Source organism: Erpetoichthys calabaricus, chromosome 7 (assembly GCF_900747795.2).
Source record: "Erpetoichthys calabaricus chromosome 7, fErpCal1.3, whole genome shotgun sequence".
Taxonomy (NCBI): Eukaryota; Metazoa; Chordata; class Cladistia; order Polypteriformes; family Polypteridae; genus Erpetoichthys; species Erpetoichthys calabaricus.
This window is the reverse complement of record NC_041400.2, coordinates 32,569,199-32,691,713: the sequence shown is the minus strand read 5'-3', so window position 1 is coordinate 32,691,713 and position 122,515 is coordinate 32,569,199. Positions and strand designations below refer to the sequence as shown.

At 40.5% G+C, this 122,515-nt stretch overlaps 1 protein-coding gene across 1 annotated transcript; it reads left to right on the top strand.

Annotated features, from left to right (window-relative positions):
- The first annotated feature begins 33,232 nt into the window (after positions 1 to 33,232).
- On the top strand, positions 33,233 to 108,396 carry zmp:0000001301 (rab9 effector protein with kelch motifs). The gene is made up of 18 exons (XM_028804843.2): positions 33,233 to 33,297; positions 36,912 to 36,984; positions 39,485 to 39,527; positions 45,831 to 45,909; positions 49,573 to 49,661; positions 53,664 to 53,810; positions 54,380 to 54,431; positions 64,013 to 64,113; positions 73,166 to 73,251; positions 75,649 to 75,730; positions 79,528 to 79,613; positions 81,202 to 81,289; positions 85,690 to 85,738; positions 91,391 to 91,478; positions 92,100 to 92,200; positions 96,375 to 96,459; positions 100,697 to 100,801; positions 107,945 to 108,396. The coding sequence occupies exons 1-18, from the start codon at positions 33,236 to 33,238 to the stop codon at positions 108,047 to 108,049; spliced, it is 1,521 nt and encodes a 506-aa protein (XP_028660676.1). The 5' UTR covers positions 33,233 to 33,235; the 3' UTR covers positions 108,050 to 108,396.
- The last annotated feature ends 14,119 nt before the right edge of the window (positions 108,397 to 122,515 follow it).

Sequence of the window (122,515 nt, the reverse complement as noted above, 5' to 3'; positions counted from 1 at the left end):
CAGTTTCTGCTCAGACATTTAGATGGTAGCATTAGACATTTGCGTAAACAACACAAATCCATCTTGGTTTTTGTCAATAGTACAAGATGATGGTAGTCAAGTAATGGTGTGAGGATTGTGTTCATATCATATAAGCTGAATGACATCTACATGCTGACTGTGTGTATTTATTTATAGCCACACTTTACTCTTTTCAAATGAATACCTGCAATATAGATATTGTGCCATGTCACAAAGCATGTCTTAACTGAAGCTTATTCCACTTTCATGACAATGAGTTTGTTTTAATCCAGTGATCTGCGCAGTCTACAAATCTCAATCCAACAATGCACCTTTGAAACAAAGCTTGAAAAGGAAGGTTCAAAGTATAAATGTATAATTGAAAAATGTCTGCAGGTATTTCTTCTTCTTCTTTCAGCTGCTCCTGTTAGGGGTTGCCACAACGGATCACCTTTTTCCATATCTTTCTGTCTTCTGCATCTTGCTCTGTCACACCCATCACCTGCATGTCCTCTCTCACCACATCCATAAACCTTCTTTTAAACCTTCCTCTTTTCCAACCTGAGCTGACCATTTATTGTACTCATCTCTAATCCTGTCCATCCTTGTCACACCCAATGCCTATCTTAGCATCTTTAACTCTGCCACCTCCAGCTCTGTCTCCTGCTTTCTGGTCAGTGCTACCATCTTCAATCCATATAACAAAGCTGGTCTTACTGCAGTCCTGTTTTTCTTCTCTTTCATTCTTGCTGATACTCATCTGCCACAAATCACTCCTGACACTCTTCCCCATCCACTCCACCCAGTCTGCACTCTCTTTTTCACCTCTCTTCCACAATCCCCATTACTCTGTATTGTTGATCCCAGGTATTTAAACTCATCTACCTTTGCCATCTCTACTCCCTGCATCCTCACCATTCCACTGACCTCCCTCTCATTTACACACATGTATTCTGTCTTGTTCCTACTGACCTTCATTCTTCTTCTCTCTAGAGAGAGCATATCTCCATCTCTCCACTGTCTCCTCAACCTGCTCCCTACTCTCGCTACAGATCACAATGTCATCAGCAAACATCAAAGTCCATGGAGACTCCTGTCTAATCTCATCTGTCAACCTGTCCATCACCATTACAAATAAGAAAGGGCTTAGAGCCGATCCCTGATGTAATCCCACCTCCATGTTGAATACATCCGTCACTCCTACCGCAGACCTCACCACTGTCACACTTCCCTTGTACATATCCCGTACAACTCTTACATACTTCTCTGCCACTCCCGACTTCCTCATACAATACCACAACTCCTCTCGAGGCACCCAGTCATATGCTTTCTCTGGGTCCACAAAGACACAATGCAACTCCTTCTGGCCTTCTCTATACTTCTTCATCAACACCCTCTGAACAAACATTGCATCTGTAGTGCTCTTTCTTGGCATGAAACCATACTGTTGCATACTAATCATTACCTCCTTTCTTAACCTAGCTTCAGCTACTCTTTCCCATAACTTCATGCTGTGGCTCATCAATTTTATCCCCCTGTAGTTATTAAAATTCTGCACATCCCTCCTTTTTCTTAAAAAATCCACACCAGTACACTTCTTCTCCACTTCTCAGTCATCCTCTCAATTTTCAAGATTCCATTAAACAATCTGATTAAAAACTCCACCACCATCTCTCCTATACACCTCCATGCTTCCACAGGTATATCATCTGGACCAACGACTTTTCCATTCTTCATCCTCTTCATAGCTGTCTTTACTTCCTCCTTGCTAATTCATTGCACTTCCTGATTCACTATCTCCGCATCATCCAGCCTTCTCTCTTTCTCGTTCTTTTCATTCATCAGCCTCTCAAAGTACTCTTTCTATCTGCTCAACACACCCTCCTCGCTTGTGAGTATGTTTCCATCTTTATCCTTTATCACCCTGCTGCACATCTTTCCCAGCATGGTCCCTCTGCCTAGCCAATCGGTACAGATCCTTTTCTCCCTCCTTATTGTCCAACCTCTCATACAACTCATCATATGCCTTTTCTTTAGCCTTTGTCACCTCTCTCTTCACCTTGCACCTTATCCCCTTGTACTCTTGTCTACTTTTGTATTTTTCTGACTACACCACTTCTTCTTCGCCATCCTCTTCCTCTGTATACTCTCCTGTATTTCTTCATTCCTCTACCAGGTTTCCTTTTCCTCCTTCCTCTGTCCAGATGTCACGCTAACACCCTTCTTGCTGTCACCCTTACTACTTCTGCTGTGGTTGCCCAGCTGTCAGGCAAGTCTTCACTGCCACCCAGTGCCTGTCTTACCTCCTCCCTAAACTCAAGGTACTGTGGAAGAAAAATGACACTTAGGGGTCGCATAGTCATTTAGGGATAATACTGTATACTGTAGATATTGTGCATAAAGTGTTTTGGTATGCTTTCCACATTAATATATAGCACCTGTCTTAAATATAGTATGGCATGGTTAATAAATGTCAGAAACTTGTTCAAGCATATCAGAAAACCACATAAAGACCAAGTGAACAAGAAAGAACAAGAAGGTTCTGGGTGATAGTTCAAGAAGTTGGCTGACTATCATATACCCAGTAAGACTTGCAGATGTCACATACACAGGTCCTAAAGAAGTATTGGAATGTATTGTAAAGACCAAGAATATAGTGAAATGAGACTTTTATTTTGGGGTATATAAACTTGATATGCTCTGTGCTAAACACCTCATGTCTTTTGAACCAATCAGAGTAAATGTCAGATGACTATGTAAGCAATATTTCAGCACTGTTATGCAAATTCAGTTATCTCTAAGAATGACTCTCTGTCTCTGTGCTGTGACCATTTGCTCACAACCTCTGCCCAGGGCACTGTCCCTTAGTAGATTGTTGTAACAGGATGCTCCCTCTTCAAGCATTTGCTGAAAAGAAAAGAAAAGACGCAATGAACAGTTTCCTCCTGCCTGGTTCCTGACACTAAACAATCCTAGTTGAGGACAAAGAATATTTTATAATGATTTCTTTCTAATTTATTTCTTCCACAATACTGCATGATGTTCCTAAGTCTAAGTCTGGGCTAAAATCTCTAAGGAATGTTTCCAATGCCTAGAAATGAATTAAAGGGGTTCCTACCCAGTATTAGACAGATGAATCTAATAAAGTGGCAACTTAGTGAATTTTATATTTATATGTAATGTTTATATTAATTGGTAAAATTAGTCTAGATGAAATTGTACTTACACAATATAACATTCCTGGGTTCTAGAAGCATGGAGTTTGCATGTTCTGCCTTTCCTCCTACTGTCCAAAGACATGCCAGTTAGATGAAATGGCAATGCTAAATTTACCGTAATGTGTGTTTGTTGTCTGGGAGTGTGGGTGTTTTGCCTTGCGATGGACCTGCACCTTCTTCACGGTTTGTTCTGCCTTGCACCCCATGCTAACTGGGATAGGCTCCAACCCCACCAAGCGACCCTGGTCTGGATTAAGCTGGTTAGAAAATAACATGACAATACAACATACAGTCTGCTCATGTGATGGGTCTCTTTTAAAGGTCTTTGTGAGAATTAATACTTTTAATGATCATCAAAGTGACTTTCAAGAAATTTTGGAAATAATTGGGAAAGCAACTGAGTTTTATAAAGTACCTAAAGATTAACCAGCTTTTCAGTATATAAACACAAAATAATTCTAAGAATGAGTTTATTTTAATTATATTAAATGCAAACTAAATACACTATAATATTTTTAATAATGTCCTGTCATTACCATAACTTGTGTATTTTGTTTCTTGTTGAAATTAATTTTGTTATTTCACTGGTAAAGAAAAACATGTATAATCTCAATGTCTCTTTTATATGCTGTTCGTAAAGGTAGTGCTAATGTTTGTGATGTGCCTTTTGTTGAAATGAAAAATACAATGCATTTTATTACTACACACATTACAAAGTATGATTTGTAAAAGCAGTACTAATGTTTGTGATGCACCATCTATTGGAATGAAAAACTCAATATATTACTGCATGAGTTACAAAATACAATTCATAAAAGCAGTGCTAATGTCTGTGATGTGCCATCTGTTGGAATGAAAAATGCAATGCATTTTATTATTGCATGGATTGCAAAATACATTCCTATAGATGTAACATTGCAAATGTTAACATTTGAAGGAGGTGAGTTCAGGTCTCTGAGAAAATCAGCTTTATTGTTTTAATAATAATAATAATTCTTTGCATTTATATAGCGCTTTTCTCACCACTCAAAGCACTCAGCAATTGCAGGTTAAGGGCCTTGCTTAGGGGCCCAACAGAGCAGAGTCTCTTTTGGCATTTACAGGATTCGAACCGGCAACCTTCCGATTACCAGTGCAGATCCCTAGCCTCAGAGTCACCAGTCCACCGGCTGTTTTGAAGACAGGAACAGTCTCAAGCATTTTTATTCAAATGGGAGCTGTCACTTTCATCACTCAAAAGCAAGCATTGACAGTCTTCCTGCTTTAGCTCCCTTCTTCAGATTAAAATAACAAATATCCTCATTCATCAAGCAGGTTCAGTGGCTGGAGCAAGCACATTCTTGAGGAGAGATAACATAAAGTGAACACAAGGCCAGGTCAGTGGCCGGTTTTAAATGTTCCCCACATCGACCACTTGGCGACAAACATGTTACAAGGTGAGCCTGCAAACTTGCAGTGGAAGCAGCAGGTGACAACAAATCCCTGCCTATTTTAACAGAGTGTCAGCACACAGCGCAGTTGATTGGTTGTCGAGTGCCATTGGGGGAGGCGCCAGGGTCACACCTATGTTCAAATTGGCAAAGGCTCACTACTTGATAGTGCCTATGCATAATTTCAAAGGTAAAGGGCTATTAAAAACTGAAAAAAACAAATTGCCCCTCAACCAACCATAAATTTGTTTCCAAACACTTATTATTAATATTGAATTTACATAATAATTATACATTTGCTGGTTGTCGAGTGCCATTGGGGGAGGCGCCAGGGTCACACCTATGTTCAAATTGGCAAAGGCTCACTACTTGATAGTGCCTATGCATAATTTTAAAGGTAAAGGGCTATTAAAAACTGAAAAAAACAAATTGCCCCTCAACCAACCATAAATTTGTTTCCAAACACTTATTATTAATATTGAATTTACATAATAATTATACATTTGCATTGATGATCAGTGGGCACCGTTAGTGGGCAGGACCCTGGGCTATAGCCCCTGTAGTTCCCTGGGTTAATGCAGCCCTGCAGTCAGTGACAGCAGCTTTGTAGATGTTCTCATGGGTGTATTAAGAATGGGCCACCCAAATAACTTGCAGCCAATGGCTCTCCTGTAATCAGGTACAGAGAGTATCCAACAGTGGCTGACAAGACCTATGCACAGTAGCAGATGAACCACAGTCAATAAAATAACACCAGAGCACAACGTGATGTTTTAAGAAACACGTGGGACTGCATCACATTTTTTTCCCGCTCCTTGACGCAAGCAGACCAATGCTTGAATTCCTTAGGAGAGCTGAACATTGTTGACGAAGTGTTACATTCCTTTATGTGAGCAGTGTACCCCTCTGGTAATGCTTTTTCAGCAAGATATTGTTTCATGTAACAAAGTTGGAAAAGTGCTGAAATGGAATGGTTTTGTGGAACTGACTGAATTTAGTGTGATCTACCTAGTCACTAGTTCTTAATCCAGTTAAGCACATCCATTCCATCCATCCATTATCCACTGCTTATCCGAGGTCAGGTCGCGGGGGCAGCAACCTAAGCAGGGAAGCCCAGACCTCCCTCTCCCCGCCCACCACCTCCAGCTCCTCTGGGAGGACCTTGAGGCATTCCCAGGCCAGCCGGGCGATATAATTCTTCCAGCGTGCCCTGGGTCTGCCCTGTGGCCTTCTCCCAGTGGGACATGCCCGGAACACCCCCCCCCCAGGGAGGCGTCCAGGGGGCATCCTTACCAGAAGCCCGAACCACCTCAACTGACTCCTCTCAATGCGGAGGAGCAGCAACTCTACTCAAAGTCTCTCCTGGATACCTGAACTCCTCACCCTATCTCTAAGGGTAAGTCCAGCCACCCTGCGGAGAAAACCCATTTTGGCCGCTTGTATCCGCGATCTTGCTCTTTCGCTCACTACCCAAAGCTCGTGGCCTTAGGTGAGGGTAGGAACGTAGATTGACTGGTAAATCGACAGCCTCGCCTTTTGGCTCAGCTCTCTCTGCACCACGACGGACCGTTGCAGAGCCCGCATTACTGTGGATGCCGCACCAATCTGTCTGTCGACCTCCCGTTCCATTCTTCCCTCACTCATGAACAAGACCCCGAGATACTTGAACTCCTCCACTTGAGGCAGTAATGTGTTCCCAACCCAGAGAGAGCATTCCACCTTTTTCCGGCTGAGAAAAATAGCCTCGGATTTAGAGGTGCTGATTCTCATCACAGTCGCTTCACACTCGGCTGCGAACCGCTCCAGTGAGAGCTGGAGGTCACTGTCCGATGAAGCCAACAGGACCATGTCATCCACAAATAGCAGAGACGAGATTCTGAGGTCAGCGAACCAGATCCCCTCCGCTCCTTGGCTGCGCCTAGAAATTCTGTCCATAAAACTTATGAACAGAATTGGTGACAAAGGGCAGCTCTGGCGGAGTCCAACCTCAACAGGAAACGAGTCCGACTTATTACCGGTAATGTGGACCAAGCTCCTGCTCCTCCTGTATAGGGACGGAATGGCTTGTAACAACGAGCCTTGTACCCCGTACTCTTGGAGCACATCCCACAGGATGCTTCGAGGGACACGGTTGAATGCCTTCTCCAAATCCACAAAACACATGTGGACTGGTTGGGCACACTCCCATGCCCCCTCCAGGATCCTGGCCAGGGTGTAGAGCTGGTCCAGTGTTCCACGGCCGGGACGGAATCCGCATTGTTCCTCTTGAATCCGAGATTCGACCAGTGACCGAACTCTCTTCTCTAGCACCCCTGAATAGACCTTGCTGGGGAGGCTGAGGAGTGTGATCCCCCTATAGTTGGAGCACATCCTCCGGTCACCCTTCTTAAAAAGGTGGACCACCACCCCGGTTTGCCAATCCAGAGGCACTGCCCCCGGTGTTCATGCGATGTTGCAGAGACGTGTCAACCAGGCCAGCCCCACAACATCCAGAGCCTTGAGAAACCCAGGGTGAACCTCGTCCACCCCAGGGGCCCCACCACCTCAGAGCTTTTTAACTATTTCGGCAACCTCGGCCCCTGATATGGACAGGCCCCCCCGGAGTCCTCCAGCTCTGCCTCCTCTAAGGAAGACATGCTGGTGGGATTGAGAAGATCCTCAAAGTATTCCTTCCACTGGTCAATAACGTTTGCAGTTGAAGTCAGCAGGGCCCCATCTCCACTGTACACAGTGACGGTTTGCCAGAGCCTTCTCAGTGCCAACCGAAAGTCGTTTTCCATGGTTTCCCCAAACTCCTCCTATGCCTGGGTTTTTGCCTCAGCAACAGTCGATGCTGCCACACGCTTAGCCCGCCGGTACACCTCAGCTGCCTCTGGAGTCCCACTGGTCAACCAGACCCGGTAGGACTCTTTCTTCAACTTGACGGCCTCACGAACCTTAGGTGTCCACCACCGGGTTCATAGATTGCCGCCACGAGAGGCACCGACAACCTTGCAGCCACAGCTCCGTTCTGCTGCTTCGACAATGGAGGCTCAGAACATGGCCCATTCAGACTGAATGTCCTTCGCCTCCCTCGGAATAGGGTTGAGTTCTGCCGGAGGTGGCAGTTAACGATCTTTCTGACCGGTTCCTCCACCAGACGTTCCCAGCAGACCCTCACTATACGTCTGCCTGGTCTGTCCGGCAGCCTATCCCACCATCTGATCCAACTTACCACCAGGTGGTGATCAGTTGACAGCTCAGCCCCTCTCTTCACCCGAGTGTCCAAGACATAAGGTCGCAGATCCTATGACACGATTACAAAGTCGATCATCGAGCTGCAACCTTGGCTATCCTGGCGCCAAGTGCACTTATGGACACCCTTATGCTCGAACATAGTGTGCGTTATGGACAATCCATGGCCAGTACAGAAGTTCAACAACTGAACACCACTCGAGTTTAGATCAAGGTGGCCGTTCCTCCCAATCACACCTCTCCAGGTTTCACTGTCGTTGCCGACGTGAGTGTTTAGGTCTCCCAGCAGGATGATAGAGTCCCCAGGAGCTGCACCTCTCAGTACTTCTTCCAGGGACTCCAAGAAGGTTGGGTACTTCGAACTGTCGTTCAGCGCATAAGCGCAAACAACAGTCAGAGTCCTTCCCCCAACTCGAAGGCGCAGGGAAGCAACCCTCTCGTCCAACGGGGAGAACCCCAATGTACAGGCCTCGAGCCGGCGGGCCATAAGAAAGCCCACCCCTGCCCGCTGTCTTTCACCCACAGCAACTCCAGAGTGAAACAAAGTCCAGCGTCTCTCAAGAGGAATGGTTCCAGAGCCCAGACCGTGCGTAGAGGTTAGCCCGACTATATCTAGTCGGTACCTCTCAATTTCACGCACCAGTTCGGGCTCCTTCCCCGCCAGAGAGGTAACATTCCATGTCCCAAGAGCCAGTTTCGGCAACCGAGGGTCGGAACACCAGAGTTCCCGCATTTGGCCACCACCCATTTCGCATTGCACCCGACCCCTATGGCCTATGGCCTCTCTTGCAGGTGGTGGGCCCACAAGAGCAGTTAAGCACATTTGGGATGAAATAACAAATTACTCAATATAGAGACCCATCACTGACTTATCTGCAAAAACTGTGGAATGTTCAATGACTTGGAATTGTCATGGGCTAGCATACTTAGGTGGCCCATTAACTCACCTTTTATGTCCATATTCTTATGAAATCATGCTATTAATTGAGCACTAAGGAATACAACTCACTATTTCATGGATAAGTGCCACTCAATTTATATCTTGAAAAGAAACTTTTTATGGTCCATTTTCTATTTAAATGGACAGTTTTTTTCAGGGTCTGTAAGACGTTTGAATTATTAACTAACATAATGTCAAAATCTCAAAACCTCTTAATCCAAATCAGGTTTATGGGTTCCATTTAGCTATTCTGGCAGCTTTGCACAAAGAAACCTATACAGGGTGCTAGTCCATCACAGGATCTACTCATGCATATAGTATATGCAAACTGAGTTGCCAAACAAGTTAACATGTACATCTTTTAGATAAACCACAGCACCAGGAAAAAAAAGCATGCCAGCATGGGATAACTGTGTATATTCCACTAAGACACCAAATGGGTACAGAAATGAAACCCAGGATGCTGGGTCCTTAAGGCAGCAGTGGTAACCACTACTCCACCCTATATTACATTTTCTAATGTTAAAAAAACCAAACTATTTTGTACTTACTAAAAATTTTTCATAAATATTTCATGGATTAGTAAAACTTGATTCCATTATATGTCCTGATCTATACAAGAAATAATCTTTATTCAAGTATTCCATTATGCGTATACTGTATATACCTCACTACTTAAACTCTGGATTTTCAGTCCTTCTCAAATACTCACATAAATGCTCTGGAGCCAATCCCAGCCAACACAGGGCAGGAACCAATCCCGGGCAGGGTGCCAACCCACCGCAGGACACACACAAACACACCCACACACCAAGCACACTCTAGGGCCAATTTAGAATCGCCAATCCACCTAACCTGCATGTCTTTGGACTGTGGGAGGAAACCGGAGCACCCGGAGGAAACACACGCGGAGAACATGCAAACTCCACGCAGGGAGGACCCAGGAAGTGAACCCAGGTCTCTTTACTGCGAGGCAGCAGCGCTACCACTGCACCACCGTGCCGGCCTGCTAGCTACATTTTAATACAATTTATGTATGAAAAACACATTACTGAAGTTAATGGCATTACATAATATTCTTAATCCACAGGGACCCAGATCCTATCCCAGCAGCAAAAAAGGTATAGACCTTATTGTCCCAAGATGCACTTGATTAGTTGTCCCTTGTTTGTTGTTCTGTTGACTATTTTGGTAAAGGCTCCATGTTGTTTGCCTGAATGTGGAGGATTGCCAGTATCATCTGTAATGATTAAGACATTTAATGCATATATTTTTCATTCTGGTATGTTTTTTCATTGTGTTGATTCAATTTCGTGGGTTTTTGGGTCATTCTGAATTATTTTCTGAAGTGAATTTTTTCATTCTTGTCTCGTATTTTGGTTACATGATGTAGCAGGATACATCACATGAGAGCGATCGTTGCATTAATTACATAATTGGATATTACGATATAAGTATGGTGGTGCTTCCTTGGTACTTTAACCCTGGGTTGGATAAAATCCTTGAACTTCTTGTTAGTGATAATCAGCTTCAAAATAAGAGATCCAAAGTGTCAGCTTTCATTTCAGCTTATTGAACTCTATTCTGTCCCCGACTGACAAACTTCTGTCTTCCCTCGTGGTTTCCCTGATTGTATGTCCATCCATCCTCCAACCCACTGAATCCGAACACAGGGTCACAGGGGTCTGCTGGAGCCAATCCCAGCCAACACAGGGCACAAGGCAGGAACCAATCCTGGGCAGGGTGCCAACCCACCGCAGGACATACACAAACACACCCACACACCAAGCACACACTAGGGCCAATTTTAGAATCGCCAATCCACCTAACCTTTTTGTTATGACCTCAGCTTATTTTCTTAGTATGATTTTCATCTCACGTTGATCGTTTCCTGGTTATTGTTTTCCTTTCTCACAATATTAATACTCTGATTTAGTGTCTGTCATATCAAAGTTGTCCCTAACAACTTTAAATAGTGTTTAATTTGATAAACAACCAGATATCTACCATAGAAATAAGAAAATCATCCGTAGACTGGGTAGATCAACAGCACTGGTGCTGGTTCAGGCCTGATGAGGGTTAAACTCCCCAGACCTGTGATTCCTATACTGTATATTGTTCTTTACTTTAATAAGCCCCCAACCCCAAAACAGGTTTAGGAAACACACTGCTCTTAATCTGCCACTAAAACATAAAGGGGTGAAAATCTTTTCCTGGGTCATTGGCTCTCGATGCCCTTGTTGTACTCGCCTTGTCTGCTTGTAAGAGGACTGTGTGATGCACAGAAGCGTGTAGTCTGTAAGATGTGGACCAAAGCCACATCTTTTGTAAATTAAGTTTTGCTGTTTATGAAGGGAGTGGAGACAAAGACAAGGGCACTGCGCACCCATGCACCAGTAGTCATACAAGTCTCCAGCACCGCTCCCCTCTCCAATGGTATGTACTTTGTATAAATAAACAGTCTATTAACATTACTTGAATAGTTTTCTGCGTTGTACATTACTTTCTAAGCATTTGTGGCTCTTTTTCTAGTAGAAAGAAGGGTAAATTCTTATTTGTCTTAACAGAGCTCAGTAACTCTTACTTTACCATAAATTTATACAGCCCGGATATCTTCCCAGTATACACCATGCTTTAGGAATGCATCTTATTTTCCAGCGTGCACATTTTATCCTGCTTTTGAAAATCAGGATACACTTCCCAGCTGTAGAAGATTAATATATCGCTTGTGAAATTCCGTTTGCAGCTGTTGGGCCTAACAGAGGTTATTTCAGATTTTTTCAGAACTTCTGTAAAGTTTGGAAAATCCAGTGTTATAAGCAGAGGAATAAAAATATACTGTAACAATATAAAATATGTGTAATACTGCAGATACAAATCTTAAAGCTTTTATTCATTTCATGATAATAAACCAAAAGCATTTTAAAGAAAAAAAAATACTGTAAGAGAGGTAAAATCACATCTGAATCATATATTGACTGACCAGTTGAACATTTTCTGATCCTGTTTTTACCAGTAAAGGATATCATGGAGCATGTACTGTATCTCTCCCTGCAGCCAAACCTGGGCCAATGGCAGGCCAAACCCAAGCACAATCTCCCTCATGAGAGGAATGTTGTTTTTATGCTGAGAAAAGGCTGCAGATCAGACCTATGTAAACATGGAAAGAACATGCAAAAATCACATGGAGGCAAGGTCGCACTAAGACCCCCAAAGGCCCCTGGGTAACTAATCTCCATAACAGAGAGTTGATCCTAGTTTTAACAATGTAGCACACAGACATAGTGCCCTTTTTAAAAATTTTTATTGATTTTATTAAAATCAAATAACATTCCATACAAATAACTCAAGTTTTACAAAAAAAAAAAAAAATGTTCAAAACAAATCAACCACCACCCTGAGAAAGAGAGCTAGACCAGCAGTGTAAAACTTTAAGCTAGTAAACATAAGTGAATAGATAAATGATCCATCCATCCATCCATTTTCCAATCCGCTGAATCCAAACACAGGGTCACGGGGGTCTGCTGGAGCCAATCCCAGCCAACAAGGCAGGAACCAATCCCGGGCAGGGTGCCAACCCACCGCAGGACACACACAAACACACCCACACACCAAGCACACACTAGGGCCAACTTAGAATCGCCAATCCACCTAACCTGCATGTCTTTGGACTGTGGGAGGAAACCGGAGCGCCTGGAGGAAACCCACGCAGACACGGGGAGAACATGCAAACTCCACGCAGGGTGGACCCGGGAAGTGAACCCAGGTCCCCAGGTCTCCCAACTGCGAGGCAGTAGCGGTACCCACTGCGCCACCGTGCCGCCCATACATAAATTAATTAATGAATAAAGTAGTACTAGGGTGTTGTTCCGTGTTAGCCATTATGAATGTAGAGAAAAGCCAAGCAAAATGACACCTTTTATTGGCTGACTAAAATGATTACAGTATGCAAGCTTTTGAGGCAACTCAGGCCCCTTCTTCAGGCAAAGAAGGGGCCTGAGTTGCCTCGAAAGCTTGCATACTGTAATCTTGCATACTGTAATCTTTTTAGTTAGCCAATAAAAGGTGTCATTTTGCTTGGCTTTTCTCTAAATGAATAAAGATAATTTAAATGCTTATTCTAAAATATTACTGATCAGATCCTGCCAGGTTTTGAAACATTTTTGTACAGATCCTCTAAGTGCAAATTTGATTTTTTCCAGTTTAAAATAGTATATAACATCAGTTACCTACTGACTTAGAATAGGAGACTTAGCATTCTTCCAGTTGAGTAAGATAGGTCTGTGTGCTGTGGCAGGAGGCTGGGGGCCTGGAAGGACTGGGAGGAGGTCTATATATTCCCTGGGCCACGAGGGGGCAACCGCCCTGGATGATGAGGGTATCACGGGGACGGAGCAAAGAGGCTCAAACCCATTGGGGCCCATGGCCACTGCCAGGGGGCGCCCCAAGCGTCGTGGAGCCCTGGAAACCTGCACTTCCGCCACACCTGGGCAGGTGGAGGAAGAACCTTCCAGGGACGCCCGGAGTGCTTCCAGGTGCTAGTGCGGCACTTCCACCACACCAGGTTGGATCTTGCCCTGGAAACATTTTGGACAATTTTAAACGAGAGAGATGCGCTCAATATATAATTTTGAGTTGAATAATTCTATGCTTTGCACATCTGGAGCTCGAGTGAATTCTGTGCATTGCTACTTTCCACTTCTTTTCTGAAATGTTGAGTAAGAGATCCTTTTCCCACTGTACTCTTGGATCTTTGAAAGGGAGGGACTGTAAAATGGTTTTGTAAATGCTGTCTGGGTTCTCAAGACTGATCAATATTTTTTCCTGCATAGAGGTAGGTGGGAGGTGAGAAAAATTGGGCAGGTTCTGTTTAACAAAAGGTAGTGAAAGAAATGTGTTGCTGGAAAGTTAAATTTGGAGTGTAATTGTTCATAGGATGCAAAGACGTTGTCTATGTACAGATCTCTAAGTGATTTAATCCCAAATATTTTCCAGATATTAAAAACTGCATATGTTTGAGAGGGTGGAAAAAGGTGGTTCCACAGATAAAAGCTTCTCTATCTTAAAATGCTTCCTACATTGGTTCCATATTCTGATTGAGTGTAGCACAATTGGGTTGTTAGTATATTGGCGATAACTTGTATTTATTGACATAGTGCCTTTTAATTCAGCGCAATACTTCTCACTCTAGTTTTCAGCACAAGCCTCAGTTATTCTGGCTCTGGGAACATTTTGGCATGAAGATACTCCATAGCTACATATAGAGTATAGGGTTGGGTTTTTGATGAAAAGATCACTTCTGTCACGTGCACCTGGGCACACATCCAGCATGCCCTAATGGTACATCCCTGCCAGCAGCCATGTAAGACTCAGGGCAATGTCAGCTGGAATCACCACAGTGGACTACCATTCCTTAGCCACTTATACAGCAGAACTGAAGTAGAATTAAACATTTTTTGTATCAGACCAGCTATGTGGAATCTAATTTTGCCTTGTCCAAGACAGTTTTTGTTCAGCAAGGTCCTCTGTTACAAACTGGAAACTTGCTCTACAAGTTCTGGTCTAGCCCACTGGGTAGGGCACCCAATGAGAGTGTACACGGTACATGACATATTCCTTCAGGTCTTAATCTTGCCTAACCCATGCATGGCATGCAGTAATGTTTCAAAGTTCAACATCAGTGCTACAGAAGAAGGGCAGGAAAATACACACCTAATGAATAAAATCAATTTCTTGAAGACATTTACTTTTCTATTGTGTGTATTATAAAAGGAAAGCACCCTTCTGCATCAGTGTAAACCTAGCAAGTTCAAAAATGTACCAAGTGTGTTTACTGTCTTAAACTATCAAGCATACACAACAGGCACCTCATTACTGTATGTTTTAGAATATATTAATTAATGTATCCCCTCCTTTAACCGCCACCTTATCGTGGTGGAGGGGTTTGCGTGTCCCAATGATCCTAGGAGCTCTGTTGTCCGGGGCTTTATGCCCCTGGTAGGGCCACCCAAGGCAAACTGGTCCTAGGTGAGGGATGAGACAAAGAGCGGTTCAAACCTTCTATGATGAATGAAAACTTTGGACGCCGTTTTCCCTTGCCCGGACGCGGGTCACCGGGGCCCCACTCTGGAGCCAGGCCTGGAGGTGGGGCTCGATGGCGAGCGCCTGGTGGCCGGGCCTGCACCCATGGGGCTCGGCCGGGCACAGCCCGAAGAGGCAACGTGGGTCCCCCTTCCCATGGGCTCACCACCTATGGGAGGGGCCAAGGAGGTCGGGTGCAGTGTGAGTTGGGTGGTGGCCGAAGGCGGGGACCTTGGCGGTCCGATCCTCGGCTACAGAAGCTGCCTCTTGGGACGTGGAATGTCACCTCTCTGAAGGGGAAGGAGCCTGAGCTAGTGCGCGAAGTTGAGAGGTTCCAGCTAGATATAGTCGGACTCACCTCGACGCACAGCTTGGACTCTGGAACCAATCTCCTTGAGAGGGGCTGGACTCTCTACCACTCTGGAGTTGCCCCCGGTGAGAGGCGCCGAGCGGGTGTGGGTATACTTATTGCCCCCCGACTTGGAGCCTGTACATTGGGGTTTACCCCGGTGGACGAGAGGGTAGCCTCCCTTCGCCTTCGGGTGGGGGGACGGGTCCTAACTGTTGTTTGTGCGTATGCACCGAACAGCAGTTCGGAGTACCCACCCTTTTTGGAGTCCCTGGAGGGGGTGCTAGAGGGCATACCTTCTGGGGACTCCCTCGTTCTGCTGGGAGACTTCAATGCTCACGTGGGCAATGACAGTGAGACCTGGAAGGGCGTGATTGGGAGGAATGGCCCCCCTGATCTGAACCCGAGTGGTGTTTTGTTATTGGACTTCTGTGCTCGTCACGGATTGTCCATAACGAACACCATGTTCAAGCATAGGGGTGTTCATATGTGCACTTGGCACCAGGACACCCTAGGCCTCAGTTCGATGATCGACTTTGTGGTCGTGTCGTCGGACGTGCGGCCACATGTCTTGGACACTCGGGTGAAGAGAGGGGCGGAGCTGTCAACTGGTCACCACCTGGTGGTGAGTTGGCTTCGATGGTGGGGGGAGGATGCCGGTCAGGCGTGGTAGGCCCAAACGTGTTGTGAGGGTCTGCTGGGAACGTCTGGCAGAGCCCCCTGTCAGAAGTAGCTTCAACTCCACCTCCGGCAGAACTTCGACCATGTCCCGAGGGAGGTGGGGGACATTGAGTCCGAATGGGCCATGTTCCGTGCCTCTATTGTTGAGGCGGCTGACCAGAGCTGTGGCCGTAAGGTGGTCGGTGCCTGTCGTGGCGGCAATCCCCGAACCCGTTGGTGGACACCGGTGGTGAAGGATGCCATCAAGCTGAAGAAGGAGTCCTACAGGACCCTTTTGTCCTGTGGGACCCTGGAGGCAGCTGATAGGTACCGGCAGGCCAAGCGGAATGCGGCTTTGGTGGTTGCTGAGGCAAAAACTCGGGTGTGGGAGGAGTTTGGGGAGGCCATGGAGAACGACTTTCGGACGGCTTCGAGGAGATTCTGGTCCACCATCCGGCGTCTCAGGAAGGGGAAGCAGTGCAGTGTCAACACTGTATATGGTGGGGATGGTGCGCTGCTGACCTCGACTCGGGACGTTGTGGGTCGGTGGGGGGAGTACTTCGAAGACCTCCTCAATCCCATTAACATGCCTTCCAATGAGGAAGCAGAGCCTGGGGACTCAGAGGTGGGCTCCCCCATCTCTGGGACTGAGGTCACCGAGGTGGTCAAAAAACTCCTTGGTGGCAGGGCCCCGGGGGTGGATGAGATACGCCCGGAGTTCCTCAAGGCTCTGGATGTTGTAGGACTGTCTTGGTTGACACGCCTCTGCAACATCGCATGGACATCAGGGACAGTGCCTCTGGATTGGCAGACCGGGGTGGTGATCCCCCTCTTTAAGAAGGGGGATCGGAGGGTGTGTTCCAACTACAGAGGGATCACACTCCTCAGCCTCCCTGGAAAAGTCTATTCAGGGGTCCTGGAGAGGAGGGTCCGTTGGATAGTTGAGCCTCGGATTCAGGAGGAACAGTGTGGTTTTCGTCCTGGTCGCGGAACAGTGGACCAGCTCTATACCCTTAGCAGGGTCCTGGAGGGTGCATGGGAGTTTGCCCAACCAGTCTACATGTGTTTTGTGGACTTGGAAAAGGCATTCGACCGTGTCCCTCGGGGAATCCTGTGGGGGGTACTCCGAGAGTATGGGGTACCGGCCCCCCTGGTAAGGGCTGTTCGGTCCCTGTACGATCGGTGCCAGAGCTTGGTCCGCATTGCCGGCAGTAAGTCGAACCCGTTTCCAGTGAGAGTTGGACTCCGCCAGGGCTGCCCTTTGTCACCGATTCTGTTCATAACTTTTATGGACAGAATTTCTAGGCGCAGCCAGGGCGTTGAGGGGGTCCGGTTTGGTGGGCTCAGGATTGGGTCACTGCTTTTTGCAGATGATGTTGTCCTGTTTGCTTCATCAGGCCGTGATCTTCAGCTCTCTCTGGATCGGTTCGCAGCTGAGTGTGAAGCGGCTGGGATGAGAATCAGCACCTCCAAATCCGAGACCATGGTCCTCAGCCGGAAAAGGGTGGAGTGCCCTCTCAGGGTTGGTAGCGAGATCCTGCCTCAAGTGGAGGAGTTCAAGTATCTCGGGATCTTGTTCACGAGTGAGGGAAGAATGGAGCATGAGATCGACAGGCGGATCGGTGCGGCATCCGCTGTAATGCGGGCTCTGCATCGGTCTGTCGTGGTGAAAAAGGAGCTGAGCCGCAAGGTGAAGCTCTCAATTTACCAGTCGATCTATGTTCCTACCCTCACCTATGGTCATGAGCTATGGGTAGTGACCGAAAGAACGAGATCGCGAATACAAGCGGCTGAAATGAGTTTCCTCCGCAGGGTGTCTGGGCTTTCCCTTAAAGATAGGGTGAGAAGCTCAGTCATCCGGGAGGGGCTCAGAGTAGAGCCGCTGCTCCTCCGCATCGAGAGGAGTCAGATGAGGTGGCTTGGGCATCTGATCAGGATGCCTCCTGGACGCCTCCCTGGTGAGGTGTTCCGGGCACGTCCAACTGGGAGGAGGCCCCAGGGAAGACCCAGGACACGTTGGAGGGACTATGTCTCTCGACTGGCCTGGGAACGCCTTGGGATTCTCCCGGAAGAGCTAGAAGAAGTGGCCGGGGAGAGGGAAGTCTGGGCATCTCTGCTCAAGCTGCTGCCCCCGCGACCCGACCTCGGATAAGCGGGAGACAATGGATGGATGGATGGATAATTAATGTATACACAGAAACTCTGAAAAAGAAAGCGTTTACAGAGAGATACACATCATAGATGTAAGAATAAGGTGCAACTATGTAGGTGTTATTTAAATATTACGTTACATCTAACCGTCAAGATAAATTTCAAGTCAGATTTGCATAAAAAAAAAACAAAGTATTAAATATACAAGTGCTACTAATACACCAAATACAGAAAATCTGAAAGTAAGAATATGAACAACTGTGAAGCCACGTGTGAAGAATTTACACCTCAGAAGTTAAATCTTCTTCTTCTTTCGTCTGTTCCTGTTAGTGGTTGCCACAGCAGATCATCTTCTTCCATATTGTCCTGTCTTCTACATCTTTCTCTGTTACACCAACCACCTGCATGTCCTCTCTCATAACATTCATAAACCTTCTCTTAGACCTTCATCCTTTCCTATTCCCTGGCAGCTCTATCCTTAGCATCCTTTTCCCAATATACCCAGCATATCTCCTCTGCACATATCCAAACCAACACAATCTCGCCTCTCTGACTTTGTCTCCCAACCGTCCAACTTGAGTTGACCCTCTAATGTCCTCATTTCTAATCCTATCCATCCTCGTCACACCCAGTGCAAATCTTAGCATATTTAACTCTGCCACATCCAGCTCTGTCTCTTGCATTCTGGTCAGTGCCACCATCTCCAACCCATATAACATAACTGGTCTCACTACCATCCTGTAGACCTTCCCTTTCACTCTTGCTGATACCCGTTTGTCACAAATCACTCCTGACACTCTTCTCCACCCACTCCACCCTGCCTGCACACTCTTTTTCACCTCTCTTAAAGTTCCTACCTTCAGTTCCACTCTCTTTACAATCCTTACCAGGAAAAGAAAATCCGAGCACATCTCTCCAGTTTTGATGTCACTACACTGGTTACCTGTGTCATTCAGGATTGAGTTTAAAATTTTGCTTATGGTTTATAAAGCCTTAAATAATCTCGCCCCATCCTATATATCGGAATGTCTGACGTCTTATATTCCAAATTGCAACCTCAGATCCTCAACTGAATGTCTCCTTAGAATTCTAAGAGCAAAACTTAAAAGAAGTGGTGAGGCGGCCTTCTGCTGTTATGCACCTAAAATCTGGAATAGCCTGCCAGTAGGAACTCGCCAGGCTAATACAGTGGAGCACTTTAAAAAACTGCTGAAAACACATTACTTTAACATGGCCTTTTCGTAACTTCACTGTAATTTAATCCTGATACTCTGTATATCCAATTCATTATAACAACTATTCATGGTGGCTCTAAAATCTGTACTAACCCCTACTCTCTCTTCTGTTTCCTTTTCCGGTGTCCTTTTGGTGGTGGCTTGCGCCACCACCATCTACTCTAAGTACCATGATGTTCCAAAAATGATGGATGGATTAAAAGCCAGAAGTCTGTATGACCATCAGCATCAAGTGACTCCATGAGAACCCTAACTACAAAGAGGACTATTTCATTTATGTCAGGTAGAATGCCCAGAGGGGACTGGGCGGTCTCGTGGCCTGGAACCCCTACAGATTTTATTTTTTTCTCCAGCTTTCTGGAGTTTTTTATTGTTTTTTCTGTCCACCCTGGCCATCGGACCTTACTCCTTTTCTATGTTAACTAATGTTGCCTTTTTTTAATTTCTTATTTTGTCTTTTATTTTTCTTTTCTTCATTATGTAAAGCACTTTGAGCTACTTTTTGTATGAAAATGTACTATATAAATAAATGTTGTTGTTGTTGTTGCATTTGTGTCACAGGTCCTCCCTGTGTGGAGTTTGCCTGTTCTCCCCATATCTTCATGGGTTTCCTCCAGGTGTTAGTGACTGAACCCCCATCTCGCCCTAGGGTGGTATTGCTTACCTCTGACAAATGTGGAAGGCGATCCTCCAATGCTCATGTATGACAGAGTGATAAGTGGTCCGTGGGTTTGGGTAGGTTTTAATTAAGTAATTACATCCTGGGAAGTGTGGGCTCCAGTCAGGTGTGGGTGTGCATGAGCGTGCTTCACCCCAGGGTTGATTGGGATGCTTGGCTGATCGCACATACATGTGAGAAGGCGAATGTCAGTCAGGTGCATCATTCACACGTCAGATGTGGTGCACCAATTGGGCAAGATAAAATGAGCCTGCATAGGACAAGATGGGGCAGAACAGAAAGAAGACAGAGAATGAATAGAAAAGAAAGATACAGAGGTTAAAGACAGGAGAACGAGAGCAGGATGTGGAGCCACTCTGGTGCAGTCAGCCGGGAGAAGAGCCCTTCAGAGGCTTGAGGGCTGAAGAGGGCCATTCAAACAAGCATTTTTAGGGTAGTTGGCGCTACCCGAGGCCCACTATCTTGTAAGGCTGAGGAGTTGCAACGAGAGCGGGAGGTGGGAGGCTCGACATGCTGCCCTGCTGAAACCTATGGGACAGCAAGGACCCAAGCCTATGAGAAAAGATTGGCTATGCCTGTCAGCAGGACATCTCCTCTGTCTGCGGGATCCTGTATGGGGTAGGCAGATGAGATGCTGGTTTTAGAAAGGAGGCACTGGAGACAGAGATTTTAGAATGGCTTCCTGCTTTGGGATTTTAAACTCAATTTTAAAAGGATGTCTATTTATGGATTTTTTTTAAACCTCCACAGTCACATGTATTTTTTATTGTATTATTTATTAACTGAAAGTTGGAGGCATTGCATTATTTGTTTGGAACACTGCTTGTTTTTTTTCATTAATTTTAATAAAAGCACTAAGCACTTTTGCACCTACCTCTTGCTGCATGTGTGTCTTCATTTGCCCAGCTCATCTCAGTACAGGAAGTGACAAGAGAGAATGGAGCCGATCTGGACCATCACAAATACATAATGCATAGTTAGAATCACAAATGCTGGTTACAGGTGTACTATGCAAAAAGGAAGCCATATGTTAACAACATCCACTATCATTGTTTGGCATCCAGGATAGATCATCACATAGTAAAATGCGTATGGTTGTCAGAGAAATCAATATTTCAGGTCTTTTTTGGAAGAAATGCACATAGTGACTTCCAGACCAAAGAACAAAAGGACCATCCAGAATTTTACCAGCTAAAAGTGTCAGTGCCCTGGGCACGGGTGACTTGCACTTCTGTGAAGGGGCTATTATTAATGAGAAGTACATTCGGATTTTGAAGCAACATATGCTGACTTCAAGACAAAATATCTTCCATTGGCGCCTATGCATAATTCAGCAAGACAACGCAAAACTGTATTCTGATTACATTACAAAGGTATGACTGCACAGAAAGCGGGTACGGGTCTTTGACTGGCCTGCCCGCAGCCCTGACCTGTCCAATATTGAGGATGTGTGGCACATTTTGAAATGCAAAGGGTGAGAATGAAGAATCCATACTGTTGCACACCTTAAGACGTTTTGGCAAGAGAAATGGGACAAAATTACACCTGAAACAATAAATGGGTGTTTTCAGTGCCTAAACATTTATTAAATACTGTGAGCAGGAAAGGAAACATTACAAAGTGGTAAATTCTATGCTGTCCAAACTTTTTTGGAATATCTTGCAAGTATCAATATCAATTTTATGAAAAAAACAATAAAATCCATTAGTTGTAACATCATAAATTATAGACTGTTATATTGTTTTCAGGCCAATGATCATTTCCTATCTTTTACTAAACATTGCTTTCTGTTTTTGTTTGAATTTTCCATACCATCTAAATCTTTTCTCAGTTGGGGTTGTATCTAAGAATTAGATCTATGTAAATTCTTTGCCTTGAATTTGTATTTATAGTGCTTCATTTTTTATAAAATAATATCCACTTCCACCATAACCACTACAGCAAAAACAAATTTAAAAAACAAGAACAATAATAATAATAATAATCCTAAAAATGGAATAGCATAATAGACCCCGAAAGGGAACATGATCAACCTGACTGTAAAAAAAGAACAGGACAAAATTAAACTTTGCAAAAATACTTTAAAATGGTTTGAAATCTTCATAAATAAATTCTCCATGCTTAAAAAAATAACACAAAATACTGTATATGTACAACCATTACAACAAAACTGTCAAACATCCCTCTGTTGTTCATTACCATCTGTGACTTGATTGATGACCCTTGTCACATTCACTCCTGGCTTGCTAAGAAGATCTCTGTAACCGGATTCTGGTTTGAATTTATGAATTTATGCATTGAGCGGATGGTGATATTGCATGCTCTGCATACGCTGACGTGGATATGTAAACAGGAATAAATGTTCAATGTTTAATGATGATAACTGCATTTCAGTTGCAAAATATTGTTATTAGATTGGGTTACTGTAGTCAGTTTATTTTAGGTATCTAAATTGAATTCATACATTTTGGTAAAATTATAATATTTTGCCACCATTACCAAAGGCCACTGGTTAGTTTGATGTGTCTTGTAACAACAACCCATAGAAACTCAATTACATTAGCATGTAGAAACACACATTTTCAACTCAAGTTTACCATCAAAACATTTCTCTAACATCACTCTGGAATTAGGGAGGGGCAACTGACCCTGTGACCCCTCTAGACAGCACCTATTTATACCTACCTATGTTAAACTGTTGAAATGCTAGCTTCACAAATAGTGACCTGTATCAAATGCTTTACACAATATTATTACACCAACTCAGATGATGTCTTATACAATCGTCTGCACTGAAAAATTGTAAACATGGGAGTTCACCTGCAAAATGCTTGCAAGCTTTGGAAATTTCATCAACACAATACAAAACATGATCCAATATAATGCTTGTTGCTTCACTAAACCTAACTTAGCTTAAGTAGTGAGAAACAATGAGTAATTATTCAGTTTCATCTCCTGTACAATTTTCAAATACATTATGATGTTCATCTACTCAATGTGTCTTCATGCCAGTTCTTCTTGTGACCTCTTCATGAACCTCAGCTCAATGTACTATTGACTTGTAGCAGCTATTTTTAACATTGGGTAAGTTTAAGTTTCACATCAGTCTCTGTAATGATCAGAGGATGCTGGAGGTGACATTGGGAGGAGGCTTCCCTGTGACTATGGAGCTGCATCTGACTTCTGTTGTGCCAGAGTTACTCCTGGTTATGACTTTAAAGAGGTGTCTCCTCCTCAGCAAGATGAATTTGAGCAGGGAGCATAGGAGGACAACACTAACAAGGAGGAGGAGGTGAAGGAGGAAATCAGGATTATTGTGATGGCTGGCTGGCAGTATCTTCTGGAGGGGTTCTGAATCTTAAACACAGACACTGTGCCTAAATAAAGAGACTTTGTACTGGACCTTGAGTGTGAAGCAGTTAAGTTTTGGGTTTGGGGTGCAGTACGGCCACTATTTGTTTACAAAGACAGACAAGGGAGATCCAAAAAAAGGAAAGCAGATTTGAGAAGAAAACAAAATCCTGCTGAACTTTGAGGCCATTTTTAACAGTCAGTGTTCTGCTTCCTCAGATTAAAGCAGCTTGCTCAATCAGTTTACCAACCAAATCATCCTTTATCTCACCTTCCAGTTCTCTTTTTCTCACTCTGTATCCTTGGAGCTTGGCATCTCTTCCTTCCACCAGTAAGTTTTCATCCCAGGCCTCTTGTTAACTGTAGACAAACATGTAGCCAATTTACCTTCTTTACTAGATGTATTATTCTATGAACAAAGCTCACTTTAATTTCCCTAGTTTTCAGAATAAAACAATCCTACACTAAAATTTTATTTTTGTCAATAGCTATATTTCAAAGCACTAACCACTTAATTAATATTTTAACTGTACTAATGTTTTTGCTACAAAAATAAGAAGAAAAAGAAATGTGGAGTTTGCGTAAGCATTTACAGACAAATTTAAGTATTCTGGAGGAGCATGTCCTAACTTTGCTCTGCAACTGGCCAATGAAAAACTGTAGCTAGCCAATGGATGTCTACAGCTGGACATTGGAGGTCTGCAGCTAATCAATAGACTGTAGCAGCTGGCCAAAGGATAACTGCAGTTGGTCGATGGAGATCTGAAGCTGACTGATAAAGGTCTGCAACCGGGCAATGGAGATCTGCAACAGGCCAATGGAAGACTGCAGTTGGCCAATGGAAAAATTAAGCTAGCCAATGTAGATCTGCAACTGGAAAATGGATATCTGAACCTAACTAAAGGACATCTGCAGCTGGCCAATGGATATCAGCACCAGACTAATAAAAGTCTGCAACAGGACAAAGAAAAAGTACAGCTGGCCAATGGAGATCTGCTGCTGGCCAATGAAAATCTGTAACAGACAGACAAAGGTCTGCAACTGAATAATGGAGAGCTTCAGCTTGCCAACAAATGGCTGCAGTTGTCCAATGAGAGTCTGTAGCTATCCAATGGACAAGTGTCTAATGGATGTCTGCTGCTGTCTAATGGTGGTGTGCATTTGACCAAAGAGGTCTGCAACTGGCAAATGGAGATCTGCAGCTGGCTAATGGAGGTGTACAGCTGGCCAATGGAGATTTGCAACTGACGGATAAAGGACTGCATCTGGGCTGTGGAGATTTGCAGCTGGCCAATGGAGGACCTCATGTAACCATTGAAGAACTGCAGCTGGACAATGGGGGTTTGCAGCTAGCCAATGGAGGACTGCAGTTGGCCAGTGGAAATCCACAGCTGGTTAAAGATCATCTGCGGCTAACTAATACAGGTCCACAACTGACCAATGTAGATTTATAGCTGGTTAACGTAGGTATGCAGCTGTCCAATTATGATCTGCAACCTACCAATGGAGGTGTGCAGCTGGCCAATAGACCTATGCAGCTAAATGATAAACATCCACATCTGGCCAATGGGGTCTGCAGATGGAAAATGGAGGACTGCAGCTGCCCATTGGGGAAGTGTGACTGGCCTGAATAGAAATACAGATGGCCAATGGAGATTTGCTGATAACCAACAGAAATCTGCAGCAGGCTAATAAAGGTCTGCAGTTGGGCAATGGAGATCTGCAGCTTGCCAATGGAGGACCTCATGTTACCATTGAAGAACTGCAGCTGGCCAATGGGGGTTTGCAGCTAGCCAGTGGAGACCCACAGCTGGTTAAAGAACATCTGCGGCTAACTAATACAGATCCGCAACTGACCAATGTAGATTTGTAGCTGGTTAACATAGGTATGCAGCTGTCCAATTATGATCTGCAACCTACCAATGGAGGTGTGCAGCTGGCCAATAGACCTATGCAGCTAAATGATAAACATCCACATCTGGCCAATGGGGTCTGCAAATGGAAAATAGAGGACTGCAGCTGGCCATTGGGGAAGTGCGGCTGGCCTGTATAGAACTACAGATGGCCAATGGAGATTTGCTGATAACCAATAGAAATCTGCAGCAGGCTAATAAAGGTCTGCAGTTGGGCAATGGAGATCTGCAGCTTGCCAACAAAGAACAGAATATTGCAGTTGGACAATGATGACCTGCAACTAGCCAATGGAGATCTAAAACTGGCCAATGAAGATTTGTAGCTGTATAATGGAGGTGTGCAGCTGGCCAATGATGATCTACAAATGGCTAAAAGAGATCTGATGCTGGTCAATGGAGATCAGCAACTGGCTAATAGGGGTGTGCAGCTGGCCAATAGAGTTGTGCAAGTAACTGATAAAGGTCTGCAGCTGGCCAATGGGGGACTACAGCTGGCCAATAAACAGAGGACTGGCCAATGGGCATCTGAAGCTGGCCAATGGACAAGTGCAGCTGACCAATGGAGGGTGGCTGCTGGGCAAAAGAGGTCTGCAGCTAACTAAAATGGTATGCAACTAGACAATGGAGACAGCTGGCCACTGGAGATCTGCAGCTGACTAATAAAAGTCTGCAACTGGCCATTGAATATCTGCAAGTGAATGATACTGGTCTATAATTGGCCAATGAATAACTACAGCTAGCCAATGGAGAACAGCAGCTGTCTAATAAAGGTTTGGGAGTGACTTTGGCTTTTCTTACCAACATATGTGTTTCAGATGGTTCAGGTTAGTTTGATTTCACCTATGCATCATAATTTTCAAATAGTGTCATAGATTCTTGACCAGAGCAAGTCCAGGCCTGTGACTGGGCTACCACAGGATATTAAACTTTTTGTTGTGAAGCCACTCAAAGGTTAATTTGGCCTGGAAGGGTTATGGTGTGAGGGACATTACCAAAATTAGGTGATGTTAAAAGTGGTGTCCCTCAGGGTTTTGTGCTGGCGCAACTGCTATTTTAAATATATATAAATGACCTGAACTGGAGTATAAATAACAAGCTGGTTAAGTTTGCAGATGATGGCAAACTAGGTGGAACAGCATCTAATCTGGAGTCAGCTGAATCACTACTGAGGTATTTGGACATAATATAGACTTGGGCAGACTTATAGCATATGAAATTCAGTTAAACCAATGTAGGGTATTAAACGTAGGAAGTAGACATGTTAAATTTGATTATACAATGAGAGGTCTACCCTTTATGAGAATAAACTTGGAGTCATCTAGACATTGTATAGAAGCCATTAAGATGACTAACAGAATGTTACGTTATATAGCATGATGTGTGGTATAAAAGTCGAAGGAGGATAAGCTAAAGCTTTATAATGTACTGGTTATACCTCACCTGGAGCACTGCATGCAGTTTTGGTCTCCACACTACAAAAAAGACACTGCAGTGCTACAGAAAATACAGAGAAGAGCTAGTAGGCTGATTCAAAGACTGCAGGAAATTATGAGGAAAAGTTAAAAGAGCCAAACCTTTCATGTTAAGCACATGGAGATTAAGAGGTGACATGACTGAAGTTTTTAAAATTCTAAAAGGAATTAGTACAACAGATCAAGAACATGGGGACAGAGTTGGAAGTTTGTTAAGGGTAAATTTCACAGAAACGTTAAAAGCTTTTTCCTTCACATGAAGATCCACGGATACATAGACAAATGGAATAAGTTACCAAGTAGTGTGCTAGGACTTTACAGACATTTAAAACTTGACTTCATGTTATTTTAGAGAAATTAAGTGGATAGGATTATTGAGCTTTGTTTGGCTGAATAGCTTGTTCTCATCAAAAAGTTTCTAATATTCTCATGTTCAAAAAAGTTTAATAATAATTATTAATTAAAAGTAGATCAGTTAGTTCATAGACCACAAAATTTTTAGACATTTCTTAAAAGGTTAGCCTTGCAAAGATAATAAACACATTTTAGGATCCATGCTTACGTTCACTCTCCGGTTGGCTGAATACTTACATAGATCATTACCTCAGTCTATTAAATTGAGTTTACTCAGTTTAACATCAGTACATCTTACTTTAGGTTGCTGTGAAGCTTGGTTCCCATAGGCCTGTAATTTACTGTGATGCTCACACATAACCTTGAGACTAAGATATTCCAGTAAATTCCTGGGATAGATTGTTTGTTAAAAGGAGATGAGACAATCACATTCATAGTATGGGGGAAAGGACTAATGTGTTTTATTACTGAAAACATCTTGGTAACCTTAAAAATAAAAATCTTAATTAAAAAAAAAGAAATAAAATGTGTGATAATTAAAAAAAATAATAATAATTGTCTTAATCTTAAAAAAAAATCCTAAAATTGTTCAAAAATAAGAATCTACATAATCAAAAAATAAACATAAGTTACAAATAGAACTCAGTAGGCTTTTATAATGAAATAGAATTGTATCTACTAAATTAACTGTTGTATTGAATAATTCAACAGTTGGGTGGTTTTAACAAATAAGCTAGTGTTATTCTTATTTATAACACACAAAATTTTAATGAAAATAAATATCATTTAGAGGTCACTCCATCCGGCAGCTTTTATGTCATTTGAACTGAACAGCAGACCACTGTTCCATGCTTGCTGATCTACTACATGAGCACCGTCTTTGCTGAAGTTAGTAAATTCTTGCGATGATTTGCGACCAGTCAAAGAATAAACTGTTCCTTGCTCTTTGTCACTATGTCATTGTACTTTTTGAAGAGACTCATTCCTCGTTCAGCTGTGCCATTCACTACTGGAATGTGTGCTGACAGTTCACAAAATTCGATGAAGATAAGATCATCTGTCCATTGTTCTGGTGGTTTCTTGAGAAATGACAGAGACCTTTCTTTGTCATTTTCCATATGGATATCAAGGAAGGATATTGATCTTTCTGTTACCAGATCCTTCAGCTTCAACTGTTCAGATTCACTCCTTAGCTTAAGATGTCAAGGAATAGTCTGGTAACAGTGGCTGTTGAAGGCTTTGCACAGTCTTTCTCTTTGTTTCTGCTGAGACTGTCAGGAAAAAGGGCTGAAACAGAAACCCCTACTTGCTACTAGAAGGTTCTTGAAACTCATAATAACTACTGGAAAATTTCTGGAAACTTCTGCTTTCTACTAGAGTGTTCTGGGAACTCCACCTTAGTACTTAGAATACCACATGTGCTTCCGAATAGAGGCCTCAGGTATAAACGGTTTGTACGCAAAATAATTGTTGTGAATACCCGTTTCTACACTCATATCAAGATGTATAAAAACTAAACTTGGTATAAAGCCACTCACATCTTCAAGGCAGCCTCAGACCATGCATACATACTTTCTTGCTCTGTTTTGCAAACAGTTGGCACCCGGTGTCAAAGCAGTGCTACTGTTCCTGTGAAGTTTCCCTTTCTTTTAAATGCTTACCATCAATGATGCAGACTTAATCAAATACACTAAAATTATCATTTACAAATGTAAGGTACTTGATTGTAGTCTGTAACAATACAATGTTGCATGGAATGGCCAGACTATTCCAACTACCATGGCTGCTTTAGTGTTGTTAGAAGACATAGCAAATGGAAGAATTAGAAGAGAGCGCACATTAAGATATCATACTGATTTCTTGTCCCAGAGCTATCCTCATGGAGCTGTGTGCTGTTAGAATAACAGGATGTATAGCTGATATCATTTTTATGATGACATGCATTAAAGTATGTATATTACATTTTACAGATAAATTGTTAACTTCTTTTAAATAATATATACTGTTAATAAATTAAACATGTGGGGACGCAGTGGCATGGCAGAAGTGCTACTGCCTTGGAGTAAGGGGGTCACATCCTGGCTGTCCCCTGTTTAGACTTTGTATATTTTCCTGGTGGGTTTTCTTTGCATGCTTTGGTTTCCTTCCAAAAGCATGCAGGTTAGGAGATTTGGTGATGATAAATTGACACTACTAGTGTACTTGTGTGCTCGTATTCACCCTGTGATAAGCTGGCGCCCTGTCTTGGGATTGTTACTGCCTTGTGCTCGACGCTCGCTGGGACTGACGCAAACCTGGATGGATGGATGGAATAATTAAACATGTATAATGAAGATTTTTCAATGTTCCTTAAAAGTTTTGAAGAACCGACGCTCTAAGCTTACAGCTGGTTTTAATACAGACGGTTATTGTGTGGCAATTGGATACATGGAGAAAGAAAATGGAAGAACAGGAATTGGCGGTTGGTGTGTTTGACAGACAGTACTGCTGCAATAAATTACTCATCCAGGGTTGCGCGGGTCCCAGCAAGTATTGTGTGCCAGGCAGGAACAATCCCTGGACGGGGTTCAAAACATGCTTTAATGTGTTTCATAGTGCTGGGAGGTATACCGGTTCATACCAAAAACCGTTTTTTATTTTTGTTATGATATGGATTTTTCTTATGCCACAATGCCGGTTTAAATAGCCTAAACAATGTTCAGAACGTGGCACAGCAGGAAACTGTTTAAGGGGGGACTTTTTTCACTGCTACGCTGCTAAACACACATGCAACAGAGTACATGCGTTAGTGGAGGTATTCAGAGGTGAAAATGGACGAAGAGCATTCTGAAACTGAAGCTGTAGCAGACGATAAAGTTGAACATGATGACACAGAAGAACTTTTGCCTAAAAAAGGAGCCGCATCTGTTGTCTGGAGATTTTGGTTTTAAAAGGTCGGATGTGGACCAAACAACTAGTTACTGCAAATGTTGTTGAGCTAAAGTTGTTGCCGGAGGTGGCAACACAAGCAATTTGCTGCACCACCTTAGCCGCAAACATGCTTTGGAGTACCATGAATGTATGGAAATAAGATTGGCACCCTCCACCTCCTCAGGTAAAACTGAAAAAGCTAAAGGACACTCGAGTCAGATGTCACTTGTAGACACATTTGCTAGAGGACTGCTTATGACAAAAAAAGCAAGCGGTGGATCGAGATAACCAACGCCATTGCAATCCATATAGCTAATGTGTCAGTGGACAGAGATTGTTAACATTAACAGAAAGTGTAGTTGGTTTACAAAAAAATATTTAGTCTTTATTCCTTTTCTAAGACATGTTCAGTGCAATACAACTTTTGACAAGCACCTCTGGATATTTTACTAAGTCTAAATGCCTCTTTGGATGATTGAAAATATGTTGTTTGCAAAATCTGTTCAATAAAATGGTTCTATATTTTGACTGCGACTGTAATGCAGTGTGATTCCTTCTCTTCATTAGTGCCACCACCTTGAAAACTATCACTTTATGGGGCCATGCAAACCTGTATTAATACTTGTGTGCACATTAAAATGTTTTCTTGTACAATGTACAATTCTCATGACAGTGGAATAGATTATTCTTAGCCAGTCTACTGCAGTAATTGCAGTGGAAAATGTGATTAACATCCACACATGCATGGGGAAAAAAATACCATTGAATACCGTGAAACTGGTATAATTTTGAAAAATACCGTGATATAGAATTTTGGTCATACTGCCCAGCCCTAGTGTTTCATCATAAAAATGTATACATCTTAGTATTCTAAAATGTTCAGAGAAGCATTTAATATCCCACTTTAGTTACAATGGAGTTTCAGAAACTCTAGTAAATGAAACATGGATTCTAGGATGAAGTTTACGATGTTCTACTTTAAGAACAAAATAAACTATGTGATTAAGGTGAAAATTTCAAGATTAAAGTCGACATAGACCTTTTTTCCATCCAGTGTGCTGTGACTCACCTTTTCATGCCGACTTTGATTTGTGATCACTTCTTTTTTTATTTTAAGCACAGTACAACTTTCTGAACTTGAACTTCTGAGTGTCTCTGCCACGCTATACCACTGCTTAAGCCACCAAATGGTACATTTTTCCATGCCTTCACTTCACTAAGCAGGAACTCCATTTCAATTTGCTGAAATTCTTTTTTATATGTGCTTTTGCTATTGTCTTTCAGCAAAACATTGAACATAAGGGGCTATTTGGATTGACTTGCATATTCAAATAGGCATAATTGTGGGAGGAGTTGGGGTGGGGCTGTAGGCACGTGCACATGGAGTAGAAGTGCTACATTTATAGATGCCTAACCTGGCTGTCTGGTGGACACTGTGAATCCATTAGCCCTGTACTGCAGGTGGCACTGTTTCTTGTATGTTACAGCATGGTTTCAAAGTGTGCTGTTTGCTTTGTCTTGATGTATGATTACATCATGCCATTCTCAGATTTGCATAATCTGATTTAGAGTCAGAGGAGGCAGGAGCCTACCACCGCACCCCTGGGTGCAAGCAGGAAACAGCTGCAGACAGGACAGCAGTCCATCACAGGGTCCCTAACCATCCCCAAATACACACACACACACCACTACCACCACCACACAGGGTAAATTTGTAACCAGGACGCTGTTACAGTACCACCTGAATTAAATATAATTTATATGTTAATTAAAGGCACTGCATAACAAAGAGTATAAGTACTTGCTTTAGTGTACATTTATATTACCTTCCATACAAATCTCAAAATACTAGTTGAATATCAATACCAGCAAAGTACATTCAAAGTCCTGTGTACATTTGGGACCAACTAAATCATTCAAGTTTTCAAGAAAAAAAAAATTGACACGAGTACAGTGTACAGTATGATTTACCAAAATCCTGTATTTACAGAATGTAATACCAGGCACTTATTTTACTAAAAGCTATTCAATCAGAAACCTAATTTATATTTTTATGTATCTAATATTTTTGACCTAATTTTTTTGGTTTAAATTTGAACAATTAATAAATAACTTACTTTACCTGTAACTACATGAATTTTGAATTAATTCATGCTTTTGTTTCATTTAAGATGCATCCCTCATAAACTAAAAATGTCAAGAAGGATTTTTTTCCTCTTTTTACACATACAAAACAAATTAAATACCTGCCATGAACAAACAGACACTCTGTTCATTTAGTAAAGATGTAACTCTAATGAATGTTAATTTGCAATTAGAGCTTAGTTGTTGTGACAACTGCGTTCAGAAATTTTAAACTTTAAAACCTCAAAGCCTGAACCTTGGGCTGAACTCAAACTTCACGAATGGTTTTCTTCCAAAGTTCCAAAATGCGTAACTGGGCTTTTGTTGAAGTTATGAGCACTTAAGTGGCTGCTGTTGGTGTCCGCTTTAAAAATGTTAAACTTTAAAAAGCTTGAAGTCCAAATCTGATCAGTTCTCGTGACAAAGGTGTGCAAGCTTTGAGAATCTGTCCATTTGTTCTCGGTGGTCCGCATCACTCTTTACCTAATAAACACAAAGACACGCACATCTGGGCGTAGACAATACATCCTTACAAAAACGTTCAAAACGTGTTTTAGGGGTGACAGAACGTGTTTGTCAGTTGAAAATCGAAGTCAATATAACGAAGAAGCTCTTTTTGTAATATGCGTAACACCGCAACCTGACATCCAATGCGCGAGCTCCGTCTTCCTAAATTGCTCTATTTAGTTGAGGACAATATGCAATGGAAATCCATCCTGCTCCTCGCACCGGTTAACACCCGGAAATAAAAAAAGCCATTCATTAATGCAAGGCACCAAAGTTGAGTCCGAGTTTCCTAGCAACCAGGGTCGCGATTAAAAGCTGAATGAGTAGGAAAGGCGAACGCGCAGGGCAGTACGGTGCGTGAGAGCGGGCGGCTGCTCACCTGCTGGACGCACGTATTGCAATCGTCACAGGAGTCCGCTTTAGGTGTTGGACAAGTGCGCTACAAACTTTGCAGAATTTAAAGTTGGGGTAATTTTTCTTTACAGCATTTACATTCTGAAATTTAGGGTAGGTTACTCGGTGATAACATCGTGAATGCTGTTTCTTTTTAACTGTAATTACAATATTTATACATCGTTGTTGTATGACGGAATTGTTAGCCAGTATGTTTTTCTTCCAGAAAGAAGAATGGCTTTGGCAAGTGGACATTGGGTAGACAAAACCATCAAGGGTGAACCACCAAGTCCAAGGTAACATTTTATTGCAAGCATATTTAACTGATAAAATATTCGATTAGTGTAAAATATGAACGTGATATATCATATACAAGTGTTTATTAAGCTAAAAATCATTATTTTCATATGATATACAGTATATATTCGGGATCACGCGGGGTGTAGCAGTGCATAGCGTTCTGATCTATCTGGTCCCTGCCAGCTATTTAGTTTGCAGGAGCTCCCTCTGGCTACACTGGGGTTTTCTCTCGGGTATCTTTTAAGAAAGTCACCTTAAATGTGTGCATGTTAGTTTAACTGGCAACTCCATATTCCATGTGTATGAACGAGTATGTATCCCTGCATTGGTGTGCCCTTCTAGGCACTGGTACCCCATCCTGGGTTGGTCTGTGTCTTGTTTAAAATGCTATCTGGATGAGCAGCAGCTACTCACAACCCTGAACTGGATAAGCTACTTTAAATAAATATTTTTCTAAAATTAATGATGCAGCAAGTTGTAGCAGTGTTAAGTTCTGCTGATCACTTCCGAAATCTGGGTATGAACCCCCAGGCCAGTAATGTCAGATTGGAGTTTGTATGTTCTCTCATATGTCTATCTCTGGGATTTTCCTTTATTATCCCCCAAAATTTTAAAGTTAGGCTACTTGGTGACATTATTATATTCCTCTGGATTTTTAAAGATGGGTGTACATCAGTGGGCTTCAGGATTGTGTTGCATGTCCTACAGTTTATTTTGAATCACTCTGAAGGTTTATAAATGTGAATTGTTGAGGTTGTGTCATTGATCCATATTCTGATCACTTTACCTTTTGTTATCAACGTAGTGTGTAAACAATGCTTTGCTTCAAAATCATTTATAATTTATGAACATGCTTCTTTGTTGTGGTGCTCCTCACATACACTCTTGAACAAGGTTCCAAAATGATTGCTCAGGGTGATGCTATATAGGAGCCATATTTACTTCTCAAAAGAACCCTCCACTGGGTAGTTCCAGAAAGTTCCAGAATAAGAACCATTATTTGATTAGATCTGTAACAGATTCCAAAATTAACCACGAGTAGATAACAGATTTATGAAATCCTACAGGGTTTTCCAGATTTTAAAATGACTCAGGCTAGATACAATAACACAGGCTGGATTTTGGTCTTCTTTATCTGTTAGCATCCTGTCAGTTATCTAATGTACATTAAACACATGTGTTTTGCTCACATATTAAGAGCCTTTTCAAAGCCCAAAGAACAAACTTCATAGGACAAGAACCCGTTCAAGCAAAGATTCCACAAGACACCTCACAATGTAGTACAGTGCCATCACAGGATCGTTATTTTTAAGAGTGTAGGTCCCCCTCATTGAAATCCTAGGAGGTGAGTTGAGGTCTGCATTCCCAGTAGTCAATGACAGTCGATCCAAATAAGAATTCCTTCAGGTCAAGTGACTAACTGCGCTTCTGACTAAGGGCACGTCTCCTCTTCACTTTTCACCATGGAGTCATCTCTTCTTAACGGATGTATTCTATTTGGGGTTGACAACGAGCAAACTTCTCACTTTACAGTAAAATCGACAACGTGAGCTCCAAAGTGTGAAATTCAAACAAATGTCGAATGTTATGCTAACTTCACCACGGATTTTTGAGGCAATATCTTGTGTGTTGCATGTGCGTCTGAGGATTACCTTGCAAACTCTCATCAGATATACAGTACCATCCCAGGGCGAGAGAGGGTGCTGTTACTGACTGTCTTGTTTATTCCCTCTGTGACACAAAGAAGGCAACCCAGAAGACGACTGAAAACACCCCCATCGCTTCCTCAAACCCCACCTCTTCCAGTCTGAAAGATATAAAAAGAGCCCATCCCTGGAAGGCGGCATCTCAATTTGACCCAAACTCACAGCAGGACAGAGGTCCCAGTTAGGCCAGGTTGGCACCACAACTATTTTTGGGACTCTGCAATTTCACTTGTTCACCACAATAACTAATATTTTGCAGCTCATCCAACTTAAAACACAGATGCCTTATCTTCCTGCAGTACTGTACATTTATTTGGCATGGTGAGATCCCCATTACATTATGATTTCCAAGTTCACTGATGTTTTTGTTTCAGTTTAGTCTCAGAATTACATTTTTTGCCCAAATTTCAGAGACATGCATTTAGGTTGATTTGCAAGTACATGTTAACCAATTTTTATGAACGGTCTGGCATATTGTGTAGAGCTGGTTAATGAATTGTACCTGTTACTGCCAGTGCAGTTGAAAATTCAGAGCCCCATGAAAATCAGATTTCCTTGTGTTCCGTGTGCACGTGTAGAACGTTCAACATTATCAGCGTGTGCAGCACACTGAAACACATGCATGTAATACGAAAAAGAAGGAGGATTGAGCGGACACACAAGAATTATGCATCAAGAGTTTTGTGAGCAGACTTGGATGGACACCAAGTTTAAAGGCATCTATCATACTTCTAAGCCTGCTTAATTCAATTATAGTCTATGGGTAGCAAAGCAGGAAGCAAACCTGTGCAGGGTGGCAGTCCATAACATAGTTGATTGCAGAAGTCAAATAGAGTAGGAGTTGCTTGCAGCCCAAAATATTTTGCATACATAATGATATCATACTTTGTAATATATGTAATTCCCTGCATGAATGGTATTCCTTTTAGCATCTCCAACTCACTGGCCTCACATTACTCCAATCAGCCAAAAGTAGGCATTGAAAATGGACTGATGGATTTTTATATTTCTCCCACCTTTGCATAGTTCATTTGTTCCAAGGACTGCAGGGCCTGTAAGTGTGTTTACAACATAATATGTTGCTGCTACTCGATAAATGGAATATTAAGTGAAAGCAAATCAGAAATAGTATCAATCTAGATTCCTTACTAAATTAACAGAATGACTAGAAGCCCAGCCCTCCTCAAAGAAGCTTTCTGCTTGCCTATAGATAGCTGGCTTGATGTCCTCTCCATTTGAAGACTCAATCTTTAAGTTCTGTACTGTTCGTACTGTTGGGAGGGATCCTGTCAATTCAGTCAACAGGACTGGCTTCTTGCAGGTCATTAATGTGACTGCCTCTCCTGAGCCTAGGTCTAGGATATATCTTGTCTTTTAGGAAAGGTTACAAGTTTCCTCCACAAGTCTGTTGTAAATTTATTATAATGCCAAATGAAGATACTCAGGAAAAATTCAATTAAGAAAAACAATCTCCCTGCAGGGTGGCACAGTGGTGCAGTGGTATCGCTGCTGCCTCGCAGTAAGGAGACCTGGGTTCGCTTCCATGTCTGCATGGGTTTACTCCAGGTGCTCCGGTTTCCTCCCCACAGTCCAAAGACATGCAGGTTAGGTGCACTGGCGATCCTAAATTGTCCCTAGTGTGTGCTGTGTGTGTGTGTGCCCTGCGGTGGGCTGGCACCCTGCCTGGGATTTGTTCCTACCTTGTGCCCTGCATTGGCTGGGATTGGCTCCAGCAGAACCCGGTAACCCTGTGTTAGGGTATAGTGGGTTGGATAATGGATGCACAATTCACCTATCAATCAAGTTATTTATAATGGTGACGAAAGCAACAAACATTATAGTATGTTTCTTGTAAGACACAGTACTAGGTGCTACATATAAAATGATTGAATCTCTTTCCTTAGGTATGGGCAAGCAATTGCAGTGGCTGGAAACATAGTGTTCTTCTTTGGAGGCGTTTCTAACAAAGATTCACTTGTGAGTATACCCGTAAACATTTGTAAACTTCTTAGTTATATGACAATAGCAAATCAGCAGGTCTGAAACACATGGAGTAAAGCTTTTTGGGTTCTGAGAGTCTTATGGTGCACATAATAAACCTAAGGTTGACATCAGTACCAACAGCCTTTTGGCAGTGAAATGTTGAAAAGCTTTCTTGGATGGTGGGGGGTGCAAATGCTTTTTAATAACACTGGAAAACAAATGACATGAAAAGTTTACTTCCTGAAAATTTTTGGTGATGATGATGATGACAGCGTCAAGTGGAATACAAATCTAATATTAGACTGACATATCACGTAGGAATTTGAAGGAACATGAAATGAACTTTTATTGAATATTAGCTGTGTAAGCCCGTGCTGTAAAAACCCAGGCTCCTAGAAACTATTGAAACCATCAGAAAAAAAATTGAAATGCAGAGTCAGCTGTTTCATTTCGCAGACATGTTCGTCCCCCTTGTCTGTCAGTGGCTAACTGAGTTTCTCTCTCGTTTGTCTTTCCTCAGTGGTTTCACTTTGGTGACAGAGTCGCTTTCTTTCAGATTCATGCTGTAGCCTCATATTTCTTTCTTCTTGTGACTCGTTAATTTGGGGCCGCCTTACCGGGTCTTTGGGCTTCATGCTGTAGCCTCGCACTTCTCGGCTGCCTCACACTTCCAGGCCAGACAGACAGACAGACAGTCATTTCAGGCAGGAGTTAACAAGTGGACCTGCTCAAAATGGTGGTGTATCCAGTCTTGTAAAGCCCAGGCAGGAAGGGTGAGTGCAGGAGGGCAGACAGTGGAAGTGACTTTGGAGATGGTGAGGTTGTCAGTCTTCTGTCCTGCAGAGGGAGGAAGAGAAAAGTCATTACATAACAGCGCCACCCCCTGGTTTGGCAGATAATTGCTATTAAGCCCTTAAGCTGTCTCCTATGTGCAATTCAGGAAATTAATCCTTATGGCATGTTGCACTTCATGGTTTTGCATGCTTGAAGCATGTTGCAAACCAACTGAACATAATTTGGTACTCTGTAGTTGCCAAGACAATTCTTAAAACCTCCTTGAATGCCTTCTATGCAGTTTTCTCTTGCCCCACTAACAGATCTGATCTGATTTGTGGACCCACTAAAATGCCATCCTTAATCTCTTAATTTGTGGAAACATCTGCCTCAAATATCGAAATCCATCACCTTCCGTGCTCATCCCTCTTACAAAATATTTTATCAATCCAAATTTTATATGAAGAGAAGACAGAAATATTTTTTTTTTAGGTTGACAAGTGGTTTATGTGCCACACTTCTGTGCCCTGAAGCAGCCATTTCCTTTACTGTAATGAGACTCTTTGTAGCGGCTGACCCATTTAGTACTTGGTACGTTCAAATTGCATTTTTAGTAGCAGTACAACTACGTTTAGAATGCCACTAATGTTCCAGCTGTAGTTGTACTGCATATGGATACTTATAATATAAGAGGAAATCACAAAAATAAGCAGTTGAAATAAAATGGCAAGGTATAGGAAAATGTAAAGGTGATTTTTGTGATTAGCAGGCCAAAATCCATTAAATACACCTAAATGTGTTCAGGATGTAAAATATTTGCTGTCCAGTGTAATCTCACATTGACTAAATGGCTGAACAGCAGCTATTTCACATTCACGGTTTAAGCAATTAATTGCAAGACTCTAACTGATCATGTCACCTCCCACTTGACACACGCTGTGAGTTGAGTTAATTTGCTATCAACAAAGTGCCACGTGTCCAAGCAACTGCGATACTTTAATGAGAAACGCAGCACATTCAGCTTTATGAGCTTGCAAAGGAATTTTAGCATGCTGTAACATGAAATGACCTGTGGTGATTATATCTTTGTGTGTACATCAGTAAAAGGAAAAGAAATCCATCTTAAGATATAATGATCAATTTGTTTTTATAGCACCTTGTTAATCAATATCTTAGAAACATCTACTTTGAGGGTATCATCAATAAAGAAAGGCAAGTAATTGTAAGAGAGAGCAGCCAGTGAATTTTTATAGTACCCTTTAGCCAATGACTTCCCAAATGTTGTGTCATAACAAATATATTCAAATACGAGAGTGCAAACAGGTAAGTGCTCATTGTTGCACAGCCAGCTACTAAACTGATTTGAATTATTGATTTTGTAATTTTATATCCAACTCATTAGCCACCCTTTCTGTGGCTGCAAAAAATTAAAGAGACAGGTGCAAATTGTAAGTTTTAGTAACCATTTCCAGAGTGAGATCCCCTACATATGATTCCCCTGACTGCCTACATTTATGATCTTTTAAGCAGTTGCTATTGATTTAAATACTTTATGTGTTGGCAGCTTTCCTAGAATACACTGCCTGAGCAAACAACGATACCTTTTGTAAACTGACCCCATGCAGTCATGGCAAACTGTTGCATGTGCCGTGACATGCAAATACCTACCCACTCCTTCTCTCCCAGCTTCTCTTAATTTTAATTTTGTTTGTTCTTCCAGGATGGACAGCCAAGGTACTTTAATGATTTTTACATACTAACAGGTAAATATTCTGAAATAATTTAATACATTATGAAATTAGTAGTAGAATTAAGATCTTTAACATCTTATTACAATATTTTACATATTCGGGCACTGTGCAAGCAGCAGCCTTTTTACAGAAGCTCCGTATTTATTTATTTATTTAAATACAAATAAAGTTTTATCTATCTATCTATCTATCTATCTATCTATCTATCTATCTATCTATCTATCTATCTATCTATCTATCTATCTATCTATCTATCTATTATATTGTGCCTTTCATACTATCTATCTGTCTATTATATGGTACCTTTCATATCTATCTATCTATCTATCTATCTATCTATCTATCTATCTATCTATCTATCTATCTATCTATCTATCTATCTATCTATCTATCTATCTATCTATCTATCTATCTATCTATCTGTCTATTATATGGTACCTTTCATATCTATCTATCTATCTATCTATCTATCTATCTATCTATCTATCTATCTATCTATCTATCTATCTATCTATCTATCTATCTATCTATCTATCTATCTAGGTGGCATAGTGTCACAACTGTCAGTGCTGTTGCGTCACAGATGAAAGGCTCTGGGTCTGACTCCAGCCTGCTTTCTGTCTCTGTTGAGTTTGTTTTTTGTCTCCATGTGGATGTACATTTTTCTCCTGGTGCTCTCTCTTCTGTACACATCTCAGAAACGGCATATTAGGTTACCAAACTCTGGAGCTTCATAGTGTGGGTGATTGTTTGCCCAGTGTTAGACTGGCAGCCAATCTTGGTGTGACTCCCACATTTTGCCACATACTACTGGGATATGTTTTGGCTTTTTTAAAACCCTTTAATGGAAGAAGAAAGTTCAGAGAACAGATTAAAAAATAGATGATTGATTTTAATGAAAATAAAATCCATACTTTCGAATATTAAATTATGATCATATAAGACATAATATGATATTCTCAAACCTTCTTAATCCAGTTTAACATGACAGGGGGCCATGACGTATCTGTTGGAGGTGGGTGCAGAACTTTTCTTGTAACTCTTAAAAAAGTGTAGTTTTACAATGACACTTTAATCCTTTTCTTTGGTAAAACTGCCCACTTTGACTAAACAGTTTCTTACTTGGCAACTAAGAATTCTACCTTGTCTGGTAATGTTTTGTGTTTGTTTAAGAATTTCCTGGTTATTTTGAAAACTAGTTTAAGCAGGAAGTGTAAAAAGCTCTTAGGTATTGTAAGTGTAAAGTATTGCTTGACTATATGCACCCAATGAGCACTTTATTAAGACCACTATGTTAATACTAGGCAGGACCTCCTTTAGCTCTCAGAACTGCCTCATGTTGGAAGCATTCCTTTATGATTCTGGTCCATGTTGCAAATTCTACAGAACTGTTAGCTGCACATTCATGTTCCCCATGATGTCTCCAACATCCCACAGGTGTTCTACTGTATTCAGATTTGGTGACTGGAGTACACTGAAAATCAATTGTGATAAGACAGCTCCCATACACAGACAGACATGACACCAGATGTCCAGAACACTCACATTTATTTTCTTCTTCTTTAACAGCACCTCACAATGTCCTTCCAACCAAACTTAGTCCCTTGTTTCCTTCACTCTCCCAGTACTTCTGCCATCTCTACTCCTCTCCACACAAGCTCTGTCGTCTTCCTCCCGACTCCGGCACTCCTGATGGAGTGAGGCAGCACCTTTTATAACACCCCAGATGTGCTCCAGGTGCTTCGTGATGTTCTTCCGATGGCACTTCCTGGTGTGGCGAAAGTGCCGCATGAACACCTGGAAGCACTCCAGGGGCTTCCTGATGATCTTCTGGCAGCACTTCCTGGTGCGGCAGAAGTGCTGCCATCCAGGGCTCCATAATCACCCAGGCGTCCCCTGGCAGTGGCCACGGGCCCCAACAGGGATGAACTTCCAAGCTCTGATCCCGTGGCCCCCATGCAGACCAGGGCGGCTACCCTCTCATGGCCCAGAGGAGCCATTGTCCCTCTCTCGGTCCCTCCAGGCATCCCGGCTGGGCCACACAATGTTTATGAATCTACTGTAGTTTGAGACAACTTTTGCTTTGTGACATGGTGCATTATCATACTAGAAATAGCCATTAGAAGATGAGTAAATTGTGGCCATGATGGGATGCACATGGTTAGCAACAATACTCAAATGGGCCATCAGGTATTCAAGCATTTACTGATTCGTATTAGCAGGCCCAAAGTGTGACAACAAAATATTCTTCACACCATTACACAGCCACCACCAGCCTGGATTGTTGACACAAAGAATGTTGAGTGAATGGATTCATGTTGTCGGCACCAAATTCTACCATCTGTATGCCTAAGCAGCAATTGAGATTCATCAGACCAGCCTACATTTTACTAGTCTTTATCTGTTTTGGTGAGCCTGTTCCCACTGCAAACACAGATTTCTGTTCTTCGTTGACAGGAGTAGAACCCGACGTGTTCTTTTGCTGTTGTAGCCCATTTGCGTCAAGGTTCAGCATGTTGTGTATTCTGAGATGCATTTCTGTTCACCACCATTGTACAGAGTGCTTCTCTGGGTTACTGTAGCCTTTCTGTCTGCTTGAACAAGTCTAGCCATTCTGCTCCGGGCTCTTTCATCAACAAGGCATTTCCATCCACTTGACTTCTACTCACTGGATGTATTTTGTTTCTGCAACATTCTGAGTAAACTCCAGAGACAGCTGTATGTGAAAATCCCATGAGATCAACTATTACAGAAATCATCAAACAAGCCCATCTAGCAACAACAATCAGGCCACGGCTGAAATCATTGAGATCATATTTTTCCCCTCTATGGTGTTTGATGTGAACATCAACTGAAGCTCTTGACCTGTATCTGCATGATTTTATGCATTGTGCCACTGCCACATGATTGGTTGATTAGGTAATTGCATGGATAAGTAGGTGTACAGGTGTTCCTATTAATTTGCGTAGTGAGTGTGTGTTCTTATTGATAGGAGATGACAGCCAATTTAAAGCAAATGTACAATTCAGAACTGCTACCATAACATATGTAAAATCTCATAAGCTGTTTCTAATTTCTACAAGCCTGCTGCATTATTGCCTCCCATTTATTTAGACAACAAAAGAGGGAATTATTTGTGAATGCTATTTATAGACATAAATAGCATTTTTAGTCTGCATTTAATAATAATAATACATTTTATCTATATAACTAAATAATCCCTTTTAAGATCATCAAAGACAAAACCGAACTCCTGCAAATTGGGACTAAAGTGGAACTTAATAAAATGAGCTCCTTCCCAGTCCATCTTGGCGGTGATCCCATCAGACCTGCCTCTACTGCAAAGAATCATGGTGTCATTTTTGATTCCTCCCTTTCTTATTCCGCCCAGATAAATCACATTAAGAAACATTCTTACTTTCACCTTCATAACATATCCCGTGTTTCCTCCTTCATCTCCTTTTCTAACGCTGAGAAACTTGTCCATGCTTTTATCATATCCCGCATCGATTATTGTAATTCCCTACTGGCAGGTGCCCCTTCTAATCTTATATCACAGCTCCAGCTTATTCAAAACTTGGCTGTAAGAGTCCTTACACGGACCAGCAGCAGCGAGCACATCACACCCATCCTGCTTCGCCTTCACTGGCTCCCTGTGTCTTACAGAATTGAATATAAAATTCTACTGATAAACCTACAAAGCCTTAAACGACCTTACGCCAAACTACATCAGTGAACTTCTCCATCACTATGTGCCTGTCCTCCCACTAAGGTCCTCTGATTCTGGCAATCTTGTTGTGCCTCAAACTAATCTACACTCCATGGGTGACAGGGCCTTCAGCTGTATAGCGCCCAGACTCTGGAATGACCTACCGAAATTAATCAGGTCAGCTGACTCCATGAATTCTTTTAAAAAACAATCTCAAAACTCATCTGTTCAGGAAGGCTTTTAGCTCTACTTGACTTTATTGCCCTTCTTTCAGTTTACCTTTATGTCAAGATGCTCATGTAACCTGTGTGTGTGTGCTAGATCATCAATTATGTTGTCTGTTACGCTTTTTTCTCTGAATTTACTATCTTACTCTTCTTTATTTATTTATCTGGTTTAGTACAATGCTATATACTGTATACCCTGCCGTTCTTTCTTAAACTCTGTGAAGTGCCTTGAGCATGGGAAAGGTGCTATATAAATAAAATGTATTATTATTATTATTATCATCGCCAAGCTCAGGAAACTGTGTCTGAGAACTTCATTGTACAACTGGGTCTTTAACCTCCTTATAAGCAGACCCCAGGTGTTTGAGTGAATGGCTTCACCTCATCACCCCTCAGTGTCAGCACAGGGGCTCCACATGGCTGTGTTCTGAGTCCTCTGCTTGTACTCCCTTTGTTAGATGTTAGGCGTAATATATCTAACAACAATGAGGAGGCTTACTTGGATGAAGTGCAGCATCTGCCACACTGATGTCAGAACAACAGTCTACTCCTGAATGTCAGCGAGACAGAGGAGCTGATTGTGGACTACTGCAGAGGCACTACAACCTCTTCAGTATTAACAACACTCAAGTAGAGAGTGTGGACAGTTTTAGATGCCCCGTACCAACATCACAGAGGACCTAACCTAGTCCATACAGACTAACACTCAAAGGCACAATAACATCTTTACCACCTCAGATGCCTCTGGAATGTCAGGCTTACCTCCCAGTTAGTAAATAACTTCTGCACATTCACCATTGAAAGTATTCTAACAGAAAGTATTACTACCTGTTTCGGGAACAGTAAGGCTCTTCAGAGAGTAATGCAATCAGCTGAACGCCTCACATGGGTGTACGCTGCCTAACTTCAAGGACATTACACCCAACAATGTTGGATCAGGGGAATAAAAATCATCAATGATACCATCCATCCCAACAATAGCCTCTTTTCTGTAATGCGTTCTTGTAAACGCCGTCCCTGGTTCAGTTCAGAAGGACTAAGGAGGGTTTTTTTTCTCAAAGTCCATCCACATCCTGAATAGAGAAAAGTGTCTACTGTAGAACACTTTGATGGCCAATTGCTAATTCTCTTACAATAAGTTACTTATGTTATGAAGTTATTTATTATTTATGACATATTTACATTTTTATTAATGATTTTTGATATTTATAAATCATGTATTATTGCTATCATCGTTTTATTTCCTTCTTAAAGGCACAGTCTTTGCAGCTGAGCAACTATGCATTTCACTGTACATTGTATTGTATGTGTAATTTGTATGTGAGAAATCACATTTGATCTGATTTGACACTGTCCAAGAGCAGCAAGTGCAAGACAGAAACTAACCCTAGATGGGATGCTATTCCATTGCAAACCCACTTTGCACACACTGACACACTCACAAGGGAGCAAATTTAGAATCAACAATTAATGTAATTTGCGACGCTGAGAGGTATGGGAGGAAAACCAGTGTACGCAGAAGACATTCCACAAACACCTTGTGGAGAACAAGACATGCATGCAAGGGATTCAGACCAGGAGAGTAGGACCAGAAGACTGTGCCACTGTGCTGCCAGTGCCATCATCTTCTTCTTTCGGCTGCTCCTGTTAGGGATCACCACAGCAAATCATCTTTTTCCATATTCTCCTGTCCTCTACATCTTGTTCTATTACACCCATCACCTGCATGTCCACATCAATATCAACCTTCTCTTCGGCCTTCCTCGTTTTCTCTTTCCTGGCAGCTCTATGCTTAGCGTCACTTGCCAATATACCTAGCATCTCTCCTCTGCACATGTCCAAACCAACATAATCTTCATTGTGTTTTGTAATTTACTCATGAACAGTTACTAGCATATTTAAAAATGAATGTATGTCACTACTGTCAGTTGGTTAAGGTTTTTGACAAATATGTTTATTATTCTTTCCATGTATATTCATCCATCCATCCATCCATTATCCAACCCGCTGAATCCGAACACAGGGTCACGGGGGTCTGCTGGAGCCAATCCCAGCCAACATAGGGCACAAGGCAGGGAACCAATCCTGGGCAGGGTGCCAACCCACCGCAGGACACACACAGACACACCCACACACCAAGCACACACTAGGGCCAATTTAGAATCACCAATCCACCTAACCTGCATGTCTTTGGACTGTGGGAGGAAACCAGAGCGCCCGGAGGAAACCCACGCAGACACGGGGAGAACATGCAAACTCCACACAGGGAGGACCCGGGAAGCGAACCCAGGTCCCCAGGTGTCCCAACTGCGAGGCAGCAGCGCTACCCACTGCGCCACCGTGCCGCCCATGTATATTCATGTCATTCTTATTTTTTAGTTACTCCCTCTGAGCTACACTGGGAATCAATGCCTCAGAATGGACAAATTCCATCTCCAAGGGAAGGGCACTCCCTTTGGTAAGATATTTCATGACATGTTTGTATTATTTTATTGCTTGTTACTGATTGCAAAAACATTTATGGCTAAAATAAGTAACAGCAACACAGAGATTAGCGGTGCTGCCTCATGAGACAGTTGCAGGCAACTCTGTCAATGGGCTGGCTCACTTTTGATCTGTGAATAGTTTTACACCAAGTAATTAACTAGTTTGCTTCTGTTGTATAAACTTAACCATCATAGCATGATACTGCCTTTCTAATTCTTAGTATTGGTTTTTACTGAACTTAACTGAGTTTAAGTCAGTCTCTGTCTCTATAACATTTGCACAATTTCCTTAGTATCTGTGAGTGTTACTCCAGACACTTCACTTTTCATTCTACATTCACCAGACATGAATGTTACATTAATTGTTAATTCTAAAGTGGCCTGGGGTGTGTGAGTGTGTGTGCATATGTGTGTGTTTGTGTGGAATTGTGCCCTTTCATGAGCTTGAACCCCATCTTTGGTTTGTTCCCTCCTTGTGCCTGATACTGGCAATGTATCCCTAAACCAAATGAAATGAGTTGTATAATAAACCAAGAGATATTTATTTAGATCAAATTTGCGTAGACACCAAGAGGGAGACATTTGAGGAAAACCTCCTTGTTTTCCTATCTTACTATTAGTTGCTGTTTCTTCCCAGTAACTACAGACCTATGACTCCAACTTACTGTTGTGTTCCCATTATCTGTTATCTCTGATATTTGTTCTTCTTGCTTACTGTCATTATATCATGAGATTGACTCATGGTCTTGTTTCTGTAACTTTTATAACATGTGCATGACAAACGTTCACACTATTGCCGTTTTCAGGACTTTTTATCTTGTTTTCATTTTTGGTTACCTTGTACTCATGATGTATTATGGCCTCCCAATGACGTACAGCACAATTTCACTGTCTTTTACTTTCTTTTGCGAAGGTACTGATTTAACAATATTTTACCGAACAGATAAATGCGTTTGCATGTTGTCAGCATACGACTGGATGACTTGACATGTGGATCATGTGACAAGACTAAAATACTTTTTCCATGAACATTTTTGATATTGTTTGCTGTTGTTCTGCGTTGATCCCTGTACACTTTGATTCAAACATAAACATTGTTACCTTCATTCTGCATGAAAACATGAGATTAAAGATTTTTCTCTGCTGTCAATACAAACCACATATGGTAGGTAACTGTGACCAGTAGGGGGTGTTGCAGAACCCAAAATAAAACCACACTACACAATTCCCGGGTTAAAATAAAACAGGTTTATTAACCAAAGTACCTTACAACAAGGTTCTTAGATATTGGATCTCGACAAATACTCTCTTTTCCTCTCTCTTATTCTTCCACTCCTCCCAGACGAATGCTGTCCAGCTCCTCGCCCGACTCTGACTTGCCTGGATGAGGTTGAGTGACTTCATTTATCTTAGACTCGGTAGTACTTCCGATGTCAGTGCATAGCCTGATGGAAGCACTTTAGGGTCGAGTGGAAGTCCCCGATAGTAGGAATTACAAACTTTCACAGCACATCTGGTGGCACTCCTGGAACCCAACAAGGCTGCCCCAATTCCCAGTATGCGCAGTGGGTGTCCATACAGGTAGTGTCACCCAGGGATGCTGCCACCTAACATTTTTGGTGGAGGGGGGCATGTAGCCCTAACCCCTGGTTCTCCCCTGGTTCTTCTATTACTCTGTCATTCCTCTTGAGCTTCCAATAGGCTGGCCTCCTGTCCAGGTGAGAAACCTTGCCCCATTCTGCCTGGGACACCCATCCAGGTTGTTAATCCATTACATAAAATTTTAAATATATATAATTTACGTAAGCTTCTTTTAGTGGTTCAAGACATTTACTGTTTTTACTTCTGCATTGACTGGTCAATATCATAGAAAATTCTCTAGCTGCTACTCATTCCACTTTTGTGTTTTTTCGTCTATTTACTGCACATCAAATGGGCCATGTAGAAACCCTGTCTTCATATGGCAAAAACAATCTCCTGGGAATTTTAACCTTTTTTAATATTCTCAGTTCAGAAAGAATAACAAGAGATTGATCCTCTTAAGGCCGAGGTCAATAGTGGGACAACCATATTTACAAGGAGATTACAACTGAGCAGCCAAATGTCAAGATCTAAATCCTAGATTTGCAAGGCTGTAGAGAAGATAAATTCTTAGAAACAATACGGACACACTGCTGAGACTTTGAATTATTATTTTATTTAGCATCTCGCTAATTAAGCATTGCATCCTGTGTGCCAAAGAATTTGGGTGGTCATTCGTTGTAAGACAGAGTCAGATTTGCTTTCTTTTCACTTCTGAACAGAATTCTCTTGAATGTTCATTTTTCTGCCAGTGAGGTGAAATTTGACATGCTGTTAAAGTGGGGATCGTTGGACTGAGAGATGTGCAGCAAACATCAGTTTCAAAAAGTAAGAAAAACTATTCCCAAAAGGCTAAACCGTGAATATTCTCAAAAGGAGAATTACCATTAGTTCAGTCAGTCATGTCATTTTCCAACCCACTATATCCTAAAACAGGGTCACGGGGGTCTGCTGGAGCCAATCCCAGCCAGCACAGGACGCAGGGCAGGAATAAAACCCCGGGCAGGGCGCCAGCCCACTGAAGGGCACACACACCAAGCAAACACTAGGGGCAATTTAGGATCACCAATGCAACTAACCTGCATCTCTTTGGACTGTGGGAGGAAACCCATGCAGACACAGGGAGAACATGCAAACTCCACACAGGGAGGACCTGGGAAGTGAACCCAGGTCTCCTTACTATTAACTTAGTACTGGTTATACGAGTAAGAACTTCACACTTTTTATGTGACCATGCTTCTACTACCACTTGTACTTCTACTATTTATTCCTTTATAATATACAAGAAACAAAAAGTGCCATAGTGTTTAGGTTTGATTTGAACAAGAGGGCCAAAGGCGGTTCTAGGGCAGAAGTGGGTACATAAAGACAGAGGATATGGGGCAGTGGCTTGCATGGACTGGATGTTGGGCAGGGTCGTGGAGTCCAGCGGCTATGGGGCATCTGTTGGTGAATAGAGATTCACTGATCTTGATTTTGCTGACGATGCTGTGATCTTTGCAGAGTCAATGGAGACTCTGATTGGGGCTCTTGAAAGACTGAGTGAGGAGTCTGAGTGTCTGGGCTTGCGAGTGTCTTGGAGAAAAACCAAGATCCAGGCCTTTAATGACCTCTTGGGCACAGCATTCAGAAGTGTGTCTGTCTGCAGAGAGAGTGTCGACCATGTTGAGAGGTTTATTTACTATGGCAGTGACATTCATGTCTTTTGAGTCTTCCTATGAAGTCACTAGAAAGACTGGGAGAGCATGGCAGGTTAGGAGGTCACTGGAAAGGGGTGTGTGGTGCTCCCGCCATCTCTGTAAAAGGAGAAAGGTCCAAGTCTGGTTCTGGTGCTTCCTGTTTTTATATATGGCTGTGAGGCATGGACATGGCTCTAGTGGGTGTTTGGTGTGTGGGTGTGTGTGTGGTAACCCTGCAATGTATTGATGCCCTGTTTAGGATTTGTTTGTGGATTGCACCCTTTGCTAGCTTAGATCTGCTTGCTCTGACCTGCAATCCTGGTCGGGATTAATGGGTTAGAACATAACATGACATGTTTTTGTGTTGATCTGCAGTCTGATTCGTGGGAAGCTGTTCCTGTTCGGTGGTTGTTCCAACACACAAGCTGAAGAATGCATTCCTGGAGTTTACTGCTTTGACATTAGTAAGTTGTGCTATTTATTAAATGAAGAGATAGTCAATTAATGTGAATGATTACTGCTTAAAATTCATTTGAAAAAGATGGTCCTGGAAAAATAGAATAAAGCTGTTGGAATATATCCTACCATTTGTTGAACTGAGCAGATGTAGTATTTTAGTTTTAAAGTTACAGATTTTATTAAATAGATCTATCTATCTATCTATCTATCTATCTATCTATCTATCTATCTATCTATCTATCTATCTATCTATCTATCTATCTATCTATCTATCTATCTATCTATCTATCTATCTATCTATCTATCTATCTATCTATCTATCTATCTATTATTTGTCCATCCATCCATCCATTATCCAACCTGCTATATCCTAACTACAGGGTCACGGGGGTCTGCTGGAGCCAATCCCAGGCCAACACTGGGCGCAAGGCAGAAAACAAACTCCGGGCAGGGCGCCAGCCCACCGCAGGGCGCGCACACACACACACACACACACACACACATACACCAAGCACACACTAGGGACAATTTAGGATCGCCAATGCACCTAACCTGCATGTCCTTGGACTGTGGGAAGAAACCGGAGCACCCGGAGGAAACGTCGCAGACACGGGGAGAACATGCAAACTCCATGCAGAGAGGACCCTTTATTATTTGTTCTATTTACTATTTATTTATTTAAGTATGACCTTTATACCATCACTATTATCATTGAATCATTTGTTTAATTTTTGCACCTTTTTCCTCGTCTTTTTTACAGACCTACCACTGAAAAGGGGGAATTACTTTGCCATAAAATTCTATTCCAACATTAGGTTTTTTGATTTTGTTTTTACTTTTGCTTGTATTTGTGCCATTTGTGTTGTCATCATGATTTCATCTTCTCATCGTTAAAGCAACTCCAATGTCATCAGGGGCCTGCCCTCAGAGTTTGCAACCTTTGGCTAACAACGCCAATTTAAAAAGTCATCCCTATCCAAGTCTGCAGAGTTAAAAACCTATTTTTTGTTTTTTAATTTAATTTTTATTGTGAAGTCGTTTTTAGTTTTTAACTTATGTGTAAACTTTCTGACCTCAATTTAGTCTCTTGTTTTGGTAAAAATGTGGACGATTTTCTGGTTTTGACCTTTTTGATTTGTTATACCTTTTCTGCCACTTACTCCAAATATCTCTTTTGCTAGTACACCATCATAACAGTCACTAGTATGACATCACAAGCAAGGCATGATCCAGGGAATGCTGGGAAAGATGGAGATGTCCGACCCAGATCACTCGAAATGACAGTAGTACCGATAAAAAACAAAGCTGGTGTCATGGTGAAGTGATAAATATTTTCAGTTTTGTCAAGAAGCTTCTTTGAGTCTGAAAAGTCCCAATTAGATCATTAGAACATTGAAATCCATGCAGTAATTCAAATAAAAATCATTATTAAACCCTGCTGATCATAGCACCAGGAAGTACATAATGTGTACCGTTATACCAACGCGATAATAATGTTGTGTGTCGCACATTCTTAGCTGTTTTGCTTAGCAACCTCCCAACAACCAAGAAAACACAAGGCACAAGAAAGTGGTGCACACAATGAAAATTAAATAGCACTGCGGGAGAATGTGATTTATTTTTAACATAGGTGAACATAGTTAAAAGTGTATTTAATATGATCATAAATGTAACCACTGGATTCCTTGACCTCAAACCCCACCTCACACCAAAACAAAGTTTCAATTATTTTTTGAGGTGAAGTAAAACCTATAAAAAATTTCAAACAAAAGTAAGATCATACTAATATGATGCATGTGCATAAAGCATTTTAAGACATGTTTCTAGTGTTCAAAGATAATTTCCCCCTCTTTAATCCCAAATTCCACAGTCATTTAGCTGAACTGGATCAAAGTCAAGTTGCATGGTGGAGCTGTGAACAGCATTGTCACCCTAGACACTGGTTGATTTGTCCTTGGGATCCCCTACCTTAATCATTTTGACCCTCTGAAAGCCTAAAATTCAAAAGTGTGAGGACTCAAGAAATTAAATTTTAATGTTGCCTTAGATCACTCAATGCCCAATACCAGGTTTGTTAGAAAGTTTTGTAGAAGCCGTCATTTTAACTCTTCAAAGGCTGGGAGGGAAGGCAGTTTCACCAGCAAGATGGGTAAAAAGGAAGAAGAGCACAGCCTTTGTCAAACCTCGGAAGGATTTGAGAAAGGGGGGCAGAGACATTTAAAAAAAAAAGGAGGCTCTTGCAGGTGTTCATTTTTGCCTTGGATTTCGATTATCCTCATACAGACAGTTAGTGTTCACATTGCAGGAAAAAAAAACTGCTCTACCCTCATAATGGTAATTTCTGCCTTCTGTGCTGCTAATTGACTTAAACTACAGCACTGGTCAATAGCAAGGTGGGCAACTGGTTCATGGCACATAATTACCTTGGGGCAGCACAGTGGTTTAGTACTAGCACAGCTGCCTTGCAGTAAGGAGATCAGGGTTTGCATCCCGTGGATTCTGCATGTTTTCCTCATGTCTTTATGGATTTCCTCAGGTGCTCTGGTTTCCTCCAGCAGTTCAAAAATGTGCAGATTAGGTGGATTGGCAGCACTAAGTTGGCCCTAGTGTGTGTTTGGTGTGTGGCCATGGGTGTGTGTTCACCCTGCGATAGACTGGCATCCTGTCCTGGGTTGGTTCCTACCTTGCACTCCTTGCTAGCTAGGATGGGCTCCAAAATGACCCTGGTCTGGATTAAGTGGGTTAGGAAAATAACATGACATGACAGTAACCATAATCATTATGATGGAATACTGCAGCTTTTTCACATTGCACACACAATGTCTTAAGTGTGTATGTCACATAAAAAGTAATGCATGATGGGCTGCTCTGATTACGACAGGGTATTTCACCCACTGCTCAGGTGTATGCATCCAGGGTAAACTTTAGCATTATAATATAACTGGCCCCAATAAAAATTGCCCCTGAACTAGATTGTCTCGATTCATTAATAATGGAGGATTGGACAGAAAATGAATTCATTTAAAAAAAATTTACAATTACAGTTAACTGCTGCGACTTTTCTCAAGGTCCTCCAGTTTTTCTTTGCATATTCCAAAGATGTGGATATTAGGTTATTAGAGATTCTAAATGGGTCCCGTGTGATTGTGCTTCTGCTAAATCCTTGCGTTGTGACCAATGCTACCTGAACAGACTCCAGCCCAATGCAACCGTGAACTGGATTAAGGCTTCAGCATAGAATGTTATATAATGTTGACAGAAGGGTAACATCATTTTATTGCATTTTGAATGGCTGGGATTTTGCGGTGAATTGAAAATAGCCCATCAATGGCAATGATTGAAGTGTTTAAAATTGTGAAGTAGTACAGCAGATCCCAATTATTACTGTAGAATAAATTCTGCAAGGAGAACATGGGGATAAGGGCATGACTTTTTTCTTCATGCAAAGAACCATAGACATGTGGAATAAATTACCAATTTGTATGGTGGAGAGTAGAACTTTGGGGACCATCACACCTAAACTTGATGTTATTTTGGACTACCTAGATTAATAGGATGGGCGAGCTTGTTGGGCTGAATGGCCTGTTCTTGTCACAATTCTTCTAATGTTCTAATCAGTGATACCTCATAAAACTGCACCCAGAGCGTGCATTTCAAAATGTCGGTCTTATGATATGACATCTCTTGAAGTTTGCAATAACTTAGCACTGCTCATTTCATGTCTTACTTTTAGACAATAGCCATTTATGTTTAGCTGCTAAGAATATGATAAAACAATCCATGCCAAACCTTTAAGAATGATGACAATGACACACTTTTTCATGAAGAGCATGGTCCTTTGACATGAACCCATGAAGGTCCTCATTTGTTAAATAGGGTTGTTACAGAAACCTTGTTCCAAATGCACATAATGAGAAAATAATATTTCCAATTGATGAATATGGCACCATGATGTCAAATTACATTGTATTGGGCCAAATAACTGATTGTACTTTTTCATTTTCCAGGTACATTAATGTGGGAGAAGTTAAAGACAAGTGGAATGGCCCCAAAAACCCTGAAGCACAGTTCAGCTGCAGTTGGGGAAAATATCTACGTTTTTGGAGGAGTTGCCAATGGCATTGTGCGCGATAATCTCCTTGTATTTAACACAGGCCAGTGACTTTAGATTTGCTATAAATCAGCTGAATGTCAAGGATACAGTGTGTCATGAGGGGAATTCCTTTTGTCTTTCTTAACCTGCTCATTTAAGTGTGAAGGCTGCTGGGAATGCTGTGGCTCTTGCTGCTGGCTCACTGCATGCGTAATTAGTGGATGAATTTGGAATTTTGCGTAGGGTGTGCATTTGTGTGCTTCCCTGTCAAAGACAGTACCTTGTACGGGTCTGATTCCTGCCCTGTATTTATTTAACATGATGGGACAGACTTAAAGTTATGGCCACATTAATAAGAAACCAGCAAGTACAGAAAAATGGAAGGATGTCAAGGTCACTACTCTATAGTTCAACATCAGCCTTTTTCTTTTTATTCTTAATTTCATGATAATCACAATTCAAAATGAGCTGATGTGTTTTGAACTTGTGGTTACACTGTGACGTTTAAGTTGTTGTACAAATACTGATCATGCTTTTTATTGCTACACTGTGTCTTGAAGTATTTGTTGATAATAAATAAAGGTACATAACAGTTAAATTAAGGCTGAAAGTGTTTTTATTTATTTTTAGTGGCAATGATGTGGACACCAGTCCAAGTAACTGGCTGTGGGCCATCTGCAAGGTAAGCATAGCAGAGATGCCAACTGTTGATCTCTTATTTCATTTACAAGATCTTTTACAAGGACACTTTAGTGGGTTATGTCTAACTGGCATGTTGCCACTGTGTTCCCCCAGGGACAAATTTTCAAGCATTCTTCCAAAGCCGCAGCATATAATTCAATATAAAAGTGCTGAAGGCTGTGAGTATCACCATGTAAAGTAAATATGTGTTTTTTGAAAGGAAATAACCAACGTTATCGCATGTACATCCCTCTGTCTGCCTCTCTGTATTTGCTTTTTGTATCTCTGGAACCATCCACATAGGAATCTTCTTCTTCTTCTTCTTTCGGCTGCTCCCATTAGGGGTCACCACAGCGGATCATCTTCTTCCATATATTTCTGTCCTCTGCATCTTGTTCTGTTACACCCATCACCTGCATGTCCTCTCTCACCACATCCATAAAATCAAAAATGAGATCTTCTTCAGATCTTTTCGGTTTCTCGTAGACAACAATGAGATCAGAAAGAAATACAATGGAGACATGTTCTTTTGTCTCTTGCTTCTCAGGTTTTTCTCCTGAGACAAAACTCAATAAAAGTCTCCCAGGTGTGTTCTCTCGAGTTTTAGCAGAGATTTCAGCAGAGTCACACAATGGGCTCAAACCAACCAAGTAGTGGCTTGACATTTTTTTTTACAATTTGAAAATTATTTGCATTGTGTACTCAGTAATATGTGGTGAAATGCATGGACAGTTGTTTGTGGTAACGAAACACTTTACTTTACAAAACTGTAGTCTTTGTGTCTGAATGATAGTATTAGTTGCTCTGATTTATAGTGGTTATAACTTTGGGCTTCATACCCTTAGGTCATGGGTTCAGATCCCACTACTGACACCACTGTGTGGCCATGAACATGTCACTTCACCTGCCTGTGCTCCAATTGGCAAAACAAAAGAAATGTAACCAGTCATATCTCAGATGTTGTAAAACACATTAGATAAAGGCATCAGTCTAATAATTAGTAAAAATATAGAAAGAGATCCTACAGAATATGCCACACTTTTCAAACCAAATTCTCAATTTTGACTTCTTTTACCTAAGTTGTATCTCTTGTCTCCTAACGAATTTTAGGAGAAACATCTGTGGCAAAGGTTATTCTTAAATGAAACATAACTGAAAATCTCTTATAAGTCATCAATGACTGAGCAGTAAAAGCAGTAAAAGTTCCTATGGATTGGGCCTGTTGTTTTTTGAAACAAGCTGTATTTGCTTACGTTGCAGTCACAGATCTGATTATTACTCTGTGCCTCAATTTACACAAAATAATCCTTAATGGACTTAAATTTAAAAGAATGAAAGTGTTATAATGTGACACAGATGATACAATAATTAGTACTGGTTTAACTGGTGTTTGAAACACAACCCAGGCAATGCCAACTGACATGGTGGGCTGATTGTTGCATTGGGAAGCGTGGGTTAATTAGATAGTGACAGGTTACACTGTTGTTGGGATCAATTCTGGGCTATGAGTGGCTTTACACCAAATCATATTTAACTAGCAGGCCTTAAAATATACAGTATACAGTAAAACATTCTTCAGTGTATACAGGCTCAGAGTGCTTTAAAGGCACTAACTGTAACTTTCACTTTATGCATAAACACAAATTATGTTAAAACACAGTGAAACATAATGGATGTCAATGATTACTATAATCAAATCATGATAATATGAAGTCATTAACGGTACTTTTCATATATAGCTGGCTGACGAAGGAAAACAAAACCTCTATCAAACAGCATTCTTTGGGGGCAGGCAGCCATTTATACAGATGGGACGTTAACAATCATAGCAGCACAGGTTTCCATTTTAATGTGCATTTTCTACACCACAGGCTTTATGATTTAATTAGCAGACAGAAACTTGAAACCAATGAAACAGAAGCAGAAGCTCAAAGCCTGTGACAGAAGAGGTAGTGTCAAGCAAAGATGAAGCACACATCGTTGCCATTCCTCTCACTCTATTGCAATGTACACCAACCATTCTTTGGTCTCATCCCTATATATATATAAAATCCAACGTCCGTCTGTCTTCCTGCCTGTCTGTATGTTTGTTTTTTTTTCACGAGAGGACTACTTAACGGATTTAGATCAGGTATTTTTCTATAATTTCTATAACATTCTGGTTGATTTTGCGATTTCTCTCATTGCACTATGTATCATAGTTCGCTTGCAGGAGCGATATACTCGTGGTAATCTGAGAGACAGGCTATAGGCCGAGGGGAGGGGGAGGCAGGATCTCAGGAGTAGGGAGCCAGGTGGAGCCCTCCTCATTCACGCGCCAGCCTCCATATCTCTCACCACGTGTTGGAGCATACCTTGCCTCCGCTTAGCTAGCGATACCAGACATTATCATCTAGAGATTGTTAAAGTGTAATGTTTGACATTTTTGAGAGAGAGAGAGATCACAGCTACGTGTGTTTTAGGGGGTACCCGCTCATTGGTAGAGCTATCATGGCCACTTGCTCTTCTCCCTTCTCGGAAGATGCTCTCCTATCAAAGCTGAGCACAATCAGATATACAGTGCTAACGTTTGACATTGGAGTGTCAATACCTTCTGCTTGGCCAGAAATACCTTACCAAATCTTTACATTTTTGGCAAAGAGATCACAACTACATTCTCACCCATGATAGCAAAACTAAAAATATTGTATATCAAGAGATTATCAATATAAATTCTCAGTACAAATAATGACATTTTTATTTATTTATTTTTTAAAGTTTGTCCTGTTTCACTACTACGCTGGTGGAGCCATGAGGGACAGCTAGTGTTTTAATAAAGTAGTGTACACTTTTGAGGGAGCACCCCTCTAAATCTCTGTGGTGGCCACAATATTGTATAGTAGGGATATGAGGAAAAACTGTTTAAACATTTAGCCGATCTGAGGTTGGAAACCATCTAGGGAATTTTTGAAAACAGAACTTTACAGAACTTAAACTCCGTCTCCTTCCACTGCCTGCCCCCAATCACAATGTCCTTTACAGTGAAAACAAGATTTCAAAATAGCCTCCGCAAAACTGCTGGTTTATTCTATAAAATCAAATTTGCACACCTCGATCAAATCAAGTGTTATAAAAAGGTGTCCGCTGACTGTCGAGGTTAAACTGGTTTTGGGTTTCGTCGCTGGTCCATTTAATTTTGCACACTTAAGTGGTGTGCATAATCAGGACTTATGAATACAGTAAGTTTTCCTAACAGTTGTATTTTTATAGAACAGGGATGGATGGAACAGTGTGGTTATGGTCAAGCTGCAAGCAGAGAGAAAATGTACTTCAGTGAAACTGTAATATAGCATGGGCACACTAAGAAAAGAAGTTTCCAAGCTTTCTCAGATTCAGGAAATACTATGGCTTTTACAATCAGATTTTTTATCATATATAACAGTTGTCAATGTCAGCATGTTCTTAACCACTGATGACTTTTCTGCTTATAGGCACACAGAACGATATGTCATGTTATTGTTATGTGGGGAGATACAGCCATCCCTGCTAACACAGGGTGCAAGGCAGGAACAAACCCTGGACAGGGTGCCAGTCCACTGCAGGGCAAACAGACACACAGACAGACACCAAACGCACACTTGGACCAATTTAGCGTCAGCAATCTACCAAACCTATATGTCTTTGGAGAGTGGGAGGAAACCGAATCACCCAGAGGAAATCCACATAGACATTGGAATAACATGCAAACTCCATACAGGGATGACCCGGGATGTGAACCTGGGACTCCTTACGGCATGTTCAATATTTCAGTTTTTGTAAAAGGATATCACAGTTTGGGCGGCACGGTGGTGCAGTGGGTAGCGCTGCTGCCTCGCAGTTGGGAGACCTGGGGACCTCGGTTCGCTTTCCGGGTCCTCCCTGCATGGAGTTTGCATGTTCTTCCCCTGTCTGTGTGGGTTTCCTCCCACAGTCCAAAGACATGCTGGTTAGGTGGATTGGCGATTCTAAATTGGCTCTCGTGTAAGCTTGGTGGGTGGGTGGGTGTGTTTGTGTGTGTCCTGCGGTGGGATTGGTTCCTGCCTTGTGCCCTGTGTTGGCTGGGATTGGCTCCAGCAGACCCCCGTGACCCTGTGTTCAGATTCAGTGGGTTGGAAAATGGATGGATGGATATCACAGTTTAAAAAAAACACTGCATTTAAACCTGAAGGAGCCAATGAGTGCTTTTTGTTTTATTTTAATACTTTCTTTTTTTTTTACTAGTGAGTAATCTGAATCCACACTTTCATATTTTAATGACTTAATGTGATTAGCGTCACTGCTGTTTTAGACATGCTTCAGTGGCACGGAGGAGTATCCCTACATTTCAGAGCATGTAGAATTCCTCAACAAAGGAATAATCAGCATTTATAAGTACAGTCTTTCTTTAGATGGAACAGTCACTTCTTGGCATTTGTTGTTTGTGGGGTGAGCATGCGTATAAGTTAACTAATAACTGGCATATTCTGCATTGTGTTAGTAGGACATATCTAGTTGAACAAAATTCACTCTGTTCACTGTTCAAATTCATGTTTAACTTTATTCTCCTTTTCACATGTTGAACTGAAATGGCTACAAACAAAAAAGTTGAAAATAGTAGGATCAGCTGTTTTATAGCCTACTACATGTCTGCTGTTGCACCGAGCGAGTGAGAACTCATAAGAAGAGGGCAAACATGGGAAAAGAGAAGCACACAGGAGAACTCATGCTGCACATTTGAAACCCCCACCTTTGAATGTCTAAGCACCAACTACCTACATAAGCATTAAACATGAAATAAACTGCTCAGCCTTTCTGTCATGTTAGCAAACCTTCTAGAGCAGGGGTGGGCAAAGTTGTTCCTGGAGGGCCGCAATGGCTGCGGGTTTTTGCTCCAACCCAATTGCTTAAGAAGAGCTTATTGCTCAAGTGACACTTCTGATTCACTTTAGTGGTCTCGCTCGTTAAGATTTTGAACCCTTATTTCTTATTTTAGTCTTAAACAGTTGTATTCTTGGTTTTGAATTGCTCCTTATTAGCAATAACATGCAAATAACAAAAGAGACCAGGGGGGTATTTTTCGTACGTGGATTACTCGCTTAACCGGATGTAATTGTTGACAATTTGGCCTGATCCTGGATCTGTCGGTTTTTTTGAAACTCTTGCTGGAAGTGTTGTCATAGCAACACATCCAAATCCACAAACCTGCTCGGAGCAGGTTTGTTCTGCGTAAACAAGGATTAGTTTACACACGTGATCAGTGACGGTGTGGAAGTCATCCAGTCAGGGCTTCGCCGTTCATGAATGAGCGACTAATTGATATTGGTGTGCAAATTATAGGAAGAGAATTTCATATAAAGAGGGTTTTGCGCGATCGGCAAGATCCTTTATTGCCCCCGGAGGAAATTCTTTACGAAAGATACCGCTTTAGCCGAGGGGGAATATTGTACCTCAAAGATTTATTAGCTCCGTATATTCGAAGTCAAACTCGGCGAAGTCAGGCTCTCACAACCACACAGACAGTAGGCATTGCTTTGAGGTTTCTTGCAAGCGGCACTTTTTTATATACTGTAGGCGATGCGGAACAGCTATCGAAAAGTGCAGTTTGCCAGGCAATTCGTAAAGTCTGTTTGGCTCTGAAACATTTCCTTTAGGTTTTCATTGTGTTTCCTGGACACCTGCGTGTGCAGACAATAAAAGAGGCGTTTCATGCCATTGCAGGTAGGTAATACACAGGCTAAAACACCCACAGTTCCACGAAGAATCTCAATCAGCCTAACATTCTCATTACCAGGATTTCCAAATGTGATTGGGTCACATGGAACTGATCAGAGTGGAGTTTGATCAAACATTATTTGGAAAGTGTACCTCTCCTCCTGATGAATAATCAGACACAGTGTCTTCATCAAATATTTGACCTTCGTTAATATCTCGTTGGTCAGACACAGGTTCAAGGGATATGACATTCCTTGCAACTGACCCAACAAAAAAGAGGGCTATATGGAACATACCTATAGCACACATGGAGGACAAATATGCAATGACCATCCTTTACCTGAAATGAAGTGACCACTACTTCCTGCCACTGGTTCTGAGGAGGAGCTTCCCCCTGGAATGCCCTCAGAAACAGGGCGATGGGCATTTTGCTGGAGAGCCAACTCTTCTGCAGGGGTTAGGTCTGGACCGCGTGGACCTCCACCTGTTTTTTGCTTGTCTGCCTCCTTATTAGCTTTAAAATTAATGTTTTTTATATTATATATGATTCTTCATGTCAACAATTCTTTAAATAGTTATATACCAATATTTACCAGTTTGAAGTATATTCTTGTACTTCACTTTAACCTGTTCCCATGTTCTCCTTGTGCTCACGTTTGATCTGGAATTATGACATATTAAATAATAATTAATCTGACACATAGGTAATGAAACGCTGCATTCACTAAGTACAATGTACACTACTTAGCGTTTAATTTTTTTGGCCACTTTTTGCCAGCCGTCTTTTCTGGTCTGGGCTGCTTTTGCAGTGTTACCCCTTGTGTATATTAAATCTTGAAATTCTTCGTGTCCTTCGAATAAAAGGTCTTGCGCCGCGTGTGTGAAAAAAAAATGCGCCCGTTCTTTCGTCATTTTGTTACAGCCTATCAAAGACTTGCTGATCATGTTTTCTAGACTCAATATATATGGGCTTTTCACTCAGCGCGGGCACGCGCATTCATCTCGTATGATTAGATCCAGCTAGACTAATCTAATACACAGCTGCGTTTGAAAAACCGACCTATCTGGATGAGTTTCACTGGCATTAACTCATTCAAGATGAGGCACCTGATCTCGGATGGTTTAAGCGACGTACGAAAAATACCCCCCAGCAGTCTCCATTTAGCTTGTTACTGTTTACACCTCTGTGTATTTATCAGGCACTATTGGGTTTAATTAAATACTTGGAAGGAAAAGTGAAGAGAAAAAAGTGAAGGACTGAGAATTACTCCTCCGTTTTAGCCTTCAATTCATTTGGATGATATCCTTAGAAAGGGGGAAAAAATCTAAGATATGAGAATGACCTGACATAGCAGAGCACTAACAAGCTATGAAATTAAATTATTGGCAAGAATTGCTTTCTAATTAAGCAACCGGGTGAGAACAAAAACCTGCAGCCACTGTGGCCCTCCAGGCCTGACTTTGCCCACCCCTGTTCTAGAGGCATAATGCAGGCCACGTGTCCTTTCAGTGCTCAACAGAATACACTAAAATGATAAACATTAAATCTGTCAGTTTTGAATTGCTGTAATTTAACACTTAGTTCATGTTTCTGTTTAAACATTTGCACATTGCTGATTCTTTATACAAAACATTTATCAATTTCCTTGGGCTTTAACATCTCTGCTGCATATCCCAGCCTGACTGGGAGGGCCCTCAGGTATCGTTTGGATGTCTACCGGTAACCCTAGAGGCCTTATTTTCTACATTGAATATTCTGCATGTAAGAATCAGTTAGGCATTCCTAGTGTACTCATCCCTCAGGTCTCTATGTGAGGAGGCCATGTTGCCATGGAGCGGTAATAAGAGTCTAAGAAATGCTGAAGCCTGTGAAAGTAAATCTGCTGCCCATCTGTCACCTGCAGTGAGCCTCTTCACGCAACAAGCAACCAGCTCCTGACATACCTTTCTACATCTGTGTAAAAAAAAAAGATTCTGTACCTAGCAATCACTTTTGGGTGGGGTTCCATGAAACCCTGAACAGTTTACAGTATTTCATATTTTTTACAAGGGAACAATAAAAATTCACCATGTGCTTTAATAGTAGCCACTGCATGCTTGGTGGTCCCTTGATCACAGACCACAAAATTATTCATCCATAAGTCCATTCATTTTGAACCTGTTCTATTGATGGTAACAAAGATGGGCAGCCCATTCCAGCAACACTGGGGGAAGAAGGCAGAAACCAGCCAATTTAACTTCTCCAATTAACCCAACACATATATTTTTGGAATGAGACAAGAAAACCGGATTGCCCCTACGTATATCATCCATTTTATAACATTCATATGCAGTGCAAGGATAGTTGATGTCTGTTCTTGTTTATTACGCCTGAAAGTGTTCAAAATTTACACAATAAAGATATTTCATTTTTTAAATACATTTAAAATATCTTTTTGGCAGTACATACTAATAAGAGAGAGATTGATAATATTTCTTAATAAATGATATGATTCACTTTACAGTTTACAATAAACATACTGTATTGTATTATTACTCAATGTGAGCAGATGGAGATATATTTTAATATAAAAATAGATCATTTGTTACATTCATGTCAGGATTAATTTCCATTCATTTTCCTAACCCACTTATCCAGGGCAGGGTTTCAGAGAAGCTGGAGCCTCTCTCAGCACACTGCAAAAAAATGCAATCTAAGCAAATGAAAAGTATTTATTTCATGACATTAAATCTTGTTTTCCTTAGTGTAAGAATTATTGACTTATCAAAAAAAAATTGTATTTATGATGTTTTAACTTACTTTAAGAAATTTTGTCAAGTAAATTTTATTTACCCCATTGGCAGATATTTTTGCTAAATAAAAGCAAAACAACTCCATTTAAAGTTTTTTTGTCTAATTTTTGTATATGCATTTTTTGCAGGGGCGGTATGGTGGCGCAGTGGGTAGCGCTGCTGCCTCACAGTTAGGAGACCCGGGTTTGCTTCCCGGGTCCTCCCTGCGTGGTTTGCATGTTCTCCCCGTGTCTGCGTGGGTTTCCTCCGGGCGCTCAGGTTTCCTCCCACAGTCCAAAGACTGGTTAGGTGGATTGGCGATTCTAAATTGGCCCTAGTGTGTGGGTGGGTGTGTTTGTGTGTGTCCTGCGGTGGGTTGGCACCCTGCCCGGGATTGGTTCCTGCCTTGTGCCCTGTGTTGGCTGGGATTGGCTCCAGCAGACCCCTGTGACCCTGTGTTCGGACTCAGCGGGTTGGAAAATGGATGGATGGATTTTTTGCAGTGCAAACATCGAGCACAAGGCAGCTACAACACCTGGATAGGGTGCCAATCCATTACAGGGTGTTGTATACGCACACACACACACATTAGGGCAAATGTTACAATGCCAGTTCACCTAACCTGCATGTCTTTGGACTGTGGGAGGAAACTGGAGCGTGAATCTTGGCCTCTGCACTGCGAGGTAGCAGTGCTACTACTGTGCCATCTTACTGCCCATGTCAGGATTATATCATTTATAAATACAGTAAATCAAAAAAAAAAAAAATGTTTTTCAAATGTGCACTTATAATTTATTCATCTTAGAAAGACAGCTTAAAAAATGAGTGCTCAACCAAGATGATATTTCTTTTGTTAACCATTGACTAATAAAACAGAATGCTGATTTTTTTATGGGTGAAAATGTTGATAACAATATACAATACTTGGGTAGATTAAAAAAATAATGCTTTATTAGTAGAACTAAACATTGGCCACATACTTGTTTTCTGTATATAGTGAAAAAAGTAAAAGGTTTAACATAGGGCTTACCAAGAAAGGTGCAATATATCATTATGCAATAAAACCTGAGGAATGATTGTTTGATGACTTCTCTTTTTCAGGTTCAGTCACACCTGCGCTTTAGTTGGAGAGCAGATCTATGTGTTTGGTGGATGCTATTCTGAGGACATCTTTTACAATGATGTCCACATCCTGGAGACAGGTAATTCTAAATTCAAATACAGCAGCCCGCAGTATAGTACAGCATGTTAATGGGGTGCATTCATGAAAGCATTTTGGAAACAATGGAAATACAGTACTCCTCAGGAACTGGGAAGAGTCTTGTGAAGTTGGAAATTCATGTTCTGAAAAAGCCAAGTGGTGTTCTACATTTTTATGATGTATTTGTTTGAAACTGTTAATGTTTCTCCTCAAATGTTCATCACAGTTTAACATATTTTGGGATCTGCACCCATAATTCTGTTAAAATAACTTGCGGCCACTAGAGGGAATACCAGTGCCCCAAACCCAAGACACAACTACCACAGACACAGTCCTGGCTTTAAACAAAGTTTTGTATTTAACAACCAAAATGTACCTTGTAGAGGTTTCTTTCTCAAACTGCTGCAAAGGGTTCCAACAGCTGACAGTACAACACAGCATGGCATTTTTTTCAGTTCTTTATTCACCTGCTGCCATCCAGATGAGTGTTGTCTGTCTCCTTTCCTGACTCCAGCTCCCTGACCAAGTCTATGGCTCTCTTTTGACTCCTGTCCTGGGAGTGCTTCCAATACTTCCTCTATTTCCTCCTTAAAACACTTCTGGGTCAGGCTGGAACAGAACAGTTCTTGTATCATCACTATCCAAGAGCTTCCCCAGCAGTCCCCCACAGAACCCGAAAGGGCTCGCCCCTGGTTCCATAACTTTCATGCTGCCCCATAATGGGGCTAACCAGATGGGATGCTGCTACCCAATGTACATGGGAACACTCGGCCCATAGCAGGCAGTCACCCACTGTACTGTATTTCCCAGTTCCCCAAGTCCATCCTGGATGTCGCTCAATGGCTTTTAGGGTGCCAGCCCTGATATAGCCACTGTAATGTCCTTCAACATCTCTGTCCTGACACAGAAAGGAGATGCTGTCCCTCCCTTGCTGACCTTTCGTTATCAAGGCCTCCTGGAAAAGTAAGGTAGAGGGTCCCATACTGGCTGGGACTCTGGTTCATCCCTCACAAATTGTGTTAGTTCTAGATTTATGATGTTAGTTGTCAACTCTTAATTGAGCCAGATTTTATGGACTCAGATTGTGTATGTCCTGTAATGGGCTGCCATGCTGCCAGGAAAGGATCTGTAGCTCAAGATCATGGATTGGACTGAGCATGTTTAGATGATAGGTAGATGGACACTTTTTGTCAGTTTGGACAATCTATAGACTTATAATGTTATGATCGTTCATTCTTAATGGTTTGATAAGCACTATATTCTGAAATTTGCTTCGATACACTTCATTTTATCAAGTTAAACAAGCCTTCCCTTTATTTAATTCTCCAATATTTGTTGGAATTTTTTGGTTTGCTACTTTAGTGGTTCATGACTTTTAAAAGCCTATACAACCTTACATTTTTGGACAGAAGACACCAAAGCAAAGCATCACCAAGGCAGACAACACTTGTATGTTTAAGTAGTATAAACACTACAGTGGGTGCAGGATGTGCACACTTGCAGCAAAGCAGAGATAGACAGACATGCCAACTCAGTACGTGTGGAGCTCCCTAAATATGCGTTCACTATGACTTGTTTATAATTGTCTGTCTCCACGTCATGCATAGTGAACAAACTTGGTACTTTGGATTTAGTCTGACTCTTCTTGGCACCTCGTTCTTGGCTAATGCTAATACGAGTCATGTTCCTAGCACTCGTTAGTTGCATTCTGTTGCCAATTGCCATTAATGTAGGGGTTTTTTGTTTTAATAGTGAATTGGAAGTCCTTTCTAATGTTCTCTGTAATAAAAGTTGCACACGTTATTTTATGCACTTTCTAATATCCATACTAGTCCTTGAAGTAGGCTGGCACCTGCAGTATTCTGTTCAGCCGCTGAGTACCTGTGGTAAATTATTGAATACTGGCACTTCAGGCTCGGACCCTCCTTCATATCTTCATTGTAATCTATGTCTCAAATTAAAAAGATCTTTGAAATAATATACATATAACAGTGCGTTCAAAACTCTAAGGGGGGCTCAATTACAAAACAGTGTCAAATTTACACAGTATTGTAAGGAGGAATAGGAAGCCAAGAGAAACTGAATGAACTAGCAATGATTTGATTCCAATTCAAAGGACTGATCCATACTGTGATTTTTGAGAAACCATACTTTTCTTGCTGTGTTATTATAACCGATCAGCATTAACAATTTTCACACTCACATAAGCTCTCTCCTAGCATGGCACTGAGTTGCTGCTGGCTCTGAATAAGCAAGAAGAAAATAATGGTTGCCTTTCAATTCAAAAATAAAAAAATCATCTGTTTAATTCTTTATCAATTCATATGTGTGTAATATATATATATATATACATATATCTATAGCGCCCTCCACAATTATTGGCACCCCTGGTTAAGATGTGTTCTTAGGCTTCTAATAAATTGGCTTTTTTTTTCCCAAATAATACAGGCTCACAACACAAAAAAGAGAAAAATCCAACCTTTAATTGAAGTACGTTTATTCTTTGGGGAAAAAAAATCCACATTAAGAAATACAATTTTTACATGAAATTATGTGTGCCACAATTATTGGCACCCTTGCTGTTAATATTTCGTACAACCCCCTTTTGCCAACAAGACGGCACTCAATCTTCTCCTATAACATTTTCCCACCCCTGTTCTAGAGGCATAATGCAGGCCGCGTGTCCTTTCAGTGCTCAACAGAATACACTAAAATGATAAACATTAAATTTGTCAGTTTTGAGTTGCTGTAATTTGACACTTAGTTCATGTTTCTGTTTAAACATTTGCACATTGCTGATTCTTTATACAAAACATAAAGGTTGGAGAATACAGAGACAGGGATTTTTGACCATTCCTCTTTGCACAGTCTTTCTAGATCGTCCAGAGTCCAGGGTCCTTTCTTATGCGCTCTCCTCTTCAGCTCACCCCACAGGTTTTCAATGGGGTTGAGGTCTGGGGACTGAGATGGCCATGGAAGGAGCTTGATTTTGTGTTTTCTGAGCCATTTTTGTGTAGATTTTGCCATATGTTTAGGGTCATTATCCTGCTGGAAGACCCAATGACAACCCATCTTCAGCTTTCTGGCAGAGGCCACCAGATTTTGATTTAAAATGTCCTGGTATTTCAAGGAGTTCATGATGCCATGCACCCTAACAAAGTTCCCAGGTCCTTTGGAAGAGAAACAGCCCCACAAAATCACAGATCCTCCACCATACTTTACAGAGGGCATGAGGTGCTTTTCCGCATACTCATTCTTGGATTCACGCCAGACCCACTTAGAATGTTTGTTGCCAAAAAGTTCAATTTTAGTCTCATCTGACCAAAGCACACGGTCCCAGTTGAAGCCCCAGTACCACTTAGTAAACTCCAGGCATTTACGTTTGTGATTGGAGGTGAGAAAAGGCTTTTTCCTTGCATGTCTCCCAAACAGATTGTTGGCATGGAGATAGCGTCTTATGGTTGTCATGGAGACTTTGTGACCCCAAGATACCATTCAGTGCGCTTTGGAAAATGTTTTACTTCTCTTATCATCCTCCTCACTGTGCGTGGTGGCAAGATAAACTTGGGTCCTCGTCCAGCCTTGTTTGTCACTGTTCCCGTTGTTTTATTCTTCTTTATTATTCCTCTGACTGTAGATACAGGCAGGTTTAGGCGAGTAGCTATTTTCTTGTAGCCATTACCTGACTTATGAAGGTCAACACACATCTGCCTTACTTGAACGGCATGTTCTCTTGTCTTTCCCATGTTGAAGTGTGGCTAAGAGCAATAGGACTCTGTGTCACATCATATTTATACCCCCAGGGACACAGGGAGTCATTAATTACTAATTAAAAGTTCCAATTTTATCTGATCAACTTTAAAAACTAAACTAGAAATTACAAAAATGCTTCAATTACATTTATTTTATAGGAATTGTTAGGGGTGCAAATAATTGTGGCACACATGATTTCATGTAAAAAAATTTATTTCTTAATGTGGGATTTTGTTCCTAAATGAATAAATGCTCTTCAATTAAAGGTTGGATTTTTCTTTTTTTGTGTTGTGAGCCTATATTTTTTGGGGAAAAAAATAATTTATTAGAAGCTTAAGAACACATCTTAACCAGGGGTGCCAATAATTGTGGAGGGCATGTATATAAATATATAGTGTAAGAAACTCCACACAGAGTCATAGCAAGGTTTGGGGCAGCCACCCATATATTTGGTATCTTGGCTGTAAAGTCGCAAAAAAGTTATAAAGTGCTGCTGTGCACAAAACCGAGTCCATAACAGAACTGAGGGAATAAGGAAAAGGTGGAGGCTTTTAAAGGGGAAGACAGGCAGTGAAGTCAGAGGGGTCGGGTTCATAAGGGTCTTCAGCCATAGGCTCGACATGACATCAAAGGGGCCGGAGACGGCAAGGTCGTCTTCCATAGGCTCAGAGCCGGAAGTGATGTCAACAGGGCCAGGTGGAATCTCCCATGGATGGTCTGTAGGGAAGCGAGAAAAAGAATCAGTGCACTCTGACACATCCTGGTCTGATTCAGAATTGCCCTTACTCAAGCCCTTTAGCTGCCTCCCATGCGCACGTGTGTGACAATATATATATATATATATATATATATATATATATATATATATATATATAAATAATATTTTTAAAATACAAATTTGATTTTTTTTTTCTTATGAAAAATTTATTAATGGATGGGTCTAGGAGTCTGATGTGTGCTTACGACCCCCCAATGGCCACTCCTAATAGGGTCCTACTTTTTCTTACTTGAAATGGAATTAATGGTGACCTGTTTCTTCGGTCCAGTTTTGTCTACTGTCATAAATATTGTCAGCTCCAAATATTGTCAGCTCTATAAGGACACCTCTACCTCTGGGGTTGATGAACTATGACAGTGTACACCTGTTACGACTGCATTATTTATTTAATTTTTTGCTTTTTTAGAGATCTACTACTCAAACTGTTTTTTTTTTGTGCATGCTCCAGAATTCAATTCCAATATTAGCTTTTTGATTGAGTGGTTATTTTTGTTTTTGCCATTTTTTGAATTATACATGATTGCAGTTCTTTTGTCTCCATGTCATCAGGGCAGCTCCTACATTGTCTGGGGTATGCTTTCACAGGTCGTGAACTTTAGTTAAATGACGCAATGGTTTTAAAAGGTCATCCCTGGGACAATTTCCTATCTGGATTTGCAGGTTTCAAAACCCTTTATACAGTAAAAAAATCACTTATTCTTAAGTTGTTTTTAGCTTTTGGGTCATTCCTGAAATTTTTTACAACAGCAGAGCATCGACAACAACCAGCATGACAAAGGAGAGGCGAGTGATAATTTCAGGATCTCAATGAAGGACATGCTGTTTTTAAATTTAATATTTACTGTCATACTTTCATTAGAAAACATTTTAACTGGTTTCTATAACTTCTGGAATTACTACAGTTATTATTATTTCATTGCTTTGTCCAGACCTACTTAGAGAATTTTATGAGTTGTTCAGTGTCACTTATTGGTAGCCTTGAAAGCTGAGAGCGGTGAGAAGTGTGACATCACTGCACCACCACTATAAAAGATTGTGGCATGCATATTTGTTAGAACCTTACATTAAAAAAGAAAAACTAACAACGTTAACCTAGTATTAAGACAGCTCAAATAAAAAACAAAATGAAAAGGTTAGTTTAGTAATGACAGGAAGGATTTTGTGAGAATGATGTATGAGGTAAGACGCAAAATTTCCTGGAATCGTTCAATATCATAGGAGTAGGTTGTGGTTATCGAATATGCCACTAGATATCGTTTGCGAACAGCCTGGTTAATCAGTCATCAAGTTGATCAAGTGCGTATTTTATATATTTTGTCTATATTATTCTACAATCACACATGTAACCTGTGTGATTTTCTTTCACTATTGCACTTGGCAGATTTTCAAGAGATAATGTTGATAGCATTTATCAACTTTGACAGAGTTTGTTCTCTGTAAACAGGCTGTTAATCAATGACATTACATTGATCTGATGATGTGTCTACGAAAAAGCATCAGGGAAAACGTCCACAGAGGCAGTGCACCCAAAACTAAATCTTGCGTGATGACAATGATCATACACACACTGTGTTGTCAGACAGAGTTTTTGACTAAAAACAATGTGGTTTATTATTCACCCCTTCTATTTTTGCCAAATCTTGCTGTATGTCCCAAAATTAAAATTGAGACTTAAGGTTAGATTTGCTACCATAGAATAAAGCAAGTTAAAAAAGGAAGAGGCTCTAGATGTGGCAACAAAAGATGAGTGCAGAACACTTTCCAGAAATCTGTGAATTGCTGGGACAAGTGCAATGCTTCTTAAGGAGTATTTTAAGTAAGACTAAAAGAGAAATGCTTTAAGTATTATAATAAAGTTTTATTTTTAACAATGAGAATTTTCTGGTCCATCTGTAAAACAACCTTTGCAGTTCTGGTAAAAAGAATATTAGGAATAAATAAGATTTAAAGGGATTTATTTAGTTATGACTTTGTCACACTTTTTACCTACAATATTTGATTAAAAGTTTGATTTTGAGAAAATATCTACTAGACTTGAATGTATCAGACCTCTGCTGTTTCATCTCTCCCTAAAAATATAAACACCACTGCCTCTCAAACCATGTCAAAATTTATTATAAATAAATAAATACAATAGACATCACTTATTGTAACAAAAAAGGCTGTAAAATGAAAAGAAATAGTAAAGCAAAATTATTGACTATTGAAACAAAGCTGAGAAACAATTCAGGAAAAACCACTAAAATAACCTTAAGGATTACCAAATTTGACCACCCTAAATGGTTGCAATGAATTTTTCTTTTTTTTTTTTCCTCTTTTTGTTAAAAGTAAAATTTTAAAATATTTTTTAATTCAAGTCATGTCTGTGCAGTGTCTTTCTTTGTGCTTCTATCTACAGCAGACAAAACTTTAAAACTGCCCGATCTTCATAAGAGTATTGGCACTTGATGGTGGTTTCTATAACCCTTTAACAGTCCCCCTGCTTCACCAAGCACAGTGTGATATCTGCTTCTGTCCATTGTGGATTAAACATGATGACCACAAGGACTCTGCCTAACTAAATTCTCTCTGCATGACTCTTTCTATGGAAGCGTAAAAGGTCAAACTCCTCCTGCCTGTGTTTTCATCTTTTAGCAGCTTGTTATATATTTTACCAACTGTTACGCTCACCTAGGCTTCAGCTTTGTCTGAGGTGTATCTCTGGGTCACATAAATTAAACTCCCATAAAGTCCTCACAGACCGTGATCACTGATGGTTACACCAGAAGACAGTCATTCACCACACATGCACAAGCTTTACTCCTGTGCAAATTATAAAAACAGGAAAAAAGTGAAAACCACACTATAGAAAGATACTCATGCACATTTACCACCAACTAAAAACAAGCTTTTAATCCAGTTATATTAGCAAATAACAAATAACTTTACAAACAAACAGAAGATGCAACTTTATCTCATTGCCATGCACTGTATGCTCCTTATATCTGCACATCACCAAGCCAAATGTCTTCCTAGCACAGATATGCAATAGACAGATTTGCACCTGTTGTATTAAAAAGCTTAACAATAAACTTTTGTTAATGAAAGCACAGAGAAATTGAACAATAAAATAGACAGAAATGAAAGAAATTTTATAATTCAGATTAGTGGGAGTTTGAGTTTAGGTTGATGGCATATTTGTCAATTTAAAATTAAATCTACAACATAGTAAATTGTGAATTAGGCAGAGGAGTCTGAACACTTTCTGAATCCACTGTACATAGAAATAGATAGATAGATAGATAGATAGATAGATAGATAGATAGATAGATAGATAGATAGATAGATAGATAGATAGATAGATAGATAGATAGATAGATAGATAAAATGGATAGATAGTTAGTGTAAGAAAAGATGCTGTATTGTGCCCGACCCGACACAGACTGACATGGGAAGCACGTGTAAAATAAACAAATACTTTTTATTTTCTTCGTCTGTGGGCTACGCCTTCTCCGTACCCACAGACAAAACACAGTCCAAAAGCACACCAAGACCACAAACAAAACACTTCTCTTCTGGTACTACCACTCCTCCCAGACAACCTTGTCCTCCTCCACCCGACTCCGGCCCCTTTTTTTTCCACCCAGATGTGCTCCAGGTGCTTGATGATGTTCTTCCGACTGGTGTGGTGGAAGTGCTGCCCTTGCACCCGGAAGCACTCCGGGCATTCCTGGAAGGTCCTTCCTCCACCTTCCCAGGTGTGGCAGAAGTGTCAATCTCCTAGGCTCCACGGTACTTGGGGCGCCCCCTGGAAGTAGCCACGGAGCTTCAGTGGGCTTGAGCCTTCTTGCTCCTTTCCCATGGTCCCCTCAACATCCAGGGCATCCTCGTGGCCTGGGGGGCGTATAGACCACTTCCTGGTCCTTCCAGGCATCCTGGCTGGGTCTGACCCCAGCCTCCTGTGACAATAGATAGATAGATAGATAGACTGACTGACTGCTTGACTGACTGACTGACTGACTTGAAAGACACTGTAAAACAGGTCATATTTAATTGATCCCCAAAAAAAGTTACTACATAAATTTCTGAGGTTCTTTTTAGCAAGTTTTCTCAGAGACTTCACTTGTGGTTCCACCTTTGAATGACCAGAAGCATTTTATTCTATTTAGAGTCAAGAGCTTTGATTGCGTCATCATTTTATCAGCTGCCATGCAGTACTGGCACCTGTGTTGTTGCATGCTGGCACTGCTTGTGTCCTGTTCTAAGGCAATATGAAAATCAAACATTTGCTAGGACCTTCCTATTTTTGTGTGCTTTGAGCTGACTCCAGAAATGCACCATATCCTTTTTTTAAAATGAGATGACATTTCCTTCCATCTGTGACACTGTGCCTTATATCTGTTGGAATGAATTAATTTTATAAATGATGTAAAACTAGGCAATACTGAGTCTGTGAGTACAGACTGGAGAACATGAGAGGGCAGAGAGTATGTATGCAATATCTTAACGTATATATTCTAAAATGTATTTCTGTTTGAATTAGGAACTCTCACATGGACCAAGTGTGAGGTGAAGGGTGAGATACCTCGTGGATGTGCAGGTCAGAGTTTCACAGCTCATCACGACAAGGTCAGTTGGATATTTATATAAACAGACTGTTATAGAGAGATAATGTAAGCACGTCAGCTGCCACATTTATATAGGTAGATTATGGAAACTTAAAGGTGGATATAGGTGGGGAGCTGAGAGAAGTTCCCTAACCAAGTGGGATTTTTTACACCTTTTCAGTTGGATTGCTCTGTAAGTGTAGTCAGTCAAACAGACAGCTGAAGAGTATGTGACAGATAACCTCCTCTTTGAAAGAGTTTCTGGCACAATCATTCATCTGTTTGTGGATGTCAATCATTACAATTACAAAATGATGTTAATCATTTTCTTCTAGCTAATGTTACAGTGTGCTCTTTACTAGCATTTGGCAACAGTTTGCTTCTTGTGACAATAGCAAAATACCCAAAGGAACAGTGGCAAAAAGATTACTTATATATGGAGTGTATGTCACTTGAGGGTGAAACCAGAGACCCAGAAGGGCTCCTAATAGCTTAGACGCTGAACATGAAATCACCATCTTTGTAACCCTGGGCAAATTCTCCTGAATATCCCTGGGTGCCAAGTGTACAAAAACACTTTAAGTTTATATTAGACTGTAATTGGCTTTCTTTTTAAATGTATATTCTTAATATTTTTGTATAATGTCATTTATCAGAGTTTCTGTTTCACATTGTTTCACTTACAAATGGTTGTAACTTAGCATTATTTCTTTAAATTTTTTAATTTTTCTCAATTTATGTAATTGATGTTTCTTAAATTAATCCTTTTGGAGGAATCAATACAAAATTTATGACTACTGTTTGTTTTTAAAATACCTTGTACATTATGCATAGATAGATATAAATATATATACAGTGGATCGATCAGCCATAAAATTAAAAGCACTGGCAGTTTTGTGAAAAACATTGATTATCATATTACAATGACACCAAGTGACAGCCAGTTCTTGAAAGTGATACATTGGGAGCAGGAAGAATCGGCAAGCGTAAGGGTCTGAGCGACTCTGACAAGGGCCAGATTGTGATGGCTAGACAGCAGGGTCAGAGCATCTCCAAAGTGGCAGGACTTGTTGGGTGTTTCTGATATGCAGTGGTTAGTATCTACCAAAAGTGGCCTAAAAAAGGACAACTGGTGAACCTGATATGCGTGGGGAGCAAAGGCTAGCTGGTTTGGTCTAATACACCAAAGAGCTACTCTGGCACAAATTGCTGATAAACTTAAAGCTGGCCATGAGAGAAAGGTGTCAGCTTGCTGCATATGGGGCTGTGTAACCACAGATCGGTCAGCGTGCCTGTGCTGACCCCTGTCCACCACCAAAAGCACCAACAATGGGCATGTAAGCATCAGAACTGGACCATGAAGCAATGGAAGGAGAATGCCTGGTCTGATAAATCACATTTTCTTTTAGAAAATGTGGATGGCCGGGTGAGCATGTGTCATTAACCTAGGAAAAGAGATAGCAGCAAGATGCATTATGGGAAGATGGCATTCAGAGACAGTGTGATGCTTTGAACAATGTTCTCCTGGCTTCTGGCATTGATATGGATGTTACCCTGCCATGTACGACCTGCCTAAAGATAGTTGCAGACCATGTACACCTCTTCATGGAAACAGTATTCTCTGATGGCAGTAGCTTCTTTCAGCAGGATAAGGTGCATCGCTGCTCTGCAAGAAATGCTCAGGAATGGTTTGAGGAACATGACAAAGAATTCAAGGTGTTGACTTGGCCTCCAAATTCCCCAGATCTCAGTCCAAGGGAGCATCTGTGCGATGTGCTGGAAAAACAAGTTCATGGAGGACCCAAATCACAACTTTCAGGACTTAAAGGATCTGCTGCTAATGTGTTGGTGCAGATTCCACAGGACACCTTCTGAGGTCTTGTGGAGTCCATACCTTGATGGGTCAGACCTTCACAATATTAGGCAAGTGGTTTTAATTTTGTGGCTGACTGGTGTGTATAAAAGTAAGTACATGAAATGTTTTTTATGTAGGTGGACATGTCAAACTTTGATCTTCATTTAAACAGTTCCTTTAAACAAGCATGATGCAATTTAAAAAAAGGCACATTTGCTGAATCGATTTGTTTTTTTCATTTAACTACATTACATTTACTTACTTGGCTGACGACTTTATCCAAGGCGACTTACATTTAAGATACAAGTGGTTACATTTCATTTGTTTTTCCCATTGGAGCACAGACTGGTGAAGTGACTTGCTCAGGGTCACACTGTGTCATTAGCAGGATTTGAACCCAAACCTCAGGGTTTGAAGTCCAAAGCCTTAACCACTACACCATACTGCCTATTTTATATTTACAACTCAGTGTAAGTGCTCTAAGCCTACTTAAAAGAGTGTTATATAAAACTAAAATTGAACTAAATTGAAATATTCATCTTATTTTTATTTTTTTTACTTAAGGATATCTACCTTTTTGGAGGAAACCCCAGTGCTCAAAGTAGTGCCCTTTCAGCAACAAATGACATTTTCAAGCTAAGCATTGGTATGTATGGCAAAGCTCTACATTTCCTCCACCTAGTGGTGTAGTTTAGAATTGCAGAGGAATTGAAGAAAGTCATAAATAAGAAACCTAAACGTTTAAATAAATATTAAATGGTATAACATTTATCTTGAATTATAGCCTGTCTGTTTTTCCTTGTTGATTTAATTTCAAGAGAATTAACCATGTGCAGTATTTACAAGAGTCAGATATTCAGTATAGTTTCAAATGTACTTTATGCTTCTCATACATTCCGTACTAAACATTTTGTTTTCTTCCAAATATACAGAGGTGTGGTATGGTTACCATTTCACAGAATGTGCCCTGTAATGAACACCATGTTCTCTTCTTACAGGGCAGGCTAATCAGAAATCAGTGTTGTGATGTCTGCAGTGTTGTTTAGATGTTCAAGACAGCTTCTGGATTAGAAGTCAAAGTGTGCTTAAACATCTAGTTAATTTTAAATATTTGATCTTTCTGTACAGCATACAGTGAGTTTAGATGGTGGGGCGCCACCAGGGGGCGTACCGCCACCCTAACCCGGACAAAGACAGGCAGGACACAATTTCAACTCACCACCCGTGTTTATTTATAATAAAAATGTACAACCACCAGCACTACGACGCGACACACCACCACAGTCCCTTCTCACCACCAGTCCTTCTGCCTCCACTCCTCCTCATGCTTTGTCCTGTTCCTCCCAACTCTGGCCCCTGAATGGTGGGACTGGCCCCTTTTTATAAGGCACCTGGAAGGACCAGGTGCCTAACCAGCTTCTTTCGGACACATTTTCGGGTGTGGCGGAAGTGTGGCCAAATAAGGCCCTGGAAAGGTCCATGTGCGGTAACCACGGATTCCAACAGGGTTGAGCTCCCATGCTTATGACCTGTGGCCCTGCTGGAAACCAGGGGGGCTGCCCTCTGTCGGTCCAGGGGAGAAACTGTCTCAAAAATACTCTCCCCTGGTCCTTCCACACTCTGGGCGTCCTGGCCGGGCAAGAGTTCTGGCCGCCTTCCACAATGGTTTTTTGATACTTAAGATTATTGGATTAATATTACTACCTAAACTGAATGTGTATTTTTCATGGCAAATCTTCAAGTGACCACACAGAAATCAAGATTTTATTTTAAATTACAACTGTCCAAAATAAAGCACCATTCCAAAGCATGACAGTACAGTTTCCATATTTCTCAGATGTGAGCACTTGCAGGTTAGGTGGCTTGCTTAGGGCCACACTGTGAGTTGGTAGTTGTGGAGTCAGCACTGACTTCTTTATGCTGTACAGTCTAATACTTTGTGTCCATGGTCATGTCTGTGTTCCAGTGGGATTCACTGAAAAGAGTTAAATAGGGTTGCTGGGACTAAGTAATCTCTTTTCATGAAGGTAGGTTTCTGCAGTGAGCAGTGTCTCAAAGCACTTTAACAGTCCAGAGAAATAGATAGATAGATAGATAGATAGATAGATAGATAGATAGATAGATAGATAGATAGATAGATAGATAGATAGATAGATAGATAGATAGATAGATAGATAGATAGATAGATAGATAGATAGATAGATAGATAGATAGATAGATAGATAGATAGATAGAACTTCAGGATAGTTATTCACATATTGTTTTTATAAAAATGGTACTACATAGAGGTGAAGTGACTTTCTCAGGGTCACAGTAGCTCAGAGTCAAAGACTGAACTATCTTGTTCTTTAGATGGCCGTCCATTAATCCACCACGCCTCAGTGATATCTATGGTTCATCTGTGCTGGGTTTGGTTCAGTTCTTTACCCAGGACTTTTTGTACGAAAAATATCAAAATGATAATGGCTTTGACATCATATGCAGCCAACATTTTCAGCATATAGGGGGATACTATGGGAGGACACTAGAGGAGTTTTACAGCACCAAGGCTTAAAGGCTCACCTGGTCAGTAAATATTGTATGGAGTGCTTGCCTGTTTTCCCCATATGTGTTCATTTTTTTTATAGATACTCACCTTTTGCTCCTGCATCCCAAAAATTTGCAGGTTAGGTTGTTTGACATCTCTAAAACAGCCCCATATGAAGAAATGTGTCCTGCAGTGAACTGGTGCTTCTGTCCATCTTTGATTCCCCCCTTCCCACCACTCATGTTGGTGTATGTTTTTCACATTGCTGTGTGCACTGCATTTTATAAATTGTGACCACAAAGGTGACAATTGAGCCCCAGACCTCGGACACAATATTGCCCCCAATACAGTCTTGGGTTGAAATAAAGGATTTTATTACAAATAAATCACCAAACATGCACAAACAACCAAACCACAATTATAAAGCCAGTGAATCATTGTTCTCTCCTTCCACTCCTCCTGTTGAGTGTCACCTTTTAAGCTGGAACCGGGAGAGCTTCTGGTGTCACGGTATTTCCTCTTGGAAGCACTTCTGAGTCATATGGAAACCAAAGAGGTCCTCCCCCAAATGTGCCCTCTAATGGCACCCAGGGACCCAGACAGGGCTGCAATGCTGAACTCCAATTCCCATGTAACCCTGCGGGATTCCAAACTGGGATGCCTCAGAAGGACTACTGTTACCCGTCGTATGAGGGATGGAACTGCTCCTGGCCTCCAGCTTTCGCTGGTCCATCCATTACTGTATATGCCTCTGGCCGGACAAGAAGCTGTTTCCTTAATGGTGCCTACAAAATAAGTTTGAATCATGGCAGTAAATGAATTGTTATGATATTAATATTTTAATTAGCTGTGCTACACATCTAAGACAAAATCTAAATAATCATTGTATACTTCATTATTTTATTTAATACATGGGATGTCCATTTGGGTCGGTACAATAATTACCTTTGCGTTTTCATCTTCAATTAGAGCCACCCGTTTTAGTGCTTCCTCTTGGCATTGCTCACTGAACTGAGCATTCTTATAGTTGAAGTGTTTTGCTGGTAAAATATACCGGTGGTCACTACTGCATTGGCCTGGTTTAGTAACTCTAGCCTAGTCACGTCTGGGCTTTAGTTTCTCGACATGCATGCCTTTTATTGGTGTTTTTACTTATCCAATACCCACCACACAAAGTTATTGGTCACTAGCATCACAGCTATAAGCTTCATTCACGTGGCCTGACTGGGTGCAAGAAAGTCGCTACCATGCAATGTATAACAGTGGACAACAGAGAAAAGCCAAGCAAAATGACACCTTTTATTGGCTAACTAAAAAGATTACAATATGCAAGCTTTCGAGGCAACTCAGGCCCCTTCTTCAGGCAAGATGTAATGTTTTCTCTACATTCATAATGGCTAACACGGTACAACACCCTAGTACTACAGTGGACAACAGAAAAGGCAGATAAGACAAGTTTTCTAACTTTAGACTCTTATTTGATATTTTTGCCATTTTTCATTTTTCTGACCCTTCTTCTACATGTTTTGCTTATCTTTAAATCCTTCTTCCTAACTCTAGCAATTAGGCATACACAGAGACACACAGGCAAACACACACAGACGCTTGTTCTTTTATTATTGTGGATTAATACTGTATGATTCCTACAGATTTTTTGTGACATTTCCTCTTATGCTGCTTATTAGGCAATGTGATTTAGTTATTTAGTTTTATTCATATGTTTCAGAGCTGTCTATAAAGCACTCGTTGGCTGGTTCAGTTCCAGATTTGATTCAATGTGTAAACCATGCATAGTCCATTACTGTAACCTGCCTTTGTACCAAGTAAGCTGTGCTGCTTTAAAACATAGCAAAATACAACAAAACTGTCTGTACGCCATAGCCGCATACATTGTGTGTATTACTGATTTATTACAGCAAAGATGAAATGGAAAGTGCCCCTCTATGTGGGAATTCCTCCTTCACGCAGGCATGGACACTCCAGTTTTATTCTTCACAGTCATGTAAGTAAAAGCCTTGCATCTAAAAATGTATCTGTTAACAAATAGCTGAGCTAACAGAAGTTCAACATTAAAATCATCTTCTGAGAAGCATTACAGGGCCATTGGTACTCACACCATTAGGTTTAGAGGCAGTTCCCATTCATAAGTCATAAGGTTGCTGAATGGTCAAATATAAGAATTCAAATATTGTAACACGAGAAGTGGTGCATATGCACCAATCAGCTACAACTTTAAAACCACCCACCTAATATTGTGTAGGACCCCTCATGCCACTCAAACAGCTCTGACCTGTTGGGGCATGGACTCCACAAGATCTCTGGAAGTGTGCTGTGGTATCTGCACCAAGACGTTAGCAGCAGATCCGTTAAGTCCAATAAGATGCAAGGTGGGGCCTCCATGAATTAGACTTAGTTTTTCAGCACACCTCACAGATGCTCAATCAGACTGAGATCTGGGCCATATGAAGGCCAAGTCAACACCTTGAATTCTTTGTCATGTTCCTTAAATCATTCCTGAGCAATTTTTTGTAGTGTAGCAGGGCGCATTATCCTGCTGAAAGAGGCCATTGTCATCAGGGAATAATGTTGCCATGAAGGGGTGAATGTGGTCTGCAACAATCTTTAGGTAGGTGGTACATGTCAAAGTTACATCCACATGAATGCTAGGACCCAAGGTTTCTTAGCAGAACATTGCTCGGAGAATCACATTGCCTCTGTCGGCTTGCCTTCTTCCCATAATGCACCCTGCTGTCATCTCCTCCCAAGGGAAACAATGCACATGCACCTGGTCAACTACATGATCAGTGGTTCATCCTACCAAGTCAACCTTACCATTGCTCCTTGATCCAGTTCTGATGCACACATCCAATAAGAAAATGTGATTCATCAGTGTGATGCAATGTGGTTCTGACACGTTTCTCTCATGGCCAGCATTAAGTTTTTCAACAATTTGTTCTACAGTAGCTCTTCAGTGGGATTGGACCAGATGGACTAGCCTTCAACCCCATGCACATAAATAAGCCTTGGGCACCTCTGACCCTGTTTGCTGGTAGACCTGTTATCTTTCATTGGACCACTTTTGGAAGGTGCTGACCACTTCATACTGGAAACACCCCACAAAATCTGCTGCTTTTTTGGAGGTGCTCAGACCCACTCATCTAGCCATCATGATTTGGCCATATCATAGTCACTCGGATCTGTACTGTATACTTGGCCATTTTTCTTACTTCCAACACATCATCTTCAAGAACTGACTGCCCAGTTGCTGCCTAATATATCCCGACAGGTGCCATTGTAAAGAGATATCCAACGTCATTCATTAGAACCTGTCAGTGAGTTTAATGTTGTCCATAGGTTATGTATATACTACATGATAACTACTGTATATATATATATTTTAATTTTTTTTGTGTTGTATTTTTGTCAACTCTTCTGAGGAGACAAGAAAGGATGAATATTATTATTCCATCTACACATTACAATAAACTTGACAGAATTCAAACATTAGAATTTTTAATTTTGCTAGGTTCTTATATACTTTTGCTATCATTGCTGTTGGTTATATACCACTCTTATTTTTTATGGTTTAGATGTACATATTTGGAGGAGTTAATGAAGAGCAGGAGTTTAATGATTTGAAAGTGATGAAGCTAATAAATCCTTCTGAAAGGCAGCCAAGTAAGTTTCCTTTTTTTGTTAAATAAGTTCCGAGTGGTCTGCACAGTAATACAGGACATGTTTTCCCCGTTTTGTTTCAATTTCCTGCAGACATTCAGTTTCCCTTCCAAATTCCTAATCTGTACATGTTAGGTTAATCTGGAGGCTTTACACTTGTCCAGGATGTGTCTTACGATGGCCGATCTCTTATCCAAGGCTAGCTTCTGTTTTATGTCCATTGTTGATGAGAAGGTCAGGGGTTCCTCAGGATTCTGCTATGGAGATAGCAGGTTCAGAAAATTAATGTAAATGGATTGGCCATCACACCAGCTTCAGTTTTTTTTTCCATTTTTGGAGCAATTTCTATTGAATGTAAAATACAAGATTACTGTATTTTGACACAAATATATTTAAACTTGAATAATAACATTTGTAATTTTCATTAAAATAATTTTAAAAATCTATTTTTATTGTTGCCTTTGTCAGTAATCTGACCCATCCTGAACTTAAAATTTTGCACTTGCTCCTCTGATCAACATCTAGTATTTTTTGCTATTTTTAACAGTACCAATTTTTGAAACCTCAAGAGAAAGATCTACACCAAACCTACAATGTGAAAATTGGATGTTCTGTGTTTTGTTTAGTGGGAGGCAAAAAAATGAAATTGAGGGTAGAATAAAATGAAAGTCGTGAATGTTAAGTAAGGTCACAGGCCAAAGATTCAGTAAATTGCTTGGCAAAACTTTTAAGAACAAAACCATGTCAGCAGTAAACCATCTTTAAATTACTTGTGGATTGCTCTAACTAGTTTCTCGTGAGGTCTTTTCTTTAACATGATGAAATTCACACGTCTCTTATGAGTTTTTTTTTCTTTAAAAGTTTAAGTTCAGGCACAGCCTACTGTTTGATGCATCTTTTGTAATAGTTCCATATGACAAAAACTTCTGACCAAGGTGCTTTCATTTGTAGGGCCAATACCTTTCTCCTCAGCTTTGAGTTTTCACCGCTAACCTTTAATTTGTGTGGTATTCATTGAGTCAGGATTTTAAGATATGAGAATTTAAGGTAAGTGATCTGAAGTCATTTAAGGCTTCTGGATGTGCAGTTTTGGCCAATGGAATAAGACTGGTCACTAGTTGCATGACAAGAGAAATCTGAAATATAGAGTGGGATATTAGGCAGACATGTTCTGCACAGGAATGAGACGCAGGTGCCGATTTATGGTCTCCTGTGTAGAACATTTATTGGTCCATAGTATCTGAAGTTAAGGTCATGTGTTTTAAACCTTTGAGAGAATTTATTGAAAGTTTGAGCCACCTCAAAATAGTTTTACCCACAATAGTTCAGCTTCATTACTGCTTTTACTGTGAATGCCAGCCATCATATCATTCTATAATTAGCATGGACTGTCAGTCCATGTATCACTCATTTGTATAAATCTCTAACATATAAGTTATTAAGTTATTTATTTAGTTATTATTTATTACATATTTGATTTTACATTCATTTCACTTAATGATTTTCTTGGTATGTATAAAGTCCTGTTATTATTATTGTTATTGTCGTTTATATTACTATTAAATGCACAGACTTGGAGTTTTGCAACTACGCATTTCGCTACAGATTGTACTGTGTGCACAGTTTGTATTTGTATGTGACAAATGAAATTCAACCTAATTTATCTTTGTACTATAAACTAAGGCCTCAATATTCATGGGGGTTCTGTATCAATACCACTGGCAAAATCTGATGGATATCTGATGGATCACTTGTTATGCAATTTTAAATCTTTTTCACATAAGCGAATATAACTAGTGTATGTAAAACAGATAAACAACACCTTTAATGCAATGTGAAAGAGATTTAGATCTGTAATTAATAAATACATTTAAAATAATAATTTTTTTAATAAGTTTATAAGTTCTGCGGTGGTCTGGCACCCTGCCCGGGGTTTGTTCCTGCCTTGCGCCCTGTGTTGGCTGGGATTGGCTCCAGCAGACCTCCATGACCCTGTGTTAGGATATAGCAGGTTGGATAATGGATGGATGGAAGTTTATAAGTTTCCATATACAGTACAGTACTTGTATACATTTTACAAAACAAACAAGAAATGAAAAATACAACTTAACACTCTTAACAAATACAAGTAAACAATTTATATGAATGGAGAAAAAAAATGAGGTATCACACAAGGTTAACTGCTTACTGTCGGAGTTTCTGTTCCTGGAGATGAAGAAGATTTCTGATTGAGGGGTTGGAGTATTTTTATGTTGCAGAAACATTGTGATAGGAAGTTGACTTTTCCTTTATTTTAATTCATCCAACAACAAGCCATGGAAGGTGTTAAAATGTCTGAGATTGTTCTTGAATCGCATTGTTTAAATGAAGTGTGCTTCATATTTTTAGAACAATTCCACAAAACGTTTGGTGTCATGCAGAGTTGCCAGATGTCCAAAATCACAGATCGGGACAGCCACTATGTCGAGCTACCAAAAAAAAGATGTTAAAGAACTAAGGAAGACAAAAAAATAGATCATTTTAATTAAAGTCTAATTATAGACAGGTTAGGTGGATTGGCGATTCTAAATTGGCCCTAGTGTGTGCTTGGTGTGTGGGTGTGTTTGTGTGTGTCCTGCAGTGGGTTGGCACCCTGCCCGGGATTGGTTCCTGCCTTGTGCCCTGTGTTGGCTGGGATTGGCTCCAGCAGACCCCCGTGACCCTGTGTTCGGATTCAGCGGGTTGGAAAATGGATGGATGGATGGATATAGACATATAAACATGTATAATTTTGACATATAACTATATTTAAAAAGTACATATATAGAAGAGAACATATATAAAATAGTCATGGAATAATCACAATAGTACTCTTTAAATGATCATTCTCCACAAACATACAACGACACGAGCACACGACGTGCACAAACACACACAATTTAAACACTTGGATTCAGCTGACAGTTAAAAATTATACAGGGGGTCCTCGGGTTACGACAAAGTTCCGTTCCTACAACAGTGATGTAACCCGAATTTTGGTGTAAGTCAAAACATACCCTAGCCTAAGTCACTTACCTATCCTAACAAATTTAAAAAATCATAATCTAGAACATAAAAACAGAACTAAGCCACAGATAAAGGACATAAATATACTGTACTGTACACTGTATTGTAGTAACAGAAAAAAATGACAAAAAATATGTGTAAAAAAATTCCTTACTTTTATTCCTTCTGATCTCTATATAATGTCTAATTTCACTTCCATCATCATGGCTTTCCTCTTCTTTGAAGCACTACCATCTGAAGACTCTGACTTTCATTTAGCCATGATATCATGAGCCATGATAAGGACCACAAAGTCGCCAAACAATGCCACACAAACGGACCACTTCCTCCATGTGCAACGAAACTAGTTCGCCAACTCCCTCACTCATATGCTGCGTTACTGCGTATTTTTCCGCTGCGTGCAACCAAACTAGTTCACCCACATAGTCTGTAAGTACGACGCTAATGGCGTGAGCCGAAACACTCATGTCTCAATTTTTTCAAGTTTTTATGGTAGTGAGCACTGCAAACTCGAAATGTTGTATGTCGAAACCTTGTAACCCGAGGACTCCCTGTATTCATAAAAGGTGGTACACCAGGCTGTCTACAAAAATTTAGCGACTCTCTTTAACTAGATATTCAATATAAGAATTGAAGTAAGATTTTTTTTCTACATGCGGGCAATGTGGGACTCTGGATTTGTCTCTTGAACTTGGGACAGTCCCGCTCAAATTAGGATGTCTAGCAACCCTGTGTGTCATGGAATGCAGTGGATAAATTTTACAACCTGGACCTTTTCGCTTTTTCTTGATGCTGAGCTATGGTGTCAGCTGTAGAAGTGACGTCAAGTCGTCAAGTGCCCTCTGCAAATGTGGAGATCTGACTGTACTCAGTCTGCATGGGCACCATAATCCGTATTAAACCAGTAAAGGCACATGCTAGCAACAAGCCATAGATTATTAAAGATTTAAAGACACAGGCAACAGAAAGGGTAGCCCTTTAGCAGCGGTCTATAACTGAACAGAGAGAATTATGGGAAAGGTGAAATGGGAAATAAGGCATTCAAAGCAGAAATGTAAGAACTAGACTGAGAGTTTCTCCTTCCTCATTTAAATCTACAGCTAGCACAATATTATCCTGTTAAAATGGTACGGCCTACATACTGAATAGGATATTAAAATTAAAGACCTTAAATCAGCAGGGTCCAATTATACTTATCATTTCATATAATATTTATTCTCCATGCCATTCCCAAGAATCCAAAGAAGATGGATGAAAGGATGAATACCACATGCACCCTAATCAAAAGCCTTTTGCGTCCCTGTAATGTCAATTATATGGTACTTTTTTTCTTCTTTGTCCTTTTTTATGCACTCAAGTAATGAAAGAAATTCTGTCTGGGTTTGGAATCCATGGAGTCAGCAATAGGTATGTCTTTTTTCTTTTTCTTTTTTTTTACTGGATAGTTGATAAAGTCTTGTAATGTCTGATATTACTGATGAAACAAATGGTAAGAAACTGATTTCCCATTCACAACTGGGTCCTTGCCCTGAGCCTAATGCTGTAACTCAGAATAGACTTTGACATCCCACAATCCTAAATTGGATTAAATGGGTGCAGTAAATCACTAGATAACTGGAAGGGTGAGCTGCAAATGTATACAACATAATGGGAGACATCACCAGAAAATAACATTTACTGAAGGGAAACAAAGGGGTTGTAATGAAGAAAAAAATACGCCCATCCTAGATGTCCTTCTGAAACTTCTTTTGTCATTCTGATTAAAAGTCTATTAATGTACTGCAGTCTGGTTTGAGAACAATATTCAGTTTATACTTTATAATCAATGGTCTATTGAGTGTGGGGAGTTGAGAAGGTTTAATCTTAAACTTTATTTTAGCTCAACATTCAAGGCCAAAAGAATCTCTAAAGTTGCGTTAGTCTAAAAATGGAAAAGAGTTACAAAATTAGAATTGTTTTTCCATTTATTCCATATATTTCTGTTTATACGCTCTCATTTTCATTTCTGTCATTTTTATAGCTTTACTCTGAAAGTAACTTACCTTTAATTTACTGCAAACATCAAAGACATTTATAGGTATATGAATTGAACTGAACAGTTTTAAGAACTGTACATAAAAGAAGCGGTGAAAAGAAATAACATAAATATGAATTTTGTACAGTGTTCACCCTATCTTTCTTTTCTGGCCATGGCGGGCTCCTTAAATGAGCTGTGGTGAAGGCACACCTATGATTAGTGACAGCCACAGCAATTGGCATGCAGCTAAGAGTTATAGCACAGGTGCTAACCACCTCTTACCTGAGCATCAGTTCACTTTCATTCTTTGACTGCTCAGCTCATTTTTCATGCAGTATGTCACCCAGTCTCTTTTCCTTGTACAGGACACCTCCTCCTCTTCACTCGCCATCACCATCCCATTTTTTCATGATTAGTTCTCAGTGCTGAGCCAAAAAAAAGGATGCCGTATATTAATATAGCCTACTTGTTACAGCAATGTTATTGAAAATAAAAAAACTCAGGTCAGCTAATTTACTGTAGTTTTTTTCTATGACATCACAAAATTTCAACCAAATCATTTAAAGCATTTTTGAAATTTATTGATTTATTGAGATATTAGTGGATACCTACTGTCCAAAATGTTTAATCCCATCAAATTTCAAATATATCAATTATATATCAGTATATATAGTAAGTGGCATACAGGAAGGATGGACATCCTCACCAGGAGAGAGGAAGGTTCCTTGCCTAGATGGGAAGCCCCAGGCAGATGGACAGGCATCCTGATGGGATGTATTTACAATACCTTTACTAGCCAGGATAAAAGGGAAGGACAGGAAAGGATTGTCTCTGAGGGCTGTTTATTCCCCCAGGGTGCTAGATGGCATCAGCCCTGGATATCGATACCCATTCGGACACCAGCAGGGAATACCGGGAATTGTAGTCCGGTAGCACAGCCCATCTGGGGTCATTGTGTGTGCCACAAGAGGGCGGTGCAGAGAGTTATACTCCCTACTATTTGGGACTTCTACATGACGTGAAAGTGCTTACAACAGGAGAAGCCCTGGCACCGGAAGTACTTGGGGTTCTCAATAAAAGGGACTGCACTGCCTTGTCCAAGTGATTTGGAGCTGGGAGGAAGGAAAACAACACTCAACTGGAGTGTAAAAAGTTATTTTGTATAATAAACACCCCTTTATTTTGAACTTGGAACTGTTTATGTATTCGTGTTTAGAGTTTAGGGCTCTGTGGCACCTCCTATCTATCACAATATATATATACTGTATACATATAAATATATATATATGGTGATGCAGTTGCCAGCAAGGCCCTTGGAAAGAGACAAACCACCCACCAGTAGTGGCAGCACTGCTGCTTTTCTTTGAGGCTTATTTGCATCATTATGTGTCTTTTCCATTTATTTTCTGTTATTTTAAGTTCTTATGAAAATCCCATAGCTACCAGAATGCATCCCATGTGAATAAAGGCAAGATTGCCATGCAGAAGATTGATTAGTTGCTTATACTTATTTGAATGATTCCCTTATGCTACTATGTGCTGGGCTCATAATTAGTTGCTAAAAATACTGCAGTGTAATGTATAAATGTACGATGTAAAACTAGGATGGATTATGCAGCAGCCTTTCATTAGTGTGAAGATAAGCACATGGCTTAGAGCTTTACTTGTCAGAGAACGATTTACTGATTTTCCTAAGTGTCCTCTCCAGAGAGTGAAGTGAATCAGACAATGCAGGTGGACAGCATGGCACATCCCCAGGCACATGATGTGATTCGAAGTGCTTGCTTTGCAAGAAATCTGAAGTTTCTTGGAGTGTGTTTGATGGATGTTGGGCCAGATTGCTGTTACTGGCATGCAGTTTCTATGTAGCCCTCACTCAATCATTAATTTTTATTTAAATACTTTTCTTGAGCATTATTTGTCTCATCATTGAGCTAATGTGCACAATGGAACCATTACTGGCAAGCATGATGTTGATATCGCAAGATCAAATTGGTTTATTACATTTTCATTTTAAATTTTAAATTATAAATATTAGAGGATAGAAGAGTGTTGCAGAGTTTATCATGACCTCACAGCTTCTGAGGCCCAGATTTACATCCTGACCCAGACCCTCTATGTGTGAAACCTGCATACTCTTCCCACGACCATTTAGATTTCTTACGGTACTCCACTTTTCCTCCCACGCCTGGAGACTGTTGACTCTAAACTAGCCCCCCATAAATACAGTATGTGGGGGGAGGGCTTTAGACTGGGCACACTCTAAAGCAGAATTCTTGCCTCGCACCCAATGATACTGGCATAGACTATGACCCTGAACTGGATTGAACTGGTTTGATAATATTTGGATGGAAAAATATTCTAATAAATTATAAATACTTTTTCCCCATATACATTCAAGGTGTATAACAGTGGCGCAATGACTACATTTTTCCCTCACAACTCCAGAGACCCATCTTTAAATCCAAGCCTGGGCTGTGGGTGTAGAGTTTGCATGTACTTCCCGTGTCCACTTGGGCTTTCCTCCTCCAAGTACACCAGTTTTTCTCCCACAAGTCAAAGACATGTGTGAGTGCTGAAGTCGAAATCAACAACGGGAGTCTAAAACCAATTTTAATAAAAACAATTTCTTTATTCTTTTATTCTTGGTGAGAGATTGTGAGACTGCACCCTGTGTTGGCTGAGATTGGCTCCAGCAGACCCCTGCAACCCTGCAGTTAGGATATAGCAGGTTGGATAATGGATGGATAGATGGATACTTATAATCATTACAGTTAATAATGTTTTTTCTGCGTTCTCAGTTCCCCCCTTTGCACATAAAATGTGCATATTAAAATGATCAGCCAGTTTGTTTCCTAGACTGATTGGGTCTCTTTTCTCAGTATGGGCTTCGCATTTAACTATTGCCAGGTTTGATGGTTTTGTTATAGCTTTGAGAAGGGATTCCACTAATTTCTGATGTTGTAGGGGCTTACCAGTACTGGTTTTGAATCCCCTTAATTTCCATAATGCCCCATGGTCATGGCAGACTCCAAAGGCATATCTGGAATCTGTGTAAATGGTTATGACCTTCCCTTCGGACAACTGGCAAGCTCGGGTGAGAGGTATTAGCTCAGCTGCTTGTGCGCTTAAACTAGAAGAGATTCGATTTGCTTCAAGTAAGTGGTCTCCTTTGACCACTGCATAACTAGTGGAGAGTGTCCCGTTGTCCAATCGCAAGGAACAACCATCCACATAAAGTACTTCTCCTGTCAACTCTCCCATTCTGCCAGTAAAGAAAGCGGATGGATCTTGGCGCTTCATCCAAGATCTCAGACAAGTCAATTCTGCTATCTTTCCTAGAGCACCGATCGTGCCTAATTCTTCCACTATTCTGTCTACAATCCCTCCATCTGCATGTTATTTCTCAGTTATTGATCTCGCAAATGCTTTCTTTTCTATTCCTGTACACCCTGATTCCCAATTCTGGTTTGCTTTTACTTTTCAAAATCGCCGCTGGATCTGGACTGTTATGCCACAAGGTTATACAGAGGCTCCTTGTGTATACGGACAGTCGCTTGCTCAAAACCTGGAAGGCTTCTGGCCTAACAGGGGAAGTGCATTAATACAGTACGTCGACGACTTATTGCTCTGTAGTGATACAGAGGAAGCATGCACGCAAGATACTGAATTATTATTAAGATATCTTGCGGAAAATGGCCACAAAGTCTCTAAGACAAAGCTGCAGCTAATTCAAACCACTGTCAAGTACTTGGAGCATGACATCACTTGTGGTACCAGAGCTCTGTCAAAAGCCCACACAGGCTCCCAATCGGGATTCAGCTTCATTTCCCCAGAGCATCAGAATCCCGGAGCCGAGTTTTCTTGTCCTTTAATACAAGTCCCCAACCCCAGGCACAACCCCAATCAACAAGCAGGAGCTAATAATCACACCACTGTCATGATACTTCGAAATTGGGGCATCCAAGAATTAAATCAGTCTCATATTCTGTGCATAAACATAATTCCTTTCCTACCTAAATGGAGATCAAATCATATAGAAGTATAAAATCATATAGTTCTCTGCAGCATGATTAATACAAATACAGTCATTGGTATTTTGTGAGTTAAATACTTATAATCATCTGCGGTGGGCTGGCTCCCTGCCCAGGTTCTGCTTCCTGTCTTGTGCCCTGTGTTGGCTGAGATTGGCTCCAGCAAACCACCACAACCCTGCAGTTAGGATATAGCAGGTTGGATAATGGATGGATAGATGGATACTTATAATCATTACAGTTAATAATGTTTTTTCTGCGTTCTCACATGCATGTTAGGTAATCGGTTCACGGATGTTCATGTGAGTTCATGGATGCCCCATTCAGGTTTGGCTCTTGCCTTCTGCTTCATACTTATGGATCTGCCTCTTGCCTCTGTAATCCTAAACTGGATTGAATAGGTTTGATAATGGACAGATACAGACACATAAATATGCTACAAAATTAAGGATAAGCTAAGGGAGTTGACCATTAAGACACTGAAGGACTTGCTGCTGAAAATGGGGCTTTGTGGCCATATGGAAATATTGAATTAAAAATCAGTTATTTCAAGCAGTAACAGCCATTGTAAACACTAGTAGTTTATTGGCTGTATTTCTGAGTCAATTTAATGGCATCTCAATGGAAAAAGTGTGAATTTCGATCAAAACCGTAACATTTCTGTGTGATCCCAAAGTTTTGACCAGTAGTGTATATACATGATGGTGCAGAGTGCTGGATTCAAATCCTACGGACAGTCTGTGTGAAGTCTGCACGTTCTTGCTTTGTCTTGCTTTTCCCATCTCCCAGTATCACCCACTGATATTATGTTAATTAGCAACTGGTTCAAATGTGTGTATGTGTGTGTCAGGCCATGGATTTGTTTCTTTCCCATTGTTTCTGAGTTGGGCTCTTGAAGAGGGTTTGTGAAAGGATGGATGGTTAAGCATCATCTGTTCACAGTATATTGAATCATTTTTGACATTTCTATTTCTCGTGTATTTATGTTGTTTCATTTTTATTTGGAAGATTTACTCCAACAAAAGTTCCTAAAGTCAAATATGAACTAACCGAGGCTCCTTTTCCCATCAGAATTGAATCACCTCCTCCAATCCAGGTAAGTGTTTGTGTTGCTTTACACCTGAGCAAAATAAAAGTGGAAAGACTCCATGCAGACATTGTCCTAATATTTCTATAGTGTGTGTGTGTTTTTTTCCATTTGTTGTGCTTTTATTTTTTTTAGAGCTGTGATAAACCAGCCCTTAATGCAATATTGAATGCCAGCCTATCAGAAGACACACTTTCATGTGCATCCTCAGTCACTCAAATTCATCTTCAACTCTGAATTTGTATAAACTATTATATGTATTTCTAGGAACAAAGAGATAATGCAAAAGCCACGATCAAGACAGGGGTTCAAATCTAATCTAATCAAATCTAACAATGGGCCACCATACAGTCTACAGGAAAAGAAAGCATTTAACCTGATGCATGCAATTTCTTAACATATTCATTCTCTTTAAAAAAAATACATCCAGCTTTATAAACTTGCTTTGTAAAATTCTGAGTAGCAGGTAGCTGAAACTATGACACTGCAGTTAGGATGAACTCCAGCCCCATGAACCTTTAGTGGACTTTGCAGATTTGTTAATGGATGGATTGCTTAATGGACTGTCAATTTGTTGGTTTCATTTATAATTCTGATTATAATTCCGATCGTTGCTTTACTTTTTTACAGCCAACAAATCACAGAGACTTCACAACGATAAGGAATCAAACCACAGACCTGATAACAAAAGTCTTTACTGAGCTGGATAATGAATTTCAAAAATTAGACAAGTATGATCTGTTTTTCATTATGTTACCTTTTTTTAAGTTTTTAATGTCTACGAATAGTTTTGATTGGTGAAATTTGCCAAAGAGTTTTTGCAGTGAATGTGCTGTGTTCGTCAAATATTTTCCTGGAAGTTCACAGGGCCGCTAGCTTTTAATTAAAGTGGCCCATGATGCTTCACAAGGCCAGCATGACATCACAGAAGCTTACTGTAAAATCGTTGCAGAAGTGGCAGTTGCTGGACCACAAGCACATCAGGAAAAAATATATAAATAAATGTCCAGTCATGCTTGAAAGTCCAGCGTGATATTTTCCCCATCTCTAACTGCACACAGTTTTTCTTTGAGAAAACCCGCTCTTCCATTCGTAGTTGTTTCAACTATCTGCATTTTCATGCCAAATGCATAACAAAATAAATTTCAATATTTATAGTATTTACAATTCAGGGGTAAACTAGCTGACCATAATAAGAATATTACGAATACTGTTACCAAATATATAACACTGATCCCTATGTGCTGGTAGTGCAGCACCGCATGGCTAATTATGCATGGAGATTAGCCATGTGCCCAGCTACGATAACAACATAAGCCTTAAAGAAGCCCTCCCCTCATAAGCTTTATATTTTTTATTTCTTACTATATTGAGAAATTGTTCTGTTCTGTGTACTGCATTGTATTGTATTGACCCTCTTCTTTTGACACCCACTGCACGCCCAACCTACCTGGAAAGGGGTCACTCTTTGAACTGCCTTTCCCAAGGTTTCCTCCGTTTTTTACCTAAAAGGTTTTTTTGGGAGTTTTTTCTTGTCTTCTTAGAGAGTCAAGGCTGGGGGGCTGTCAAGAGGCAGGGCCTGTTAAAGCCCATTGCGGCACTTCCTGTGTGATTTTGGGCTATACAAAAATAAACTGTATTGTATTGTATCAGAAAACACAAGACATGCTATGAAATAATAACAAAGAAAAGATTTATTACTGTTTACAAGGCATTTCTTTCTTCTTGATGAAAGTATCTAAATCGGAAACAAAACAGACATCCTAGCTGCGCCCAGATCCATGTCAAACAATGGACTGAACCAGTCTCATGCTGCCGCTTAGTGACAAAGACAATGTGTGCCCCAAGGATGTAACTCTGCGACCACAATGATCAATGTTTAGTTACTTATTGCTAGATTCTGACCGTTGTTTGTATTTTGTTAGTGGCATTCATTCCCTCTACATCTTTTATATTTTGAGGCACTGCTGCTTCACAGCTCAGATCACATATTTGGCCACCATAATCAGTCCAGCATAATTGGCACACTTTTCCCTGGCCCTCTGTGTCAATTGAAAGACCATTGCATCAAACTTGTTTAGTTCCTCCTTCCCTATTGACTTCAATGCATTTCGCAGAGTTTGGTGAAGTTAGCAAACATTTCTGTGATTTCACTGAACTGTGCTGGATTTGAAATGCACCTTAGATGCCATTAGTTATTTATTTTTTAAAACTTAACACACCATTCTCAAGCTAACTTAATTAAATTGATTAATTCATTAATTAATTTAATTAAAACTGAGACACCTAGCACAATTAGGAAAATCAGGTAAGAGTAACAATAAAGTCTGATTCATTAATAATAATATAAACAAATAAGTTAATAATAATATAAACAAATAATTGGTACCATGTGTGTTTTTAATATGGAAGCTTTCCAATATTCAAAACACATACTGAAGTTACCTGTCATAAGGTAATACTTTAAAGAATGCAACAGACACATTTAGGTGTTATTTATATTTGCTGGCTGGCAACATTTGTTTCCTAATATCCCCATACCTGCTTAATCCATTTCATGTTCTTTGGGGTACAAAGCCTGTCCTGGCAGCAAGGCAAGAAATGACCAGTCCATCAGAGTGCACATACCTACTCACCAATGTGCACACCCATATGGGGCCAATTTAACAACTCCATCCATCCATCCATCCATCCATTCTCTTCCGCTTATCCGAGGTCGGGTCACGGGAGCAGCAGCTTGAGCAGAGATGCCTAGACTTCCCTCTCCCCAGCCACTACTTCTAGCTCTTCCGGGGGAATCCCGAGGCGTTCCCAGGCCAGCCGAGAAACATAGTCCCTCCAGCGTGTCCTGGGTCTTCCCCTGGGCCTCCTCCCGGTTAGACGTGCCCGGAACACCTCACCAGGGAGGCGTCCAGGAGGCATCCTGATCAGATGCCCGAGCCACCTCATCTGACTCCTCTCGATGCGGAGGAGCAGTGGCTCTACTCTGAGCCCCTCCCGGATGACTGAGCGTCTCACCCTATCTTTAAGGGAAAGCCCAGACACCCTACGGAGGAAACTCATTTCAGCCGCTTGTATTCGTGATCTCGTTGTTTCGGTCACTACCCATAGCTCATGACCATAGGTGAGGGTAGGAACATAGATCGACTGACCGATGCACAGCCCGCATTACTGCGGATGCCACACTGATTTAACAACTACATTGAGGAAAACTAGCATACCTTGAGAAAAAAAATTATAGGGAGAAAACTCAACACAGACATCAAATGATGAAGGATCCAAACCCAGGAGTGTGAATCTTTGAGCTGGCCGCTCCATGCACTGCACTAACGTGCTGCTGTAAATGCAGTCAGAGTGATGTGGAGCCTCAGGTCAAATCCTGGAGGGCTACATTGACTGGATGTTTTTGTTCCAACCCAATTGCTTAATTAGAAGCCAAAGCTTTCCGATAAAAGAACTTATTTAATTTTATGGCTTGTTAGTGTTTTTATTCTGCCATGTCAAGGTATTCTTATACTGTATATTTCCAAGGATGGCATACAAATGATTTGCAGCCAGGAGGAGATTAGGAATACTCTGTATTTTCCTTTTTTTTTTTTCAATTTCTTCCTAAATACTTTATCAAAATGTTATAAATAAAAAAAAAAAACTGTCAATAGGAAAAGGTTTGAGACATCAATCAGGAAATCCCTGTTTGATGTATATTTATGCAAATACTGTATATGGAAATAACGGGAAAAAATAGTAATTTAGCACCCACTAGTGGTGCTAGAAGAGGAACTGCAGGAGTACCTATCTAGCTCATGCTTCTCTGGTCGAATGACACATCCTGTTGGCCAATTGTCCCTTTTATTAGTGGAAGGGCCAGAAAATTAGTGACATCGGGCATCTTCTTTCCACTATTTCCTCCATTCTAAAGAGGAAAACATAAACTGCCTTTCCCTCATTGCTGTACTCCCGGTGTACCCGAAAAAAATGTCCATATAAGAGAATCGCCATTCCTGCATGCGCGACAGCAGATACGTCCTGATGAACGCACCTACCACCTGCAGATGTAAATGGGACCAATGCATCATGATGAGGACCAAAAACCTAATAAAAATGAGAGTACCACAGTTGACCCTCAAAGTTCATGTATAAAGACAATTTCCCCTTTGGGATTAATAAAGTATATGAAATCAAGGGAAATCTAAATTATTTGTTTCCATTTCAAGAGCTAATTGTAATACACTAATGAACAAAAAAGGAGAGTAAAGTTGACTTGATTTAAAGTTTTTTTGTTATAACTTTATTCCCTATACCTGATAATATTGACATTTGTAATTTTCATATAGTGATACACTAATTAACAAAAAAGGAGAGTAAAGTTGATTTAATGTAAAGTTAATTTTTTTTTTACTGCTTTTGAAATTTTTTTTACTGTTTTTTTTTTTTACTTTATTCCCTGTACCTGATAATATTGACATTTGTGATTTTCATATAATGTGAGCATATGCATGTGCCTGAGTGGGGTAATGAAGTGAAATGAACTGAAGGGGAAAGTTTGAGTTTTGCAACCCTAGGGCCTATAGGGGTCTTAATCTGGCTTTGGCTAGTTCCATTATTTTTTTCAATCTGATCAATAATTGCCAGCTTTTTAAGAAAAGAAGAAGAAATTAAAAACAATGACTTGAGCTAATCACGTAGCAAACACCATTTACTGCGGTTCTTCAGCATCTGCCCATTCACAGTGCCACACTGTGCTGTGGGTTGCAGGAAATCACCCAATAGACCAACTGGTATGAAGAATGGAGTAGCAAGATGCTGATCTCTTTCTCCTAGCACTTGATTACTCACCACTAAGTAGAAGATACATGGCTTCTCTGCAGTTAAATAATATCACATTTTTCTTTTATTTTTATATAGTGAAAAGATGCTGCTCAGCCAGGAGAAATTCGCTCTTCAACTTGAAAAAGAAGCATATAAGAACCAACATGAGAAACAGCAACAGGTCTGTGTATTGTATTGAATTTATTATAGAAAAATAAATACAGTAAGTGTCTGACAGTGGAAGGATTCAATATTAAAAAACAAAACTCTGTGCTATATGAATATTATCAGCTATATTGCAGTTATAGATTTACTAGGGTCCTGCGGTGGGTTGGCACCCTGCCCAGAATTGGTTCCTGCCTTGTGCCCTGTGTTGGCTGGGATTGGCTCCAGCAGACCCCCGTGACCCTGTGTTCGGATTCAGCGGGTTGGAAAATGGATGGATGGATTTACTAGGAGGGTGACCCCCAGTTGCGGCCAGAATATTAGTAAAATCTCCGCTGCCTGGCTGTCTTTGCAGTTGCAGTGAGACGTAATGTGGTTTGTACCTCACCACATCGTAAGTGTCTGTCCTCTTTGGCGAACATTATCATCAGTGCATCAGCTACATGAACGTGTTCAGCACCGCGATCAGCTGATGCCAGTACCTCACTTACGTTTTCGATCTACATCTCCAGATCACTTGCACCAAAATCAATTCAGAGATAATATAAAAAAGTCATCCACAGATTATTTTGCTTTCAGCATTCACATTGGTATCTCTCCACATGCCATTTTAGAAGCTGTTTGCTCTTCGCTACTCATGCACACACAGGGAATCCATCCATCCATCCATTATCCAACCCGTTATATCCAAACTACAGGGTCACTGGGGCCTGCTGGAGCCAATCCCAGCCAACACAGGGCGCAAGTCAGGAAACAAACGCCGGGCTGGGTGCCAGCCCACCGGAGGGTACACGCACACATACACCCACACACCAAGCATACACTAGGGCCAATTTAGAATCGGCAATCCACCTAACCAGCATGTCTTTGGACTGTGGGAGGAAACCGGAGTACCCGAAGGAAACCCACGCAGACTCGGGAAGAACATGCAAACTCCACAAAGGGAGGACCTAGGAAGTGAACCCAGGTCCCCCAACTGCGAGTCAGCAGCGCTACCCACTGCACGACAGTGCCGCCCCACGCAGGGAATCAAAGTCAAATAATAACAAAAACTGCATTAACGCGCGATAAAATAATTGTCGCCGTTAATTAATAAATGCATTATTGCGATAAAAACGCGTTAACTTGCCCAGACCTAATTTTAACATTTTGCTGCTGGCTTTTAAATGAATACATGGGTATGCTTCCATCTATCTATCCGAATTGTGTGTTATACATCAGCCATCCAGAGATTTTCAATCTACCGGTCAGTTGTGTCTTGTTGTCCCTTTACTAAGTGCAAAACTAAGAGGGACAGGGCTTTTGCAGTCACTGCAACTTGTCTGTGGAATTCTTTACCTTACTACATTAAGGACGCACCTTCAATTGATCTGTTTAAAATGAGATTTAAGACTCATTTTTATTCTTTAGCTTTCCACGATCTTCAGTGATAATGGTGATTCTCCCCTCTTAGTCAGTGGTTTGTTTCAATGTACTGCTAATTTTAATGTATTTTATTTCTAATTATTTTTATTTTGTTCATATTGTATGATCTATGTAAAGTACTCTGGCTACAGTATTGCTGATGTTGTTTCAAATGTGCTGTATAACTAAATTGACATTTGTATCTTAAGTAATTGATAGACTAATTGATCTAGTGACCAAATCACATTCATTTTATGGAGCAGATTGATAGCAATGAGATAATAAAGCTGTTTGTTCTAAATTTTGGAGTTATGTGTTTATGCACAGAGGCCAGGATCTGAGAGCCATTCAGATAGTGAGTTGGTGGTTCAAGCTGAAATGGTCAAAGAGAAGCGATTCCAGACCAATTTTCTTTCTTTTGCCCCATGACAACTCACTTCGTTAGACTAGGAATGCAAGGTCCAGTGTATTGCAATCTCTGTGACATGGGTAGTCATTCTGTTGCATTCAGGTACATCATCCTTAGCCACGCACAAGATGTATTCTTTAGCTATGTAGTCTGTTTACATTGACATTCAAGCAGCTGTTTAGTATAATTCCCAGGTACCAGCTGATCCTCTTACTGTAACAGCATACCATGGAGGAGCAGTGCTTGACAGCCAGTGTGCAGCTCTTTTCAAGTTTAACTGAAGGTTATGCTGCTGGCACCGCCTTGCCACCTCTTGGCCCCTCCCTCAAAATGGGCTGGACACTTAACTTCTATGTAATTCGAGTCTAAGCCCCTCAGGATGTTTGTTTAAATGGAGATGGGTATTGGAGAGATAACTGTTTCTAGTAGAAGCAGAAAGATAACTGTTAGGCATAATGTCACTGGTGAGAAGAGAATCATGATCAATCAGATGATATAACGTTCCAAATCATGCAAACTTCCAAGTCAACATGGATAATTAAAAAAAAAAATCACAACGACACATTGGCTCATGAATGGACGACCATGTATTTTATACTCTGAACATCCTACTATTCTACATAAAAGTACACATTTATAAAATCAAAAACTTAAAAATTTGATGACCAAACTAAAATAGATGGTAGAAGCCTGAAAAAGCAAAACATTTTAGCAATGCAGTGTAATCAGAAAATCTTGATTGTGCACAGCAATAAATTAGTTACTTGACACAGGAATAAATGTGAGGAAAAAAGAAAATTTAAAAGGACTCCTCAAAGTTCAACAAGTGTCAGCTTCATGCAGAAAGTGAACAAGATGGGAGTTTAAATTGTGATGGCAATGAAACCATTTTAAATGAGCTCAAATTTAAGATCTCAGGATGTATCCAGAATGCTTTGTCACAATTCCCCACCACGACACAGGAATCAAAGGGCACTGAACTGTAGGTGAAAATTCTTTAAAAATTAATTGGGAGGGGATGGGGGCGTCTTTGTACATCATATTTATCACTGCAGAGCCTGAGGCTACCCCAAAAGTATGAAGCCAAAGATATGAACTGGCTTCAAGGTGACAGGATACACTTATGTACACATCCCTACTCATTTGAAGCAGGATAATTTAGAGTCGCAAATTAACCTAACCTGGATATATTAGAGATGTGGGTGAAAACCTGGAGTACCCCAACATAATTCACAGACAAAAAATAGTGAGAACATATAAACACCACACATACAGTGCTCATGCCGGGAATTAACCTTGGTGCCTGAAACTGAGAGGCCACAATGTTAGCGATAGATAGATAGATAGATAGATAGATAGATAGATAGATAGATAGATAGATAGATAGATAGATAGATAGATAGATAGATAGATAGATAGATAGATAGATAGATAGATAGATAGATAGATAGATAGATAGATACTTTATTAATCCCAAGGGGAAATTCACAATTGCACCATATTTCTACCCTTCGCAATTCCATATTAATTCTACATAATACATTTCATAGCTGATTTTGCAAAATAAAATATCATTACACTGTAAGTATCATCAACACTCTCAATTAGTTATAAGTGAAATGAAAAATTAAATTTGATGTGAACCTCTGTTTTACTTTGCAAAAAAATTCACAAAACAAATTGCATTTTGTTTTGTGTGAAATTCATGCTATTGACACAAGGTCAAAGATGTTTATTCCTGTCAGGAAGCTACATGCATTAATTCCTAATGTGTTTGGCCTGTCATGTAGTGTTTAAATAAAAATCTCTAGTTAAAAAAAAATCACTGGACTCATTTCCTGTCAAGTGTAGTCATTTTGTTGAGCCACCAGATGTGTTCACACTTTGCCAGTTACGATGATAATCTTAGCTATCACAATCCTAAAGATGCATCAGAGACAGAAAATCTAACCTGAAGCTCAGTGTTGCTCGGAGAAGGCATATCCTAAACCTGCTTTTCTGGAATCAAGAATCGGGAAAGAGATGCACAATAATGTGTGTTTTACTGCGCCTTCATGAGGAAAATATGCAGCATGAAACATTTTTAAAAAACTTATTGCACTCTTCAGTGGTGATGTGAACGAGAGGCATAAATAGAATTGGTTTTACTGGTGTATGACAGATTACATGCACTATGCAGCTGCTACATACCAAGGAGGATTTGGAGAGCAATGTTCTTTATGTTTTTTTTTTTTTACTTTAAAACCTCCAGAAAAACTTGTTTTAGTGATTTGACAATTGCAAAATAATCTGCAAGACAAATTATACTGTCAGTTTTGCAAAACTGTATGCAAATTAAAAATTACCCGCTTTGCTCATTACAACTGTCAATCTTTCTAGCACCATATTAAAAAAAAAAGCTATAATCCGTACACCTTCTGCTACCTTTTTGCTCTTTTAGGAATTACAGGAAATGATAGGAAAACACAAGACCCAGAATGAAGCATGGTTGAAAGCAAGAGCCGAGGAAAATGACAGAGAGAGAAAAGAGCTCAGCAAGCTACGGGTAAGGCCAATTATGGGAGGATCAAACTGCAAGACCTGGAAATTGTATTTGGATCTGATAAGTAAAGCAGAATGATGTTTAGACTTTTGCAGAGTAAAAAACAAGATAGTGAAAGAGTTCAAATAACTGACAGGTACAAATAAAGTAAACCTACCTGTTTTGCTGCGCAGGTTCCAACAAAACCCACATTCATCCATTTTGACTGCTTCTACCGCCAATTTATTTCTTTGAGGAGGTGATTTGTTGCACTGCGGAGCCAGCGTCCAATCCAGAGGTTTCACTGAGGGAATGAACTGGCTGGTTACTCTCCAATATAATAACCAGATTGTCGGCTGCTTCTTTGTTTCCTAAAGATGCATGTTTACAAGAGCACCTCCAATTACATATGATAATATTACTACTGCTTCTATTGCAAATGATGAAATAGTAGTTAGACACAGGCCAGACAACTGGAATACCATATCTGTCCATGTAAATCATTACTGGTTTGAACTGTTTTGTCAAAGAGAGCCTTGGAGACCTTCAACCTGTTTCAGTCACGTCTAAGTGTACCCTACAGGTTGTAAGGGCAGCAGCATAAACTTGGGCACACTTTGGTATTCTATAAAAACATTTACTAGGACAGTGGTTCTTAACTTCAGTTCTGGGGACCCTATGTGGCTGCAAGTTTTTGTTTCATCCAAGTTCTGCCTTTAATTTGACTCCTGGCCTAAGTACAGTTTCTGTGTTTTGGGGTCAATGTGGAAATTACAAAATTAAGTTTGCTAAATTTGTAATAGAATGTACCAAGCGTATATATTGTAATAAGATACAAGAACACTTCACAAAGAGTTGGGGCACCATGATGAACCCCACATATTGTGATGGCCAAAACACAAAAGAGAATAAATACTCGTCTTGTTCAGTCAGGTGCCTTCTTCAGACTGGCTCCAGGATGGCGTTGATTTCGGTTATCATGTCTGTAAGCTAGAAGGAGCAGGTTCGGGAGGGCATAAACCGGAAGTGACGTCAGAGATGGAAGAATTAGACATTAGACAACAGCACTACCCTCTGGTTCAGAGTGTAACAACTAAAAAATGATTCCTGAGATTGTCTCCCAGATGCACATGTGTAACTAATATATAAAATATGTACTGTCATTCTGATAAATCTGATTGGTCAGTTTGGTTTTGGTGACATGACAAAAGAGGAAGCGCAAGTGTGAGATAAACAAGGAAGAGAAATGACATGGCAGGCATGTGGACAGTCACTTTCAAAGACGGCAAGTATAAAAGCAGACAGGATATGAGAAAGCCGCCTCAGAAATAATGATGGAGTCTGAGAAGCAGGATTTATGGGAACATGCTCAACAAATGGAGACTGAGTTAAGTTGCGGAAAGTGCACGTAGGGCAAGATATAGCAAATATTTTTAAATTATTCTATTACCCCCCACCTTCTTTCAACATGGGTTGGAAGGGAGGCCTTTTTAACAGGCCTCTTTCCTGGATGGGGCGTCCATTATAATAGATGGAGAGAGGGAGACTGCTTCCCGAGGGCATGTGCTCCCCTAATGCACTGGGTGATGACATTCCGACACTTGCAGGGCTTCATGGGTGTTGTAGTTTTGGTGGGCAGCCATATAGGGTTTCTTAGGTGGCACTAAGGGGAGCTGCTAGAGGCTGGAGTTTCTGCATGACCCAGAAGTGCTTTCTGGATGGAATGTGATAGCACCAGAAGTACTCCCAGTTCTAGTTTAAAATAAGCTGCTGCACTTCACCCAGTGAGTCAGAGTCAGGGGAGTAGTTGGACAAAGCTCATCTGGGAGGAATGGAGAAGGCAAGAATGGTATTGTTGGAGTGGAGGGTGTGAAGGAAGAAACCTATATAAGGTATTTGTTAAAATAATTTGTTTGCACCTGAAACTGTGTCTGTAAAGTTTTTTCAAGGGCTTGAAGCTGTGAGATGCTTCCTATTGGCTACTATACATGTATACATACTGTATATAAATGTGGTGTACGGTCAGGGACCTTCCATGCTGGAAGGACTGGGGAGGGAGCGTATCCAGAGCAGTACCTCCACTGGAGTGCTAGGTGGCAGCCCCTCTGGGTTGCAGCGGTGCCTCGGACTCCCGCAGGGCTCAATGGGAATTGGAGTTGAATACAGCCCTGTTGGGATCCTTGCACACTATCTGGGGGTGCTGCAACAGCTGCTGAGCCCTTATGGGCAGTTCTTTCACCACATCTGGAAGTGCTGCTGGAATTGGAACAACGAGCACCTGGAGCACTTCCGGGTGCATTATGAAAGAGCCAGCAGCCACTACTGTGGGAGCCAGAGTTGGGAAGAGGGAGACGAAGCTTGACTGGAGGAATGGTGGAGGAAAAAGAGAAAGAGAAAAGGAAGAAATTGTGTTGTGCTTGGTTGGACTGTGTGTTGTGCTTGTGGGAAATGAGGAAAATAAAAACACGTGTGCCTTGAACTTGTGTCCCACGCCTGTCTGTGTTGAGTTGAGGAGGCGGTGCCCGCCTGATGGTTCACTATATATATATATATATATATGGGGCGTTTAGTCTGATTGTTGTTACTATTAGGATACAATGAAATGAGCAAACTACACAAATTTAATTATGAAAACAAATAAAGCAGACTTATGCATTTAAACCTACAGCAAAAATTCAAATATTTCCAAATGTCCTGTTTATGTAAAAAATCATACTGCTGTGCTTTTCTGAATTCAGAACAAGTGAAGAGAACAAAGACCAGATAATTAAATGAGATCAGTGAGAGGTAAAATGACTCACTGATTGTAAAACTGGTTGTAACAAGAAGCCTGTAGCCACAGGGGGTCTTCAGGACTGAGTTTGAGAACCACTGCAGTAGGAAACTTAAAAAGTCAGTAATGAAATACATGCCACTTGCTTCTTGCCTTCCAGCTGTTCTTAAAGAAATATGTTTTCTCTGTTATGTCAAAACAAGACACAATACCCTAGTGGCATCCAAACTAAAATTAAACTACTGTACTATACTGAAACCAGAAAAAACTTTAGTAGTCCACAACTCCAATAAAATAATAAGTTAATGTTCAGTCCTTCCTACAGTATTTTTTCTCAAATAGATGGGCACGCTGCAAAATATGAAATCTAAGCCAGTGAAGTTTTTATATCAAGTCATTAAATGTTGTTTTCCTTACTGCAAGATTTATTGCCTTATCAAGAATTTTGTATTTAAGCATATTTTAAGTATTTCAAGTACATTTGCTTATCCCACTGGCAGATTTTTTCACTAAATAAAAGCAAAACAACTCCCTTTTCCATTTTCTTTTTACTTTTCATACTGTATATATTTTGTAACTAGGATTGTTTAATTTTTGGCATTTGCAGCTGTACTTTCTTCAAAATAATAATAACCTAGAAGAACAATTTTGGATGAAATAGTCTCTCCATATTTCAAAATTTTAAAGAAAGTGTGTCGAATACCAGGATGAAAAAGACATGAACAGCACACAGCCAGCGGTATTAGCTGTTCTGTTATAAGGGGGTGCTGGATTTATTGTATTATTACAAATCAGCAGCCTACCAACTTCCAAATTCTTGCTTGAACATTCCCACTTTTATGACTATGGGATACACTTCTAGAATAATATATATAAACTCTTTTTGTAAGTTTACAAGTGGAGCTCATTGTTACTTCTCCCAGCCCACTTTTCTCCTGTTTATGAGTGCACTGCAAAAAATGAAATCTGTGGAAGTGAAATGTTTTTATATAAAAGCATTGCATCTTGGTTCATTATTGACTTATCAAGAAATCTGTATTTAGGGTTTTTTTAGTCTATTTTAAGAAATTTTGTTTACCCTCCCAAATAAAAGCAAAACAACTCCCATTTCAATTTTTTGTGTTTGATTTTGTATGGTTCAGTTTGAGCAGATCTGATCTCATCTTACCTACATGCCTGTCATTTTGGAGGGAGCTTCTGCAAAATTTTAATTTCCCCATGAGGACAAATAAAGTATAATCTAATCTAATCTAATCTGCCAGACAGTGTTTAGTCAACGTCCAGACAGAGTTCAGGTAGCCATTTAGTTATATAGCGCTCTGATGTGTGGAGTGCAAGTCCAAGGGTGTTATTCTCAAGCTTTATAATGCACTGGTGAGGTCTCATCTGGAGTACTGTGTGCAGTTTTGGTCTCCAGGCTACAAAAAGGACATAGCAGCACTAGAAAAGGTCCAGAGAAGAGCGACTAGGCTGATTCCAGGGCTACAGGGGAATGAATTATGAGGAAAGATTTACAGAGCTGAGTCTTTTCAGTTTAAGCAAAAGAAGATTAAGAGGTGCATGCTTGAATATTTAAAATTATGAAGAGAATTAGTACAGTGGATTGAGACTGTTATTTTAAAATGAGTTCATCAAGAACACAGAGACACAGTTGGAAACTTGTTAAGGGCAAATTTTGCATTAAAACATTAAAAAGTTTTTCTTTACACAGAGAACAATAGGCACTTGGAATACGCTACCAAGTAGTGTGGTAGACAGCAGGAGTTTAGGGACTTTTAAAACTTGACTTTGTTATTTTAGAAGAATTAAGTGGACAGGACTGGAGAGCTTTGTTGGGCTGGATGGCCTGTTCTCATCTCGCTCCCTCTCTGTTTGTCTGTGGTCCTTTTCAGATATGATACACTTGCAACTCTCTCTCTCTGTCTACCCTGACAAGCTGTCGGCTGTTTTGATTCACCATTGGAAAGACAGAAGAGATGTTCCAGACACATAGTTCACCAGTGCCCTTGCGTTCATGCCAGGAGGTAGTGATGACATGATGAGTGGTCTGGGAATGTCATTTATAAAGCTAAAACACACAAAATATGAGCAAAATAAGAATAAATAAAATTCAAAATGAATAACCCATAATACATAAAAATAATAACACAGATTGGAAGTTGAATACATCCAGAACCTGATAATATAACATTGTGAAGTATAACATTGTGCTTTCATGCCTCCATGTCTGCAGTATAGCAGCCTGTTAGCATAGCAAATATCTGTTCAAACAAGCCTTTAAAACACAATGAGAAAAATAAAATTCACTTTACTCTTTAGAATTCTGTTGTATGTTAAAACAGTCTTGTGCCATATACTTATACTGTAAGGTATGGAAAATATTACTTGCATTACATTTTAGCAGTCTATACGAAAGGAATTGGTTAGAAGAGAAATTGTTTCCCATGCATAAGACATCTTTACACTCACTACTAATGAGTGAATACTACTGTATTACTTACGGACACTGGGGGAAGTGGAGATTGAGATGCCCCAAACCCAGATAATGACCAAGGAGGCCAAAATATAAAACAAAGATTTAAGAAAGACATAATACAACAGTGAGTAGTCAAAATACATAATTAAAAAAATCCTAAATTGTCATTTCTGATGGCTTAATTATATTTAAGGTAGCACATGGAGTGGACCGGTCCACACTCTAGTCTCTCTTCCTCTTCCCACTACCAGTCAAAGCTTTCTGCTGCCAAACCACCCAACTCCAAAGCTCTTCTCAATGTCTAGAAGAGGCTTTTAAGAATTGGTCAAGGAATTCTTCCAGCTTTTTCTAGGGAAAGGTTTTGTGTACAAGTCCTTGGGCTGTATATGAAGAGCTCCCTAAAGCAGCCCATAGTTGCTTTAGCACTCTCTTGCCTTAACTACTATGGGAAGGAATTGGTGAGTGCCAGATAGACTGACTTCCTTATAATTGGAGAAGCTAATATATATTCAATAGAGGTGCCACAGCAGGCTTTCTAGTGACATGGGAAACCCTCAATCCATTAAGTGGAAATTACCCCCCACATTTTAAACAATTTGAGCATCTGGAATGCCATAAGTTTGTCCTCTAGCGCCCCTGCAGGTTAAAACAGGGGTTGTTAGGTCAAGTCTCTATTTTAATTCAGAACTAGGGGGCTTTGTCCCCTGCTTGCTTTGCTCGCCAAACCCCCCGGGCTGCACTATGCGCCAGCCACTTCACGTCTCTGCCACTTGCATATGTAGATTTCACTTTCACCAAACAACAACTCTTTTAATTCGTAATCATTTTTTGAGACTTTCAAATTTTAGTACTTTCATTATCTCTAACCTGCTCTGCATGTGTATCGCGCTAACATTTTTTAATTCTTTATGACGTTCTACTTTGTCATCTACTCTTTGTCTTTTATTTCCGGCCCCAGGTGTGGTTAAATCTCTTACCACAAAGTTTCATGCAGGACGTGAAAGTGTCTCTCTGAAAAAGTCACGACCCATCCCAGAATTTTTTTATTATAAGAGAGAGATGTGTATGGGTGGCAATAAGAAAAACTATGAACAAAAAATATATGTTTTTTGAAAGTACGTAATGTTACAAATTTCCCATACATTCCAGATATTTTCATATTCCTTAACATTACTAATAGCTGGTTTAATATTTCTGGGATATCAATGTCCAGTTTTAATTTTTAGCTAGCTTGCAAGTATAACTGAAATGCTGGCTTGCTATCTTGTAGTTGAAAGCTTCTCACTTGCATATTAGAATTAAATATATGCAGTACACGAGTTCAATTTTTAGAAACGTAATGAGGTAAATGAGTAACGAGCACCCCTCCAGAAATTGTGGATAAACTAATGGGAAAGCCCAATCACCCCTCCAATGAATCGGTGTTCCGATCAATCTGCAAAATACCCCTCTTAACAAAGCAGTGCTCAGAATAATGGGAGAATCAACATGAGTTAGAAATTACTGGTGGCATTAGTTGACTGGAGGAAGTAATATAGTTCTGCATATTAAGAATTACATGACATGAAGTAATCGATATTAGAAAAAGTATAAAAGCAGATGAATTGTTTTATTGGTGGCTCACTCCATGGACTGAGACATTTATGCATAACTCTGCAAATAAAGAAATGTTTTGCATTCTCATCTGGGCTCCCACAACACATGAGACATTACTTCACATATCATTTAAGCGTTTCATACTCTTTTATCAATTTAACTATTTACAGATGCAGAACAAGTAAGGTTTTAAAGTACTTCCTTCACTTTACTTGGGCTTGCACACAGTAAGAAAACAACTGTTATATATGGTTGTTGCCTCTTATTTCTTATTTTGGTAATTTAACTGTCTAAAACAGAAAATGTCATTGTTTCTTCACAGGAAGATGTGCTACGTGAACAGGAGAAATTGAAAGAAGAGCAAATTGTAATGGAGAAGCGCAGTGAGCAGTTATGTGCAATCATGAAGCAGTTTAAAGGCCTGTGAAATCAACTGTGACACACATCCTTTCACATAACCATTTTCTGAGATGTGGCTATTGTGCATAAAATGAATTCTACAAATCCAAATATAGTAATATGGAAAGAGCAATTGGATGGCATATAATCAAAGATCGTTCCTGCAAACAACTCTTTTAACATAACATTCCACCTCAGAACACTTTAGAAAAGTAGAGTCCGCAATGCAGAGTCAACCTATAATAACATCATTCAGAAATACAACTGCATTTGTATTATATTCTAATACAACCCCAATCCCTAAAAACTGAACACTCTTTCTGTCTGTTTATGACACGATCATCTATCTATATTAAAACAATTTACATTTTCGCATTCTTACTGTGATTGTGTATCGAATGTATGATCGATTCCGGTGTCACTGCCTGACTTTTGCAACTTTTCATCAGGGAACTTATTACATCAGTGCAGATGCTGGTGGTAACAACATGCAGTCCTCAGAATTACCTCAGACTTGGTTTAATTCTGCAATAACACTTCTTTCCCCACCAATAATACACAGAAATCCTAAAAATTTCAAAGAGCACAAGTATTTCATTATGAAAACTATTGCAAAGCCTTCAAACCTAAGGCTGCTATTTGCTGCAGATAATTTGTATCCAGTGGCAATACATCACAAGATCAAATATATAGTTTATTCTGATTATCCCAAACTGTATATTAGCGGTATACAATATGTGGCTTATCAAACACAAAGAAAACTGTACACCTTATAAAAATCCTATGATATCACTTTGTAAAAGAGGAGTCACAAACATGTTAAAGAGTTGGGGCACCACCTTCATGACCCCGTATAACAGAAAAAGCTGAAAAACAACAAAGCACACAACAAGCTGCAGATTACGTCTTTTCAGGCAGGAGCTCAGAAGAGAACTGGAGCAAGATGCCTGGTTCCAGGTTATGAGGTACTCGGCAGGAAACGGCAGTTCCAGCAGGGGGGAAACGGAAGTGATGTCAGTGGTGAAGTGGCCGTCAGTTTTCCGTTCTGCAGAGTGTGGAAAAGAGAAGGCATTAGAACACAGTGCCAGCCCCTGGTTTGGTGGGTAATTCCAATCACCAGAGCCCTTAAGCTGCCTCCCATGTATAGGCACACAAAAACATCTATAAATAAATAGAGCACATAAAGAGGAAATGTTTTAAGAGCCCCTTGTCATGACAGTACAGATTTACTGCTGTATCATTTATCAGGGAATCTACAACTTCCAGCCTTCATTGAGTCAGGTCAGGTCAGGTTGGGGAGCATGCACTGGTACAGTGTGTTGCTGCACCCACCACACGACAAAACAGCTATCCTGGTTGGCAACCCCCCAGGCAGACATACGGAAATGAGCATCTATCTGCTGCAGCCAGGTGTTACGTGTGCACGTCCTTAACAATGAGGATCCTGTGAGCTGGATCACCCTCAAGAAATTGTGTCACATGACCGCAGTGCTGTAACTGACACTCACTTACAATGCAAGTAAAGTGCCTCGTTCAGGACTCTGTGAGCAACCACTCATTCAACACAAAGTCAAACCACTGGTATACCCAAGGATTCTCTGAAGAGACACAGTCCAGTCTTCCTTTCAGGTCACTGGATAGCATCTATGTCTCGCAACCGTATAGCAAGACAGGAAACACCAGGACTCTAAAGACTTGGACCTTCATCCTTTTGCATAGATATCAAGAGTGCCACATACCCCTTTCCTGTGACCTCATGATCCCCCCATGCTCTCCCAATCCATCTACTGACTTCATAAGAAGAGTCACCAGACACATGAATGTCACTGCCATGGTAAGTAAATCTCTCAACAAGGTCGACACTCTCTCCGCAGACAGACACACTGCTGATGGCTGTGCCCAAGGGTATCCTTCAATAAGGGCGCGCACAAAAAGGCGAGCTTCAAAAGGGCGACCTCAATTGAGCGAATGTTTTAATATTCTTGCTTTCGCCTTTTATACATTCAATCATTGCCTTTATCTAATAAATTTTCTGTAATAATTTTGTTGCGTTTGTCTTTATTCGCTGCGCCCAATTGAGGTCGCCCTTTTGAAGCTCGCCTTTATTTACGCGTGCCTTTATTCGCCACGCCCAATTGAGGTCGCCCTTTTGAAGCTCGCCTTTTTGTGTGCGCCCTTATTGAACAGAACCGTGCCCAAGAGGTCATTAAAGGCCTGGATCTTGGTTTTTATCCAGGACACTCACAAGCCCAGACACTCAGACTCCTCGCTCAGTCTCTCGAGAGCCCCAATCATAACCTCCATTGATCACAGCATCGTCAGCAAAGTCAAAATCAGTGAATTACTCTTCATCATCAGATGCCCCACAGCCGCTGGACCCCATGACCCTGCCCAACACCCAGTCCATGCAAGCATTGAAGGGTAGCAACATTAAAACTTGGATATGACCAGAGCGCTTTTTGACTTAGTTTCTGAATTTTTTCAGCAGAATCTCCTATCCCGATACTGATATCTTTTTATTGTGATTTTCATGCCAAAAGGAAATGTTGATCCAAAAAAACATTGTCTGAAACAAAAAAGAGCCACCTAAATACATTTTAAATGTTCTTCATAGATTTTGTGAGGGTGCGCAATCCAAATCTAGCACCAGAATTACTCTATGACATCCAGTTTTTGAGAGATGATGTTTTAAAATGAAATAAAATACACTACTGCAGTGGGCTGGCGTCCTGCCCGGGGTTTGTTTCCTGCCTTGCGCCGTGTTGTCTGGGATTGGCTCCAGCAGACCCCCGTGACCCTGTAGTTAGGATATAGCGGGTTGGATAATGGATGGATGGATGGATGGATAAAATATACTATTTTGGGGGAAAACGTGATATTTTTAGACTTTAAAAAATGTTAAATGAAAACGTAAAATTGTTTTAATTTTTAGGTATTTGGTACACTGTATTAATCCTTGAGGGGAAACTTGATTTTTCCATGACATTTGGGGGTCAGAGCGCAGGGTCAGCTATTATTTAGTGCCTCTGGAGCAGTTTTCAAGTAAGAGCCTTGCTCAAGTGCCCAGAAGAGTAGGATCACTTCAAGTAGTAACAGAATTTGAACTGTCAACCTTCCAGATTCCAGAGTAGATCCTTAGCTTTAGAGCCACCACCAAATATAATTATTACTTTCAAAAAGTAATCACTTTGTGGTTTTTATTGCTTATAATTCATTGGATGTGTTTCATGGTGGAATAATCAACAGATGTCTGCTAACAAGACTCACCCTACTTTCCATTATAGCATCTCTGCAATTGAGTGATGTCCTGGTGGAACCGCTCATCATGTTCATGAAGAACGCTGATGTACTTGGGGGAAAAAATCCAAATCACAGTGTAGGAAATAGATTTTTAAAGACGTGTAGCGCCCAAGTACTAGATAGGAAGAAAGAAGCTTCTTGACTAGTTCCTTGTAATTTCCACCATTCTACCCCCCCCCCCCCCCCCCCCCCCCACCCCAATTAAATGGTGGCACACACTTTTTTTTCAGTAAAGGAATTCTGTTACCATTTGCTTACTTGTTACCTCAGTTATCTTAGTATCTAGCTCCTGATCTTCAAGAGCCCAGCCTCCTATTCCAGGCATGGATGACTAGAGTGAAACTCCACAGAGATCTGTGTAATGTACTTGTAGGAATAGCACTATTTTCCAAGGGGATTTGGAGGAGGTGAGCTCCTAATGAGTGCTAAAACTAGCAAGGCCCCTGCCTGTTACCTGGTCAAGACAATTGTTGGATCAACCCAATCTTGCACATTTCTGCAAAAAACATTTAAATAATAAGTTTTTCTCTTCTGGTCAATAAAAATGTATCTTCCTAACCTATTAAATAAAAAATTGTACCAATTTTTAAGGAATAAGAACAGAGAAAAACAATTACTCATTAGAAGCAAAAATGTGTAGCAAATATTTGATTTTGTGTTGTTTCCGACTCAAAGAACATTAAGAATATGGGAGAGCCATTTTTCACCTCAGAATATACTTCAAATAATATTCAGAGCATAAAAATACTTATGCCATAAAACAAACATAACTTATTTAACTCTTGTAGTAGTTTCTGCACCACACAGAAAGAGGTTTGGGGGTAGCCGCCGTCTGTGTGCTTGAATTTTGCTGCCAAAATAGTGAAGGTTTTCGTTCAGTGTTACATGTTTCAGTCCAGAACTAGAACAAAGCAAACAGGCAAACGTAGAGTTTATATAGAGGCGGATGGTAAATGATGTCATCAGACAGGAACCGGAAGTGACATCCTCGGGCCACCATAACCAGAAGTGTCATGGCCGGACCCGGAAGTGACGTCCCGAACAGGAAGTGGCATCATCGGGCCCAAGCAGAATTTCCAGTGATCGGTCTGTTAATGGAAAAGAACAAGGATTAGTGCACTCTGCCGTCCCCTGGATTGGCGAGGAATTACCGCCTTTTGAGCCTTTTAGCTGCCTCCCGTGCACACGTGTGTGACACTCTTTACTCATTTTTGTCCATTTTCTCCTACTACGATTTAACTGGCTATAACTTCGTCATCCTTCACTCAGTATTCATGTTATACCCTTCAACATAAAGATCAAACATTTCTCTTTCAGAATATTTACATCTGAAGAATTAAAATTAAGTATGTTGCACAAATATGTTAAAGCAAAGTATGTTGCAAAATGCAATAACCTCTCTGCCAAAAAATGCACTTTGAATGTTAATCTTATGTCTGCAGGTGTTGGAATAAGCATCCAACCACTAAAAAAGTGTAAGTGAATGTGTCAAGAAAACCTCAAAAAAGAAATTGTTATGAAAAATCTACAAGTGATATTTCTAGTTTTACTGTTTTGGAGCAGTACAAAAGTTTTACCCGTTTTCAAATAAGCATCCATAACATACAGTATATATCCATTACTGAAAAGCAATGGTATTGTATCATTTTGAAGTGCAGATCTCACTACATCAGAACACATATAGTTGGTAATAAAAGTTATACTGCCTATCCAAATTATAACACCAATAGTTACAAGATTCAAAAACATCTTTACAAGAAAAAAAATTCTGAAATATAGAAAGCGGAAGGTGATGTCATTTGAAACAGCCTTCTCATTTAGTAGATAATAAACTATCCATCAAATTGTACACAATTGAATCAGGAGGTTCAAGAAAGCGGGCAGGTGTGGTTATGATACAGCAATTCAGCCATCTTTGAGAGACAGGTTAGGAGCAGGCGCTGATGCAGCACATTGCTGCACCCATCGCATGACAAACCAACTCAGGATCCCAGATTAGGACCCAAGTGCAGCCATGCAACAGGTGACACCACAGCACCACACTAGTTCAGATGGAATGGAACTGAGAAGAAAACATTTCAACATGGTATCAGAGTATGCAATACAACATTTTAATTGCAAAACACTAGTTTTAATTATAGCAATTAGGAAATGCATTAGCATGCCTAGAATTATTGTTTGATCCCGCCAGCAAGTCCAACACTATGGGGCTGAGTTTAAAGAGTTAAAAAAAAGAGTTTTCTCTGAATCTGATATCTTGTGGAAATTGGTTTGTGGTAGAGAAATTCCATTTTCAGAAATGGATTCAGCAGATTTTCGAAGGATTTTAGTGCAGACCAGTGTTACTTATTACATTTATTAATGAACACACTAACAATACAAAGACCTAAAAAGAGTAAAAAAAAAGACAACCATAATATAGCTAAGAATTAACAAAAGAAATAATTTAAATATAAAAAGAAGAAAACAGTTAATTAATGAAATAAATCAGAAGAACATCAACAGAAAAATAAAATAAAAAATAAATAAAATAAACTAGCTATAACCAGAACCAGAGGAGAAATCCATAAAGCTAAGTAAGAAAAGCAAAAGCAAACCAATAATCCTAAACTGAGAGTCCTTAAAGAGACATATTAAACTCTGAGCCAAAAGCAGAGCAGACTAAGAAAAGTTTTATGTAATGACTTCAGACAGAATAGAATTGGGCCACATAATATTTTAAAGTTTTACCCTAAGAAAATACTTTTTAAAAGATGTAGAAAAATAAACAAACAAAAATTTAAAACATGGGTCTTAAATATTCCTCTCAGGTAACTTCAGCCCTCATGACTGTCACACCTGAGAGTTCAAGGACAGTTTTAACGTTTGCCACTGCAGAACACAAATTAGAGTTGGAAAAGAATGAAAAAGCCAAAATAAAAATATTAACTGTATATCTTTTGACCTAAAGTGTCCCCAAGCACATAAAGTCCTGAAAATGCCCACTAGAGGGGGAAATAACTATCAAACCCTGGCTAGTAATGAAAAGGGCCATGTATAGTGTTTATGAATAAAAAATCTATAATTTAAGCAAGACTCTGTTTAACAAAAAGCTGTAAAGAACACAAAAATCACAGAAGGCAATGCCTTCAAAATAGGTAACCCCAAGCAATCAAAACCTTAATATAAATTTCCAGAGGCAAAGTAAAAAAAAAAAAAAATAGAGCAAAAGGGCCACAAAAAGTCAGAAAATCAGAATAATTCTAAAAAGCAATAGATATAGGAGAAGACACCATGACTAAGAGTGCATTGAATGAACCGCAAAGGACTGTGGATTTTCCTCAGTCTTCATAAAGCTGAGGGCAGTCCCTTGTGGTTATTGGCTGGTAGCCCCACCCCTTAGGGGGCCAGCCATTCAACAAAAGGAGTGCAGCAGATTATACTTTGAAGCTAAGAAACTAATTGAACAACATTAACAAAAAACTAGCAAAACAGAAACCTGCCAGACAGGGAACCCTGGCAACATGGCAACATAAAGGAAAGGGAAAGGGGAAAAGGAAAAATGAAAACATGGGGTATTCTGCCACAGATGGAACTGAGGCACATTTTTAATGATAAAGAATCTGAAGTTGAAACTGATCTGTTGTCAAGCCTAATCAAACTATCAGAAATTAAAGTTGAATGAAAACGAAGCCCTATGTCAAAATCAGAAGATTGAGAAACAAAACGCCCACATCATTAAAGAGTTTAATTCAGAACACAGATAACCAGGAAGCCTTTGAGCTGACCTTTACACTCTGTAACAAATGACATCACAGGTTACTCTACTTGTCCTGCATAGCAATGTGGCTAGTAACAGACTAAACCCAAAATGGCAGTTTCCATAGTAAAACAAAATGAAGTTGTTGAAAGATTTGAAAATATTTTAACATCTTTTAATACATGTCTTTACAAAAACCTACAACCAAAATAAGACATTGGCAACCTTCGATATCTTTAACTGTACTTAAATGTCCAAGAAAAAATAAATCACTAAGAAATTTATAACAGAATCAGATCATAACACGGAAGAGACATTGTTGTAACCCTAAAACCTCAGTCCTAAACATAAAAAATTTAAATAAGGAAACATTTAAATGTATACAAACTTGTGTAAGATATTCATTCTAATTACATTGATTCTCTCAACTAATTACATGGAAATTTTGGACCAGCTATGAAGAGCTGTTAAAATATACTCCTAGAGAATGTTCAAATTGAATTGGAATAAGTGCTTAAGTACTTGCTATAATTAAACCTGACTGTGTTTTAATCAGCCGGCAATTTGTCAATTTAACTAGGGTGTAATTACTTTTTCACAAAGTGCCAGTTGATGATAGATAATTTTGGATAACATTGTTCTTCTAAAAACTGACAAGTTTTAAAAAGGGGTTATTCCTTCACTCTGGTTTGCTTTATCTACATAATATTAAATTCTGTTTGAAGACCTGAAGACGTTTAGTGTCAGACATTTACAATAACAGAAAATGAAGAAGGGGGACAATACTGCTCTTAATACAAAGCAGTGTATTATCAGTAGGGAACCGCAGTTCTCAAAGTGAAGTCCACAGGACACAGGCATCCAATATAATCAAAGTGAAATTAGGTTTTCCAGACATGTTAGTTCATTATGTGTGTACCTTTGTATTTATCTATGTATTTATTTATTTATTTATTTATCATAATCAGGCTTCTGTCTAATCTCTGCACAACTATCCTCTTAAACAACTTCCCAGGAGCTCTACTGTGATGAGGATACTGTAATAAAATATGCGCTTAGTATGTATTTTGTAAGTGATCAACATAGACATCAACATTAATGTTTGCAGTGCACCATGCAGTGGCTATTTCTCTGTTATATTCTATTTGGAGTTAATGTTTGTGATGTGCCATCTATTGAAATGACAAATGCAATTCATTTTATTACTGAACATGTTTGAAATGTGCCTATTTTTGGAATGACAGAGATATAGCAACCAGATGGACACACAGACAGGCACACAGACACTTGTCCTTTTATTAGGGTGGCGAATAAGGTCTGACTGTCTGCCACATGACAACCTGGATTTTGGTCTTGATTGAAAGCTTCAGGCAATTCAAAAAATGTGAGGTAGTAGCAAACTCAAGAAGTTGATCATGGCTTGTGGGTTTTTTATGGTAAACTGATAGGCAAACAGTGGCATGGTGTAAAGAAAAAGAAGACCAGTGACATTTGCTGAGCATCAGGTGAATCGCAGGGGTTGATGACATGACAACAAAAATTATAATAGGACAAAGAAGAACAAGATCATCACTGACTGTCAAGTGTGGGAATGCTAGAATGACAAAACCAGAGAAATGCATGCACCTGAGGGTACACATGTAACTGCATGGGCTACAATGAGGAGTATCAACTGCAGGATGCAGAATGCAAGAGCAATAAAGCCAGAAAAATGCCGGTTGTTAGAACCTTGATCTTTGTCTTGATCAAAAGCTTATGACCTGATACGTTCTGAAAATTAAAAAAAATTGATGTAGTAGCAAATTCAGCAAACTGACCTGTAATTGTGGGATTCTTACAGCAAAATCATAAACAAACTATGTGACAAGGTGGAAAAAATAGAAGACCAGCAACATCTTCTCATCATGAAGCAAATCACAGAAGCTGATGATGTGATGAAGAATACCACAATAAGAAGAAGTAGAACAACAACAAGAGCAGCAAATTTGCTGAGCATTAACTGTGGGATACAGAATGTATGAATGGCAAAGACAGAGAAATCTATGTGACCAGGGATCCTTCCGTAATTACTGGGGCTAGACTGGTGAGCATCAAGTGTGGGATAAAAATGCAAGAACGACATAGATGGAGAAATGTATGAGGCTGGAGGTCTGCTTGTTTCACTAGTGTAAATAAAATCTTAGGAAAGACCTGTTGAAAAGCAAATTCTACTCGGCTGGCCTGAAGGAATACAGAAGGCCAATATGAAAGGACATGAAAGAGCAAGCAGATAGACTGGAATGGGTGCTGAGTCTTCCTGAGCCGACTGATGAAAGAGGCGTGTCGAGAACTATTAGAAAAGGATAGAATTGAGAACTGCAGATGCAAAACATCTCTCTTTCTCTCTCTGTCTCTCTCTTGCTCTGTCTTGCCAGCATCCATCTAGAGGCCATGTTGGGGAAGAGATGACGTTGGACCAAAGACCAAACATCATACTAAGACAGAGAGTCACCTAGCAATCTAAGAGTATTTGATGCTGAACATGAGCCAGATTGTACTGTTATTTTGTCACACTCATTGTACTTTGGGTCACCCTTGGACCATACCACAACAACAAAACACCGCAATCCATCTTACTTGCAAACAAAAGCAAAGTTTACTTCTGTTCTGCTCCAACTCACTCCACTCCTGCTGGGTAATTGCGATCAGTGAAGAAATTCAGAGCCCCATAAAAAGTCAGAGTCCCTTTAACTTGGTGTGCCAGTGTGGAATATTCAGCTACAGCTCCTACCTTCTCTTTCTCTATCTCCATTTTCTTTTGATCTATTAGTGCACTCTGACCTTTTCTTCAAACTCACAGTCAAACTCTCCATCCAACTAATCCTTGTCACTGAGTGGAACTCTTTTAAAGTTGTCTTCATGTCAGCCTGAAGAGCTCACCACTGCCAAATGTAATCGTAGACACACGCTGCTTCTGCTTCATTGATTTTGTCAGTCTGACAGTCATTACTGTGTCTTCAAGAATGAAAGGTTATTGGAAATCAATGGTTTAAATCGGGGACTTTAAAACACAAATCTTACAAGACTGGATTTGAATATTAGTGATTTTTTGGTATAAACCCATGTAGTGAAAATGCATGTAGTGATTGCAATAGTATTTTTGTTAGGAAGCGACTTTTCGCCATAGTTGGTCCAACATATCTTTGAATTGGAATAAGTGATTCTTGGTCCAAACCACTTTGAAAACTGCTGACGTTTCATTCAGATATACCCTTCAGAATTCCACGGATCTCAAATTTGTTGTGCAGATAAAGAGCAATGGGACCCATAGTGATATCAAAAAGAGGAAAAGAAAAAAGGGGAGATTTATTAGTTTCCACTTCACAGAAAAAATTGATTAGATTTTTTACCATTTTTACATATAAAAGCTTCAAGGCTAAAATATGTGTGGTATGGCACAGCAGATAGTGGTGATGATGTAGTGTCTAAAGCATTGGAACTTCAGCCACATGTTTGTCAGTTTAATTCCCACTTAAAACTTACTAACTATTAGGGAGGCTACCATTACCTAACAAAATCAGCACTCACTGCAATTTGAAACAATGTGCAAACTGCTACTGTGACCGGTGGACAGACTGTAAGAGAACCAGTAAGAATAGTTGGGACACCAGTCGGGTTACTCCATTTAATTGTCAGCGTTGAGCCAGTCAAGTGTAACTATGGCCAAAGAGGCCAACTTAACTCAATGGGAGCTTCATCTCCTTCTCCTGTACCATCTTCCAGGGCCTGCCCATTTTTGTCATATCCAGACAGGAAGGGATGTGATCAACCAAGGGCTGAAGGCGAGTACTAGGTGTCCTCCTGGGTTTGCCTATTAGAACTGTGGGTGAGAAAGAAGACAGTTTTAGCGACAGTGCCCCCTCTCATTGTGAGGTAGTATTGCTTAGCTTGACAGAGCCAGGAAGATGACCCCCAAGCAAACATGTGTGACACTACTTAATTGTTGATCTTGCATTTTATCTAACCCTGAACTTAAAATTGATTCAATTGATTTAATTATTAGGAAACAAGAAAATGTTTTGTTAGAAAATGTGTCATATCCATCCATCCATTTTCCAACCCGCTGAATCCGAACACAAGGTCACGGGGGTCTGCTGGAGCCAATCCCAGCCAACACAAGGCACAAGGCAGGGAACCAATCCAGGGCAGGGTGCCAACCCACCGCAGAAAATGTGTCCTACATATGCTATAAAAATGTTGTTTCTAGTTCTAATTATTTTAAAGTCGATTGTGCAAATATGTGTGCAAATATGTATAAAAAACATTTGATCTATACATCACTATTAAAAAATGAAAGTAGAATTTCATGAAAATGTGACAACTGATCATTTTATGAAATATACTACTTTAAACAGACAATGGAGAGACATATTCAAGAGCAAGTGGGTGATTAGTCCAGTACAGAATCCATTAAGCTTGGATAAACAAAGTGATGTAAAAAGATTTAAGGTCACAGTTAAAAATAAACTATATAGAATAAAAAATAGTATTGTTAACCAACAAAAGGTTGTGCTTTTTTTAAAATTAGGGTTCATGTAAACTCTAATACAGCTTTTCACTGGTCCAGTAAAAATGTAAAAATTGCCATACAGAAAATAATAAATGCTACTGTGCACACTAGAGGTCACTCTTGAGTCATCCCCTAAGTCAGAATGAATGTCAAAGACGCCAAAGTAGCACAAAGGCATGTTTTATTAAGAAATAGTAAATTCAAGGAGGGATAAATACAGGGAGAAGTTAAAGTACCAAATAAATAGAAGAAAGTAAACCTGATGCCCTTAACACACCACAATATCTGCACCAAACTCTCCTTTCTCAGCTAGTATAACATTTTTCCACAAATCAAGTCTTTCTCCTCCAGCTAGCTTAGCTCTTGCTTACACCAACACTCTAAAATCCAAGATCAATGACTCTGTGACCAGAAGGGGTTTTAATCCACAGACCAAGACCACTTCCAGTGTCACTTCCATTCCATGGAGCTACAACCAGGTTAGGACCTCGTTTCCATTTTGACCAAGGATATCAAGCTAGAGCTGTACCTAGTTGTTCATAGTGTCATTGCAACTCCAAACCTAACTGGCTTTAAAGGGCCAAAAAACCATAGTGACTCCAACATTGTCTGTCTTTAAGGGACAACATGGTCCTGTATCAAAACATTCAAGGTTAGCACTTTGGGGAAACACAGTAAGTGACCTTCTAGATTGTCCCTCAGCCTTGGTCAGTCACCCAGGTGATTTTTTGCCAGTTACTGTTCCACCTCACCATAATAGCTCTATCTCCTACTAAATGAAACATTCTTCATAACCATGGGTGGTAAAGTCTGACATTTTAACTTGGAGGGGCAAGATGAACCATAAAAGATGATTGCATTTAGAGTCACAACTGTAATGCTACATATTTACATCATATCCCATGCCAAATATCGTAAACTGTTTTTGCAGTTTACAAAATGCCATTCTCACAAACTGTTCACCAGATCCTCACAGCGACAAAGCTGGTGAGTTTTTATAGCTGAGGAAGAGGCAGGTCATCTGGAGGGGAAAGCGGAAGTGAGGTCATTGGAGGGCCTGGTCTTAAGCCGGAAGAGGAAAGGACTAGATCTTACTGCTCCTGTAAGAATTGGAGAAGAGACATTAGTACACCTGATAGCCCCCTATACCGGAGTTTCAGTATTAGCCAGACCCCTCTGCTGCCTCCCATGCGTGTGTGTGACAAGGCATATACCTTGACACTGTGACATATAAACAACAGTTTACTTGGAGTATATTGTGCTGCCAGTTTACAGCAAATGCTACAATACATTGAATGAGTTTGAAAATTTACATGTAATTGTTATTTTATTCAAAACGTGTTGGAGCTGAGCTGGAGGGCAGTGAGACCCCCACACACATTTGTACATGTTGATGAGGCAGGCTTTAACCTCAACAAGGTCCAATGATGTGGCAGGAATCTCACTGGGCACAGGGCCACAGTGGATGTGCCTGGACAACATGGTAGCAACATCACCATGTCTGCTGCAATGTCTAAACAAGGTGTGCTCCACAAAGTTCCAACTATTGGGTCCTTCACTACAGATCAATGTCTACTATTTTTGGATGATTTATTCAGTACTCTCATTTTTCCAATTGAGAGAAGAGTGGTTGCACTAGACCTGCCAAATGTTGTGGTGGTCTCCGACGCTGTATGATTTCACCACTCTACTCAAATACAAGCTTGCTTTGATGCCCATCCAAGGATGTTCAGCTTGTTTCTACCACCATATTCACCCTTCCTTAACCCAACTAAGTTTTTTTTTTTCATGGAAGAGGAAGGCACATGAGCACCGGCCCCAGAACCACATGTCATTACTACAGGCAATGAGGGCTGGGTGTGAAGAAAGAACACCTGAAGGATATTGTGGGTGGGTGCAATATGCTGAAAGATATTCCCCCTGTGCCTTGAAAGACAAACTATAAATTGTGATGTGGATGCAATTCTGCAGCCTGAAGCCCAAGAAAGAATGGATGGCCCATGAGGGAGTCTGTTGAAGTTGTTTCATTTGAAAGTATTTTCCTCAGTTCAAACATTTGTTTTTACAGAAAGTTCACATTTCCCATGTAGGTTTAATACAATTATTTTTAATTGATGGATAAATGTATGTGTTAATACTGTAAATACAGTAAATATGTTATACAGTTACGTGTCATTATATTTTATTGGTTTCACCTTTGTCATGACAGCAGCATTCCAAATGGACAGAAAAGGAATACAGTGGAACCTCGAGATACGGACACCTCTGTATACGAGAAATTCAAGATACGAGGAAAGTATGAGCGAAAAATTCAGATCTAAATACGAGCATTGGCTCGCGTAACGAGCCACGAGCCAGGCTGTGGGTATAGCTCGCGGCTTAGCGAGGGGCGTGGTAGCTGTAGCGAGTCGCAGGGCGATCTGCGGTGTCTGCGTTTCTCACCTAAGTGCACAGGTGGGAAACTGCCCACATCCATGATTGTTCCTGTGGCTGATGGGCTGCAGCTGCCATGTCCTCCCCGCATATATAGAGAAGCGCGAGCTGGTTAAGGGGGAGAAGAAGTAAAAGAAAAGAGAGGAGAGAGAATGGAGGTTGCAGGAGGAGGCAGGCAGGAAGCAGCAGCAGCAGCAGCAGGAGAAAGTCGGTGCGGGAGAGCGAGCTCGCGTATAGCTGAACAGTGAGCTGAACAGGCGAGCCAAACAGCTGAAGCAGGACGGTGTAGAGAAGGTCAGCTGCATTAAGAGTGTCTCGCCTGTTGCAGAGCCCGCATTGGAGAAGCAGGTGAGACGCTGACGCTAACAGAGAAGAAGCACCGGGGATTGTCATCTGTTTTTTAAAGACTGCTTCCTGTTGACGTTTTAACCTCGTGTTAAAGGATTGTTATTCTTGTGTATTTTAAACCTCCA

Excerpts from the sequence above, each read along its gene's own strand:
- zmp:0000001301 (XM_028804843.2), top strand. The coding sequence starts at position 33,236 with ATGGCTTTGGCAAGTGGACATTGGGTAGACAAAACCATCAAGGGTGAA. Across the intron at positions 39,528-45,830 it reads TGATTTTTACATACTAACAG|TTACTCCCTCTGAGCTACAC; the intron begins GTAAATATTCTG and ends CTTATTTTTTAG. Across the intron at positions 96,460-100,696 it reads AACATGAGAAACAGCAACAG|GAATTACAGGAAATGATAGG; the intron begins GTCTGTGTATTG and ends TTGCTCTTTTAG.